Source organism: Colletotrichum navitas (genome assembly GCF_030913465.1).
Source record: "Colletotrichum navitas strain CBS 125086 chromosome Unknown LY79scaffold_85, whole genome shotgun sequence".
Classification (NCBI taxonomy): Eukaryota; Fungi; Ascomycota; class Sordariomycetes; order Glomerellales; family Glomerellaceae; genus Colletotrichum; species Colletotrichum navitas.
In genome coordinates this window covers 39,791-168,784 of record NW_026850631.1, presented here as the reverse complement: position 1 = coordinate 168,784, position 128,994 = coordinate 39,791, and the positions used below count along the sequence as shown (strand labels likewise).

Sequence of the window (128,994 nt, the reverse complement as noted above, 5' to 3'; positions counted from 1 at the left end):
AGTATATAAATCTATTACACAAGAAAATATATTCTTACTAGGTTATAGAGAGTATATAAACCTTTTATACTTACTTATTACTTAGCTTATATAAAGGAAAATACACCTTAGATCTAATCTTAATTAAGGATTAGGGGCTTAGTACTAGAGCTAAGGAAGAAGCCCTTTTTTTTAATACTTTTTCTTAAACACTTCTTTAGTGTACAGAGGTTTTAGCCCTTAGAGACTAATAGTTTCTTATAGTTACCTTAGCTATTACTACTATTACTAAAATTACTACTATTATTACCTAAAGAAACCTTTCCTTAGCTATAATAGCTATATTAAGCTTTATAGCTTATTTAGATACACTTACTATATACTTCTCTTTAATAGTTATTTAGGTAATAGTAGTTAGTAAAGTAGTAAAGTATATTATTTATATACTTTTAAGGGTAAGCCTATATAAGTTAGCTATAGGACTAAATAAGCATTATATAAAAGTAGCCTTTATATTAAATTACTTTAGTAATAAACTCTTAGATAAAAGTATTAGTATTAAGATAAATAGTAATATTATATAAAGGTATATTAATAACCCTTTATTCTTTATCCTAAAGGTTTAATAAAAGTTAGTATATATAAACTATAATAGGGAAGAAGGAACCTTGTACATTAATAGTAAAAGCTAGAAGAAAAGTGTAGTTTTAGGCGTTGCCTATTAGGACATAAAGCTAGGTTACACTATTCTAGTCCTATTAAACCCTAAGGGAACTAATAACTAAAGGCTAAGGTCTAAGCTAGGCTATTGTAATATACAGGAAGGATCTATTATAAATTAGTAAAGTTAATAATAATAAGAAGAAGAAGATATATATAAAGTAATAAATAATAAACAAGTTAAAAGAGAAAAGGAGAAGTTATTAATTAATTAATATATAAAAGAGATAAAGAAAAGGAAGTAGTAAGGTTACTATACTAGTAAGCTTTTGTATATTATTTATTATTATTAAAAAGTATAAGGAAGAAAAAAAAAAAGAAGAAAAGAAGGTAGAAGGTAGAAGGTATTTATATAGGAGAAGTTAAGGCCACTAATTATACAAAAGGAAGAAAGGTATATAAACGTAAGGTAAAAGAAGAAGTAAAAGTAAAGTAAACACTTGTTATATAAGTAAGTAACTGTTTAAAAATAACTAAATAGTAAAGTATACATAAAAGAATAGATTTAATTAGCTTAGTAAGTATTACCTTATATTTACTCTTAGAAAGGGTATATTTAGAGTTTGTTTTTATTTAGATAACTTTATATACAATAGTAGGCTATTAAAAGTAAAGTTATTATAGGAACTAATTAGGACTATCTAATTAGTTAATATAAGGGCGTATATAATTATAAAAGAAGAAAGGTAAGTATTAGAATATTAATACTAATAATTATATAACACCTAGTTAGTTAACTATAAATAGTTTATAATTTAAGGTTAAAGGGCATAGACTAGTTATTTAGCCCTTAGTTATATTAAGAGGGGATTATACTTTTAGTTAGCTAGAATAACTTAAGTTATACTTAAGCAGTATATAACTGCTTTATATAATAATAGTAGAGTAGACCTATTTAGTTACCTAATAAGAAGTTAATTTACCTCTACGTTTTACTAAGTACATATATATATAAAGCCTATTTAATAATTATAGATAATAAACCTTAATAAGGCTAACCTATGTCTTACTAACGCTACTAACTACTTTTTCTAATTTTAGCTTTAAATCTTCTATATCCTAGGTAAGCTTAATATAGTACTAGACGTACTATCTTGACTTCTAGTTACCTAACTTAACCTTATAAAGTATTTCTTATATAAGGATAAGCTTATAGATATTAATAATAAAGACAAGGTTAAAGATATAGTAATAGTATAGTATATAAGTAATAAACCTCTAAGCCTAGGGAAGACTACTATAATAATAGTGTAAATTAATAATAAGTTTATAAAGAGTATTATTATAGGCTACTAGAATAATAAGAAATTTAAGGACTTAAGGGTATAGATTATATAAATATAAAAGGATAATTATAAATATATTACCTTAGATAAAGTAAAGAAAGATTAATAACTTCCTTATAAATAATAGCACTAGCCTTATATAGCTATACTACTATAGAGATTAACTCTAGAGATTAATCTTTTATATAGCCTTAGATAGTATATATAGACTTTATATCCTAAAACCCTTTATAAAAAGGTATTTACCTTTACTTATAACAAGAAGTTTTACTTTAGGTATAATAGAATACTTACTAAGCTTTAAAGCTTCTATATCCTTAGAAAAGTAAAGTTAGTAAAAGCTTATATTACTTACTACCTAGTATACTAAGGCAACTAGATAAATTACTAGAAGGCTATAAGATCCTTTAACTTATTATAAACCTAGTGTACTTTACTATACTATCTCTATAGACTTTATTATAAATATACTAAAGTCTTAACCTAAGGTAGCTTTTAGGCTATACTTAACTTCTATATATTTAATAGCCTTTATACTATAACCTATAAGTTTAGTAAAAAAATCTTACTTATCCTAGGATATATAAGGTATAAGGCTTACTACTAGGCCTAGGTATTACTTTAAACGCTTATAATATATAACTAAGGACTACTAATAGTAATTATTAGTAACTATAACCTTAAGTTTATCTTTATAATATAGGCAAAGATATTTAATGCCCTTAAAGTATAACTACTTATATCTATAGTATACTATCCTTAGACTAATAGTTAAAGTAAAAGAACTAACTAAATAGTTAAGATTACTATATACTTTTATATATATACTAACCTTAATATCCTATAGACTAATATTCTTATAGCTTTATAGTACTTACTTAATAACTTATTAGTAGTTATAGTAGGTTACTTACTAAATAAGGTTATCTTAGATTTTACCTTAGGATAATACTAAAGTATATTAGTAAAGATAGACTTTATTAAAGTCTTTTAATATTTACACTAGATATACTAGGTAAAGGCACTAGCTCTTTTAATATAGTAAAGTAATAAAAAAGAATAATATAATTATTACTATTACCTTATAAAGCTTAACATTAAAGATAAGGTTTTCCTTTAACTTAGTAAAGGCTATTTATTACTAGGTAAGCCTAAGTAAAAATAGTCTCCTTAGTGTACTAGACTTTCTATATTACCTATATAGTTAGGCTAAAGCCTATAAACTTAACTACTACTATACTAAAGGTCTACTAGTAGTATTAACTATATAGCTATAGAAAGCACTAACTAGTAATAACCTTTTAAAAAAAGTAATTACCTCTAGAGCTAGTAAAAGTAGATAGTATAAAGGAATTTAAAGTTAAGAGAATTATAGACTATAAAGTTAACTAGTAAAAGAACTACCTATTAGTTAAGTATTTATTAAGTAAAAGAGGTACTTACTAGTATCTAATATATAAGAACCTATAAGAACCTTATACTTAACGCTAGTAATATTATAACTAACTTTAAGAAGGCTAACCTTATTAATTAGGTAGTAAAGTATATAAAGAAATAAGGCTAAAAGCCTATGTTAGTAGACTTCCTATAGATACTACTATAGTTAGTACTAAAATAGTTATAATACTTTATAATAACGTAGGAAGAAACTTAGCCTTATACCTCTGTTCTTAATAATAACCTTGTTTTTTAATTTTTTTTAATAAGAATAATAATAACTTAAAGATAACTAATACTTTTTTTTATTAAAATATATAGTTATATAGTAGATAATAAGAATATTTATATAGCTTAATATCCTAAAAAACAATAGAAGAAGCTTTTGCCTAAAATAACTAACTATACTTTCTTTACTATAGTTACTAATAATAATAATAAAATAAATTAACCTACTTACCTATAACTATAGTTTTCTTATTTTTAACTTACTAAACCTACTACTTTCTTATTATTATTACTAACTTTACTATATTACTACTATTATTAACTATAACCTATTAATATTCTTATAGTAATAATATATCTTTTTTTTATATTCTTTTTCTCCTTTTCCCTATAAACTTTTACTTCTTAAACAGGAAAAAAAATAAGCTACTATAAGTGCCCTAATTTAATTTAGCCTTATCCTAGGTAATAATAATCCCTTAAACCTAGACACTATTAACCTTAACTAGTACTTTAATAAAGATAACCTTCTCTATATTACTAGCCTTAAGGTAGATTAGCCTAATAAGTAAACTTACTAGCCTAATAAAGTTACTACTGCCTTAGCTAATAAGCCTAGATCTATTCTTAAGCTATCTTTTATAGCTATTAACTAACTAGCCTCTTAGTCCTAGGATAAGAAAGAGGCTACTAAGAATAATAATAACGTTAATAAGAATAATAATAATAATAATAAAGGTATAAACTTTAATATCTTTAGCATTAAAAGTAATAATATTTCTTTACTTAAGGATATAATATAAGACACTAATAAAGCTATAAAATATATTAAATAGTAAAAGCCTTTACTTAAGAACTATAAGTAATAAAGATAGCTTATTTTTAATAAGATCTAGTAGTAACTTTAAGATAAAGCTACTACTATAGGAAAACCTTTTAACACTATAAAAGTAGCTATAAAGCTTACTAAGGAAATAAGAAAGTATAATAATATAAGAGAATTAAAGAAGCTTATTACTATATATAAGAAGTTAGTAGTAATTACTACTCTAGAGGAGATTAATAACTATATAAAGGAAATAACTAAGCTATTTAGTTATAAACCTACTAATAAGTAAGTCCTTAAATAAATCTAAGCCTATAAGGCTAATACTAAAGCTACTACTACTAAAGAAGCTAATAACACTAATAACTAGGTATATAAACCTTATACCTCTATAAAGTAAAAAGGCTATAGCTTAAAGCTAGCTATTTTTACTTATAAGAAGGCCCTCTGTTACTTAAAGGACGCCTTTTATAAGAGTAGTAATAAATAGCTTTATAAGAAGACTATAGCTTAAGTTAAAGCCTTTTACACTTAGTAATAAGGTAACTTTATAGCGTTATAGTAATTATTACTTATATTAGATATATACTTTTATTATAAAATTACTACCTTAATAAATATTATCTTAACTAAGTATAAAAAAGGTAAGCCTTATATAAGTAATATTCTTAGCTATATTATACTTATTAGCTTTACTTTTCTTTATTAACCTAGCTAATCTAATTTAAAGGTTATAGGTATACTTTTTTTAATCTAATGTCTTAATAAGATCTTTATCCTAGAGATTTATTACTTTAATTAGCTAAGAAAGTAGCTATATACTATTACTAAGCTTAAGAAGGATATTACTAAGCTAGCTAATATAGTTAATAGCTATAAAAGTAATATTAATAAATATAATACTAAGGCTAATATAGCTACTAAACTTACTAAGAATATTATAAAAAAGACTAATACTTTTAATATAGATATTAATAATATTATAGAGAACCTTTATAAAAAGGCTAATAAAGTATATAAGTAAAAGAAGTGCCTTAAGGAACTTAAGAAGTAAGTAGACTAAATAAACACTAAAGTTATACTCTTTAATAAGAAGTCTAATAACCTTAATACACTAACTACTTTTAAAGGTAGCCTATTTAAGGAGTTAATAAATAAGGTTAACTAAATAGCTACTAAGCTTAATAGACAAAAGGCTATAGTTAACCTTTAGGTCTTAGCTACTTAGCCTAAGGTTATTACCTTAATAACCTAGGGTAGCTAAGCTAATAAATACTACTATAATACTAATAATAATAACTTAGCCTAGGTGCTACTAAAGGCTAAATAATCTTAATAGAACTTTAAAGATAATAAGTAATAAGGTTATTATATAGGAAAAAGGGTAATTTTTATACTTTATATTTATATATACTACTATTTAGTATATTTTCTTAGTAAAAGAGGATAAAGTCCTTTAGAGGAGAAGCACTTGTTATAAGATAAGTGCTTTATATAGTAGATAGACAGGTAGAACATAAGATTACTCTATTAGTATATATCTAGGTATATACCTAGGGGTATATATCCTATTACCTATTTCCTCTTATAAGGAAGAGGTAACTTTAATAAATAACTTATACTAATACCTAGCTCTTGTCTTATACTATTTATTTAGCTCTTTATTATTACTTGCCTTGTTTTACTACTTTACTATTATACTTTACTTTTACACTATATTACTTTATATTGCCTATTATAGCCTTGCTCCTTTTATTAAATCTATAATAACTAGTAGAAAGGCTATATTACTATAACTATTTATAGTATTTATAAGTTACTAAAGCTAAGGCTTATTACTATACCTATAACCTCTAATTTTAGTATTATATAGTCTAATATACTAATAGGGTAAGTAAAGGGCTTATATAGGCCTTTAAGGCTAGCTTTACGTTATTATAGTAATATAGCCTTTTTACTATAATAGATACTACCTACTAGACTAACTAGCTTAGCTAGCTACTTTATATAGTTATAATTAAAAATACTATAGGTAGCTAGATACTAGTTAGCTACTTTCTTACTAAAAAAGGTAATACTAATATTATTACTACTTACTTATATATATTAAAAGGCTAAGCTAACTAGTAGTTATATTACTTTTTTACTAATAATTTAGCTATTAAATAACACACTATATATAATACTTTTTATAGCCTTATAAATAGTAAGATAAAGGTATTATACTTCTTTTACTATATTTACTATAAAAGAACCCTCTACTGTTGTTTTATAAAACATTTAATTAGCCTACGCTATATAATCTTTATATTAAAATATTACTATATAAGGCTAAGTTATTATAAATCTATTACTACTATAATAAAAAGTTTAATATATAAAGAAGCTACCTATATTAAAAATAACTAGCTACTAATACTTAACCTTTAGGCTAACTATACTTATAACTATTTACTACTACTACTTTAGGCTAAAATAACTAACTTACTTAAAGGCCTTTATAGTATTATTAAGTATAGCTACTATTATATGCTTTAGTAATTTAGCCTCTAAGGGGTTATTAAGTATATTAACTATATTAATAGTAGATACTTTACTACTATTAAGCTATACCTTGTAAACTTTTATAGTAAAGTCTTTTATAAATAATAGGTCTTACTTTATTTTTTTTATCTACTTATACTTATATAAAAGTTAATTACTAGTAAACTTTATAAGGTAAAAGTAGCTACTACTAATAGTTTAGATTTATATTATAATATATAGGTAAGTAATAATAGGCTAGTATATAACTATAGCTTTTATAAGTAGTAGGTTTTACTTTACTAATATATCCTTTAATAGGCTATAACTAAAGATAATATTATAGGTGCCTACTAGTAGTAATAGATATAGGGCTAAGGTAAGGCTAAGTATAAGATATATAAGGCTTATAAGGTATACTATATACTATATATAGCTAACTATAAGGGTATTCTTATCCCCTCTAGGCTTACTATTTAAAGCTATATAGAGGTTTTATTAAATTAATACTATTAACAAGAGGAGGCCTATTATAATAAGTAACCTAATTACCTTACTTAGTATATAATATAAGTAAAAGAGGCTATTACTTAGCTAGTAGGTCTTACACTTAATAATTAGTAGTAAGGCACTTTAGTTAGCTATAATAGTTAATTTATACTTTTTAATATTATAGTAAGTAACTTAGTAAAAAATAGAAATATAAACCTTACTATTAATAAAAGGATAAATAGTAGTAATATAAAGGAGGAAAAAAACAATAGTTAATGTAGTAGGTAGGTAAGGTGTTTATATATAGGTATAGATGTAGGTATATCTGTGCTGGCCCCCCTGGTATGCCCCTTATACTGCCTTATTAGGTTTAATGCTGACTTTAGGAGAAATAGGTGGCCGCTAGGGCGAAAGTCCCTGAGGTACGCATGCGCACAGATGCCAGCCCCGCAATGTGTCTGCCTGTTAACCGCTACCATTGGAGGAAGCTTGCACAGCAGCGCCGTTGACCAGCGGAGCGCCAGCAAAACGGGAGATCCGAGCTCGTGTCGGGTGGGTCTACGTAGTATTGAGAGGGGCCAGATAGAGAGATCGACACATCGTCACAGAGGAAGTGAGAGAAGTTTCCTACCGGTAGTTGTTCTTGGTTGCATTTTACCGTGACATGTTGGTATTAATATCCTTCATGCTGTGTTGTCTCCACGTCAAGCTGCGGAAGAGGGTGGGTGTTGCTACCAGACGACGCTTCACCTTCTCTTTTCTCATTAGCCCACTGTGTGTAAAACCTTACAACGACATGCTTGAGGCGCAAAAGCAACGAAGGAGAAACAAACCCCTGTTGGGGAGATTATCTTTGATAAAAAAGGTGAGAGAAAACTGCCTGCTCAGATAAGAAAAGTCCGGAAGGTTCAGTATTCGTGTTTTAGCCTTTCTTCCTACACTTGTGGGTAAAATTAGAGAGGGGGAGAGAGGGGACTGGTACAGTTCCCATCCCAGGTCCATCTGGGCTTGTTTGGTGTTGTTTGTGGAAATACTGTGTACATGACAGAAAATGACGGGGCAACTGCGAAATATAGTGTTCTGCTACGTAGTACGGATAGTGTACACTGTATGTTCCTTGCGTGCAAGGGGGATACTGCTTTTCGACGAAACTCTGTTGGAACTGGTCGAATCAGATGCTCGAGAGAAACCCGGTGGTTCGCAGGCGGTGGATATTTTCTTCCTTTCTTTCGGGTTCCCGCGCGCCCTGGCCCCCGGTTCCACCCACCCCTATACTACATCACAATGTCATGTCATGCCAACCTGAGTAGTGGCATCGATGCATCGGCCGATGGCTCGCACTGTCCTGATTAGATTCCGTATCACCGTTACGGCGAACCGTCGGTCGGCCGGTTGGTTGAAACGACTAATGGGCTCAACTCCTGTCAGCGGCAGTGGCCTTGTCATGATGACTTCGGGGGAGAGAGAGAGAGAGAGAGAGAGAGAGAGAGAGAGAGAGAGAGAGAGAGAGAGAGAGAGAGAGAGAGAGAGAGAGAGAGAGAGAGAGAGAGAGAGAGAGAGAGAGAGAGAGAGAGAGAGAGAGAGAGAGAGAGAGAGAGAGAGAGAGAGAGAGAGAGAGAGAGATTCACCAGGATGGACGACACAGCCAAGGAAGAGCGTCGAATGTGTGTACGTAAACTGAGGTGCATCTACGATGTACGAAAGTCTTTTTGGGTCGATCGTTCCCGAGGTCTAGGCCCATTAACGCAGCACAGCCGACGGCGCCAACGCTCGTCCAGTCAACCGTCGACAAGCTCAAGCCACCTGCCATCCAATGGAAACGCACGGGTGCCCGTATTCCCTTTTGGGCGCATTCCCGCCGTCTCTTGTGCTTTCTCTCGGCTGTCTCTGCTGTCTCTGCCACATTGCAGGGCTGGAGCTAATGCGGGCAAGCTGCAAAGAGGCCCACGGACGGGAGGCGAGAGGCTGTGGGCTGGAAGCTGAAGACAGCTGAGGAAGGGAGCTACTTACCTGCCTACCTACCGTATGCAGTGGATACTGCTAGAAAAGCTGGAAGGCGAACGGACGTATCAAAACCTCCTGTTATGAACCCGGCTCTCCCCGTCGACGTGATCGAATAAGGGATAAACATTCGCTGGATTTCTCCTGGAGGACCAATTCCGGTCAATTGGATCAGACGCTCTGCCCGTGTACTCACCCGCCTTGATCGAGCACGCAGCAGCAGTGGCAGCATAATGCTAAGGCCCCCCCCCTCCCCCCCCCCTGTCGGCCGGGGGAAGAAAAAACCAGGCGTCATGCAGGTGCCAGGTACGGATACGGACGCTTGATGCCTGGAAAAACCGGCAGGCCACCTGGCAGATGGGTCCGCCCAGGTCCGGGGGAGATTTAGCCCCTTGACAAGTTGACCCTAACCTCCCTCACTTCCCCAAGTTGAACCCAGGGCCTCCAGGGCTAGGCCAGGCCGGTCCCGCGCCAACAGAGGAGGGAAACGAGGCGAGGCTAACGCTGCTAGCGTTACCATCCAAGTGGCAACGCTGTGCGGTGCGGATATGTGGGATAAGCTTTTGCAGGAAATGGCAAAGGGGAAAGAAAAGCTTCGGGACAGGGGGTCTCATCTCCCTGACTCTCTCTCTCTCTCCTCTTCTCATGGTGGCTTGCGCAGTGCTTCGGGACGAATATTTATCACCCCCCTTCCCGTCTGCCCGGGCAACCGTAGCCCATCTTTTTCTCGATCTTTCTCCCTCCATCCGTCACATATCTTAATCCCAACGTCGGCTGTCCTTCGCTCTGTATATCACCGCCAATCCAACTTAATACTACCCTAATACTACTCTCCCAACAACCACCACCACCACCCACACACCCACATTTACAATGAAGTTCACCCTCGCCCTCGTTGCCGCCGGCCTCGTCGCCGCTCAGGACTTCTCTGGCCAGCCTTCGTGTGCCGTACGTACCCTCTATTTCTTCCCTCCGCGAACGACTGTCGTCTCCGAGGCATTGAACTAACACCGCGCTCCCCCCTCCTTAGATCCCCTGCTTGACCGAGGCCATCCCCAAGGTCGGCTGCTCCTTGACCGACACGGCCTGCCAGTGCACCGAGGAGAAGCAGCAGGCCCTCGTCCCCGTCGCCGCCTCCTGCCTGCTTGCCGCCTGCAACTCGGCCGACCTCACCAAGGCTCAGTCTGCCGCCGCCGCCGCCTGCGAGGCCTTCAAGGCCGGTGGCGGTAACTCTGCTCCCGCCTCTTCTGCTGCTGCTGCCACTTCCGCCGCCGCCTCTTCCGCCGCCGCCTCCGTCACTGAGACCGTCACCTCCGCCGTTGCCTCCGTCACTGAGGCCGTCACCTCCGCTGCTGCCTCCGCCGGCAGCAACGCCACCTCCGTCGCGTCCTCCGCCACCGCCGCCGTTACCTCCGCCTCCAACGTCACCGGTTCCCTCACCGCCAGCCGCACTCCTTCCCGCACCGCCTCCACCGCCGCCCCCTCCGGCACCTCTGCCAGCGCCTCTCCCTCCGCGTCCGGCAACGCCGCCGCCCACGGCAGCGCTGCTGTCGGTGGTCTGGCCCTCGCTGCCATTGCTGGTATCGTTGCTGCCCTCTAAACGGCTTTTTTATCTTGTCGGTGCAGAGAACACGGGGCGTGTGCTATGTGTTCATACGAACAGGAACGGGATAATGAGGACTGGACGAAGTAGGATGATTCGATCAAACGTCCAGACCTTGATGACTAGAACGGGACGGCGGGATTTTGTTCCATGAAAAAAAAAAGAAGAAAGGATGATGATCATGGCCTGTTGGTTTGCCTTTCGACGCAACGTCTTGGCTGTAAGACACAGGGTAGCAATTTTTTTCAATTAATCGAGTATACTAATAACGTTATCGATGCCTGAGTTCTCGCCGCTTTAATGTGCAATGCCTTCTGCCTCGGCCTCCCCTACCTTCACTCCCCCGATGAATTTTGACTTCTCGGCTGTGCGCCGTTCTGCGCAGGCTTGCGATAACGGGCCAAGCAACAGAGATTGACTTTGACTGTACATCGGGGATGGCTGCCGCGCGCAACGTGCCGACACGACATTGACAAATCAAGACCTAGGAGGGGGGGAAAAGCCCTTTGGCTTTTGACGCCGTTGCTGACTCTCTTGCGCTTAGCCCGACGCCCCTTTTTTTTGGTGGGTGGTTTCTGGCAGGGTCTGCCCCGATCGACTCCCTTTCCGGGATCCCCTCAGCATCACGTCGAACTTTGTGACGTGGCGCGGCGTGGCGCAGACGCTTCGGCCACAGGCACTTGTTTTTGCTGAACTTGTAGTTTGCTTGCTGGAATCGGATCCGAGGGGTTGGGGGGCCGGCCGTTTCCATATCGCAAAAGCCCGTCCCGGTCAAGCGGGTCCGGCGCCTGATGGCGGCCTGGCATCAACGTTCGGGCTAAATTCCGACTTTCTCGATATGCTGTTCAAGAAGCAACCAGGATCGCGTTTTCCACGCTCGAGTGAATGGTTAAAGCCTTCCTCACCTTGAGTTGTGATGATGAAGTGTGTGGCTCAGCCTGCCGCTTGCTCCTTCTTTTCCTGGTGTCTTTTGGAGTGAAGATATGCCCTCCGCGCCGGAGCTCTTTCCAACTAGGTAGTCCTCTCCAACCGGTTCTTTCCATGAATGGAAGGAGCAAAGCGGCAGATGAGAATCCTCTCTCTCTTGCAATAGCACAACACTGTAACCACACTCTTCTTTTTGTCAGTCTAAGAGAAACGAAACGGCGATAGTTACACAAACAAGCCATTGCCTTCAGGTCCCAGGTGCATGGCTCGGATGCCGATACAGGTGATTTCGAACACGTTTGAACATAATACAAAGCGAAAGCGAGGCCGTTCTCACGGTACTCTGTGGGAATGGAAGAGGAAAAGAAGGGAAACCTTCATCCCTACCAAGCAGGCCGAAAGGCCCAGGAATAATCACCGGTCGGCTATTGGCGCCACGTTCTGCATGCCGCAGCACCACGCGGGTCGTCTTCCCAGCTCGACGAAGTCTAGTTCTTGCCCATACTGTCCGGGTCCAAGCCACTACTGCCGGCAAGCTTCAGCTCCCCGCGATAGGGGGTCAGTCGGGGAGTTGAAGGTTGCGACAGAAGAGCACCCCATTCGAGGAACACACAACGCGCAGTTGGCGCCCCCCTTCCACCATACCATGAATGGCCGTGGGGGGGAAAGCACGCCAACACGGACCAGGTGAGCAGGAGCCTGGGCCAATTAAGTAGTCCACGAGGGTTTGGGGGGGTCACGTCCCCTAAAACGGCCATGTCGGCCGGCGCGTCGTCCACTAGGACGGGGAAACATTGGAAATCGGCCGGTCCCGCCAGCCTGGACCGGTTGCGATGCTGCAATGGGAAGCGGTGGGCTGGCACTCCGAGACCAGTCAGAAGGGCGGACAGTCTGTCCCTCGTGGCGATTACAATAGCTCCCCACTACCCACCCAACTAACCCTTGGCGATAGCGACTAACTGCTGTCTTTTTCTGATAAATTTTTTCCCTCTCTTTTTCTCTTGCCGAGTGACCAGGATGTCGCCCCGATAGAAGAAAACCAGAGAGAAAGACCGAGATAGAGCTCAATTCTAACCCCTCCCTCACCTCCTCCTCCTCCTCCTCCTCCTCCTGCTCCTCCCATCTTTGCGACCGAGAGAAAAGAAGGGTGTCGACCAAAACTGCGCCGGACTCAAATAGCTACGATTTCGATTTACCCATCGTCAAGCGCGGCAATACCCAAAAGGCATATATAGCCAGCCTACTGCTGCATAGCCTCCGACGGCAGTCCCATGTTGCGCGCCGTCACGGCCATCAACTTCGCATACCACTTCCCGGCGCATCGGTACATGTGCCATCCTATCGCGAGATAGACCAAACAGCAGGCGACTTTGGAGTCTTTGCGCTTGCTGCCAGGGGACGAGAAAGACCGGAAAGCATTCTACGCTTCTAATCAACACATACACAGCATTGAATAATCAATCCATCGCGACGGCATCACGTTTGACTGAGCTAGCGCGCAAGGTATGTCGAACTCCCCCCCCCCCCCCCCCCCCCCCCCACCGGGACGAACATCCACCCTCCCGTGTCCTGTGCAACCTCGACAACGGCTAACCACACGGCCAGGTCGCTGCAAGCACGGCATCGCATTCCGCCTCGAGACCATCCTGTCCAGGGTCGCCGAAACCAACACCGCCAGACGCACGCCACCGAGCCGCTGCCCGCCATGTCCGCCGACGACCCCGCCAAGAACCACTTCGCCGCACCGGTGACGACGACGCAGATCACCGCCGGTCCCAACGAGGATGAACTCGTGAACCAGGGCCTCCACGAAATCGAGGCGCGCAAGGTGCACTGGTGGAGCTACTTCACCACGCTCGATTTCTGGATCGTCCTCTTCGTCGGTCAGATCCTCGCCCTGTGCATCACCTCGACCAACACCTTCACGTCCTTCCTCGCCAACAACCACGTCTCCATCCCGGCCTTCCAGACCGTCTTCAACTACATCTTGCTCTTCCTCATCTACTTCCCCGTCACCATCTGGAAGTACGGCTTCGCCAAGTGGGGCAGGCTCCTCCTCAAGGACGGCTGGAAATACTTCATCCTCTCCTTCCTCGACGTCGAGGGCAACTACTTCACCGTCCTCGCCTACCGCTACACCAACATCCTCTCGGCCCAGCTGCTCAACTTCTGGGCCATCGTCGTCGTCATCGTCTTGTCCTTCTTCCTGCTCCGCGTGCGCTACAAGGTCTTCCAGATCATCGGCATCCTCGTCGCCATCGGCGGCTGCGGCGTCCTGCTCGCCAGCGACCACATCACCGGCTCCAACGGCGGTCCCGGCCTCGACCTGCTCAAGGGCGACCTCTTTGCCCTGCTCGGCGCCACGCTCTACGGCGTCACCAACGTCGCCGAGGAGTGGTTCGTCAGCCGCCGCCCCGTCTACGAGGTGCTCTCCTTCATGGGCATGTGGGGCATGATGATCAACGGCGTCCAGGCCGCCATCTTCGACCGCGAGTCCTTCCGCGAGGCCTCGTGGAACGGCCCGACCGTCGGCTACCTCATCGGCTACACCCTGGCCCTCTGCCTCTTCTACAGCCTGGTGCCGCTGCTGCTGCGCATGGCCAGCGCCGCCTTCTACAACATCTCGCTGCTGACGGGCAACTTCTGGGGCGTCATCATCGGCGTCAACGTCTTCGGCTACGCCGTCCACTGGATGTACCCCATCGCCTTTGTGCTCATCATCCTCGGCCAGGTTGCCTACTTCCTCGCCGGCAGCATGCTCGGCGACGCCAAGAAGCCGTGGCTGGGAGACAACCAGGAGAACGGCGTCGCCGGTCTCGGCACGGCGAAGCTCAAGGCCATCAACGCCGCGCGGAAGCGGCAGATGGGGGGCGACGTCGACAACGTCCGGGCGAGGCGGGGATCCGTCGGTTCGGCGGTCTAAAGGCCGCCGCCCCTGTGCATCTGGATGCAATGATTGCTTATTCTTATTCTTCTTTCCCTCGTTTTCGTTTTTCGTCATGAAAACATGAGGCCTTCTTGTTTTTATTCTTTTCTATTTTCTAGTCCAGAATTCTGTGATGGGGAGGCGGGCTCATGATTTGAGACAAATGCCGGCTGATAATGCCGGCAGGAACAAGAGTAGAGATCAATAGGTACACTATTGGATACCAAAGACTTGTCAATCAGCTGTCCTTCACTCAGCTATCCTTCACACATCTGTCCTGGGTGCGCCATGACTCACTCAACCCATTGCCCGTCTAGCTCGTGCCCGGGGCCTTTTTTTTATGCCTCTCTGCTCCTCTTGATTCTCAAATCTGGTGCTGCTTTTCCTGACTCGCTCGGGTAGCCCTCAAAACCATCACCGACATCATGAGCCTCGTCTCGCCTGGCCTGGTAGTGCCCTCCCTCCCCGCTTTGACGTGTCGAGCCGGCGCCGTGACGAGAAGAGGGCGGTGGTGTGGATCCGGCCGGCACTGGTCGGCGTGTGGCCCCGGTCTGGGTAACCTCAAAGGATCGGAGGAGTCGGGCGGGGGCTTTGTTTCTCGTGTGGGGGGGGGGAGGAAGTGTTTCGTCTTGGCGAGACCCCAAAGCAAAGCTCGGTAGTAGGCTGGTGGCAGGTCATGAGGCCACAAATGCCTTCGGACAGCATATCGGGCGATGCCAAATTGATTTGACTTTTCTTTTTTCTCCTTTCCCCTTGATATCCAGCTTTTGCACTCGAACTCGCTCCTTGCATCCCAAGCGCCCGCGTCGCGCAATCAGACCTCTCTCTCTCTCTCTCTCTCTCTCTCTCTCTCTTTCGCCCGCGCTCACTTACATCTTGCATCCCGGACGCACAACGCGACGCGACGGCACCGAAAAAGAAAAGAAGAAAACGCAGGTTCCACAGTCTGGGCCATTCATGTCTTCGTCGTGTGTTGCATGCCAAGACGTGCAGCGTCCGTACGGACCGCCCCCTCCCCTCCCCCTTCCCTTCATCATACGACGGCGCCTGCGCCAGCAGCTTTTGCAATGTGTGCGAATTTCCTGACCGAAAAAAGCCGTGGGTGCTTGTGCAAGGTTCGGCCGCGGGAAACCGGCCGGCCAGCTTGCCTGCGAGGCAGCAGGCGCACCATGTTGTAAATGTTTACGACTTGAGCGGTGCCGCAGGCTGAACCCTTGGTTGGTCTCCGCCTACGCCCCTTCCCGTATCTCTCGTTAACATGCGCTCGCCAAACTCCGCCCGGCTGCCGTTAGCCGTCAGGGTGACATCCCGTCGGACCCACCTGCGGGCCGCAGTAGCCTGGGCCCCGTGTCCGTCGCCCTCATCCCCACCTGAAGATGCATCATCGACTGGTAAACGCCCGTCGTCTTTGTTTCCTACCCTCTTCAGTGTATGGAAATCGCCCCTTTGGAAGAATGGCCCGGTCTCCACGACTCGCTTTTCAACTTCAGAGCCCCCCCCCGTTTTGGTGCCCCCCTAGGGACATGTCAGGCGTACGAAGAAGCAAATTAGTCTCACCAAGGTTCACTTATATAACTCCATGCCCCCAAAGGGAAGCAGAGAAAAGAAATCATGCTACTATCTAACGCAAACAAGCGTGCGTCTTTGGCGAGGAGCTTTCTGGAACCTGTGTATTGTTTTGCCCCCCTATTGGTCTACTGTCGTGCTTTTGTCAGCACGTTCGGAGCCCCCGTCGTTGTTAGATCTCGGAAGAGCGCCAGGCTTCGCAATTTTCACATCTCTAGTCTTCTCTCCCGGTGCTAAAAACCCCCTCGCATACACGCGCGCAGACACACACACATACACACCGTGTCGCCCTGCGTTTGATCTTCGATCGTGGGAAAGCGCAGTGCATCAGAGCCTCTCCCTGTCTGGACCGCTCTGCCTCGTCTCGAGCTATACATGTCTTGTACCAACACTAACATCCGTAGCCGAGGCGATCCCCAGCAGCGTTGCATGGGTCATACGGCGATGCAAAAACACAGGTCTTATATCGTGGTTGCAAGAAATTACTTCACTCGAAATGCGCTTGCCCCTTGCGTTGGTCGGGTTTAATTGCTATCGCTGACCTTATCTCTTCTCAAACACTCCGGCAACCTGCTTCCCCGTCTGGGTTCGTCATATAATTTGCCGATTTAGCACTCCAAACTCTGCCATCCTACCTTGAGTCGTTGGGAAAATATAAGAGAAACTTCAGGAGGCCAAGGTCCAGTACCTATTATCGTATCATTCCGAACGCAATCACCGGACAGTCTGGTCCAAAGGATTGGATGATCGATACTCGTCCCTCTGTCACGGCCTTGATGAGAGGTATACTACCTTAGCGGTCGAGCTTACGAATCGATGCAACAGGACGCAAAGTATAATCTCAGATTCACGCGAACCTTCCCCGCGGACTCGCCCAAACTCGCCATACACAGACGACATAATCGGCTGATCGTCTGCGCTGCTAAAGAGGAGGGGGGTCTGAGCTCGACCGCCGTTGGAGTGTTTGAGCGTCATCTGACATAGCGCGGGGCGGTTGCTCACTTTCCCTGGTGAGAAGGTGTGAACGGCTCTTGGTTTTCTGTACTCATAACAGAATCCGTCATCGACAGGTTTTCTGAAATCTCGATTTCGCTCACCCTACCAACGCAACGCTTCTCTTCACCCTATTGACCGGAAGACCAAGGAGCAAGAGAAGAGAAGAAAGAGACAGAGATAGATAGAGGGGGAAAGAGAGAGAGAGAGAGAGAGAGAGAGCAAGCCACCATCGGAGGACCATGGGTCCGACTCATCGCCCCAGCATAGTCACGAATCAACCTTGGTGGGTGCGAATAGATGGCAACGCCTGCCGCAGGCCCAAGGTCATTGTTGGCGCCTTGATGCTCTTTCTCGCATCATGGGCTATTATCTTGAATCCTGACTGGCATTTCACCGGTTCTGGGCTGCGCATGCCCGACTTACACCACCGACCGGCATCAGGGCCAACGGAGAACCCTCTAACAAGTCCCCAGCCCGAAACCGAGCCTTCAATCGAGGAAGACGTCGGTGGCAATGGATTCAAACCCCGAACCGCCGTTTTATCACCCGATGCGGAGGGTCTTTTACTATCTGCAGCCATGCCCTTCTTCACTTCTCCAAGCGGGCGGCACTCCCTCGTCTTGCAAGACGACGGAGATCTCGTTCTCAACCGCATGGACGCGGACGGGGCCGCCCATCCCGTGTGGTGGACTGGGACGGGCGATAAGCACAGCGGCGGGCGTATGCTCATCGTCGAGAAGCAGAAGGACCACTTCCGTCTTGTCGTCAACGCCTTCCTGAAGAACACATGGACGATAGTGTGGCACAGTGACCTGGTGCCAGGGTGCCAGGTGGACACCATATTAGGGCGCAACTCCAGCGATGACCAGGTGCATTCAACAGGGCTGTTGGAGATCACACCCGGGCAACTCGAGCTCTCGGACCAAGGAAAGCTCTCTATCGCCGGATTGTGCGACCTCTATGTCTCGGCGAGGGAGCGTGAAAAGGAACGCACCTTGGCCGTTATTGTCGCAGGGCTCTACAGGACGAACCATGTAAGCTGCAAGACGCATATGGACAAACTCATCGCTAAGCACCCGTCCTTCTTGAGAATAGACGTCTTCGCCTACGTGCTCTTCGAACCTGCTGACGTCGATATACACAAGCGAACTGAGGAGTCCATCCGTGAGGCGCTGCGGAAGTGCTACGGCTCACACCTGCGGACTGTGGACGTCTTCCCTGTGGCTCAGGAAGAAGAGGACTATCCTGGCGGAGACAAGGTGATAAAGGCGACGAGGTGTGGCAAAAAGCTGCGGAGACTTAACAACCAGTTGAAGACGGTAGCGCTTGCAGCAGAGCGGTGGTGGGCTTGGAGCATCGCCAGCGGGTTTATTCATGATACAGTCCTACGTCTCCGGCCTGATACGTTGCTGAGGGCGGAGCCAGAATTCAAGACTGTGGAAGAGCTGGGGCACAACACGCTTGTGCTGCCGCACCCGCACGGGGAGCACTACTTTTACTGCGCTCGGATGCGCGGGCGGGTCGGTGTTGGTAAGTGATCCGACGCCACCCTGAACAGGTTTCTGCTTCACTTCACACATACACACACATACACATAGAGGAACGAAGGCTCACCGGCGTACCCGAAACAGGACCGACCGATCAAATCGCCTACGGCAGCGCGACTGCCATGGCCCACTGGCTGTACATGTACGACAGGTTCCATCAAATGGTCGACCTCGCCGGAAGTCCTTCCGGGCCGGCGCAGCGGGACTTCTCCGGATGCGAGGAGATGCCGCGGAGCCCGCTGGCGAGCGACTGCCCGAGACCCGCGCCGTGCTCGATCGAGTGCCTGGTGGCATGGTACCTCGACGCTCGCGGCGTGAACTTCCGCATCGAGTGGGGTTGGGAGCATAACCTGCTCCGATGGAGAGATATAGGGCCGGTCGGGGCGGAAGCAGAGAGGATGGCTGATCATGATGGCGAGGACGATGAAGATGACGGCATGGTATGGCCTTGATGTAAAGAAACGTGCTTTCTTTTTCTTTTTTTCGGAGTGATGCGGTGTGTGTGTGTGTGTGTGTGTGTGTGTTACTTGTTCTGCCTATTGATTCCGGGAAAGCGTGGTGTTTGGGCGAGGTTGGATACACGAAGATTGTAAAAATAATGGCCCGAGGATAAGGAATCAAGGAAAAGGAGTCCGAACATGATTCCGTGTAATGCAAGGACGGGAAGGGCAGCGATCGAACATTGAGGTATTGGCTCCAAGATTGGAACAAGGCTCTAGGGCAGATTTCGTCCAACTCGAAGAAATAGTGTAATATATAAGATACACTCACGAAAGCGGCCTCGGGTCCTGCGAGAAGGATAGCGGAGATGGAGGTATACGACTTTGCAGCCTCTCGCTGGGGATGGGAGAGGAAGTTGGTGAGAACCGGGGATGGAAGATGCAGAGCTGATTTTCATTTTCGCTTCTACTTACTTATTCATGAATATGGTCGTTCTAACCCCCCCAAAAGATTTAGTTCAGCCCACCGGGCTCAACGTGCTTGGTGAAGAACTGGGCTGAGGGCACAAGTTTGGTGGCTCACAATAGTTGAAAAGAGCATCTTGGACTCTGTGATGGCGGCTCACTCAATGGCTCATGTGACTGGGATTCTGTCCTGACCTCTCTGCAGCCACCAATTTCCTGGTCTTTTGCCGTTTGGTCGACGAGGCGCCGTGAAGCCCGAACGGGGGGTGAAAGGCGCTTGGACGAATCAGCGGCTAGTTTAGCTGACCCGGTTCCCGGGCTCGTGTCCACGCGTGACAAAGGCTTGTTTGGCTCACAGACATGCTGCCAGATAATTTCGGAGTTCGAGGCTGGGAAGCGGGTGTTCTAGCGAGATAGAAGGCTGTTAATAGTTCGGGACCGAAGAGTCCTGATGTTTCCTGTCAGGTACGTAGACTGCCTAACCTACTGGCGTAAGTCATCACATCACGTGCTGGTGGCGCATACGACGCTGGGCCTTGATACACAGGCAGGACACGCGTGAACTTTGACAACCCTAACCCAGGGCAAACCCGTTAGTTAGCTCCTTTCTCTGAGGTGGAACTCGAACTGAGCTCGCCTCGCTTCCCCAGGCGGAATCATGGCCAGGAATTCGGAGAGAGAGAGAGTCTGCAGCTGTCAAGATTGTTATGCCAGCACCGGGCGAAGAAAGATTCCAAGAACGGCTTCGAAGCCGGAACAACGGGTGGTTTCCGTCGTCCCAGAGACAGGGATTAGAAAGCGCCCAGCACTGTGGTGCATTGGCGCCGCTGACAGGCAGCTGGCTAGCTACCTAATTCAGGAGACCGGACCAGTCAGAGGAGCTAAGTGACCCCTCTATTGTGCCATCGCTTACATCGGCCGGAAGGCGCTATTCCTGTTCCTGTCTACCTAGTAGCCTAGGCCGTTACCCACTGAAGAGGCGCTTGCCTGTTTGGGAAGGGGGCCGGGGTGCTTCCGTGTGCCCACAACCGCCCACCTTTCGTCTCATCCTCCGTCAGCTCGCTTCGACTCCACTCATCACGACGCCATCGTCGCCCACGGCATTAACACACACACATACACACACACACACACACACACACACACACACACAAACACACAGACACACAGACACATGCACCCATTTCCCGCTTAGACTGCGCCGCAGGGCGGCATCGTTGCCTTGCTCACTCACTCACCCACCTACCCTGTCGACCACGTCAAACCTCTGAAGCACGAAGTAGCCTACATCAGGGGAGATTAGTCTCCTGCGCCGCTACCATGGTTTACACCCACAATGCGCTGCCGCCTTGAGGGAATGTTCTTCTGCTCGTCGCCCCAATGGAGTTAGTCACTCCATCGCTGTGCACCTCCTTCGCCAAGAGGCAGCGGTTCCGTCATGTATGGAGAGCTTTCTCCCGCCGCTGCCCGTCTCTCTTTCTACTTCTTGCTTCTTCTTCACCCCCGTCTCCGTTCCTGTCAAGAAGCCAGAGACGACGGCGAGCGTTCTCAGTCGTGCAAACATCTTGTTTGCGTCCTTTCGTTGATCTTAGATCACCATCACACTCTTTCCAAAGGCCTCGGCCACCTCACAATCGTTGCAAAATTACTCATCACGCATACTCTCTTAATTCCCTAATTCCCGGTACCCGTAGATATGCTCTTCAACAAGTCTTTCCTTGCCATCGCCGCGGCCATCGGTCAGGCCGTCGCTCACTTCTCATCCCAGCCCCAGACCAAGGCTCCTTCGCCCTTCGGCGGTCTCAATCTCTACTGGGGACAGTATGGCGATCCTTCTGACCGGTTATCCAGCTACTGTGACGCCCCTGGGGTTACCTTCGTATCTGTGTCCTTCGTCACCTACTCTCCCAAGAACAGCGGTGGATATCCCGGTACCAACTTCGCTGGCCACTGCGGCGGCGAGGTCTTTTACAAGAACCCAAAGACCGGCGAGGATACCAAGTTGATCACGAACTGCGACTACATCAAGCAGGACATCAAGCACTGCCAGGCCAAGGGCATCAAGGTTCTCCTGGCCATCGGTGGCTGGTGCCCAGCTGAAGGTCCATGCAGCTATGACATCGACAACGACGAACAGGGCCAACAGTTCGCCGAGCTTCTGCACAAGACTTTCGGTCCTCATGACCCGAACTGGACCGGCCCCCGTCCCTTCGATATCAGCACCACCGAGCACGTCTCCGTTGATGGCTTCGACTTTGACCTCGAGTTCAAGTACCGTAGGTTCCGCCCCTTGCCCTTCCTTTTGGGACGCCGACAGACTAACACAACAAAAAGCCGACCAGAAGCCCTGGATCAAGATGGTTGAGACACTCCGCAGCGTTGGCATCTACCACATCTCTGCTGCCCCTCAGTGCCCGACTTCCGACACCTGGTTCCAGCTCAAGGAGCTCATCTACAACGCCCAGTTCGACTCCCTCTTTATCCAGTTCTACAACAATCCCGGATGCCAGGTCTCCGATACCCCCAACTACGATGATTGGGAGACCGTCATCTCGCAGACGTCCAAGAGCAAGGATGCCAAGCTCTTCCTCGGTGTCCTCGCCCACCCTGATGCGGGCTGGAACGGCTATGCCCCTCCCTCCAGGATCAAGGAGCTGATCTGCAACTACAAGAGCAAGCCGCATTTTGGAGGTGTCTCCATCTGGGACGCCACCCGCGGCGTCATGAACCAGGTCAACGACCAGGCCTTCCACGAGGCCATCGCCGATGCTCTCCAGTACGGCTGCGACCCGATCCCCCCCAAGACGTCCACCACCATTGTCTCGACTTCGACATCGACCTCGTCTCTCGCCTCCTCGACCGCCACCTCGTCTGTCGTCGTTTCCACCACATCTTTGAGCGCCACCTCGACTGCCGTAGTTTCCACCACCTCGTCTGTCGTCGTCTCCACATCTTCAGCAAGCTCCAGCTCGGGCTCCGATTCCCTGAGCTCCAGCCACTCCGCGTTTGCGTCGGCCTCGACCACCGCTTCCGCTTCCGCTTCTACCTCTGCTTCCACATCGGCTTCTGCCTCCCATTCCGCGTCCGACTCCGCTTCCGCCAGTGCCTCCGCTACCACCGCGTCGGCATCGGGCCCAGTCTCGGCGTCTGGATCTGCGTCTATCTCTGTGTCTGCCAGTGGCTCAGCCACTGGCTCCGCTGCCGTGTCTGCGCCCGCCTCCGCCTCTGGCTCCGGCTCGGCTACTCACTCCGATACCGTCACTTCGCTGAGCAGCAGTGCCAGCGCGAGCGCCTCCGCAACCAAGTCGGCCACCGCTTCTGACACGTGCGAGGAGGAGGATGAGGACTTCCCCACCACGACTCTGAGCAACTCACACTCTACCACTGCCACTACCACTGCCACTACTACTGCCACTACTACTGCCACTACTACTGCCACCGCCTCTGACACGTGCGAGGAGGAGGATGAGGACTTCCACACCACGACTCTGAGCAACTCGCACTCTGCCAGTGCCACTTCCGCTGCCAGTGCTACTGCCCCTAGTAGCGCTACCAGCTCTCCCAATGTCACCAAGACGGCTTCCGACTCTGCCACCGCCACTGGTAGCGGCTCTGCTACTGGTTCTGCTACCGGCCCTGCTACTGGCTCCCCTACTGGCTCCCCTACTGGCTCCCCTACTGGCTCCGCCACTAGTTCCGTTACCGACTCTGCCACTGGCTCCGCCTCCGTCACAGAGTCTGCCAAGAACACTCTCACTTCCTCCGAGGAGCTGGTAACCAGCACTGTCTACACCACCAAGGTCACCACTGTCACCTCCTGCAAGCCGGAAGTGCCGTGCACGACAGGCCATGTCGTCACCGAGACCATCCCTTGGTACACCACGGTCTGCCCCGCCACAGCAACGACTGCCGCTGCTGTACCCACGACCACTGCTCCCCCTCCCCCTCCCCAGTGGACCACGAGCACTGTCTACACGACCAAGACGTACACAGTCACCTCGTGTGCTCCTGACGTCCCCTACTGCCCCGTTGGCCAGATCACCACCCATGTTGTGCCGGCCTACACCACGGTCTGCCCGTACACCAGCACGATCCCCGGCGCCGGCAGCAAGCCTTCGGGCGATGCTCACACGGCCCCTAAGCCCTCTGGCGATGTGCCTCACCCGCCAAAGCCTACCGACGATGTTCCCAAGCCCCCAGTTAGCCAGGCAGGTGAGAAGCCCTCTGGCGATGTGCCTCACCCACCCAAGCCTACCGGCGAGGTTGCCAAGCCCCCAGCCAGCCATGGCGGCAACAAGCCCTCGGGTGACGCTCCGTCTCCTCCAAAGCCTACCACGGCCCCTGCCGGCCATGGCGAAGAGGAAGATACCACGCCGTTTGTCTACACCACCCTGACTGTCCCTGTCCCGGTCGGCAAGTACAACACGACAATTCCGGGTACAGGTACCAGCTACAAGCCCACCCCCACAGGCGGATTCCCTAGCTATACAACGGCGGCTCCCGTCCCCAGCAAGCCAGTCGAGGCCGGAGCCGGCAAGACGGGTGGCTTCGGTGTCGCAGGACTCGCTGCCGTTGCCGCCGCTCTTCTTTTGCAATGGGGTTGAGAGATGTTGTCCGAGTTATTGGGAGGCCCGACATTTATTTGGTTCGCTACATGGGATGTATAAACGTGACTTGTGTTTTCTGTGTATCTATGCTCTCCAGTCATGGTAAAAATAAGGAGAAGAAGTGGGGGACTCAATCCTCGAAATCTTCATGGCATTGCAAGCGTTGGCCTAACAGTTGCCTAGACTCACGATAGGAATTCGTTCAAGAACATGTAAGGTGTGTAGTCTTCTGGTGTGATTGGAGACTTTTTGATGCATCGAGACACTCGCATGAGAGGAGGTCACGGTTCCGGACTCAGGTTCGGGACGGGCGCATCAAGCATTGAAGTGCCGGTGCGAGCTGATTATGCGGCTGGATAAGCACGCCGGATAGATGTTGGAGGTAACAAACAGCAAGATTAGCTTCGCCGGACGAACAAAGGCGTACTGCTCCCTGCTGCTACGGTGACTCGACGAGGTCGTCGATCGCGACCCGGCCAGTCCCAATGCGGACGGATGACGGCGACGGTTCCGGTTAAACAGCGAACGCCACAGGGACAGGGAGGGCTGGTGTTGCTCTTTCTTCCCATCATGGAGAAATACATAGTACCTCCAAAACACTGTATTTGCATAGCATATCCGAGGTACCCCCTCTTCCTGACCACCCTCTCATCAGCTAGGAAAGGTACGTACCGAAGAAGGAAAAGGGTCGCTATGGTGTATGCCGTGTCCGTGGAACAAAGGAGAATGGAGGAATTTGATTGGTCGAATTTGCTGGGGTCGCGTGGTTTCGTCACTCAAATTCACGACAGGGGGGGGGGTGGGGGACGTCACTTTGCTGGATTTGCTGCAAGGGCCTCGCGAAACTGAAGGGAGGAAGTGAACAGCACTCGTGCGTGTTTAGTTGCCTACCTAGGTACCTACATAGAGAGAACACAACAACATTGCATGACCCCGAGTGTGTGTGTGTTTTGATGAACTGTACAAAAAAAAAGGCAGGGAAGGGCACTCTCTTGGGATCGCCGTCGATGGAACAGGGCTAGGAACGCTTCTCAGGTCAATTTGACGGGCCTATCGAGTAGCATCGATACCTTGGTGTTATGTTTCGAGTCTTCTTTTACTCCAACCTGAGCGGCAGCATAATTATGAGGTGGAGGCAAAGAAGGGCAACAATAACAAATAAGGAGAAGGCGGGAAACAAACGGAACAGGCAGCTGAAAAGGCAACATGGCCAAACCCGTCGCGTGCGTCACTGCCACCACCTTTGTTCGTCCCCTCGCTTTCGTTTCTCGTGCAACTTTGCAGAAACTTGGCAGCAGCAGCAGCAGCGGCAGCAATAACAACGACGATAGCGGCGGCAGCAGTGACAGCACACCCCCACCATCCACCTGTGTATGTACCTAGGTACATTACCTACCTACCTACCTACTTAGGTACCTAGATCGTCTTTCTACCTACGCGGCATCAGTGTCGATGGTCCAGCTCGTCACCCGCACTCATCTCTCTCTTACCCATCGATTGCTCACCAAATCTCCGCCCTTCTTCCTTCTCCCCCCCCGCCTTTGCCTGTTTTCTGGTCGTCGCTGAATGAAGCACGTCTCACAATTCCCCAATCCCGCATCAACGTTCCTCATCAGCTCATCCTTCTCCTTGTCCCCTCTCTCGCTTCCCCCCCCCTCTTCCTCCACCCCATACCTCCCTTGGCCTATCAGCGGGCGCGACAGTCGCCAATATTTCCTGCGAGAGCATAAACCACCCACCTACATACACTACCTTTATCCATCAGTTCCATCCATCCCTTCGACTACCTGCCCACCTGTCCGTTCCTTGTTTACCGATTGCTCCATCCATTTTGCGTTGCCTACACTACCTACCGAGTGGGGATCCAGAAAACGCAATATTAACTCGCACCATCTTTACGAGAAAGTGGGTATCCCACTGCGCTGGCCTGCGTCGAAAGCTTGTTGCCCCATCTGAAGCTTGGCTTCTCTGCTGCTCTGCAACATGTCGGACGCTGGCGAAAGGTACGTCGTGAATTCCCCATCTGCTGGTGCACTTCGCTTGCCGCCCGCCCATTCACCTCTGACCCTCCATCGCCGTCCTCTCGGCCCATTTTCTTGCGAGAGGCCACCTCTGCGGGCATTCCACCCCTCCTGCAGCGACAGTGACAGCAGCTTCTGGAACCTGACCTTGGCAGCAGACAAGCTAACCCTCTCCTGATTCCAGCACCCATAAGCGGTCAAAGTCGGCTGCCGCCCTCTCCCTCCTGCGACGAAATCACTCCCGCGGCGACGAAGATCCTTCCAACTCGGATGACGGGGCGCCGCTGACGTCGCCACCATCTGCAGCCGCATCCCAGACCAACATATCAATGGCTCAGCATCCTACTCGAGGCAACGGAGCCAACAGGCTCTCCATCTCCCCTTCCATGGGCCGAATCCCCTCCCACAACGGCCCACCGTCCGCGACCCCACCCAATATGAGCACCACCAGCGCCGCACTCAGCGAAAAGGGCGCCTCCCTCGAGCAGTCTGTACGCAAGTTTCGCATCGTCGAGGCCCTGCGCAACGGTGACACCGCCTCCATTTCCAAAGCGATACGCGACACCGCCGAGGGCGGCCCGCGCACGAGCATCTCCTCCATCAATACCCTCAGCGGCGGTGGTCTCGACGACACCACCGTCCTCCACCTTGCCATACAATGCGCCGAGTACCAGGTCGTCGAGTACGTCCTATCTGACGGCGCCGGAACCATCGACATCAACGCGAGGGACAAGGACGGCAATACCCCGCTGCACATCGCCGCCATCCAGGGCCGGACCCAGGTCGTCAAACTCCTGCTCGACCAGAAAGACATCAACGACGCCGTTGCCAACTACCAGGCCAAGCTGCCCATCGACGTCGCCCGAAACCCCGAAATCTTCCAGCTGCTACAGCTCTCGCGCTCGCTCTTCGCCGAGAACAAGGTCAGGCAAATCCAGGGCCTGATTGCGCAGAATGACTACAAGGCTCTCGAGAACGTGCTGGAGGAACCCCGCCTCAAGCAGATCCTCGACATCAACAGCACCGAGTTCGCGACCGAGCCCAACACCATCCAGGCTGGCGGCACTCTCCTCCACGAGGCCGCCCGCAAGAAGAACACCCAGCTGATCCAGGTCCTCCTTCTGCACGGAGCCGATCCCTTCCGCCGCGACCGCAAGGGCAAGCTTCCCCAGGACGTCACCAAGGACGACGTCACACGCGCCATGCTGAAGCGATCCCCCGCCGCCGTCGCGGCTCAGAGAGGCATCCAGGAGAAGGCCGTCCTCGGCCAGGCGGCTTCCCAGGGCGCTGGAGCCTCCGCCTCGGGAGACCCCGTTGCTGGACGGGAGGCGCGAGAGATGAAGGGCTACCTGAAGAAGTGGACGAACTACCGTAAGGGGTATCAGCTCCGGTGGTTCGTTCTCGAGGACGGTGTCCTGAGCTACTACAAGCACCAGGACGACGCCGGCTCCGCCTGCCGCGGAGCCATCAACACCCGCATCGCTAAGCTGCACATGAGCGCCGACGAAAAGACAAAGTTCGAGATCATCGGGAAATCCTCGGTCAAGTACACCCTCAAGGCCAACCACGAAGTCGAGGCAAAGCGCTGGTTCTGGGCCCTGAACAACTCGATCCAATGGACAAAGGACCAGGCCAAGGAAGAAGAGCGCCAGAAGGCTCGTGGCGCCGAGCTTCTCAGACAGGCCAAGGCTGAGCAGGCTGGCAAGTCGCCCGAGCTGTCCATCAGCGACGCCTACAGCGAGAGCGCTAGCGTAGCCGACACGAGAAGGAGCAGCGTGCAGGTTCCCAGGTCCATATCGCAAGGCAAGATGTCTGTTCCCAAGAGCGACTTCGCCGGTGCAAGCACTGTCGCTAGCAACGACGACGAGTTCGCGGACGCAGCGACGGACGCCGGTCAATCCAGAGCTACCAGAAACGGCCAACATGCCCCCGACGATGACGACGACGACGACGACTTTGAGGATGTCAGCAGCCGCGAGGAGCCTTCCGTTTCCAAGGACGCATTTAACATTACCGCCCAGTCAGCCAAGTTGCAACTCGACACCATTTCTGCTGTCAATGCTGCGATGCTGGCCGAGGCGTCCAAGAACCCCAACACCATGGTGTCCGACGCCAAGGTTACCCAGGCCCTCACGACTTACGACGCGGCTGTCAGAAGCTTGACGGGACTCGTCGGGGATCTCATGCGCATCTCCAAGGACCGCGACGCCTACTGGCAGTATCGCCTGGACCGCGAGATTGACATGCGTCGCATGTGGGAGGAGAGCATGGCCAAGGTCGCCAAGGAACAGGAGATTCTGGAGGAGCGCGTTGACCAGGCCGAGGCTAAGCGCAAGGCTGCCAAGCGTGCACTTCGCGAGGTCATGAACGAGTCGTCGGCGGCCGCTAGCCAGAGGGCCGACGGGCACGACAAGGTCGACGGTACAAAGACCGTCGAGGCTGCCGTAGGAGCTGACGACGGCCTCGCGACCCGGCCCAAATCGCCCAGCAGGCCCCTGTCGAGGAAGCAGACGGTTCTACATCAGCTCGAGTTGTCGGACTCTGAGTCTGAAGATTCAGATGAGTTCTTCGACGCAGTGGATGCCGGAGAGGTCGAAGTCAGCCAGCTGCCGCAATCCGATGTAGCAGGCACACCGCAAAACGAGAAGAATGAGCAGCAGCTGGTCGTCTCTGGCGATATCGACATCAGCAGTTCCTTCAAGGGTTACGAAAACGGTATTCGAACGCGCCTCAAGATGGATGCCGACGATCGGCCCAAGATATCTCTCTGGGTAAGTCTCTACCATAGCAGTCTTCGCCATCGGTTCACTAACTTGTGCGCAGGGTATTCTCAAGTCCATGATCGGCAAGGACATGACGAAGATGACGCTGCCCGTGTCTTTCAATGAGCCCACGTCGCTTCTGTACCGCGCCGGTGAGGACATGGAATACGTCGAGCTTCTGGACCAAGCTGCTGAGCGGTCCGATTCGATTGAACGTCTTATCTACGTGGCGGCCTTTGCCGCCAGTGAGTACGCGTCAACAATCGGCCGTGTTGCGAAGCCTTTCAACCCCCTGCTCGGAGAGACCTTTGAGTACGTCCGGCCCGACAAGAACTACCGCTTCTTCATCGAGCAGGTCAGCCACCACCCGCCCGTAGGTGCTGCGTGGGCCGAGTCTCCCAAGTGGACGTACTGGGGTGAGTCGGCTGTCAAGTCCAAGTTCTACGGCAAGTCCTTCGACATAAACCCCCTCGGTACCTGGTTCCTGCGGCTTCGACCCACGGCCGGAGGCAAGGAAGACTTTTATACCTGGAAGAAGGTCACGTCCTCCGTCATCGGCATCATCACCGGTAACCCGACGGTGGACAACTACGGCCCTATGGAGGTCAAGAACTGGACGACAGGCGAGGTTTGCCAGGTTGAGTTCCAGCCGCGTGGTTGGAAGGCTTCCAGCGCATACAAGATTTCAGGCAAGGTGCTCGACGCCGACGGCAGGGTGCGGTACAGCATCGGAGGCCGCTGGAACTCGAAGCTGTACGCTCGACTGACACCCGGATACGAGGCGACGGTCGAGGACCCCGGCGATTCGGCGTCGGTCCCCAAGGGCAGCATCACTGACCCCAACAAGGCCTTCCTCATTTGGCAGGCCAACCCCCGCCCGCCCAACATCCCCTTCAACCTCACGCCCTTCGTGCTCACCTTCAACCACATCGACGACAAGCTCAGGCCCTGGCTGCCGCCAACGGACTCACGTCTCCGTCCGGACCAGCGCGCCATGGAAGACGGCGAGTACGACTTTGCGGCCGAGGAGAAGAACCGCTTGGAGGAGGCGCAGCGCGCGCGGAGACGGATGCGCGAGGAGAAGGGTCTCGAGTTCCGGCCGGCGTGGTTCGAGAAGGCGACGTGCGAGATCACGGGCGAATCGTACTGGAAGTTCAACGGCAAGTACTGGCAGCAGAGAGAAAGGGCCGGTCCCGATGGCGACCCACAGCAGGCTTGGGATGGCTTGGAGCCAATCTACGAGGACGTGAAATAGGAGCCTTCCGTCGTCGCTGTGGGCGTCGCGGGAAAGAGTCGAGAGAGCAGTAGTCCCAAGAGCGTTTCGAAGAAGATGGCGCCGGAAGGGAAGCAGTTGCGGCTGTCGGAGGGGCCGAAGGGTATCCGGTGGACTGTTGCTGGGACGAGGTAGTTCCTCCCAGTCCCCGGGAACGGGGTTCAACAGTGCAATATAGATGAGGGTACTGAAATAGGCGTTCGCTCGCTTGCTATGTACAGATACTAATCTTGACGATTTGTGACACTATACCATGGCATTGCTCATGCCCTGCGTCGTCTACCTGCGTCTGTGAGAACGATTGGACGAACTGGCCCATGTGAATTTTTGCCATGCGAGGTTGAACCTTGGGACAACAGGGCTGCAGTAAAGGTAGCATCGCCAATAGTGTCACAAGATTACACATGGCATTGACTTTAAGGATGCATTGAGTGTGCATCAGTGACATGCGAACTTTTGAATGGACGACGGTTGGCGGCAGCGACAACAGCAGGATTCGCCGACCGTAGCGGGAAGGCCCGGGGAAGCTGGGGCGAATACTAGGGGGTTAAGACCGTGGCCGGGTCGTCGTCGTCGTCGTCGTCGTCGTCCCAAAGACTGCAGACTGTGAGCGAGAAAGAAAGCAAGAAAGTATCAGCAAAAAACTATTTAAAAAATGACAAAAATAAAAAACACCCTTTCGATAAGCCGTGTTGTGTCACCTGGTTAACTGACTGCCTGGTGTGTGGAAATGCATTATGTAGGCGGGCAGCTCTGCCTAGGTAAGCCAAAGAAGCTTGTGATATCATCCGCACTCGGGGGGTGTGGTGGAGCCCGCCTCGTGCACCGATCACCGTCGCGTCGGTTGGGCGGCGCACACCGTTCCCGGATGCACCTCGGTGAAGAAGGTTTTTTTTTTTTTTTTTCTCAACGCTCGGTGACATAAAAGCATCCCCACACCTGGACCTCGGCACTTTCCCTGCTCGGACACTGACCAATGAATGGGCGATGTATTTAGGGGGGATCATCCGGCCGCGTCTCAACCAGATTCCCGGGGTCCCAAACCAACGTCGATACATTTTGAAGCTCTCATCCAACTCACTCACCCCTGCCATCTGTCTCGTTTGTCCTCTTCGTCATTCAAGACGTTTAAAAGTACGGATTCTTTCTTCCCCCAGAGCGTCCGAAGTTGAGCATCGCAAAACACGAAGACGCGATTTGTGAAGAATAGATTTTACTGAGCACGGGTATTTGGCCTAATCGTCCCATGACAAGAGACGGCGATTTCACAGGCTACCCTCCATCTGAAGATTAGAAGAAGAAAAGGAACTGAGACCATAGGCAGAAATGGCCAGTGGAAGATCAACAATCATCAGGCCGCCGCCTGATGACCCCAATAAGGCCCCAATTGAAAACGTGTTGGAGGTGACGGAGCTCGGTGTGCTTGGACCGGTGAGTAGTATCCAGCAATTGCGCCTGTAGCAGGTCTTCTCCAAAGACCTGGTCTGTTTCTTCGTGGCCACGCTCACCAACTGGACAATCGTTCCCGCGAAAGAACGCAAACTGACACCTCACCCCCCCCGCAAGGACATCTTCACCAACACGCGCCAGCCCTGGCACCCGCCGGGCGCCCGCGGCATCTTCGGCGGCGCCGTCATCGCCCAGTGCCTGGCCTCGGCGCAGAAGACGGTCCCCAACGACTTCTTCGTCCACTCGTGCCACTGCTACTTCCTCCTCGCGGGGTCCTCCGAGATCCCCATCCTGTTCCACGTCGAGCGGGTGCGCGACGGGCGCTCCTTCGCGACGCGCACGGTGCAGGCCCGCCAGCGGGGGCGGTGCATCTTCACCACCACCGTCTCCTTCGTCAAGGAGGGCAGCGGCGGCGAGAAGCAGGTCCGCCACGCGGCGCCGCTTCCCGAGGGCGTGACGCCGCCCCCGGCCGACTGGAACGACGAGCCCGAGTGGAACCTGCACTCGCCCTTCCAGACGCACCGCATCACCCTGGTCGGCGCCAACGACGAGGGCAAGAGGCTCGACGAGATCAAGAGCCGCAACTGGGTGCGCGCGCGCGGCCGCATCTCGGTCACCGGCGGCCACCAGGCCCACCTGAACGCGCTGGCCTACATGTCGGACAGCTACTTCATCGGCACCGTCGGCCGCATCCACAAGCTGTGGCGCTTCCCCTTCCGGCCCGAGGAGTTCCCCGACCTGCCGCCCGAGCTGCGGGAGCAGGTCGAGCGGCTCAACGAGTTCGAGGGCAACGGCGAGTCGGGCGGCATCGAGTACTGGAAGACGCGGCCGCACCTCGGCATGATGGTCAGCCTCGACCACTCCATCTACTTCCACGAGCCGCGCCGCCTGCGCGCCGACGAGTGGATGTTCACAGAGATGGAGAGCCCCTGGAGCGGCGACGGCCGCGGCGTCGTGCTGCAGAAGATCTTTTCGGCGGACGGGACGCTCTTGGCGACCTGCGTCCAGGAGGTAGGCCCCCCCCCCTCTGGCATGCCTTTCGGGCGATGCCTCGTGGTTTTTGTTGTTGTTGTTGCTGTTCTTGTTCTTGTTTCTTGCTTACTGACTGGGTACAAACAGGGCCTTATCCGACTGAAGCAGGAGGATGACGAGGAAAAGGAGACAAAGTCCAAGTTGTAGTAGGCGGGGGGGTTCACGCGTGGGCGTGTGTAGAGATATGCTTTTGGATTTGACTACACGGACAAATGAGGACGCAGCTAGTGAGTGAGTCCTGGACCTGGGTTTTGTAAATTGTAGAAAAAAACCAAGTCATGAGACTGGTTATAGAAAAGGCTTTGACACGAAGGTCCCAAGGGACTCGCGGCAACCCCTCGCCCTTTTTGGAAAGAAAGATTTGAAGGCCCGCCGGTGTTTGCCTCATACACGAGCATATCAAACCCTTGGAAAGTATGAAAAAGGAAAGAATAGAAGATGCCTCCTTCTCTTCCAACGGCCGCCGAAGCGTCCTCATGTCCTTGCCCATCAGAGCCGCGAAGACTGTCAGAGGTCCTATGTCACTGTCGTTGTTGGCTCCATTGTTCGGCTGCGGTTTTGGGTCTGCTATATTCACAATACCGAGTAGTATTGTATTATAGGAATATAGCCATCCGTTTTGATTAGGGCCAAACAACCAAATGAGTGACTGACTTACAGTGTGGCCATAGATGCTGGATGGTAGGCCTTGCTCATTTGACTTCGTTTCCGAATCTCAGCTTACGTCCCTGGCTTCACCCAAAACTGATTCATGATTCCGTCCCAGAAATCTTCCTTGGCTTGGGTATCTCAGCTCTGATGGACGGAGACCAAAGAAGAAAAAAAGTACATAAAATCACAGCTCATACTGGCTCCAAGCCACGCGGCCTTCATGTCTTCTCGTTATTTGATCAAGTTCAGTCATCAGTTCCAGCATTGCGACTTGTATCCGATTCAAAGAGCTCCAGCAGCTTTGTTCTGGCCTATAAAACATGATGCACAATCTCGCCTCATCCGAAACCCCACCTGGCAGTGAGTGGCTGTTCACAATATGGCAGAGACGCGCCGCGGCTGGCGTTGAATGCCACGAAGCACGCTGCCAGTTGGTAAAGTCATCTATTCGGGCGGGCTTGGGGCCAGTGAAAAGAGGCTTCTGGTAGACCGAGGAAGCCCAAAGATGAATACATAAGTAATGATCGTGGTCAGTGTCTTGGCTGGCAACAGCGTGAAGTTTCTCCCCGGGCCATCTGCTTGGTCGCCAAGGATTATTGCTGTGAGAATGGTCAATGAAGCGGGAGAAGCCCACGGCGGCCATTGGTGACTCTCTCCTTTTCTTTATTTGTATTTGTGAAGCGACTGCTGGGTCTGGGCTTCACCTTGACCCTGGCCGGCGATGAGCGTCTCCCACAACCTCTCATTTGTTGTCACCATTCACTTCGGTCCCTCCTTCGGATTTCTTTTCCAAGATCCCTTTCGTCACAAGTCTTCAGTGTCTCTCCTCACTTGATAAGCCAAACGAGATTTGTTGGTTACGAGATGCGCAATATGAAGACGAGCCTTCCGGAGATGGACTGCCAACGACACGCATAAAAGAGCGAGAACGTCTCAACATGGACACCGAGTTGCCGTCCATCTTCTTATACTGGTCCAAAGAGACGCTCCCAGCCATCGCCAAGACACCGAACACGGACATCACAATTGATCACCTTCAAACTCCCTCGCCTACTAGAGGGCCCTCGTCGCTGCCCCCAACCGGCGCGGTCCGCCGTATCCCGGAGGGAGGGTACTGGGGGGGGGGGGGGGGGGGGGGGTAGCGCCGGGATGCCAACTCGGAAAGAAAACAGAGACATGATCTTCGAGAGATCTTGGACTCCACTCAAGAGATCGTCGCAGCAGTACGTTTTAGAGGCAAACGTTAAACCGCAAGACATCAGAATCTCATGTCCTGCACCAACGATATCAGACTAGTGGCCATTGACCCCTGAGAAACCCGACAAAGTAGCAAGCCGTAGTTGATGACGTGCCTCGTTCATCAGAGGGAGACGACTCAAGTGGCCCATATGCTGGGACTTAAATTGCCTTGTAGTACAATCAGACCCCCCGCAGACCGTTGGAGGGGGAATAAGGCGCTATCACAGCGCACAAACATCGAAGACTCAACGTACCTCGGTTTAACTTACTTACAATCTTGCACGACCTCAGCCTGGGCTCGGAAGCAGGCACCCGTAGCTCAACGGCAGCCGACCAAGAAACGCTAAGGACCTCACATCACCTCATGGGACACAGCCCTGCAGCCTCCTGTCGAGCACACCAGCCACGTGCTTGGGCGTCCCTCCCTATCCATCGCGACAGTGACCATGAACCGGAGAGATATGGGTATCCGAAACAACGTCTTGCCGGCTACCTGCATTCGGCCAAGGAGAAGTACCGTTAGCGGCCGAATCGGAGACTCGAGCCCCTTCCAAGCTCACAGCGGCCCCGTGTAGATACAACACAACCGGGCGAAAAGACCAGACAGCTTGGACTCCCCGGAGCAGTGTTCGACCGTGATGGTCTGGCTGCTGCTTCCAGCCGTTGGACGTGCGGCGACAAAGGAGGGCCAAATGACGCGACCGATGCGTGGATTGTAAATGGCCTCAGTCCTGCAGGCAGATCACGTACGGCGATTCGGTCCTGGCAATGTTAGTGGATGTGGGAGATGTCCGTCGACGAGCCAAGCGGCTCTTGCCCCCCTTGAGACCTGGTCTGGATTGGATCGGAGCCGCAGCCCCAGGAGATTGGAGGTCACCCGCAGCTTATCCGTACCATCAGCCGGCAAGGCACAGGCTATACCGGCGAAGCGAGGTCAAGCAATACTGCCCCAACAATCAACGAGGGCCAATGGAGTCGAGATCGCAACGATCCGGATCAACACCCACTCGGGGGAAGCTGCGGCATGGCCATCGTTGCGGGGGGAGGGGGGGGGGCCGCTTCCATGGTACCTTTACGCTCATTCGAGCACGCCCCAGCAGTTGAATGAGAGTGGGTTCAACAATAGGACGGGATTGACAGTCGTCGGTTAGGCATCGTTTGAGTTTGGCCCCAGACTTGGTTCCTCGCGTACGCCGGCACGGCGCTCGCCAACCCGAGGCAAGGTACCACCAACCCGGAGAGTTTGCGCCGTTCCTGAATTTGGGGAGGGTCTAGACCACCGCCTTGGGAACCTCAAATCGACGACATCAACTCAGTTCGTCCCAAGCTCGACGCTCTCGTGCAACGTCTTCGGTCCTACCCCAGCAGGACCTGCACGGCATTGGACAAGTTGGCCCCTCCCCCAACGTCTTTGAGGGCTGGAAAGCAGGTCACCATAGGTTCCATGAGCCGATACCGTCATCAACTCTCGAGGATCCAGCGAACCCGGCATGCGGGCCACAGAGCATAGCCACCGGCTGTTACTAAACAAGCCGTAAAGTACGAAGTACGCCCGCCTCTAGCCAGGGAAGCGGGAGCGGGGATGTCATGGGCCATAACGTGGCTAGTAGGGCGGTTCCACACACGGAACGGACGACGGTTTTTTTCTTGTGCAATTTGCTGATCCTCAATGAAGATCCCCCCCCTTCTTTGCGTCCAGCGGAACAGGAGTATTGTGCGCCACCCCTAGGTCGGGTAAGCCTTGTCTGCTGCAAGCCGTTTCTATTATCGGTCCGTAAGGGTTGTCGGCAGTTGGTTGATTCGCCGCCAGGCACAGTTGAATATCAAATGGAGTCGCGCGGATGATGATCTCAGCAAAGTCGCGACAGGCGCCCTCGGGGTATATTGAAACCGCGGCGAATGCTTTGCGGGTATGGCCAAGGGGGAAATGTCACAGTCAAGGAACGCGGGCGTGTTATCCCCTTTCCCTGGCCAGCTGCGGAGGGACATCGAACTGAGACATTGGCCACTCTTTACCGCATCCTACTCGAATGTCAAATTACATGGTCGGGCTAGTGGGAGACAGCGCCGGCCCGCGATGCAGGGCTCGTGAGGTGTACCTAGGCAGTGTGTTCCGGTCGAGGTGAGCGGTGACAGATCAGTCGCGCCCAACTATTGACAAGGGGTTGGTGATCGAGGCGATAGGTGGCTAACAGCCGTGGCTCAGCGTTCTCATCTCTAAGCTTAATAACCGAGAGACATGTTCGACCAGCTACACAGCCGATCCAGAACCGTCGTGCAGACAGTCCCGCTGAGAGGACCGGGGGTGCGGTGCACACACCAAGACACCAAGATACCCGCACACTCGTATTCATGAACATAACATGTACGTACAGGATACCTGCCAACGGCTCACTGCGGACGATGCCGATCATCAGACCACCCCAGGCAGTGCCTCGCCGTTGCAGTTTTCCTGCGAACTGGAAAGCGGCCCTTGCACTAAAGCAGCCCAACACCCGGTGTTGGCGGCTTTATGATAACGGCTTTCCGGTTGCGCAGGACGCGTAAGTAAGAGGACCTGTCCTGGGCAGCCAGTTCGTGGCGTCGTCTCCGAAGAAGCCGGCCGGGGGGTCTTATTTTTATTTTTTGCCTTGAAAAAAGAAAATAAAAGAAGAGAAAGAAGAAAAAAAAACTTTAAGAGAAGACCAGGGCATGCTGCCCTCCAGAGGATAGGTACTTTAAGCAGGACGTTCATTGTCCGCAGACAGGTTACATTTACTGCGTCACTCAGCGCGCCCTGGTCAGCTTTCTGGTATGGTTGAATCAGGGGGGTCCCCGGCTCTCACGAAAACGAGGATCGCGTCCCGTTGGGAGCGGGTTTTCCTTCGGGACAGGTGGGGGGGGGGGGGGGGGGGAGGACAACGTTGCTCGTTTCTGAAGTCTTGCAGCGGGTAACTCTGTTGTAGCCGGAAGCTGAGAAAATGGGAATTTGAGACAAGCTGCATGCAGAGAGACAATTAATTCCACGAGGGACCAAGTCAGGCTGAAAATAAAAAATAAACAATGGCCTTGATTAGCTAATACCTTGGGAGGGAGCAGCAAGCAGCTGGGGGCTTTGGCCCTGAATCTTCACTTGTCGAGCGGCCGTCCATCACTGCTAGTGTCTTCTCCTACTGAGTCAAGAAGGTGAGAGGTGGCACAGACGATGATTTGATCGATGGCGGTATGACGGTTTTCTGATGGCAAGAACAGCCCACCTCTCCCGGACAGCTGGACCATTGCTGGAAGGACCGCGGACAGCTTGCCTAGCCTGGCCAGGTGCCCGTGGGGGAGTGGCCGCTGCCAGAAGCAGGCCAGGGGCCCGAGGAGACACGTCCAGGGGCATATCAAGTCATGTCTAAGTTTGGTGCTAAGGCGAGTCGGCTGCAGGGATGCGCGGCACACCTTTTCAAGCACCGCACTGCGACTTGGCATCTTGGATGGTCTTTTGCTAATTTCCCTTCCAAGGTTGAGATGCAGCAGCACATAACACCCGAATCCTGTTGTTTCTGCTTTGGGCCGTCGATGCCTGCATGCCAGCGCCTTCTCCTATCCGAGGTGTGACCTTTGCGTGTGCTTGCAATCATTGCCATCTCTTGCCTGACCTTGGCACAATGCATAATGCGCTTTCACACGCTCTAAGCCTCCAAAAAACCGAGATACGTAGCCAAGGAAGCTTTGTTCATCTTTCATCTTCCTTCTCGCAACCCTGCGCGGCCGGACATCCCAGGTACTCCGATGGCTACGCCTTAAGACACACCAAACGGGGCGATCCATGTCGTATTTACAGGGGCTTCGGTCGGCGTTTCGTTCTTTGGGGGACCTTCTTTGATCTTGCCAACAGCTTTTGCATGAGGTGCTACGGTCTTTGGGCAAATATCCGACAGATAGCCATAGATACGCGTGTCGCAGCGGTTTGTGGACAAGCCTCATTCCTGGGAGCGCTCGGTTCCCGCTGCGCCTCCATTTTTGTGAGTCTGCATCGTTGTGTTGTCATTTGTGGTCGAGGCGGCGCATAGATAACAGAACGGCGGAACTGCAACGAAGTCCCTATGTTATAATTACAGCAGCGTGACTTGTCGACCGACCTGTACCGTGTACCAAAGTCCAGTGGCATCGCACGCCTTGGAGGCTTGGACTTAGACATGGCGCCTATGGAAACCTCGGCAGTAGGGGGCCATGGCGCTTACGGATGGCTGACGACAGTGGTGTTTGGTGTTGTCTGGCGTACACGTCACGTTTGAGGATTAAAACCGTCGATACCTAGTTATAGCTAAGTGTGGAAAGAGCCAGGTGATGTCGCTTGGGGTGCCGATATGTGCGTCACTTTTGACTTGCGAGGGGTGGATACTGGTCCTACTATGTAAGCACAGCGGGTATTGGGGATGAAAGATCGAAGATCTAACAAAGCTGATGTGGCCAGCTTCTGGGCTCGAGCAGGATGCAAATCTGCCAAGCGATCTCTCGTCTGAGAAGACAGCGTCGTATGGTTGGTTGAAGTGGGAGAGTTAGACGGGACTCCTCTCCAACGTTGTATCCGGGCGACGACATATTCTCCGAGGACAGCAGCAAAAGAGGATCGCGATGTTCAGAGCGGAGAGGAAAGCAAGCGGAATGCAAATTGCCAATAGTTGATGTCAGATATTGACCAAAGACGATAATTGCGCCGTGGTGTGCTCGCTACAGCGCGGGCATTTGACCCGACGATGGAGCATGTCAACGTCTCATCAGCACCCGTAGCGCCGTGTCTGTGTCCGCCGACGGAGGTGAAAGTTGTCCAGCCATCCGAGTCTAGGGGTGTTCACCTTGTTTGTTCATTCAGTGGGCAGGCTTAGCAGTTGATTTAATCCATGCAAGGAATGGGATGCTGGCATCAGGCACAGCTAAGCAGGATGGGGAATTGGAGTTTGGCCATGTGGATTCTGCTCCACTGGCCTGCTAGGGTAGCAAGCAAGGCGGGTGTCTGTAGCTTTTCTTGGCTGGCGCCGGCCATCGTCCCATGCTAGAAGAAGAAAATCATGGCAGAGCCGATGAGAGTGGAACGAAAGGCATCCATCTTGTGGGAAACAAGTCCGAGGCAAGCGTGTTGGATTGAAGACGGGGGCCCTGGAAGCGTAGAGAACGATCGGGCGGGTTTGTGCCCTCCGCGCGCGGCCCCGAATGGAAGGAGTACCGGTTACATAGCAGCACTACCCATGTAATCACAATTTCGCGTCTACTATGTATATCCATCCATACGATGGGTGGAACGGAAGAATGGCCGGAATATTTCCTCCTGCGTTCCCGCTGGCTGGTAGGTTGGCGATTGACAGTTGTCGCTGGTGGAGAGGGACGTACCTACGCTGACTGGGTGGGTGGGGGTTGTGTAGGTAGACTCGGAGCCCGACCAAGCCGGCCAATGACTGGCATGCGAATGATGAGTGTATGAGCATCGGGAGGGCTTCGGATGGAATTCCATGTAAACTAAGAAAAGCTTGGGAACGCGGTGGTGAACGTTGGATGCCACACCGTTTGGTCGCAGGGAGATGAGGTGATGGGAGAACGGACGACCTGGGACAAACGAGTGTGGGTAAATCCCTCGGTCTGTTTCAATGTCCTTGAGTAGGGTGCCTGCTTGCCATGTGCCTAATCCAGTGCTGAGGCACGCTGCAACACCCAACATCCGCGACAGATAGTCGTGATTGCCCGTGAACACTGAGCAGTAAGTCACCAACGTCGCCAGAGTCACCGGTGGTTCGGACGGAAAGAGCCCTGCTTCCTGTTCGTTGGAAGCTTTCTCCCTTCCCCAAAGCAGCCGAGAGATCTGAATTGAATGCCTTCCCAGTTCGTCCGTTTTCTGAAGCACCTCAGGTTCATTACCGGTAATCCAAAGGTTACCTTTCTGCTGTTTGGGCAGGTACGTACCTACCTCTACCTAGGTACGGTAGATAGGTATGAGGTACGGAGTACCTTGGCCCAAGATAGGCAGGCAGCCACGTTTTCGATGCACCTTCCCTTCTGCGAGGGTATCTCCTTTTTCTACGCCTTGTAGATAGAGGCAGCAAGTGGAGGGGCAGGTGCGCTTTCCCCGCGAGCTGTTTGGCCTCGATTGGCAATCATCTATCTCAACCATGTCTTTTGCTTCTGCCGTCTTCCATCTTGACCATCCTTCTGATCATTTCTCCTCTTCTCGCACTCACTCTCCCCTCCTTGAAACCCTGACATGCATGCTATGCTGACTTACGACTCCTGACGCGCCATCGCTCTGTTGACCCCGCGGCCGCGATGACACAAACCTACACAAATCGCACGACGGTTGACCGTCGTGTATGTAGGCACTGTTCCAATGGCTGGCTGTTCTATGCCGAGTCAGAGCCACTTCGGTCCGCCAGTCTTGTTAACGGTCCCGTCCCTACGAGTTGACCACCCGTCCCTGCCGTTTGTCGATTCGCAGCGACACTGGCACTGGCGGCACTCTGGTATGCGAGGCAAAAGTGTCTGGGTTGCCGGTACGTACCGGCGTCTTCCTTTTCCCGCTGTCTCCGGAACTTGTATAGAGATCATCAGTCTGACAAGTCTGCATGGATACGGGGTGCTCTACATAGTTGGGCGACCCCTCTCTAGTTGGTGTACAAGTACACCCCCTCGACCAGCATCCCTTTCTCACTACTACCTAAGAATCCAACCAGATGGTTACGGGCTCGCGGCTCCACGCTAGACAGGACTCAGCCACAGCAATCGACGACGACATTAAAATTGACGTGTGTGTCCCACAACGGAATACGGCTTCTTTTCAACCCCTGAACGCTCCATATACTGTGACAAGCACACTACTATGCAAGGCTCGGAGGCGGTGTCCTGCGGGCAACCATTGGCCAGTAGGATGGGATGGATCAACAGGTTCCATTGTCGTCTGAGAAGAGTTGTAGGCTGTTTTTTTTTTTTTTTCTTTCTTTTTTTGGTAGACACAAACCAGCCGTTGTACGGGATTCAAAGTTGGCCCCGCCGTTGAGGAAAACGCGAGACATGGGAAATCGCCGTTCGGGAGCGACGTTATCTCGGAGGTTGGTGTTCGTGTTGTTCTTCTTGCTCGGACCTCCGGGACAAAGGCTGAGAGATCATCACCCATTCGGAGGAGGGAGTTATTGACGCTATGCTGCGACGTGGGTGACAACACACAACATGAGGCGGCATAACGACGCTTGCCAGGTGGGCAGGCATGCCCGCCCTATTATGTACTCTCGGAGGTCGAGCTAGGGATACTACGCGGAGACTGCCGACGCTGAGAGCTGTGTACCCGCGTTTCAAGGCATGGGACGCATGCTTCTTTAAGTCCTCCTTGCGTTGGCTGAGTTAGCTGCAGCAGTCCGGGGGGTCGCCGCTGTACCCTATGTCGTCCCTAAATCAGTTTACGGAGCACAGCAGCGTTGGGCTTTGGCTTTACCTTTTTTTTTTTCCTTCTTTTTCTTTCTTCAAAGGGGTGGGGACACCATCTTCCGACTCGTCCGCCTTTTTTGCCCGGCTCTTGCGCTGCACCTGCATTGCATCACGTCCAAAAGACGCCCTGAAGCGAGCGCATTGGCGTTTTCCTGTGCCCGCCAGGCTTGTTCCTCGCAATCATGGATGCGTGGCAGAAATGGCAATGGCCAAACCTGCAATCGCGTCCATTTCAATCCACACCGCTGGCTATCGATGTAGACTACCTATCGGTGTCCTCCTTTTTGACAGCGTCTCTCTCCTCGTCAGCTTTCCTTCCTTTTCCGTTGCCTAATTAGCATGTAAATTCCCACTATGTCGACATTCGGCCCGTAAGGCATCGCTAAAGGAGCGGGGGGTGTGCAATTCCTTATTGCCCGATGCAAAAACTCATCTGCCTTTTTCCCAATTCCATGCAGCCCAGTCCGGATAATAGCTAGACAAGGACGTAGCCGATCCGTCAGCACTTCAAACCCCGGCCCAAAGTGGAGGACGATCCCGCACACGCTACGCCAGTGGTGTTGGTCCCACGCGCTTGCAATGTCTGTCCAAGGCACTAGCAAATCGCTCGAGGGGCCAGGCAGGACGCACTACCTAAGCATGTGCAAGTGCAAACACAGTAGCTCACTTATCTTGGGCGCTTGCTTGTTCAGGAAATGTTGGACAGGGAAGGGGTCCTTATGAATGTAGTACGGTAGGTAGGTAGAATGGCGAGAGAGTTCGAGAGTTATGGGTACATAAAAGGGCTCCCCTGGCGAAGGGTAGGGTTGAGTTGAGTATCTACCTATAGGTCGGATATTCGTACCTGCCAGAAAACAAAAAGGGACCCACAAAACCAGCACCGTTTGTGTACCTCTGTACCGTACGGAAGTGAGAAGAAGTACTATGTACATTGCATCTTCTGGTAGTGCTATGGATGCAATAGGTAATTCGTGTGTATTATCGACACTCCCTAGGCAGGAGAAAAATGAAGACAGTTCGGTCTAAGCAAACAATTTCTTTCTTCCTTTTTCTTCTCCCTCCATTGCCCGTTGAACAACACAGCATGACTACGCCGGCCGACAGATGAATAGGGGTTGCCAACAGGCGGCGGCGGCGGCGGCGGCGGCAGCAACAGCAGCAGCAGAGGGAGTGCCTGTCAGTTGGCAACAGGCAACAATAATAACCGGCATTCGAGGAAGTAAATGTGATTTTAATCCAATCAATCCAAATCACGGGCAAACCCACTTTGGGCCCGATTGCCTTGCCATCCCATCCCACCCCATCGTATCGCCAGTATCCGTACGGGATACAGCATCTCATCCCATCCATCCCCTCCCATCTCCCAACGCTCCTCTCTGTCACTCCCTCTCCCGCGCTGCTGTCCACCCCAGTGTATGTGTCTAATTGCCCGTTCCATCCCATTCAACCCGTCGTGATCCATCCCTCCTCACGGAACACCTAAACAGCTAGAGGCGAGCCTTTTGCTCTCCATGTGTTCCATTCTATTTGGGTGCCGGCTGTCTCAGGGACTTTTTGTGAGGTCCTCCCCCTTTGCTGGCGCCTATCTGTGTACACTAAGTACCTTGGGTTGCTAGTGTACATTCGCGCTCCACGCCCGCCATCCGTCCATCACCCCTGTCTGTCCCTTCCTTTCCTTTCCAAGCTCTCCTGCCTTCTGCAGCCGCCGCCCACCACCCCGTTCCCCAAATTCACCACAGCACACGGCCATTGTTGGATACGGTACATGCTCCGGCTGTTACTGCGTCGTTCTATCTACTCTTCTCCCCCCGTCCGTCCCATCTCATCCCAACTGTCTCCGTCTCGTATCCTTCCTTCCCTTTTTCTTACCCTCATCCTGTTGCCTAATCAATACCTTGCATCTTACCTGCCTGCGGACTTGGACCAGCTGGCAACCGCAGAGGAGTCAAGTCAAACACACCACACCTCTCTCTCTCTCTCTCTCTCTCTCTCTCTCTCTCTCTCTCTCTCTCTCTCTCTCTCTCTCTCTCTCTCTCTCTCTCTCTCTCTCTCTCTCTCTCTCTCTCTCACCACACCACACGCCTCCTCTCCGCACACCATACCACATCGTACTGCCTGAGGTACCGGATCTGCTACCGGTACTTGGTACCTACCTACCTTGACCCTACCTTGCCTACTTTTAGATGCCTCCTCCAGCCATTGCCGCTCCCCACCACTTTGGCTTACTATCTATCCCTCTATCATCCGCCTCCCTTTACCCTCTTCCCCCGATCTCTTTTGTTTTTCCCACGAGCGAAACTGTGTTTGTCCTACAGAACATCAGACAACACATCCCAACCTGTCTCCTTTTTTTTCTTGTAATCCTAAAACTCGTCATCTCGTTTGACGATCACGCCCTCTCTCACACCCCCCCATTGCTGTTCACCGAGGACGACCGGCCTGCGAAACACATCACCTTGGTCAGCCAATCCATTCGTTACATAGACTGAACCTGATTGCGAATTCCTTTCCGACAAGCCTTCGCAAAGTACCTCGCATCACTTGGTCATTCGTTGCATCGGCTTGGAACTGCTGCCTCCTGTTACCGCTGTTACTGCTTGCTCCTGCATCGTCTTGTCGTTTCCCCAGGGCTTACCAATTAGCCCACTTCAGCTCGACCGCTCACCCGCCGCGACTCAACTAGCGATTCCAGGCGTCACATTTGTCAAATCTGCTGCGTCAAGAGAAGCCTCAGGTGCCCGACCTTGCGCCACCAGGCCTAGAGAAAGGGAAGAAAGGAGCCCACCCGTCGCCGAATCGCTTCATTTCCTCGTCGTCCCAAACCCGCCCCCGATACGCTTGTCAGCATCGAATGGGGGTCTGACGCCGAACGCACCCACAGACACGCCCACCTGCCTACCTGCTGCCGCCAAGTAGGTGACTTGGAACAGTGTCGAAGAAAAGCAAAGAAGGCAGAAGCAACGCCAGCGAGGTGCACTCGCGCAATACACATATTCGGGTCGCTACAATTTTAAGCGGCACCATTGCACGAAGCCACTGACGGCGGCTGTTTCCAGTCGCGTTGTTGTGCAAGGCCCTGGGCCATCTGCGTGGTTGTGACAGCCAGAGGTGTACAGAGGGTACAGCAGGCGGATCACTCGGCCAGCCCACCACTAATCCACAATTGGGCCCATCATGGCACCCATGACGCCCCGGCTCAAGATCCTCTCAGGTGCGTCTCTTTTCTTCCAGGCTTCCAGGCTTCCCGCCCGCTCCAATAATTGCTTCTTCTTCTTCTTCCTCTTCTTGCATCAGCGACGGTGTGGATCGGGGTTTTGTGTTCCTTTATCTCTATCCGTTAGCCCGGCTTTTCTCCCCCATCATACCTTTCCCATCATAGACCATACTCGTTTTCCTCCCCTCTCTTTCCCCCCTACCCCATCTCTCTCTATCTCTCTCCCTCCCTCTCACTCCATACACGGACCGGTGCTCTTGCATCGCACCGACTGCATTCCGGTATGGCGGACGACAGCGGACTAATGAAAACTTGTGTAGTTGGAGGAAACCCAGTTTCGGCCTTCCTGTCGTGGAGATTACAAGCGACCAATGCTTGCGACGTTACACTGGTTTGGAAATCGGGATTCGATCACGTCGCGCAATACGGCATATCTTTCAAGTACGCTGCCACTCCCTTCCCAGCAACTCGCCTTCCCGCCTCTAACCAAGAAATCCTCAGGTCTCCTGTGTTCGGTAATGAACGGTTTAAGCCGCGGCATGGTAAGTCTGTTCGCGTTATCTGACAATGATTGGGAGTGCTCTTGCTAACTTGTATGCCTTTCAGTCGTACGCGTTCCCGAGGAAGCCGCGCAAGGCGGCGGTCCCTTCGACTACGTGATTCTTTGCATCAAGGCCCTCCCCGATGTCTACGACCTCGCTGCTGTAATCGATGCCGTAGTTACGCCTCAGCACACGTGTATCCTCATCAACACAACTCACACCCTTGGCGTCGAGGCTGCCATCGAAGAGCGGTTTCCTACCAACGTTGTCCTCTCCTTGGTTTCCAACGCCGAACTCTCTCAGCTTGGCCAGAGCGAATTCGAGCACAAGGGCTCAACCGAGATCTGGGTTGGGCCTTCGAGCAAGAATGATAACATTCCAAGTTCCATCCAGGGCGACATGGCCGAGGCGCTTGCCATGACACTGAATACTGCTCAAGTCGACTGCAAGGTTTCCCAGAATATCCGCCAGCAGCAATACGAGCGGGTCATTGGGTGAGTGAACCACGTGTGCCTCTCTAGCCTGGAAACATGACTGACTTGGACCAGGCCCATCGCATTCCACCCCGCCAGCGTCATATTCGAGACGGCGAGCCATGCACAACTACTCGAAAAGATTGGAGTACGAGACTTGGTGACCGGCGTAATCGACGAGTTGCTAGCCTTGGCGGATGCACATGGGTGCAAGTTATCGCCCGACTTCAAACAGAAGACGATCGACGACATGACGAAGCCTACAAACCCAGAGAGCATCATGTGGCAGGATTACATTGCGAAACGACCGATGGAAGTTGAGACGTATTTAGGCTCCCCGATAAAGTTGGCTAAGGAGGCCCGCGTTCCTGTTCCTCGCATCGAAACTCTTTACGCCATCCTGCATAACCTGAATATTGTCAACCGTCAAAAACCTCCCAAGCCTGCCGATGTCGCAATGGGTCCTCCTAGCTCGCCGACAGGCCTTCCGAGAATGTCATCTGCCAATGGCGTTCGACCAGGCATGAACGGCAACGGCATGCCTCCCAACCGGGGAGCGCGCCCGCGGACCTCGTCCAACCTCGGCCCAGGACCCGGGCCCGGCATGCGCCGGCCGCCAATGAATGGCGGCCCGCCTAACGGTCATCCTCGTGGCCCTCCCCCCCCTGGGTCCCGGGCGGCCTCGAGACGTGGTTCTTTGGAAGGGAATGACCTGGAAGAGTTTTCACATCTTATGCTCTACGACGATATTCCTGAAGGCGATGAGCCTGGCTATGCCCATGGCCCTGAGAGTTCCGATTTGGCGATTCGAGAACGGGAACTGGAATTGCGCCAACGGGAGCTGGCGATGAGGGAGCGAGAGATGCGGATGAGATCGAGGGGTCCGCCGCCGCCCTCGGGAGCTAGGAGAGGTCCGCACCCAATGCGCAACAGTGCGCAGGTATTCGATGAGGAGGATGACGACGATGATTATTTCGACCCGCATTCCGGCCCTCCCCCTCCAATGATTGACCCCGACAACTTCGACATGATGAGCGTCACGTCGAGGAAGAACCGGAAAGCAGCGCCGCCGCCCACGCGTGCCCAGTATCACAAGAACGAAATATACGACGCCGGAGGAGCGCCCGTGACCAAGACCCCTCGGTTCCGCCCCAACTTTGGGCGCAATCGATCGAGCCAGATTGCTAGTATCCCTGTCGCGAACGAAAACATCTTGGACGATCCCCTTTTCTCTTACTCGTCGAACCGATATGGCGCTGTTGACCGTGGCGCGATGCAGGCGGGCTCGAGAGCGAACTCTCTGACTGCTTCGCGGATGGACGAAATGCAGATGGGCGCTGGCCCTATGGCCATGGGCATGAATGGGGCATTCCCGCGGCGAGCTAGCCAGTCCCCCGGAAACCCGTACAGTCCTTCGATTCGAGGTGGCGGCGGCCGACCGTCGCCGCCCAATGGCTACCACGGCCCTCCCATGAACGGCCGTCCATCACCTCCTGACGGCATGCGTCAACCCGTGCCCCGATACCCTCCCGGCCATGGTAACGCAGTTGCGCCACAGCAGGTTGAGCAGCACATCGGGGTGAGCGGTCTTGTTTCTCCACCCAAACAGAAGAATATGAGAAGTCTGACTGGTAGTGCGAGCGCCAGCGCGGCTAGTGGTGAATCCCAGAACGATACGGAGCCCTCGGCCCACAGCAGCCAGAGCAGCCTCGGGCAAAGGCCGCCCATAGGGGTGCGGTAAACTCCGTCATCGGGATTGCTGCAATCGCTACGTTGCAATGACGATGGCACCGCCGGCGATACGGAACGGCATCGACCCGCGATAGCCGATTTCGGATCGAAACGAGGACAAGCACGAGAACCAGTCCTCCCGACACGTTAGGGCAGCCCACGAATGTCACGACGCAATCCTGGGTTCCCAGAAGACGATTCCATATGGATTCCTCACATATCGTTCCGCGGCAACACGATTACGAAATGAAACGTTAGACAGGGGTTGACCTATTTTCGACAACACACAGCTAATTCAACGACTTTTCCTTTCCCCCTTTTTCCCCCCCATCCTTTCTATCCGATTGGACGTTGGTCCAGTAAATACATACGGCATCGTAGCGATGAGAGCAGATTCTTCTCGACTTCTGGTAATAGCAGCATTGACTTGGGCGACCTCTGTTTTCTCTCCCGATAAGAGAACCCACAGCCGGGGTTGGAAAGTAGACGATTTTGCCGAAAGATTGGCATCTCGGTTCGCTCGGGCATGTCTATGGCACAGGGCTCCGTCATATTTGGACGGTAGGCGTGGGTATTCAACGTTCCTTGGCCATATTCGGCGAAGCTGGAAGTTGGATGTGTATAAAAGTGGATCGCCTAGCACGGCCTTTTCCTTCTTTTTTTTTCTTTTCTTTTGTGCCTTTCCTTTACGACCGAACAATATTTTTATTTTGGGCCGAGTCACAAGAACGGCCACGTTGAAGGGATTTCAAGTAACGAGCATAGACAGGAGCCGGAGGAGACTAATCCGGCAATACAAAGATGGGCAAGGTTACTGCATGGTCGTGGACGACAACAAAGGCTCATGCTCAGACCGCAGAAGTGTTTCTTCAGACAGGGAATTTTGGCTTTCGATAATTTTTAGTTTCCTGGCGACGGGTGAAGGGCCGCAAGGAGCGGCCTGGACGGGGTTGAGGAGAAGAGAAACGAGTAAAAGTTGGAAGGGATAGGCAAGTAGGCAGCCCCTTAGGGCGTTCAATTGAACGCAATGGAAGTCAGACGCGCATACAAAACTCGATTTTGAAACTTGTGACTTTTTCGGTTCCAAAGTGGAAGTGGCTGGGAGCCCCTTACCATCCATCAGGCGAGAGTTTGGCTTCAGAATAAGCAGCGCCGGGTGGCTGGGATGTGACACACAGGCTTTGAGCATTCTGAGAGCAGCCTCGCGGCCCGTTGTGCCGGCCTCAGCTCGCGTCAGGCTTGCCTGGTGCTTGATTGGGCGCAACTGATGAGACACTGGCATGATATCAGTCCAGTCAAACCGATTGATCCCGATCCTAAACCCCTTTCTTTGACTCAGCCAAGCCCTCGTGTGTGTGTGTGTGTATATATGTGTGTGTGTGTGTGTGAGCGACGCCGTCCCAGCGGCGCTGGGCAGGGGAGTAATGATGATTGATGGATGGTTGGAAGGCACGTTCAGTCAGTCAACTCTGATAGACCACCATTACGTGGATATTCTGATAACTCAGGGAAACGATGGCCGGCGCAAGGAAACAGGCATACAAGTCAGGCGACTTGGAGATCCTCCTTTGACAGTACCGTGCCGGGAGGCGGAAAGTGTCTTGAACGTGGGGAGGGGGGCAACGCATGTCTCGGCTCATACGATAGCTGATGGCTGCAGGTGTCATCCGACATACCTGCCTGACCTGACGTCTGTTCCCGCAAACTTATTCCGTATGTTAGTAACGGCAGGTGGGGGTGGGTTTCCGGAATCCGGTGGTAGAGGTCTCGCACAGACTCTCGCCTCCTCCCCTCCCAACTCCCAGGTGGCTCTTGGTTGGCAGCTGCCAGCTGCCACGCGCTGACGATGCCCGGGCGAATCAGACGTCCATCATTCTTGTTTACCTTTGGCGGAACCCCACTTCCGCCAACGACAATCCAAGCAACAACAACAATAACAAAAAGAGGAAGAGGGAGGGGAAAAGCCCACCGCGTGAATTCGAACAGACGGGACATGTTGGTAACGGAGCCCGAAAATTAAAGGAAAGAAGGAAATCCTGCCTGGGCTGACGATACCGAGCCCAGCTGGCAACCGCATGAATAACTGTTTTATAAAAGAAAGACAGTGAGAGAGAGGGAGAGGTTGAGAAATATCGGCAGAGTTGAGGCTCTGTTTTTTACCATTACATTCCCCCTCTGCTGCTTTGCTCACGTGGACACCACACAGTTTGGCAAGTGAGTGGTCCTCCGCCTTTCACACACAGCCCTCTTCTGCCTCTCCTCTTCACATGTTCCCTGTCGGCGGAAGCCACAGGGATCCTAGGAACCCCAAACTGACATCTCACGATAGATTATCTACTCTTTTCATCTCTTCCCTCTCTGAAGAAAGGACACGAGAGAGAGAGAGAGCAACAGGATGGCCTCGCGCAACATCAACATGACACACACGGCGAGGCCGTCCATGTCTTCCAGCTCAGGCAACGCGACGAAGGCGCGGCAATTGGTGACTCTCCCCTCCCGGTGCCCTGAAAGGGTGGTTGTATCTTTGCTGACATGCGACTCAAAACCGTTCCTCAGATGCAGCTTCATTCGCAGCTCGCCCAGCTGTCGGCTAACCTTGCCGACACGGAGAACCTGGTTCGTATGACGAGCGTGCAGGCCGAGAGCATGCGGGGCCTCGGCGCGTGGCACGGGGGAATGTGAGTATTCCTGTTCCTACTTTGCCGAGGGGGGAGTTGGGTAATTGGAGATTATTGGTTATTGTTACTATTATTGTCCGCTGACGTCGGTTGACAGGTTCATGGCCGCGAGCAAGGTCCTCGGGGAGGAGGCGATCAACCGCGACGCGGCGGCACAGGCTAGGGGAGGGCAGCGATGAGCGGGTATTTTTCTGATGAACTTCGCGGGGTGGAAGCGGCTTTCTGCTTTTTCACAGCTGTGCGAAGCATGATAGTCACGAGAGGGGAGAAGGGGCATGTCGGTGAGAATTGTACGCCGGCACGAGACGGCAAGGCGGTATTCACCAACACGAGTAACAGGGCTTCGCCCAGGGTGTGCCGCAAATAGGGCTTGCTTGAGGCTGACCATCCCGGTGTCGGATGGAGGCGTCGATGAATGGCAGGGACAGGAGCACTTGCCGGGCGTATTGTGGGGAGATGTACTCTGCAACCCGATGCTTTTGCTGCACCTTTCTGGAAGTTCAAAGTATGAGTCGAGCCCAGCGAAAAATCGAGGTATCCCCGCGCTTAGCTTGTACGACGGAAAGCCGCAACCGATGCGGCAATGACCATGTTGCTGTTCGCTCACGTTGTTCTTGTCCGCGCACTGATTTATGCTGTCTCGTTCCAAGTACAGAAACCACCGTCGAGGACTCTATTTCTTTATTATGGGTCCCCAAGCCGATCCGGAGCGGAGACCGGACCCGACAAAATATCCGCCAGCGACTTCTTCTACCTATACTTCAATCGCGTTGACGCCGAGAGCCGAGGTTGCTTCCAGATCTCTATGCCTGCCTGATTGTGCAAATTCGCATCAGCATGGGGCGCCGGTACTCGTCAAGGCGAAGTACCGTATTTGCACCCAGCCTGGTGGCTAAGTCGGCACTACACGGTGGGTACGGTACGGCCGCCTGCACCAACAGGCGCAGCATGTAGGTAGTTGGAACAGAGCTGGCCATCCATATAGGCCGCTCTTATCACCACGTGCATCTTACCCCTCTTTATCGATATGTCGGTGTTCTCGTCTCTTTCGACGAACTATCCTCAAACGACGCATTCTCTAGCTTTTGCTGCTGCGAACAACCATGTCAGATCCTTTATCTGTGACCGGGAGTGTTGTGGGGATCATATCCTTAGGTCTCCAGGTAACGCAATCACTGTACAACTACTACGCTGCTATCGATACCCAATACTCAGACGTCACCCACACGGCGCGCAAACTGGAGAGCTTGCTGGAGATACTCAACTGCCTACAAACCCACCTCGATGGCCGCAAGGTCGAGGTCGACGGAACGCATGTGCTCGATAACATTGAGTCTACCATCAAGCAGTGCGAAGAGTGCATCCAGGAACTCCAAGAGGAATCTCGAAAATTTGAACGTGAGCCGGTGGATGGTATTCGGACCGCTATTCGAGCCACAGGCCGCCGACTCGCGTACCCTTTCCGGGAAAGTACGCTAAAGAAGTTGGACGAAGACATTGATGAGCTAGTCATCCATCTGTCACTGGCTCTGCAGCTCTTACAGCAAGACGTTACCAACCGCATCCAGGATGAGATCGAGGATACGAGAGCGGTCCTGGACTTGGTCAGGGCTTCTCAGCTCTCCTCCGAGATCCAAATTTGGCTCAAGGCACCCGATGCTTCCATCGACTTCAACGATGCTTGTAAGAAGAAGAACCCGGGCACTGGTTTGTGGTTCATCAAGAGCCCTTTCTTCATCTCCTGGCTCGAGCGTCCCAGATCCTTCCTTTGGCTGAAGGGGTTCGCCGGGTGTGGGAAATCCGTCTTATGCTCCACAGCGATCCAGCATGTCTTTCGACATCGAAGGTCCAACCCAAAAGTAGGCATTGCCTTCTTTTCCTTCACCTTCGCGGACGAGGGCAAACAAGATACCTCTGCGATGATACGGGCGCTCCTGCTGCAGCTGTCAAGCCAGCTCGGCGTCACAAACACCGCTCTCGCACAATTGTACGAAAGATATCGCACCGTCACGCCATCAGATCAGGCCTTTCTAGAGTGCCTCCGCCAGCTTGTTCGTGGTTTCCTGGATATATACATCGTGATTGATGCGCTGGATGAGAGCCCGCGGGAAAAACATCGAGATGCGATGCTTCAAGCACTGAACGACATCCGCGCTTGGCCAGAGCCAGGGCTGCACATTCTCGTAACGAGTCGGGACGAAGTCGACATCCGTGACGCGCTTGGAGCTATGCCAGAAGAGGTCGTGGTCATGAAGAACGACGGCATAGACAAGGACATAGCGAGTTTCGTTTCGCAACGCCTCCGAGATAATCGACGTCTCCAAAAGTGGCAAAAACACTATGACAGAATAGAGCAGGTGCTGATCGAGAAGGCGAATGGAGTGCAAGGTCCCCGTCATCAACCAACTTCACATTCGCTAACATCACCACAGGTTTCGGTGGGCGGAATGTCAATTGAAAGCGCTGGCCAGTTGCCTAAGAAGCGAGTATCACCTCGAGCAACTACTCCAATCACTGCCACGGACGTTGGATGAGACCTACGAACGCATGCTCCGAAACATCCCAATGGAATCCAAGGAATATGCTCGACAGATGCTGGCGATTCTCTGTTGTGCCGTAAGGCCGTTGACTGTTCCGGAGCTCATCGATGCCATGGCCGTCGAGGTTGGCGCCGCCACGGCCAGCTTCGATGCGAAGCGTAAACTTGAGGGCGTCGACGACTTTCAACAATTATGTCCGGGCTTTACGGAAATCGATGGGCATCGTGACTTGGAGACAGTCAGCGTGCGTATTGCCCACTTTTCTGTTCAGGAATATCTCGAGTCGGAGCGGATTCGCACCCAAAAGGAGGCCTCGTTCTTCAGCGTCCAGAGACGGGAAAGCAATGAATTGATGGCCATTACATGTCTAACGCTGCTATTGGAACCGAAAGTTTCCACTATGGAGCCTTCGCTCGTCCGAGGTCAATATCCGTTTGCGAAATACGCTGCCCAACACTGGCATCACCACTACCAGGGGTGCGCCCAAGAAGGGTTGGCTGAATCACAAGCCAAGCGACTATTTCTCGAAGGACCCGCGTTTCAGGCTTGGATTACTATCCAGTATGGTGGTGATGTATATGGCAGGAAAAGGAATGGGGAAACGCCAAACCCCTTATATTACGCGTCACTACTCGGATTATACTCTACACTGCGCGCTCTTCTGAAAGAGAACAAGAGACATGGTTCTCCAACTGTGGAAGACAAATCGCTCTCCTGCAACCTTGATACTGTAGGCGGAAACTGGGGAACAGCAATCGCAGGAGCGGCATCTCGTGGCCACCAACATATCGTGCAGCTGCTTCTTGACAACGACGCTGACGTCAACGCCGACGGGAACGGCTGGACAGCACTTCGAATTGGATCTTTTATGGGCCATAAGGAGGTTGTGCAGCTTCTCCTCGAAAACGGGGCTGACGCTACTATTGCAGATCAATTTAGATGGACGCCAATGCATAAGGCATTAGCTAAAGGCCACATCAAGGTGGTTAAGCTGCTCCTCGAAAACGGGGCTGATGTTAATGCCGCAAATCGAGATGGACAGACATCATTGCATTTTGCATCAGTTCGAGGCTACACTGAGGTAGTTAAGCTACTCCTCAAGTACAGGGCTGACGCTACTATTGCAGATCAATTTAGATAGACGCCAATGCATGAGGCATTAGCTTGGGGCCACATCGAGGTGGTTAAGCTGCTCCTGCAAACCCCGGACATCAACGTCAATAGCCTAGAACATTATTACCGCACACCTCTGTTTGTAGCATCTGAATCCGGGAACCATGCTGTAGTGCAGCTATTGTTGGATGATGGCCGAACCTCCTTGTCAACAAGAAATCAGTACGGCTCAAACCCGTTATCCGTTGCTGTCAAGAGCGGCCACTTAAAAGTAGCGGAGATATTGCTCGCCCATGAGGCTTCGGGTGTCGAAACTCAAGCGCAAGACGGCTCCGGGCGGGCCTTGCAACAGTGGGCGCGTCGAATAGGCAATTCAGAGATGGTGAAGCTCCTAGAAAAGCATACCGGATTGACTTGACCATCTCATTCATGAAAGCGCCGCCATTGAAGTACTCTATGTCGAATCTGTTCACTGTGGGCAGGATCGTGATGCTTTCGATACTCTGTATGGGCCGAGGAGGCGTTGTCAGCGGGGGCGTGTTGCCTATCTATGTGACGAGTGTTTCGAATTGGCTTTAAAGTGTCCGGACAAGGCACATATGACGTTGTAGTGAATCGAAAAAGTGAGTCTATATTAATCAAGAAGGTCCTTCCATACCATAATCATTTCACCAATATATCATTAACCTAGCAAAACAATGGCTGCAGGGTAGGCCAGAAATAAAAGTAGATAAGGGCCAGCACAAGCCCGACAGAAAGAACGGCGACCTCCTCTGACCCGAAATGGTAGCCGTAACGCACGTTGTCCAGCTTCTTGTTACCTGGCGACTGGCTCTGCGGCTTCAGGATGCCGTCGAACCCCCTGGCCCACGGCACCTGCAGGCCGCGGTCATCGAGGATCTGCTCGGCGGTGATCTTGGCGCCGGCCATGACGATGGGCACGCCGGTGCCGGGGTGGGTGCTGGCGCCGACGAAGTAGGCGTCCTCGAGGCCTTCGGCGCGGGTCCGCGGGCGGAAGGCGAGGACGTTGAAGATCCCGTGCGTCAGGCCCAGGATGGCGCCCTTGTCGAGGTTGAACTTGTCCTCCCACGTCAGGGGCGTGTTGACGGTCTCGTGGGTGATGAAGTCGCTCAGCGGCGCGCAGCCCGTCCTTGCGCTGACGGTCTCGATGACGGCGGCGCGGGCGCGAGCGACGATGTCGTCCCAGTGCTTCGGGTCGGTCGTCAGCCCGGACTCGCCCTTGGACTCAGCGAGGTGGCCGACGGGGACGAGGACGATGACGGTGTCCTTGCCCTCGGGGGCGGCCGAGGGGTCGACCCGGCTGGGGACGTTGACGTAGAAGCTGGGCTGGTCAGGGAGGGAGTGGCGCTTGAAGATGGCGTCGAAGGACTCGCGGTACTCCTCGGCGAGGAAGATGTTGTGGACGGAGAGCTCGGGGATCTTCCGGTCCATGCACCAGTAGAAGGAGATGGAGCTGCAGCTGGCCTCGCGCTTGCGGAGGGACTTTGTGTAGTCTGTGATGGTCGGCGTCTTGGGGAGGAGGTTGCCGTAGGCGTAGACCAGGTCGGCGTTCACCACGACGACGTCGGCCGAGAGGGACTCGCCCGACTCCAGCTCGACGCCCGTCGCCCTTTGGCCGTCCGTCAGGACGCGGGATACTGGCGTGCTGAGGCGGTACTTGACGCCCATCTTCTCGCCGATGCGCACCAGGGCCGCCACGACCTGGTGGAAGCCGCCCTTGGGATACCAGATTCCCTCGGCGAACTCGGTGTACTGAAGGAGGGAGTAGGTGGCCGGTGCGTCAAAGGGCGACATGCCCATGTACATGACGGCGAACGTGAAGACCCTCCTCAACCTCTCTGTCCAGAAATACCTGCTCGCGCGGCTCCAGATGCTCTCGAGCGGGTGCAGGTTCACGACGTGCCTCACGAAGCCGGGGCGGGCCAGATCCATGAACTTGCTGAAGTTCCGGTGCAGCACGTCCTTCACCGAGATCTCGTAGTGGGTGTGGGCCTCCCTCAGCCACTTGAGGTAGCGCTCGAAGCCGTCCTTGCCCTCCCAGCGCTCGATCTGGGTCTTCATGGCGGCGAGGTCGGACGAGTGCCTGAAGAGCTCGCCGTCGTGGAACCAGATGTTGTAGTTGGTTTCGCAGCGCAGCAGGTCGACGCCGGCGTCGGCGAGGGTGGTGCCGAGGTCCTTGAAGGTCTCATGGAAGAGCTGAGGCAGGAGGAAGAGCGAGGGCCCCTGGTCGAAGCGGTGGCCGTCCTGAAACATGAGGGAGCACCGGCCGCCCGTGAAGGAGTTCTTCTCGAGGACGGTGACGGCGAAGCCGGCCTTTGCGAGACGGGCGGCGAGGGCCACGCCGCCGGCGCCGGCGCCGACGACGATGGCCGTCTTGGGCTTCTCGCCGAGTTGGGACATCGTATGTCGTGAGGCGAGGTATGAATTCACTAAGACGGCAGAGCTGGGTATTGGGGAGGGGAGGACAAGATGCGATCGTCGTGGAGATTATACCGATAAGATGGATTGCCCAACGAGATTCTCACCAAACTCGACATATGAGCAAGACCTGAGAACGAAGGGAAGGGGGAACGCAGAGGTAGGAGAGTCTCAATTCACATTCATACTCGACAATGACCCCGTCATTCTAACAAGCATGTGAAGAGTGACAGCCAGCCGAGCTCCGCTCGCATGCCAAACGGTATATAAAAGTAACGGAGCAGCGGGTGCCAGGGGGGGGGAGGGGGCGAGGCGGGGGCGTGAGAATCGCAGGAAGAGGAGCTCCGCACCGGCTGGCACGGGTGAATGATGACACCTCGACTCGGAGGAGGCTCCCGGCAAGTGAGCGTTGGAAGATTGGCAGATGGGTGCACACCAATCGTTACCCATGCATTCAAGAAGGGGGCAAAAGTCACTTGAAATCTGTTGGGGTAAGAGATGGGTATCAAAATGGCGGCGTAATGTATTACACTACGGAAGCAAGGGACCGGCGCGTGGAGCTGGAGTTTTTCCACGTACGCAGAAAAGCTTGACATACAGGTGCATGGTACACGGACGGAATGCGTCGCAGCCGGATGGTTCATTAGCTCCATCGGGTAAGCTCACAATAGAAGCGTAAGGTTGCGGACTCGGACATTCGTATATCTCGTGGCCGGATTTTTGCTTTTCACTGTTCTCTGTAGATGGTGGTGAAAAAAAGGAAAGGAAAGGGGGGGGGGAAGACATGAATTGTTGTGATGAATCACCATGTATCAGTCTAATCAGATAATACGACCAACTCGCCTGGGAAACATTCCACCCGAGGAGCAGGAATCAGCATGACATACAACCTTGGTACATTCCTCTTCCGTGGTCCCGAAGAAAAGCAATCAACAAGTAGGTGAGCTGGACGGGCGTGGTGCAGGTCCATTTCCATCCCAACCACAGGTGTACAGACATATTAGTGGCAGCCCCGCCGCCTCCTCTCGGAATCCCTGGTCGGATCAAAGTCCGGCTCTGGGCTGGCGTACCGTATTCGAATACAAAATCCCATGTTTGGACGGACGCTCATGTGGTCGTCATAGACTTTTATCCCCCCTCGGGCATCGGCCAACCAGCTACGCCGGCGGGTGGCACATAGTAGGGCGTGCAGCCACCGTCTTGTAGTTCGTGCAAGCTGCATGTTACATGTTATGTTGCATGCTTTCATGGAAGCTGCTGCACCTTAATCCTCGACAATTCCATCCCAACTCATCCCTCCCTGGGTACCTTTGTTTTCCCCCTTTCCCCCCCTACTTTCCATGTACCACGCGCCCCCGCTCCATGGCCGAAACGGGAAAGAAGCTCTAGGTACTGTACAGATAAGCGCCACCATGGCCTCCCCCTCCTCTAATGCATGCACCTCTCGTGCCTGGGCTTGACGTATGCTTCTCGCCTTACCTGTGTGGTGTACCGGTAGAACCTCTGGGATTTCCCGACTGTCCAAAAGTCCGAGCTCCGAGAAGTGAGCAGTGAGCAGTGAGGAACAAAAATGCAAGCGCCAGGCGGAGGAAAACTCCGCAAGACAACAAAAACACTAGTCCGAATACCACATTCCCTTGATTCGGGACAATTTACAGCTCTTCCTACGGAGAACTAGCCGAACGCCAACTGTGTATCCCCTTTTTTTTTTCTTTTTTTTTCCCCATCCCATCCAACGTTTTTGCGTGATTCGCATGTGATGTGCCTTGCTGAACCACCCTCCGTCGTACCTACGGCAAGGCAAGGCAAATAAAAAGGCCCAGGACAACAGGCAGCAAACCAGTCGGTTTGTCTTACAGCGCCATTGCGTTGGTTCTTTTTTTTTACACTGGGTCGCTTCACTTTGCACACTCACACGCTGATAAGAAGGTGACTCGTCATATTTGCGTCGACTCCCAACGGGTATCGCAGTACATACATCCCTTCCGGTACATAGGCCTTGGATTCTCACCTTACACGCCCTGAGGTGCCACCTTTGAATGAGACGTTAGCGCCCCTGGCAGGCAGGCAGGCAGGAAGAAACCAGCTTTGCCGTCTGGAACGTACCTTCCCACCCGGCTTAGACAGATACCGGTAGTAGGTCACGGAAAGAACGGACGAATGCACGGCCGCTGCCGCTAGAAGACAACTCATTCTTTTCTCTCAAAACACCACACAGCAGCTTCACCATCTTGTTTTTCGCCCTCAATGGGATTCTGCTCATCGTTGTGAACTCTCTTGGCTTTTTGGTTTGTCCGTAGGAGGCAAAACTCTCGCAATGGGCTACGACTACGCGCTGGTGTAAGTGCTTCTCTCTTTCTCTCACAACTTTCCATACTCACTAATCTCTGCCAGGCATGTCAAGTACACCATCCCTTTGGCTGCACTGCTCACCGTCTTCTCATATCCCGTCTTCACGCGCCTGGATGTCGTGAGAACCCTTTTCATTGTCACAATCGCCTTCGTCGCCACAATCCCCTGGGACTCATACCTTATTCGAACCAGCGTTTGGACTTACCCTCCTGACGCAGTCCTGGGCCCGACCCTTTATGACATCCCTGTCGAGGAGCTCTTCTTCTTCATCATTCAGACCTACATCACCGCTCAGCTCTACATCATCCTTAACAAACCCGTGCTCCATGCGCAGTACCTTAATTCGCCTGCGACCCTGCCGCAATGGATCAGGAGTGGAAAGCTCGTCGGCCAGCTTGCTCTCTTCGGCAGCGTCCTTCTGGGCACCTGGCTCATCGCCAAGGAGGGCGAGGGTACTTACCTAGGCCTGATCCTGGTCTGGGCATGCACCTTTGCCCTCTTCACCTGGACAATCACCGCCCATTTCCTCCTGGCTTTGCCGTTGGCATGCACTGTCCTTCCCATCCTCCTGCCCACAGTGTACCTCTGGATCGTCGACGAGATGGCCCTAGGCCGCGGCACCTGGGCCATTGAGAGCGGTACAAAGCTGGAGCTCCAGCTCTTTGGTAGTCTCGAAATCGAGGAGGCCACCTTCTTCCTGGTCACCAACATGCTCATTGTCTTTGGCATTGCCGCCTTTGACAAGGCCGTTGCCGTCTGTGATGCTTTCCCCGAAAAGTTTGACAAGCCGGCCGATGCCTTGGCCATGTCTTTGCTGCGCGCCCGCGTCTTTCCCTCCTCAAAGTACGACATGCAGCGCATCTTGGGCATCCGACAAGCTGCCGCCAGACTGGCCAAAAAGAGCCGCAGCTTCCATCTCGCCAGTTCCGTTTTCCCTGGCCGTCTACGTATTGATTTGACCCTTCTGTAAGCCCCCGCCACCGCGATTGTCCGCGAGCCTTGCTGACAAGAGATGCTAGTTATTCTTATTGTCGCCTGGCGGACGACCTTGTAGACGATGCAGCAACCCCGGAAGAGGCAGCCGCCTGGATCTCCAAGCTTGACCGTCACCTCAGCCTACTCTACAAAGATCCCGACGCGACCTCGGCGCCCCTTGCCTCCAAGTACGCCGCCGAAAACTTCCCCCCATCTGCTCTCTCAGCACTAGATATGCTTCCGACCTCCCTCCTCCCGCGCGAGCCCCTCGCGGAGCTCCTCAAGGGCTTCGGAATGGACCTTAGCTTCAGTAACTCTGCCTTCCCTATCGCCGACCCCGAGGACCTCGAGCTCTACGCCGCCCGCGTCGCCAGCACCGTGGGCCAGGCCTGCCTCGAGCTCGTCTTCTCCCACTGCCAACACGGCCTGCCTGATTACATGAAGGCGTACCTCCGCAACACGGCGCGCCAGATGGGTCTCGCGCTGCAGTTCGTCAACATCTCTCGTGATATCGCCGTAGATGCAAAGATCGGTCGCGTCTACCTCCCCACCACCTGGCTCAAGGAGGAGGGTCTGACGCCGGAGGATGTCCTCAAGAGCCCCAATAGCGAGGGCGTCGGGAAGGTGCGCCGCAGAATCCTTGCCAAGGCCTTCGAGCACTACGGCGAGGCCAGAGACTCTATGAAGTGGATTCCATCAGAGGCGCGCGGCGCCATGATCGTTGCCGTTGAGAGCTACATGGAGATCGGCCGGGTTCTGATGCGTGACGGCGGCGCCGCGGCGGCGGACGGTAGTGGACGGGCTACGGTTCCCAAGTCAAGACGTATTTGGGTCGCTTGGAGCACGTTGATGGCCGCCTAGCCGGGTTAGCTTGAATTGACCCGTGGCGTTTGTAGGCTACCCTAGCTGGATTGCTCTCGCCATCCCATTTTCCTCCGTTCAGTCTCCTCACTTGCTCGCCCGAGTGGCATTTTTCTATAGGCATTGCCATAGACAGCATGGCGTCCACATGATGAAAGTTCTATGAAATAAAGCGTTGCGACCACAATTTATTTAGATCACCTTCTATTTCCCGATGCAAGATTGGTGAATCGATTCGTTGGTGTGTGAAATCGTGGCAGTGACATCATAACCTCCAAAGCTACTGAGCTACGTAAGCGCGTGGCTCGTGCGCGCTTGTCAAGGGGGATGTGGCCAAAGCTCCGGGCGAACTTTCACCGATCCCACCGGCGGAAACTCTTCACCGAGAGCCGATCCGAACTCCACCCAAATTTGAACGACTTCCACCACGTCGACATCTCGCCGTCGCGCCGAACCCAATTGAGCCTCGTCGCGCGTAGCCTTCGAACCTCGCACAATCCGGTAGAACGCCGACGGGCGAAACCGCCGAGATGATACCCAGATCAACGGCGCGCCGCGTCCTACGGGACCTCTCATCCCACCGCCCGTCGCGACCGCTGGCCCCCTTCTTCTCCCCCGCGACCATGCGCCCCTTCGCGTCAACGCCCACGTCCCGCCTGAAGGCCCGGACGCCGCCGCCGCCGCCGTCGTCAATGCCCCCGATCCCCCCGAACCCGTCCTCTGCCCAGCAGGCCGCCGCCGCGAACACGGCGCTCTCGAACCTCTCCCACCTCACCCCCGCGCAGATCACGGCCCTCCTCTCGACGTCGCCGCCGCCGCCGTCCCGCCGCTCGGTCCGCCTCCGCCGCGCCCTCTGGGCACTCTTCTTCTTCGCCCTTGGCTACAAGATCACCGACAGCCAGCTATCGAACGTGCGCTTCGTTTACCCCTTCACGTACCCGCCCGTTGAGGTCGACGACCCGGACATGATCCGTATGTATCGCGCCGACGCCACTTCCCATGCCATCGAAGATTACCCCATTCTCCAATCCATGATCCCGACCCTCAACCCCGCCACCGGCTTGCCCGCGCCCACGGACTGGGAGCACTGGGAGCCCTACTCCGACTTCCCGCCAGAGACGCTGGCGCGGCACCTCTGCGGCGGCACGCTCAACAACCCCAACGGCCTGGGCCTCGTCCACCTCGTCTTCCGCAACCGGTTCACGGGCGAGCTGATCCTAGCCGTCGTTTTCGGCGAAGGCACCTCGGGCTGGCCCTCGGTCGTCCACGGCGGCATGCTCTCCACCATCATGGACGAGTCCATGGGCCGCCTCGCCGCCCTCAACTTCCCCGCCAACACGGCCGTCACGGCCAAGCTGGCGGTCGACTTCAAGATACCCGTCACCCCCGGCATCCTCTACATTGTCCGCGTCTCCAAGGCCCTGCCCGAGTTCCAGAAGGAGCGCCCGGACGAGGAGGACAAGTCGGACCGCAAGATGTGGGTCGTCGGCCGCATGGAGGACCCGGAGGGCGCTACCGTTCTCGAAGCCAAAGGGCTGTTCGTCGTGCCTAAGGGAGACGTTGGGAGGCCGTTGGGGAAGAGGTTCTAGTCTGATTGGGGGAGGGGGGGGGGGGGGGGGCATGTACCGCGGACCATTGTGTCCAGGTAAGGGGGCTGGATAGTGTAAGGGGGAAAGAGAAGGAGGTGGGGTGGGGTCTTGTCGCATCACATGGCGTTACGGAGGCGATTGCCGGTGGTTATTGAATCCCCTTGGGATGCTACCAGGATGAGTAAATACAGAAGGGGAGTTCCGCCAGTCGGCGGGCACGCGCTGTGTCCGTACGTGGAATTGTAAAATTAAGAGAGGCCAGCGAGTGCCATTGACAAAGAATCCTGAACCCCGCTCCGCTTTGGCTCGACGCGATCGACATTCTCCCCGAGATGTGGATGCCGTCTCGCTTCGAAATGTCGGGGAACATTGCTTGAGTATCCTTGACGTAAAAGGATTTGACGTCTCGATCCTTGTCCAGTCATCACACACAAACACACACAAACACACCAGGCCTATATACCATTAAGGAACCGGGGGACAGCCTTGAGTTTCCCCCTTGGCAACAAGCAAGACTTCGTCTCGCCAACCTACTGGAAGTGTCGTAAAAGTCCATGCCATGATCGGATCGTGGACCTGATGTCACGTAAAGTTTTGGACATAGCCAACTCAACCGCCAGGACCCAGGCGGCGATCGCCCTCGAGGCCAAATGGTTGGGCCCTCTTTGACGACAAAGACCTGGAGACAGGCCGACCAAAGTTTCAGGAAGAGTGCATGTTGTTTGCGTCAGGCGTCCTTGATGGCCCAGACGACTGCAGCCTACGATTTGCGCACTGTTACTGCGCAATATGGTTACACCTTACTAGAGAAACAACAGTCACCACACTTTGCCCCTCCAGTCACTTGAACTACAGGACTCTCAAAAGGGCTTTTTACGTAGGCAGTCGTGCTCCAGGTAAAGGGTGAAACTAATGCCCCGTTCAGCAAGTACCCCCAGAAGGCTGTCGCAGATGCCATGGGACGCCTTGTAAGGATACTCCACGACGAGGGTGATCAAGAACCAGCCGACTTGGCTACAGTCACAGGGGCCAGGATATTGCAGGACTTTGGCGACACGACGACGCAGGTCATCCAAGCCACGACGGTGGCGACGCAGCAGTACAGGTATTAAAGTCGTCATCGAGAAACGGGAATGGATAGGTAGCATAACTTGTTCTGTCGACCTCAGTTCAGCACGGTCCGCCATAGGACTTGGACACACTTTGAACATCTGGTTTGATAGCGAGATATTTGCAGGAGATAACGCTACTAATATGTATTATGAATAACCTTGGCTACCAATTTACGGGTTGACTACATCGTCGGGCCGGATGCCGTGGTTGTCCACTGTGGCCGAATCTGGCCATTGGGGTAACCATTGGGCTGTGTGTTCGGGACATGGTACGAATTGGCGAACCCTCCTCCTCCTCCTCTGCCACCAAAGCTCCCACGTCCTCCGCGGTAACCGCCGCCACCGCGCCCGCCTCGCCCACCACGATATCCACCACGCATATCGCCACGATAGCCACCGTTGGTACGATATCCTTGGGGTCCGTTTGGTGGTGACCTGGAGGATGAGTGGCCTGACGATGCTTGTTCAGGGGCACCGCCGTTTTGCGGTCCCGCAGGGCCTCCCGCGGAACTTCCTGTCGCAGATGGTGGCGCCCGAGGGCCTCCCCCCGTAGACCCGTTCTGGCTGCCGTTGCCTCTTCCTCTCCTGCGATTGTTGTACTGCCGACGACTAGTCTTGGGCTTCCCTTCCACTGAAAAGTCGATCTTTTTGATGGGGTCGGTGACTAGAATGTTTTTGCTCAGACCCAGACGCTCCAGCTCTTCTTGGGGCGTAGTCCAAAGTTGGAAGACGTTTTCGAGGTTTTCAACCTCACGCGTTTCGACCACCCAAGCCTTGACGTACTCACCGGACTTGTCGTAGTCGAAGGCCTGCTTCACCGGGTTGAAGATCCTATTGTCTCCACGAGGGTCGTTACCAACCCCAGCGACATATTGCCAGTTGGACCAGTTGGAATTGACGTCGTAGTCGACAAGGAGATATTCGTACCATTCCGCACCGTATCGCCAGTCGATACCAAGATGTTTGGTCAAGAAAGACGCAACATTCTGCCTTGCCCGATTGGAAGTGTAGCCAGTGTGGTATAGCTCTCGCTGGGAGGCATCAATCAAGCCCATGCCAGTGGTGCCGTTGAGGAATCGCTGGAGGATCTTCTTGACGTCTTCGACTGGGGTTCCCAAGTTGTCTTCGGAGACGACATTTTCGGGATCGGCCGACTTCCACTTGGGCGTTGTATCATTCTTAAAGCCAGCAACGCGGAAGAGCTTTGCTCCGAACTTCATCGTGCACAACCTCATGTAATCGCGCCAGAGAAGTTCGAACCGAACTGCCTTGGTTCCGTCATTCTCCCCCTTCCCATACCCCGGTGTTTCTTTGAATCTAGCATCCTGCCCATCCTCGTACTTGACCAGGGCCTCGTGTATCTGTCGGGATGTCAGACATCCCAATGCCAAATAAGCCGACAACTTGGTGCTAAAGTCGACGCCAAGCATTCCGTTGCGGGTATCCTTGTAACTTGACATAGATCCCGTCTTGATAAGATGTTCGAGCCGCTCAATAGCTAAGCCTTCACCGCCCTTGAATGGATGCACCGACTGAGCATTCTCGGGGAACTTGGGTTCTTCGGTAAAGGGACTTTTCAGGGGCTTGAGAAGGGCTGCCTCCAACGCATCGTAAGTTGATGGAATTTGAAATGGCGTTCGCTGGGGAGGGATGATGGATTGGTCTGGGTAAGGTGGAAGAGATCCCTTTTTAGGACGAGGCAGCGTAGGCCTAGGTTTCTCGCGTAATGGTTCTTGGGTCTTTCTGAAGGCCGTGAACACATCAGCCAGCTCGCTAGGTGATTTGAGCTGGAGATCACGACTGGCAAAGGGGTAGCCGACATTAGCTATGCTACCACAGGGGAAACTTCTTTACGATAATGGACTTACTCGTCAATGAAGTATTTCTCGTCCGTCCAGGTTTTGAAGGCGACGCCGTGCTTCTCACATGCTGCGGACACGGCCTTTTCATCCCTCTTCTCTTCGACGGATTCCTCAGCAGTCATCCAAACGGCACCGACCTTTTGTTTTTTATCGGCAAAGCTTTGGAGGAGGTCGTCGACGATGTCGCCGAACTTGCCTGCTCGGAGGGACAGGCCGCTTTGTACGCTTTCAAGAGACTCCTTCAGGTTCCAGACAGACTGCGCGACAAACTTGGTGCGGTGAGGCCCACATCGCCAAAACTTTCCAATTTGGCTGCGAGCTTCAGGGTATGGGGATTTGGAACCTTCCCGGAGGAAGCCGGATATCTCGATCTGGTGTGCTGGAAAGACGTAAATCGGGAGCACGTGGGTGAAGCCGTGATCTGAAGCGGTAGACAGGTGATGGAGGATGGGGTTGTCGGCGATGCGTAGGTCGTGGCGGAGTAGATATACAAGAATATTTGTAGCCGTCATTGTGAGAACAATGTGCGCTATACGTGATTGAAAGCTCGTTGCCAAGTGTCGATATAGGTATGCTTGGTGCTGCTTGGGAATGTAGGTAGTGGTCTACGCGTTTAGGATACTGCCGGCAATGTAAAGGTTGGTGAATCGGCGCGGATGGCAGGTCCAAGACGGAGCAGAGAAGGGCGGGTGGGAACAGGCAGACAGACGAGACTGGATGGCGAAGGGTACAGGTTAAGTCCAGATTGTGTTGGTAAGAGTCTCGGGCCAAGTCATGGCGTCAGAGAAGCCGTTAGATCTGACTTGGTTCCCGGTCAGCTGGGAAAGCAGACTAGACTAGTCTCAGAGTCGCCACAGAGCATGTACTGAGTAGGGTGGGTAAAGTGGTCTGGGCGATGAGGCTGCAAAGACGGAAAGCATCGACTTTTAGGTTAGAGGATCGGGGTAGTATGGGAAAATATAGGGTCGGCTGGGAATAGGAAGAGGCGTCTCTTTGTAGTCAAAGGACGGGGCAAGTATGGCGATTAGCCAAGGTCTGCTCCAAAGGAAGAAAGGGAGTGTGCCGAATGGAGCGCGGCAGAGCCGACCAAGCAAGCAAGCCAGTCTATAGGCAAGACCAGGAGATGATGCAGGGTCAGGCCGCTCCAACGTGGAGCAGGTTCACGGCGAGCAGGTTTGGCCGGGATGTAATGTTTGAGTTGCAGCAAGTTCGGACGGACCACCAGTAGTGTACGGATCGACCTCGACCAAGTTGCAACGTAAGGCAGCACGGCGAGGGTTTGGGGTTCCAAACGTCGAGGGGCGGATATTTTGCCGATGGCTCAGGAGAAATCATGACGCCTCCTTCCGGGTGGGCGACTTACAAGTACTTGGTACCCGCTCGACCCATGGCGCATTGGACCCTGAGATTTTCCCGAGCACCTTTTTGGGTCTACACGACACTACGTAAACTAAGGTAGAATACCCCTCCCCTTCTTCGAAGCGTCCCCTGCCAAGGTACGTACTATATACATGTATGTTGTGCGCTACCTACTACTACCTACCTACCTACTGAGTAATGGCTTAGTATGATATCCCGGTACTCACCCAATCTGGAATGGCATGGCTGAAGGATATCCGCGCAGCAAGCACATTTGCCTGCTTGTCGAGGGCTCCGGGACGTACTCCGCGACGGGGTGGCTGACAGAAGCAAGTGAGTACCCAGGTAGGCAGGCAGTACGACATAGTAGCAGTGTTTCACAGTGCCTGCGAATCTTCAGGGAGGGAGAACGGCCAATGACGGAAACCGAACAGATGCGGCAGCTGTACGGTACAAGCAGTGCGCAGTAGGTAGCGTGCCTAGGCAAGGTGGGTTCAGGAAACAGCATGACGACGGGGTTCAGCTGAAGGGAAGGAAATCAGCACGGCACGGCACTCGTGTGATTGATTGCACGGCGATGGTGACGGCGCGGGAAGGATGGAGAGGTGCGTACGGAGATCGAAAGTTCGTTTTCAGATCCAGAGATACGGTTCGGGGTTGTCGAGATCGAGCTCATACAGACGGGATAAAACAAGCGGGGCACTCTCTCCAGTCGGATCACACCGAGCAGTGCCGAGTGACGGATACGTACTCCCCGCTGTCCCTTAGTCTTTCCTTTCCTTCACCGCCCACCTTGGGTACCTTGCCTACCCAAACAGGCATGTAAGGTACATCGCGCTTGTCAGTTGTCGCTTTCCTTCCATGTCAAGAGTCGCCCGAGTGGATGGATGTACATCGTACGTACCTGCCTAGGAAGCTGACCACGCACGTAGGAGGCAGGCACGGCCCCACCTACTTACTGCATTTCCCCTTGAGCATGGGAAAGTGCGACCGAGCCCCCCCGCTCCCTCCAGGATATCCTCTCGATTCTCAATTGCCATGCATCACGCTTCCCATCACGTCTCTCTCTTCCACCTCCGCGCACCCTTCGATGGTTAGGCATTCGGGTCAATCACGTCCAGCATCTGCGAATCGCGGCGGGGCAGGGTCCCAAGGCTATTTACTTGTGGTGTACTATAAACCAATAGTACATGTTTAGAAACTTTCCTGCCTGTCAATGCAGGTCGCAACGAAGCTGAAAGCTTGGGGCGCAGTGCGGCTTCTTCCACACACACACACATGATGAATCATCGAACCAACCGCCCACCTTCCCGCTTTGTTCTCGGGTCAGTTTTTTTTTTAGTTTTTTTTTAGTTTTTTCTCTATTGTTTTGTTAACGTATAATTGAAATTCTTTAGGCACAGCCACCGCCCCGGGACTTCTCACATCGGATTTCACGCCCTCCCACTCGGCCGATGCATTCAGGACATGACGGCCACTCCACTATCCAGTCAGCCAGCCTTTGAATCGACGCGTCAAAATTCTATGAAGCACAACACCGAAGCGCCAACAGAGCCTTGGGTCTTGGCCGACTACCCAGTGTGCATGCTTCAACTCGCCATGCAAGCTCCAATTCCTTCAGCAAAGCCATCCATACGGCATCGCCCACCATCCATGGCCCGAAACAAGCAAGCACGACTCTGATCCCGACAGCCTTATGTGGAGCAGACGTACCTATGCTCTGGAGCTGCATCTCGAACCCCTGGCCAAGGCAGACTCGATCGGCACGGAGAGCTCCATAATCCTCTATCAGAGCTTCAGAAGCCGTCTGCTTACATAAGGGCGTCATCCCGGGCGCGGCACATGCTGGACATTACGTTTTTTCTCAGCTGGATTTTGCTGGTAACCGTGGCGAACCAAGCTGCCGATGGCGCCAGGCCCAAACTTCGATCTGCGTGTATGTGATGCTCGATGCTCAGACCGCGCCCATCGATGGGCATCCCCGACGCCTGCGTGGGGTGCATCTCCGGAACCCATTTCCAGCCCTTGCTCTGTCGAATCGCCACGTTTTGTGCCCGCCGTGCACGCCTGACCCATGGATGGGCCCTTGGTCCCACCATGCCCAATGTGTCTGTCGGCTTAAGTTTTGTCTCCTAGTTGGATAGCGTACCGTCGTCAGACCTGCGGATGCCCGGTGTTGCACTACAGTCGCGAGTTTCACTGTCGGCAACGTAGGTGTCGTTGGCGTAATGAAGGTTTCATGCGCGACCGGCACCGTCCAGCACCCAGCCGCGTTGTCAGGCTGTCGTGAGCAATACTCGTATCGGCGACCACAGTCGAGCTTTCGCCTTGATTTTGACGCATGGTTATTACGGGAGGAACATACCAGTCGTTAGACATCCATTGCACACTCGCAGACACACCAGTCAACAATTTGGCAACGATCCAGGCTTATTTAGCATCTCTGACCATCGACCTGCCCTGTCCCCGCCGAGCGACACCCCATCCAATCCCATTCACGTCCGCCCCGAGGATTCTAGGCCCGCCCAGTATCGGCAACGTCCGTCCATTGACCGGACCCGGCCCGTCCCACCTATGCCACCATCTTAGTTCGGGGTTCCAGCTCCGGATAGACAATTAATATTGTCTCACAGCCGAACGATGATCCTTTTTCCACAGGAACATATCCTCGCCCTTCATCCCATAGGGGGTACACTGGAACATCTGGTGCGCATCCCTTTGACAACAAACCAATACGTACAGGCGACTAACTCTCTCAAGACTGAGAGCCGTAAGTCTGACGTTCGCTTTGCCCCGCCTCAGTCTATGGCGTGCATGCCAGCTCTGCGCGTAACTGTAGCCGTCGATGTTGGTCTAGAACATTGAACGACATGACGATCATCACCCCCACAATACAATGTCATCATCGACATCGGCCAAGAGGCAAAACTAGCCCCCCCACCAGTTCTGGCATCTGAAACATGCATCGCAGTTCATCGACTTTTGAAAACACCGCTATACCCGTGAATGACTTACTTATCGTGAAACCTGAGTGATATCGACAACGGTCAAACATGAACTCCCGCCAAATTACCCTGGGTTGCGGTTGGGGGGCGTTTGTGCTTTGTGCAAGCACTCCGACGACGGACGAGAGTGAATCTCGCGTGAGCTAGGTCGTCGTTCCTCGCCGGCGTGGTCACTAGAGGATCTATCTATACAGCTGCGGCTCTAAGTCAATTGACGGCATGAGCGAGCCTCGTGCAGATTCTGCCTTGTGGGCCGCCTAGGCGCGCTCCCGGCCAATTTCCCTCGACGGGCTTCAAAGGGTCTTTTGGATCGGGGTCGGATGATGGTTGCGGGGTCTAGTGAACAAGGAGAGGTGGCGTCAAGAATGGCAGCTGGACATCTACCTTGTTGGTGAAATCAAGTGCAGTGTACATCACCCAGCTACGAATCTCTGCTGACACATTTAAAGTGGTCCGTAGTTGTATATTCAAATGCTTCAGTGTGCAGTGCGTTGACCCCAATCATGCCATAATGTTCGACTGCTCACCATGCTTGACGAGACTGCACAATCAATAACGGAATAGCGGAAGCTGGTAAGCATAGAGCAAGAGGCCGCCCCGATTCAGATCATGACCAAGTTCCGAGGCGACTGGTTGCCTGATCGTCTATCAATCATGTTTCGTAAGTCGTTATCCGTCATAATAAACTACACAAAAGCCAGGTATGCCGTCAAAGCTGCGTGATTACGATGCCCGGCTGGGCCGGGAGAAATCGGGTTGTATGCCCTCTCCTTTTTCTTTTTCTTTTTCTTTTCTTTTCGTGCTGCGAGCGCCCCCTTCACGACTGCTGGCTTGAGGGTACCTCGGGCCGCAGCCAGTCGTACGTGTCGAGCAGGTCAAAGTTGAAGTCGGGCTGCGTGGAGAAGTCCCAGTCCATGGCGTCCAGCGCCGCCGGGAAGCCGCCGTCGACGGCGGACGAGGCCGACGCCACGGGGCCGTTGAGGGCCTGGTCGAGGACGCGCTGGATGACGCACTTGCAGTCGGCGCAGAGGTCGCCGTTGGGCGCCGTGGGGCTGACCCAGTCGAGGAAGCCGACGAGCAGGCTCAGCTTCTGGATGATGCTGGACCGCGTCACCTTGGGGTTCTGCGGGTGGTTGCCGCCGTGGAGGGTGGGCTTGAGGAGCTCGAGGCAGAGTATCCCACCGCCGGGGGCGGCGTAGGCCATTACCTAGATCGTGTCAGTGTCGGTCTCGTAGTTTGAGATGGTCTGATGAGAGGAGGGGGAAGGGGGGGAAGGGGGGGAAGGGGGGGCACCTACGAGCCATTCGAAATCGCTGTGCGCGCAGGAGAGGCGGTCCATGTTCGTCCAGAACAGGAGCGTCTTTGACACCATTTCGAAGCTGACGGAGAGCAACGCGCCGTCGTCGTGGCCCCGCTTGGCAAGCAGGCGCTCTATGAAGAACATGTTTTGGAGGCGTTCGAGGTGCACGATGAGCCTGACGCAGAACAGCGGCTCCTCGAGCTTCCTGTCCTGGGCGTCCTCTTCCTGAAAGACGAGGATCTGGGGAAGGTTGGCGACCATCCTGAGCTGTCTCTCCTTGATCTCCCTAAGAGCAAACCCCCCAATCAATGTCAGCATCGTCTCCTCGGAGCGGCGACGTGGAGCAAGTGCCATCTCTCTCTCTTTCTCTCGTCTCACGGGAAGGGGGGGGGGGGGGGGGGCGCCTACAAAAGTGTTTCGACAGGCGTCACCGGCCCGTGGCCGAGGGCGATCTCGAAGAGCTCGTCCCGAATGTGCGCCAGCATGACGCGGGCCCGGACGAAGGTGGCGGAGCACAGGCCGCCCTCCGTGTTCCACCCGTTCTCGTCGAGGTTGGCCACATGGCGGGCCAGAGTGGCCTCGTCCGCGAGCAGGTACTCGTCCCTGAGGTCCAGCGGCGGCGGCGTGCGCGCGTACCGGCGGCTGATGAGGGGCGGCCTGCCGGTGAACGAGGCCAGCACCTTGTCCAGGTAGAATATGTAGCAGAAGAGCTTGCGTTTGATCTCGGAGCAGACGGTTGGCTTGTACGGCTCCGCGGCAACCTCGTCGTGAAACCCGAGGAACGTCGACAGGGCCACAGTCTCGGCGTGCAGCTGCCAGCAGGCGAAACCTAGAAAAGGGGCGGGGCGGCGTTAGCTTTCTCTCTCTCTCTCTCCCTCTCTCTCTCTCTCTCTCTCTCTCTCTCTCTCTCTCTCTCTCTCTCTCTCTCTCTCTCTCTCTCTCTCTCTCTCTCTCTCTCTCTCTCTCTCTCTCTCTCTCGTCATACCATACACCCGCTGTGCGGCGGTGCGGCGCTCCGAGGCGGAAGTCACTCACTTGCGTCACCCGAGAAGACGGACTCGATAGTGGTTCGCTTCGCAGACATGAAGAGCAGCAGGGTGTTGCCCCCGCTGCCGGCGGCTTTGGTCAGCTCGATGCTCGCGCCGACGCAATACCGGTACTGCATCACGACCCTCGTCCCCTCGTCCAGGGGCTGCTGGAGATGCGAACGGACGTCGCGCCGGTAGGGGCCGAGATACCTGGCCGCCAGCTCCCAGTATACGAACATGATGCCCAGCGACTCCCATCGCAGGTTCGTGCCGGTGAACTGCGCGATCCACTTTTCCGGGTCCGACTCCTCCTCGGACACGCACTTTGCGGTGTTGCTGCATATGGTCCGGGCGAGCACGGCCAGCTGCGCGTCGTCCGGCCTTTCGTGGGCGCAAAAGCACTGCGGGAACGTCTCGTACAGCGACGTGATCATGCGCTTCGCGGCCAGGCGGATCCAGCCGTCGCTAGGCCCGACGTGGGTCTCAAACAGCTTCAGCCCCGTCTCCCGGTCCGGGACGTGGCGGAGGATGGTCAGGCACGTCTCCAGGGCCTGGTTCGTCAGAGGTGGAGAGCACTCGAGCCCGCAGGAGGCCGTTGCGCCGATCTCGCCGATGGGGGTCGCGCCGGAGGGCTGCAATCGGTTCAGGCTGGACCGGGTTTCCTCGTAGATGCCGCAGAAGGAGGTGAAGCCGAGGTAGCCAATGCCGAGGACGGCCGGGGTGGCCCCCGTGCCGACCGACTCCGGGCTGGTGGGGAGGCTGGCGGGAACGGACGCGTGGGGGCGGCTCCCGGCAGACGTCACCGGCGATGTCGTAGCCGTCGATGCCGTCCGTGAGACCGCCGCTGGTCTCGGCGGGAGCTTTGTGATCGTCACGGCGGGTTGAAACGTCGGCGCCGTTTGTGGTACAGAAGGCGTCCTCGACCCGCGCCGGCTTTCCCTAGCCCGGGCCTGCTTCGGGGTTTGTCTCAGGACCAGGCTGCCGTCCAGGGTGTACTCGCACACTTCACCGGGGCGCTTCGACTTTCTACATCTGTTGCAGATGGGCTGGGCGTGGTCGCAGGCGACCTTGCGCTTCCGGCACGGCTCACACGCCTGCGGCCGCCCGTTCTTCCTGAGCAGAAGCCGAGGCGGTATTTGTGCCGACTCCATATTCTGCGGCATCATTCGGCAATCGAGATGGGTCAATGTCAGCGTCTCCCGGATAAGCAAGACAGTAGTGTCGTCTCGTAACAGAAGGTTCGGGAAGCGGGCCGCGAATAATGACCAAGACCATTGTTGGCTTGAATATCGATGGAGTGAGATTCGAGACCGAAAGCTCGGCCTCGGCTTCGGAAACGCGGTGTCGGCTTCGGATATGGATACACATCGGTGTCGGTTACCCCACTATCTTGTTGCTGTGTTACTAATGAGATTTTTCTATGTATTCCTAATCCAACCCGCCGAACTAAGCTTGTGTCACCCGCTGTCGGAGTCTAACCCGAAATGACTGGCCGAACAAGCCTCTTTTACAAGGGCAAGGATGCAGCTTTCAGCCCGCGTCTCTATTAACAATGCGTGACAGGCTCATGTATGGTCCCCCAATCTTACCCTCCAACTAACATGGTTGAACCGTCCCATGGGGCTTCCGAAGCGCGATCCACTAGGCGCCCTTCGTCATGATGCCATGCTTCTGGACCTGCCTGTGAGTCAAGATGGGACTTGCATACCGAAGCCGCAGTCGGATCGGAAATCAGATTCGGTGTTCTAGATGTATAAAGAAAGCCCTTCTGCGGCCTCTCCTCTCCTCGTGAACCCCAGATTTAGACATTATCGACGCCAAACCATACAATCATCACAAACAAGCTTATTTGACCTTCCCCACAAAGTTTCCAAGCTCTCTTCCTTCACGTCTCCTCATGAGCTCCATCGAATCCACGCAACACCTCAAGGCCATCCTCCGGGACCAGATAGACAACAAGATGTCCGGCGCATACTACGAGACAGCTTTCATCGTTCCCCACTTGCAGACTTCAGTTATGCCTCGCCGGCCCCGCCAGCCTGCTCCGACATCGCGTCCGACTGTTGGTGCGATGGCCTCGGAAGCAACCCTCGTTGACAAGGACGGCATCCCCGTCATGTCCAATGAGAAGAACGATGCCTCGGGTTCTCTTAATGGTAAGCAGTCCATTGCCGATCCTGTCTATGGATGACCAAGCTTGCTGACATACTCCGCTTCAGGCACGTCACCCAAAAAGAGTCTTCTCAGGCGCCTCTTGAAGAAGGCCTAGATCAGGTTCGCCGACGAGCATAAACTTACAACGCTCTACTCGGTACCTGATTACCAACGAATTGGCATTCTGTTGATTCTCCGCGACCACGTTACGACTCCTATTGCGACACGTCTTTAGCTCTTATACCCACACACGCGAATGCAATTCTTTTCTGGCGCTTCCACATTAGCTTGTTAGTTTGCGAACCTGAGTTCGCGTTCAGCACGGCCGACATCGGTAGTTGAATACTTCAGCCTGCCGGGCTATTGTTCTGTTTCCTTCATCGGCCAAAGCGTTCGTGAGCATCTCATCGCTCACGCCACTTGTCATCTTATATACCAAATAACGACATTCTGGAGGACTTGTTGAGTACCCATGGATTTGAAGCAAACGCAGCTCCCCCCTTGATGATGCGTATACCTCAGTCGCGACGGCTGCGGTGTGCGCCAAACTGTCCGCAAGGGTTGGGCCCGGAAATTTTCTTGTGTATTTTTGGAGTCATGGTTTGAAGGGATTGGCAAAGAGCCTCAAGGACCTCTATGTTGTTTCCCACAGTTTAAACTATTTCTTAACCAAGTATTTCAACGAGAACTCTTTCGCTCCCAAGACTTTTTGCCTAACCTTTACCCACGTGAATATTCTATATAATATATTGGAATCGCCCAACCTGCATTTGAACAGACCCACGTCTTTATTCCTTCTGAATAGGTCAATTTCAGACCGCTATTCCGTCAACTGTAGTCAGAAACTCCAAGTCGTCCGAAATGTGTCATCGGACTTGGGCACGTCTTCTGGGCGGGGTGTTGATGGCGAGCGTTGCCCTGGCCCTCCCTTCCAGAGGCCACATCCTCGACGAGACGCCTCACAGGCAACCCCAACAGAGCCAGAGCTGGTGCGCCTTCGGCGAGTACGCTGCTCATTTGAACGTCTCAGACGACCTTGAGGCACTCGAGAGAGCGACTTCCGAATCTTCGGTCGACCAAGAAGCCACGATCAACATCCCCGTCAATGTCTTCATCCTTGGGAACCCAGAGACCCAATCAAAACTGAATATGGTATTAACATCAAATCCACAACCTACCCGAACGTCTATATAGGCTTTAACTGACTCGAGAAAATCGTCCAGACTTCTCCTGTTGTCAGACTTCAAGAGAATCTTGCCTTTGGATACTCGAGCCTAGGATATTCCTTCGGGCCCTTCAATACCTACCGCATCTACGACCTTGAGTTCGCGGAGTTCGAATTCAGTGCGCGTGTCTCGAACAAGTTGCTCAAGATGGCATGGCGCCTTCGCACCGGCGGGGCCGAGACGCTGAACATCTACCTCGTGCCCAAGATGGCTCCCGGCCTCCTGGCATTCGCACTCTTCCCCGACATCCTGACCAAGGACACCCGCAATTCCTTGGCCCTGGACGGCGTCCTTTTCAGCCACCACACAATGACGCACTACTTGTCGGAGAAGACGACGATCCACGAGGTGGGCCACTGGCTCGGGCTAACGCACCCATTCCAGGGTGGTTGTCTCGACCCGGACGGAGACGGGGTCCCGGATACACCGCAGGCGGACTTCAAAGGTGACCAACAGTGCGTGGCGGGAAAAGACACATGCCCCGGCCTTCCCGGGGTCGATCTAGTCCGTAACTACATGATGTACTCCGCTTGGTATTTGACTTCCAGAAGCAGGATGGGGGGGCAGAAATGACGCTAACAAGACCACAGTACTCAGAACTTGACTTTTACTCCAGGCCAAATGTAATCTATGCTTCAACACTCTCGTGATAGAATATTTGCTAACATTCCTTCTCAGCTCGAAGATGCGCCGGTCTTGGCACCAATATCGAAACCCCAGCACCCGGCAGCTTCCTCCCTCTACGAACCAGCCTCTCCGAACGGTCCCTGACTTGCTGGGCAATGCCACCACTGACCCGTTTTCTCCCTCAGGCTAAGGCGAGAGACAATTTCGAGTATTGAGATGAGCGATAAGCTGGTTTTAGAGCAACAGCTACGTCTCTGACAAGACCCACCAAGTTGGAAGGCATCTTGTGATTAATACTTGACCTCTAAAAGGATGAATAGAAGATTGATGCAAACTGAAGAACCATGCTCATGCTGATTTGGGAGAAAAACGCACACGATAGTACCATGGAAGGCTTTTAAGCCTGGGAAATGCAGGCCACCACGCTGCCTTAAGGCGTCCTCTCAGCATCAGGCCAAAATGGTTACCAACCATGCCGTCCGCTATAGTACTCGTTACCACTTGCCACTTTGGTTGACCTGCGATACAACGTGCAGCATTGCCCTTTTCTAGCATAACCTTATTTGATATCGGATGAAAGTGTCTATAGAGGCCTCCCCTACTAAGCTGTTGCCACCTTGCATAAGCCGTTCGACTGACATGAAGAAGCGCTGGGGGATATCGCTGAGGACTGGGTACTCGTTCCTTTCAGGTATCATCCTGGACCCAAGACCGACGTCCCCACTAAATACCTCCATTAGTGGTAGCCTTTGAAATGGTAATGGTGGTCATTTAAAGTCATTCCCGACCCTGCTCTGCGTCTTTGCAGGGTTCTGATAGTTGTATAGAGCGCCACGAGTCAACGGCAACCTGTCGCACTCCAACATCTACGACACGCATCGCCATATCCAGTGCTACCGAAGATGTGTTTATGCCGCATGATGAACACTGGCACTGTCCGCCGGGCATCAAATACCCTTTCGACTCCTCCGGGTGGCGGCCGGGTAGCGTCGGTCGGTTCCGTGCACGGTTCCTCACAAGGACCCACTCAGACTCCGACGCGGACTGTCGGCGCGGTCCGGCTCGACGGCCCCACTGCAAGACAGCACCCTAGCACCCTCAACCAGGTGCCTGGGGAAGACCTGTCCTGCGGCCATTACTGCAAAGGGGCCATTGAAAGCGAGGTTTTGGTTTCTTACACGATGGAATTCTCGTTTTTCCTCCTTTTCCATGACTCTCTGGGATAAGAGGTCCGGCCACGTAGCTTTCCGGTAGCCAGCTTCAGCGCGAGGTTAAATAGACGATGCAGAATGTTTGATAATAATGGAACAAGCTTCACTTCTTGTGAGTCACGTACAGGGTCCATTTAAAGTTGCGGTGGTAAAGTTCAAATAATTATCTGCTTGTGGCTTGTCACGCCTTTAGCGTCTCTACCCTGATGAACAGTGGAGGTGTCTATATAAGAACTTGAATTGACGGACGGGCCATGACGTTTTCCCATCCTCTCTGCTACCATTGCGCCACCGTCCAAAAAATCGTACACCATGAAGCACTCTGTGCTCGTTCTCGCTTTGCTCTTCGTTCTCGGCATCACGGCCGCACAAGTCCCGCTCAAACCGCCAGCATACTACGGCGCTCCGAGCACGCCCAAGAAGAAGAGGATGGTGTCCAGACGCAGCGGCACTGGGCCTCACATCGCGAGAGCCCACACCGTCAAAGCCGCCAGCATCAAGAAACCAGAGATCGCGGCCGCCAAGAAGTCAGACAAGCAATCAGAGGGGACGTCGGTTCTGCCCTGAATGTACTTGACTCTCGGTAAGTTTTCCAAGGATAAATCCCATCTTGGCTGGCGCGTGGAAGACAGCCGCTCATACAGATATCGCAGAAAACTGTGTCGAAGCAAACCACACTGGCAATGGGAATCAGCTCAGGTGGCGTGCTCGAGAAAGAAGGGTGTAGCAACAGGTCATTTCTAAACGGGTTTTTCATATCTGCAAGAGCTGGTGGACGGTCTCGCAGAGCCTGATATCCACACAGGCAACGTTGAAATCATATATATGCCAACAACGACGCATCGTCAGACGACATAAGTACTGGGATCCTCCCAAAACATACTTGATACAGGATCATGGAATCCTTTAACAACGAGCAAAGCAATAGAAGCGGCGTATACCTAACATGATGTATTGAAAGGGGGGGTGACGATGCTAGACGATTGAGTTCCGTGCCTTATCCACAGTTCAACATGTCCATAAAGCAAGGCTTCTGTGAAGACCAGACAAGCGCACGAATGCAGCGAGTGGGTGAGGAGTGAGGAGGTTTTTTTTTTTTTTTTTCTTCCGCTTATCCTACCTAAGTACTCCGTACACTAGTATGGCTTCGCCCGTCGCGCGGGACCGTTGTGACAGGGGCGGATTCTGCGCAGTTGCTGAGGTGGTGGGACCCCCCATCTGAGAGCCAGGGCGTGTCCCTAAACGGGCCTGGCTGGGGTTGGCTCCCCTCTAGGAGCGCTATCAAAGTGGGGGGTTTTTTTTTTGGGGGGGGGGGGGAGGGGTCAGCATCCCCGCTACGAGAGGTGCCCCCCGGCCTCCCTCTCAGCTCTAAGCTACCGAAACAGCCCGCGAATCTGCCACATGAGATGCCTATCGACTTCAGCTCGGCTTGGCCTGCACCCACTTGCCTAGTTTGGTAGCAATTGCCTCATACTGCGAAAAAGAAAAAAAGGAAACAAAAAATCTTCAAAAGCCAAGCTCCCGGACGACATCTTGCAGTCTGAGTGTTGAGCGTCCGTCCTAGCTGAAACGCAGATATACCGAGCCGCTTCTGCAAACTTACATCGCCAACCTAGAACCGACTCCGGATCTCCAATTGTTCCTCACTCTCTTCTTATCACTCCGGCTCACTTAACCGTCCATCGCTGCCGAGCCTCGCTCCCTCAACATGTCCGATCTCATCACGACGCAGCACGCATCGGAAGAGAACGTCAAGCTCTTCCCGGCGAACCCCGGCCAGCGCGAGGCCTCATGGCTTCTCAACGGCGCCTCATGGGCCCCTCCAATGTCCATCGAGGCCTACCTCTCCCGTGAACTCGCCCTCTCCAAGACGGCACTCGGGTCGAGGTGTACCTATTGGGTCCTTGTTGACCCCGCGGAGCCGGAACACATCATCTCCTCCTGCGAAGCGTTCGCCAAGACCCTCCTCGTCCGCGACGCCTCCTCGCCGGCCGTCCGCGAGGAGAAGACGTACGGCATCGCCTCCGTCTACACGAACCCCACCCACCGCAACCACGGCATGGCCACGCGCCTCCTTAGCGGCGTCAAGGACGCCATGGACGCCGACTCCAAGGCGAGCGCCCTCTACAGCGACATCGGCACCATCTACTACTCCCGCATGGGCTGGGCCGTCTACCCGTCCCTTCAAGTCTCGCTCATCCCGGACGACGCCTCCGTGCTGCGCCCGCCTCAGGACCTGAGGTACCTCACGGCCGACGACGTCCCCGCCTTCTGCGACAGGGACGTCGAGCTCCTGCGGAAGAAGCTCGCCGGCCTGCCCGACGACGGCAAGACGCACGTCGCCTTCGCGCCGTCGGGCGACCAGATGATGTGGCACTTCACGCGCGACGCCTTCATGGCCAAGGAGCTCGTCGGCCGCGACGTCGTGCGCCGCGGGGCCGCCACCGCCGACGGCAAGGCGTGGGTGTACTGGGACCACGACTTCCGCGAGAACAAGCTCAAGGTCCTCCGGATCGGCGGCGACGCCGACGCCGACGTCACCGCGCTGCTCCACGCCGCGGTGCTGGAGGCCGCCGACTGGGGGCTCGCCAAGGTCCTGGTGTGGAACCCGGATGACGGCGTCTCGGCTTCGGCCAAGAGGGTCAGCGATCGGACCGAGGGCGCCGTCAGGGTCGTCTTTGACGAGAGATCCGACGGGAGCATCCCGAGTCTGCGGTGGAAGGGCGAGGGCGAGCTCGTGTGGGAGGACAACGAGTACTACGCATGGTGCTAGGGTGAACGATGATGATGATGACGATGATGATAATAACAATGATAATCTCATAAATATCTTACGCTTCCCTACATCCTCATTACACCGTCGACTAGTGCGCAAAGAAACCCAAGACGTTCACGCCGAATCGTCCCGGGGCGCCAGCGCCTGAATCAAATCCTTGAACCCAATCTCAATCGCGTTCATGATCCCGTCCGCCACCAGGTCCTGGTCCTCGGAGAACGAGTCCTTCCACCGCCCGTTTTGCCCGAAATACGCATTGACGATGGGGTACGGCATGCCCTCGGGGCCCCCCTCCGTCCCCGAGCTCGCGTTGCGGTAGTCTTCCAGCAAGGCCCGCAGCAGCTCTTCTATCTTGTTGCAAAACATCTTGCCCGTGCCAGGCCGGATGGCTTCTTGCAGGTTCTCCCAGATGCGCGCCCTCTGCGACGTGGACAGCTTCGAGCCGAGCTCTCCTTCCTCTTCGAACACCAGAAGTTCCAACTTGCCCTCTAGGTACTTCTTCCTGTCCGGGGGCAGGTGGATGTCGACAATGTCAATGTGCCGCTGGATCTGCTCCCGCAGGATGTTGATCCACGACTCGTTTGAGGTCCACTTAGCCACGGCAGCTTCCCAGTGCTCGCAGTAGGCCGCCTCAGTCAGGGACGCGCCGGCCGCGGACGCCTCCCGGGCGGCCTTTTTGGCCGCGACGTCTATGTGCTCAAACACCTGCGTGAGCGCGATGCCGATCACGGCGTACCGCACCTCGCGCCACGCCGTCTCCCACAAGAGGTTCTGGATCGTGTCCGAGACCCTCCTGGCCGTGTTGACCTCCAGCAGGAGCACGTGGTGCATGGCGTCAGTCGTCGTGAGCGACGGGTGGACGTCGTACTTGTCGTCGAGGTTGACGACGTCGTCCGTCCGCGCGAAGCTCTCGTGGAACGGGTGGATCATCGTCACGTTGATGGGCGGGCCCTTCCACGTCTCGGCCATGCTGATAAACTTGCGCACGATTCCGGACTCGTGGTCGCCCACGGATCCGATGGTGATGTACACCATGCACCCGCCCAGGACCGTCGTCAGGTAGAGGAAGAAGTTCCACAGCGACTTGACACTGTTGTTGGCCTCCCTGAACTGGTCCATCTCGATGCCCGCGTCGGCCATGACTTCCGTCTTCTGGACCAGGATCTGGTCCACGAGGGAGGCGATAGCGGACTGTGCCGTCATGCCGCGAGTCCAGATCAGGTAGGCCGACGGGACGTGGGAGGCGAACTTGCGCTGTTGCTTCTTCCACACCAGCGCGTGCTGGGGGTCCGGGGCGTCGCACAACGCCTGCACGACCCTCGTCTTGTGGGAATACCCTGACGGCACGTATCTCTGCTCCATCTTGAACCACTCGAACCACTCTTTGGATGTCGTGACTTCGTACGTGGCTTGCAGCTCTTGGTGGAACCCCGCTTGAACCTCGAACTTTCTGAAGAGGTTCTTCCGTATTGCTTGGAACACGTCCGCGGTCGGGTTGTCGGCAACGGCTGCAGTAAAACGTTAGCAGTCTTTCGGCCGTCTCGAGTCTGTTCACATACACTTGAAGGCTTGATGCATCTGATGTCTTTGCAGAGGCAGCACCGTCCGGTATCTGTCTATCGCGTGGCTTGCCATAGCCTGGCGTACATGGAGACACAGCTCCGCGTCTTCGCGGATGTGCATGAGGGTGTTCCTCATCTTGGACAGTAGGTCGCCGTATCGGACCTCAAAGGGTTGGAGAAAAGTCGACATCGCCCGCTCTAATCTTTGGTTAGCGCAAGCCCGCCAGGGTGCGAGCGCCGTGCCCCTTACTGAGGATGTTCTTTTCTGCATTCTTCGCATCTTTGATGACCTTTTCCAAAAACTCCACAATCGCAGCGTAGAGTTCGGCCGTGAATTCTAACATCCGCGGGGTTGGATATAAGGCCGCGTATCCCCGTATCCTCTCGAGATTCCGGCCAATGTCGATCATCACATCAATCACCTTGGGTAGAACATCGCTGTTGTTTTTCGTCACCTGCAAATGGTCGTCAGCGTGTCGCCCTCCCACCGAGGTCCGAGGAGCCTTACCAGGAGGATGAACTTCAGACCACCCCAGATCAGCGGCAGGCCCGAGAATTCAGCTTGCGACAGAATATCGAAAACGCCTTGGTAATGGTCTAGACACTTGATGAACTTCTTCGTCTTCGCCTCGTCTAGCTCCGACTCTTTAGTCCTTTGGATGGCCCGAATGACCTGGTGCAGTTCCCCCTTGGCATCAACCTCTTTGCCATCCCTGCCCTTGGCTATGACGACGGCTGCATCTTCCTTGTTGAGATATAACTCGAGGGACCTCACGGCCTTCTTGTAAGCTGTCTCGGCCTTTCTGGGCACTTTTTTAGCACGCGCTTCCCTTGAGACCGCCAAGCCACCAGCGGATCCCGGCGGAAGGGCCAAGATCGCCGGAGCGATGACGGCTGCCGGCTTGGTGTTTGACCTACTTGAATGTCGACTCGGTCACTTGGATGTCGTCCTCCGTCGCGTCTTCGGAGAAACGTCGGAAGGCCTCGTTATTGGTGTTCCAGCGAATGATGGGGATAGAAGAACTCGTCGGGCTCCCATCGCCGTGACTCCAAGAAGGCGTCCGAAGCACGATGTTGCTTTTCGAGGAGTGGATTCCGTTCATGGCGCCAAGGCATGCCGGCGTGGATTGGCATCAGAATAGACCTTGGAGTGGCTACAGTATTGCGTTCGAAGCATGAAGATTCCGTAAATCACCAAGTAATGTCGAACACAACAAACCCTGCTGGCTTATCTACTCAGAGGCATTTTGGAAAACTCCTTTGACGGCTCAATAGCTGCGGCGGGAGCCTCGGACTCGAGACACGGAAGAGGACGCCTCAAGAAATGGCTGCCGCCTGGCAGCAAACACCCCAGAGACCCTGACGCGACCAACCCAGCCGCACCATGTCTAGGTCCCACGGGATCACAGGACAGGGCGTGCAGAACGAATAGAACAGGGTGGGCGTAAAGAATATTGCTTCTTCGCCCACGGCTGCCAATCAGCAGAAGTAGCACCCCCGCGGATGCTATCGCGTTGTGGGCTTGTGGCACGAAAAGGAAAAAAGCATCTTCTCAGCTGGCGCTAACCCTTGTCGCCGGACGATAGGTACCCTATTCCAGTCTTTGGGCGGCCTGGACGTCGATGGCCACATGGGAAACCTCAATCGAGAAAGCGGCGCGTTTCAAATCGTCTTGAGAGCGGGCGTCATTCAGCTATCGACCATGTTCCTGGGGCTCTCTTCCCAGAGATCCTCACCTCATCACCTCACCCGTGGAGGGGCGCTCTTCGTAATACCGTTAGTGCTTCCATTATGCTCCTTAAAGACATCGCTCTGAGGAATGCGATGCAGGACGCCACTATCATCCACGGCATGCAAGGGTGCCGTCCGTCCGTGTAGAGCAGGGGTCTGGTTCAGCTGTCATGCCACACTGCTTCAACATCATTGGAGAGGGCAGGTCATCTATTGATGCGCGTACTAGGCTGTCAACACTAGCGTCTTACCCCCTGGACACAAACCACGCAAACCTGTCTAGATAGTACTGCAGACTGCGATGATGAATTTGTCCGAAAGGCCGTAACCGGCGGCGTAGAGCGCAGTCGCAATTGTATGTATTGATCGATCATGGGTGTCAGTGCCAACCAGGCCCAACAGCGTTGGATCTGGTAGATAGGTAGTGTAGATAGGCCGCTTGCTTCGCTAGCGACACATATACACAACAACGCAGACGAGGTTTCCCGGGGAAATGGAGATCGCAGTCTACCTACTCGACAGTTGGTTATGGGGTTACCCGAATAATGGGTGATACGTCTCAAGAAGATCGTATTATGTAGAGTTGTCGCAACAAGTTGTCATGTATTAATTACTTCAGTACGGAGGAGCCTGTCAATAGTCCCTGCGGAGAATGCCAAGCCCACCCCATGAATCTAGACCCACTTTAACTATAATCCAGCCAATTAGAGCAACTAGATTAATCCCCTTTCTTTTTCTTAACCAGGGCCCTAGCAAGAGTAATTATTGTAACAACAACAACAACAACAACAACAACAACACCACTTTTTTCACCTTGCAACTATTACCGTTATAGCGCACGTTGACCCTGTTATATAGGCAATTATTCTTGCCCTTTAAAGCCGTATTAGGGGTAAATCAGCTGACAAGGTAGCAAAAGCCCTAGGGATTTCCTGACGTATAGTTAAAGATATTCTTGCACAAGCAAAAAAGCATAGCTTTGACCCAACTACTCCTACCTTCTCTTTACTACCTGAGCACTATAATGATGCCCCCTAAACTAGCTAGCTAAAGAAGGTAACATAATTAATTAAAGAGCTTGTCTTATAAAAGGTTTACTGTAATTAATACAGTAGAGAAAAGACGTATACTAACATCGCTGGCAAGCTTTAAAGGGAGCTTAATATAGATATATTAGCCTTAATAGTCTACTAAATCCTTTGGCAATGTGGATTTAGAAAGACTAAGCTAACAAGGAAACCTGGTCTGTCTTAACAGATGAAACAAGATAGGCTTTCTTAGTGCCTAGCTTATTACTACTAGACTCTTAAAGATTAGAAGAAGGTTGTGTAGTCTAATAAAACATTAGTTATTTTATCTTATTGTTGTAGCAGCTACTGTCTATAGCAATAGGTCTATAAGGCCTATATAAAGTTGTGTATTTGTGCTTAATAGAAAGGGTATACTAAGTTTATGTTCTAGGGTTGCTTTATGTATAACAAGAAAGGCCCTTACCACTGTTAGTCACCTGAGTCAGCTGCAATACAACAAGAAGTAGCCGCTAAGGTTGAGGAGTTGAATAAGGAGTTAGAGCCAGTGAAGCGCCTTAAATGGGAACTGGAGAATAGGATGGCCTGGCTACAGCTCCAAAGGATCCTTGGCCATAAACCGACTTTTTGCTAGAACGCCTATACTAGCAAGTTGGTCTATAAGGGCAGAGGAGGAATCAACTAGTACTGTTACTAAAAGGAGATTCTTTTACCTAAGCTCTTCCTATTTATCACTAACAACTGCCTGCCTAGCACTATTATTTAAGAGGATAAAGCACCTTCCTATGATTATTACTATATCTACTACACGTACGCTGCCTATAATATTCAGAAGATGCTCTAGTGTAGTAATAGCCCTGACCTTAACCTAATTGAACCCTGCTGGCCGTAGATAAAGCAATTCACAACAAAGAAGGGCGCACCAGCTAACCAGGCTACTGCTGTAAAGGCATAGGAAGAGTGCTAGCAAGCACTACCTCAGGATAAAATCCAGGCTTGGATAGAACAGATCCCAGCCCATATTGAGGCAATCATTGCCCTTGACAGCGGCAACGAGTATAAGGAGGGCCAGCAAGCTGGCAAATACCAATCGGAGGTCAAATATAGTGAATAAAAGCCATCAAAAGCCTCAAATCTAGCTAACTTTGGCGCTCTTGAGGGTGCTCTTGGGGGTGCGAAATGCTGGCAAATGCTGGCTGCAATTACTTTTGGTGGGTATCCCTGCAATTACCCTTGCCACTTGACATGGGGTGGGCTTGGCATTCTCCGCAGGGACTATTGACAGGCTCCTCCGTACTCAAAGAGGAGCCAGCCGAGTCGAGCTCATTTAAGCCTGTGCGCCGAGTGGGCCATGCAGAACGTACCCACTCCATGCTCGGTTCCGCTTTCAATTGACGGGCCAGTGACAGGCCAAGTTCTGGACCTCGAGTACGGGGGGTTCAGTCGAAGCGGGGCGCCACGTGACCTTACCGCCCCCTGGTAAGGTGCTATCAGGGGGATCCATACAGGGGGGTCCAACTGCAGCGTTGCCTCCGGAGTCTGTAAATTCAGGGAAAGAAACTCCTATTCGGTCGTTACCTTCGTCAAAGAGACGTACGTTACACGCGCATCACGATACATGACCTGAGTAAACCGCTTCTCAGTTGCATACGGCAATCCGTCCACCATGCCGATGCGTCGCCTCATTACGAGGTCCCGAACGGACCGCGACAACACAAGCCTCCTCGCCCCCGACACCTACGATGACGATGCCTCATCCTTGCACAGCCGGAGCGACCAGGACAGCGACAGCGATGACGACCAGCTGCAATTGCGCGCCCGCAACAGCCGCGAGCTGCGCGCTGCTGACAGTCTGTTGTTCATGGAGGAGGAGGAGGTCGAAACGCTCGTCGCGGAGACGCGCAAGAGGCAGGAGTTGCAGCGCCAAGGGTCCGGTCTGGTCGTGCCGAACCCCCTGAAGCTGTTCGGGCGCGGCGCCGACGGCCAACGTCCCGGATCCAGCAACGGTTCGTCCGAGGACCTCTTCAACGAGAAGGACAAGCGCCAACAGCGCCGCTCCAGGAGGAAACAGAAGAAAGAGCGTCTGCTGGAGAAGGCGATCCACGGCGAGGATGGCGAGTTGATGTACGAGATGGAAGAAGGGGGCATGAAGGATGGCAGCTCGACCGGCGACAGCAGCGAACGAGACGATAGCGACGAGATCGACCGGCACCGACTGAAAATGGTGGCAGACGCCGAGACGGATAAGCGACGTTCTTGGCGCCGGTGGCTGTTTGTACACAGCATGATTGCCGTCGGCTTCGCGATACTCGTCTTGGTGGCGTGGAAGTTGTCTCTGGGGAGGAAGTCGGCGCCCAAGGTGGAGCTGGTCAGCAATGGCACGGCCCTCTTTGCGCCGACAACCATCATTATCAGCCTCGATGGCTTCCGCGCCGATTTCCTGCAGCGCGGCATCACACCGAGACTGAATGCATTCGTTAAGGAGGGCGTGTCGCCAAAGTACATGCTCCCGGCTTTCCCGTCCGTCACGTTCCCGAACCACTACACGCTGGCGACGGGCCTACATCCCGAGAGTCACGGAATCGTGGGGAACACCTTCTGGGACCCCGACATGCAGGCCGAATTCTATTACACCGACCCAGGGCGCAGTCTCGACCCCAAATGGTGGAAGGGCGAACCCTTCTGGGTGACAGCCGAGAGGCAGGGCATCCGATCCGCCGTCCACATGTGGCCCGGCAGCGAGGCGCACATCCTTGACGTCCAGCCGACCTTCTTGGACAGGTTCAACGGCAAGGAGGCGCTGGACAACAAGGTCAGCAGGATTCTCGAGTTCCTCGACAAACCCGGCATGGAGGATAAGACTGCCAAAGTCGAGGACATGCGGCCCCAGCTCATTGCTTCATACGTGCCCAACGTCGACGCCGACGGTCACAAATACGGGCCCAATAGCACCGAGATCCGCGTCACCATCGAGGCCACTGACGCCATGATGGATAAGATCTTCTTCGGACTCGAGCAGCGCAACCTGACCGGCATCGTCAACGTCATCGTCGTTTCCGACCACGGCATGGCCACTACGGACACAACGCGGCTGTTGCAGCTCGAGGACCTCGTCGACACCTCCAAGATCGAGCACACGGACGGCTGGCCTCTTTACGGGCTTCGCCCGAAGAACCCCGACGACCTTCAGGGGCTCTATGACGGTCTGGCCGACAAGGCCAAAACGAACCCCAACTTCGATGTTTATCTCCGAGATGTCAACATGCCCGAGCGCTACCACTTCTCCAACAACAAGCGCATCGCGCCCCTGTGGATCGTCCCCAAGGCTGGATGGGCCATCGTCACCAAGGACGAGCTAGAAGTGGCGAAGGCGGTGAAGGACGGTTCGGTTTACAGCCCCCGCGGCCTGCACGGTTATGATCACGAGCACCCCCTCATGCGAGCCATCTTTATCGCCCGCGGTCCAGCTTTCCCGCATCCTCCGAATAGCCAAATTGATATCTTCCGTGAGTAGAGTCCCCATTGCTTCTCTGCGCAGAGAGGTCAGACTAACGCGAGCAGAAAATATCAACGTGTACAACATCCTGTGCGACTCCGTTGGACTTATTCCCGAACCAAATAACGGAACTCTGCGTCTGCCCCTCTCACCCATTGGCGCTCACAAGCCCGAGGACACGCCGGCAGAGCCCGAGGACCCGGTTCCTCTGTACACGACTGCCACTTCTCAGGCTTCCCCTTCTCAGGCTACCCCTTCTCAGGCTACCCCTTCTCAGGCCGCCGCTCCGATGACGTCACCGGCAGTTCAATCAGCAACCCCGGTGAAGCCTGTCCAGGTGGATCCTGTTCCCTCGCCCTCGTCGACGGAGGCGGTGGCGACAGACGGCAACCAGAGCGAAGGGGGCGAAGACAGCCAGGGCGCCGATGAGGACGCCGTCCAGAAGGGCAAAGAAGCCATGAAGGAGATCTGGGACTGGCTCGCGGACAAGTTTGGCAAGGTCTGGGACAAGCTTAGCGGGTCAAAGGGGGGCAAGGAATCAGGAGAGACGGAGGAGGGGTCGGAATGATTTGCCCGGTTCGGGAATCGGCGTTTTGATGACTTTTGGCGTTCAGGATTGGGCGGCAAGTTTTTTCTTTGTCCCCATTGATACTCCCGGTAATCTGTGTACTCGATGTAAGCGGACCGCCATCATTCAATTTCTTTCCCTTACTTTTGTCCTCGACAAGTTCAGCCCTTCCTTCTCCGTGAACTTTGGTGTCCAGTCGATTATGACCTGTTTGCATGGACGGAATGAAACTCGACTGTTGATTGTTCCCGTAGGCTCAAACTTCAAGGAAATGCTGGCGATGTTGTGAGCAGAGCAGCCTTAGTTTCTGTTGAGAATGTGGCCGGACGGTGTGGGCACAGGATTGATGATTGTCAATGGCGGCGCAACGCAGAAGGCAATAGAGGGGCCAAGAAATCATGTAATCGCATACGGTCTGGTACTTCTTAAAACACTATGAGAAGCACTTATCCGAAACCACGCATCAGTAGATGGGTTCATTCTCGCCTCACGCTTTTGCTGAATTACGACTATCCATAGCAATATCTCGCTGTCGGGTGCTTCCTCTTGCGCACCACAAAGTCGCTGTGCTCAAGGCTGACATCCCGGTATTTCCTGGTGCGAATTGTTAGCTTAGCTATCAATGAGACTGTTTACACGACTTGCCAATGCCGAAATGAGAGATCTGCCGGTCAGTTGTGAGACTGGTGATTATGAACCCCGGTCAGCCGCTAATTCGATGACCGAACCAGACGGAGCCCTCAACATCAACGCCGCAATGAACAAAATTCTGGCTCGCGAAACAATTACTTATGGAAGCGCATGACGAACGCTAGATCTCTGTTGGATGCGACGTTCCTATTGGAGAGGACCTTGGGAGCGTTCGGGGTAGGATTGTCGCTTACGAGCCCGTGTTCGTTGACCATGTCCTGCTCAGCTCGAGGGCGTTGTTCGGTTGGCGGCTTGGTACCTGGTTCTTGGTAAGTCTGTACGTCTATTTGAGCTAAAAGCGTGTCTAACTCAGATGCAGGTCTATAACGGTACTGATACCTCCGTTCAGTGGGCGGGCCATTACCGGAACCAAACCCACCCCGTGCACGCAAAGCATTCATGATTTTGAGCTCGTTCTTACTTCAGGTTCGGGCGGAATACCAAACTGGACGAATGAATGATGAATAGGGAAGACCCCCTCCCATGGTTCAAATCCCTGGAGCGTCTGTCTTGCACAGCGGAGTCTGATAACAACTGGTGGACGCATTGTGAAATCGTCCCATTTGGCAACATCCCCTTTTCGGAAGATGCTCGTCCTGGGAGGTGTGTCGGCTCCAACAGCGGTAATACGATCGTACTCAGGGACACCGGGAACGAAGTCTCTGATGATGCGGACCTTTATACGAATGTGGATCGCAGGAATTACGATTCTGGGATGGCTGCCCTCGAACATAGGGACACGCCGCTCATGCCGCTCGCCTCTTGCGTCGTAATACTCCTGGATGGTGAGGGGAGTGATTGTTACCCATTCCCTGGCGTCACCGGGCTTCCGGAAAGGAGCTTGACTTCGATGGAGCAACACCGGGGCGCCTTTCCGGAGCATGCAGTCGACGCCACTCGAGTGTATGAATACGTAAGGCCCTTTTATTTCTGCTTCAGCCGTGTTCCAGTAGTCCATTGTTATGGAGGGTCGTGGGGACTGAGTTGATGTCTGTTGAAATCGATACACGGAAAACCGCTAGTGATATAATTCTACCAAAGGAGGGTTTCTAACACGCCAGATATGGCAAGTCAAATTAAAGGCTCTTGTTGCAACGATTGAATACCATCGTCCTGGCGGGGTGTTTGTTGAGGAAGACATCCCATCCCGCCTCTGCGGCCGAAGAGACAAGAACTGCTCCTTGGCCCATACGGGAAACAACTCAGGTCATGCTATAGAAACGAACCAGGAAAGATTAATGGGTGATATATAAGTCTCTAGCAAGTTGGAAGCGGCCTTTTGGTCTATTTCAGAGGAACGCAGGGAAGGCACTGAGCATGGATATCTTCACGGCACCACAATAGCCGCCATCGCAATTGCCACACTTTACAAGGTCATATATTTTTGAACAGAAAAAACACTCAATTGGTGACCTTATAAGAGAAGGTCCGAGTTAGTTTTGTCTTACTGGTCCCTAGATTGACGACCCAAACTCCAGCCAGCTATTTTAGTCACAACACTATGGTATCCAGTAGCCCTGTAATTCTCTGATGCAGGTCAACGGGTCACAGCTAGGCTCACCGGCGCCTATTTCCTCACTCGAAATCCCGGGCGTTGCTAGATGTGAGCTTCTTCTGCTGGTCATATCTCATTAGCCCGATTTGAGACCGAAGAAGTAGTCTGAAGGCGAACTATCAACAGAGAAGACATTCCACGATCGGCTATGCCACGAGATAGGAGGTTGTTCTTTTCCTGCCGGATGTATTCACCGTCAAACTTGGACATTATATGTTTCCATGTCATGTTGCTTCTCGTTCATCTTTACCCCCTAAGCCAGTCTGTTCCATCACTTCACCGAGAAGCGATGTATCCGCCATTGTTTGCTTTATTTGTGTCCACAAGGACATGTCTAACTAAACGAAGGTCAGTTTGAGCTACGCTGAACTCATGACAGGTCTTGAGCGCGCTAAGAAATGCAACTCTACTACGCAAGCCGAAGCAATTGACTGCTACCCAGGCCGCAGACCCTCCTTGCAGAAAGTGGACCCATAGGAGACGTTGGTTCTTCCACCTCTTCCAAGTCCGGCCTTGAATATTCGCTCTAGGTAGGGAGGCTTCCGAGATGCTGACTGGTTGTCAATACAAGAGAAAAGCACGGACGGTGGGGCAGGATCCCGGTCTAGCAATTGATTGCATTCGAAGAAGAGTTGTCGCCGGTTGGCTTTGCACAGTCCTCTCGAAGTCGTCCTGGTATTAGGAAGCAACGACTTGATGTGGTTGTCTTATTGTGGAAAGACACTACTCCCAGAGAATATAGCTAGCATTGGCTCGTGTACACGCAATCTGCGGTCATGAATCTACTATACGCAGACCCTGACAGAGGAGCCACTGGGCGGCATGTGGCGCTCCAGTCGAATTGCAGAAGATGCTCGCGAACATTTCGTGGTAGCCCGCCGGCTGGTTCGCCGGACGGGAAACGGTACGTACCGGATTTAAGGTTGGCGGCGGAGGTGGTGGCCCGCCAACAGGGAGGTTGATCCTCCTCGAGCAGGTAAAAATAAATACAGATCACGTGAAATGTCTCTGTCTGATTGAAGCTGGTGGGGTGGATGCATGTCGTAGCCATCCGACGTCATCGCCAGGCCTTTGGGAGACTACACGTACAAATACATGTTACTACAGGTGAGTCCAGTCGAACAAAGACAACAAGACGGAAAAGAAGATGTGATCGGGATGGCTGGAAGGACAGCAGCAAGAAGGCCGAGTGATATCACGTGAGGGTCGTTCGTGTCTCAGACTGTCGCACGTAGCCTTATCTCATCCCTCTGGATTGGAGGGGCAAAGCACCCCTCGTTTTACCTTTGTGCGCCGCCATAAGCTCGGCGCATGTAAACAGGCAAGACCCCTCGTCCTATCAACTCATTTCGGGACCGCTGTTGCTCGGATTAAAAATGTGATTTATTTTCTTATTTTTTCTCGAGACGCCCGATGTCATGGCAAATCTGCACGTTGCCGCGATGCGACCTCTCCAGGAAGAGAATTGCCCTTGTTGGGCAGCGCAGGCGCTTAGACTGCACGTCACCATGGATCTCTGTTTGCCACCCTTGTCTTTGCAAGATCAGATTTTTCTTTCCTTCTCTCTCTCTCACACACGCACAACCCCGCACTGCCTGGGTTCCCCTCCAGCCACAATTGTCGGAATTAATGCGTGCAGGTTCTGCTGAGCATTGGCTTTTTTTTTTTTTTTTTTTCAACTCTTCGCCAGCCAAACCTGTCAGAGGCGCCTGGCTTCATATTTTCCTTTTCTTCTTCCTCAAGCGGATAGGCGCTTCCCGTCCACTAGGTGATGGCTACCTGGACATGCTAGAGACTTGGAGAGAAACAAGGATAGGCCCAACGGGGGAACCTTGGACCACTGTGGGCTGAACCACGGCATCGTCGTACACTACTACATCACACCCCTATGCAATACCTCAGGCTGTATACAGCCGTGCGAAAGAAGCAGATTCCTACGTGACTCATGCCGAACGAGGGTTGGGCTCAAACCAGCGAGCAATGGGTTCCAGGTTGGGCTGTGCGGCGACCTTGGTGACTGACAAGGATGCGTCTAAAGGAGGGGTGGAGGGGCAGAAAGAGTAGCTGTGGGAGCCTTATCGCCAGGCAAGTAGTCCCGAAGTACCTCTGAGGGGGGGAGGGAGGAAGAGAAGGGGGAAAAAAAGATTTTTTGCAAAGCTATGGGATGGGACCAAACAGCTAGGCAGGGTAGAATGGGCGGCGGCATTGAGATGAGACGCGTCTGAGGTGGCCAACAAAGCAGGAGGTCCCATCGGCCGTTCCTTCCCCCCAGAAGAAGGCGGCTAGCTAGGGTCCATGGAAAATTGATCGTGATGAGGGTGTTCAATTTCCTCGAGTCGAGGGTTGACATCACGGATCTGCAGCAGAAGGCCCAGAGCTCTCTTTCTGGCGGGGAGGGGTGAGTTGAGGTGAGGCCACGGAGGCGGGATGTCTGCCCGTTTGCGACCATGCAGGCCACGGTGTTGCCCCGCGAACACAAGCCGTCGGATGAGTATTACCCCTCCATTCCATTTCTGCCCCTCCAAAGGCCACCACACCAGTCTGGGACATCAGACATGACGCCCGCATGCTCATTGTTTTTGTAGCTGGTGGTACCTAGGCAGCCATGGTCTGTTAAATTTCAAAACGGAGAGAGGCGGCGTGAGAAAACCGAGCGTAGAAGAGGGAAAGACAGAAGCCTAGGAGTCTCCGAAGGCATCATCTCTGAGGAGGCCATACCGCTCTTTCTGGGCAATTCGGTGCAATGAGGGGCTGTCTGTGGAGGGCGGGTGCATGGTGGTTGCCACACCCAAGCGGAGACTGAACGCAACCCACGAGATACTTCGTGAGACCACCATTTTGCTAACGAGTCAACCAATCAGATAGAACCAAGGCAATAATAATAAAAATCTGGCGCACAAAACCTAGGGCATTCACCTGGAAAGAGCGGCCGGCCCCACGCTAGCCCCTGCCAAAAACTTTTCAAGCCCCTCTTCTTACCTCGACCCCTCCATCCACCCACCCATCCCACCATCTCACTCTTCCGCACACCAGCCCACGCAAATAAAACCCTCTCCATCACCCATCCCTCTGCTCGTTCTCCTCTTCCGATCTTTGTCTGCTACATACCGATTCTTTCTGCGAATCATCTGTGCAGTGAGTTCTAACCATCTCTCCCTCATCGGCTTATCAGCCAAGACCACAGTATCTAACAAATCTCATCAGCTTTCACCTCTCAAAACCACACATCTCGATCCAGAACCGCCAAAATGGGTAAGGAAGAGAAGGCTCACATCAACGTCGTCGTTATCGGCCACGTCGATTCCGGCAAGTCGACCACCACTGTAAGCAACTTCCCCCTATGAAACAATGTCATCATCGACATCCTTGACTGACTGTCTTTCGCAATAGGGTCACTTGATCTACCAGTGCGGTGGTATCGACAAGCGTACCATCGAGAAGTTCGAGAAGGAGGCTGCCGAGCTCGGTTAGAAACCCCACCTCACCCCTGACATTGAGGCAATCGACTGACATATTCCTATAGGCAAGGGTTCCTTCAAGTACGCGTGGGTTCTTGACAAGCTCAAGGCCGAGCGTGAGCGTGGTATCACCATCGACATTGCCCTCTGGAAGTTCGAGACTCCCAAGTACTATGTCACCGTCATTGGTAAGCTCATCTCATCCACCTCCCCACTCATCGAGATCGCCACCTGTCCTTCACCCAAGGAGTCGACTCTCATCCATGATCATGTGCTAACCCATCACAGACGCTCCCGGTCACCGTGACTTCATCAAGAACATGATCACTGGTACTTCCCAGGCCGACTGCGCCATTCTCATCATTGCTGCCGGCACTGGTGAGTTCGAGGCTGGTATCTCCAAGGATGGCCAGACTCGTGAGCACGCTCTGCTCGCCTACACCCTTGGTGTCAAGCAGCTCATCGTTGCCATCAACAAGATGGACACCACCAAGTGGTCCGAGGCCCGTTACGAGGAAATCATCAAGGAGACCTCCAACTTCATCAAGAAGGTCGGCTACAACCCCAAGACCGTTGCCTTCGTCCCCATCTCCGGTTTCCACGGCGACAACATGCTTGCCCCCACCACCAACGCTCCTTGGTACAAGGGTTGGGAGAAGGAGACCAAGGCCGGCAAGACCACCGGCAAGACCCTCCTTGAGGCCATCGACTCCATCGAGCAGCCCAAGCGCCCGACAGACAAGCCCCTCCGTCTTCCCCTCCAGGATGTCTACAAGATCGGTGGTATTGGCACAGTGCCCGTCGGCCGTATCGAGACTGGTGTCCTCAAGCCCGGTATGGTCGTTACCTTCGCTCCCTCCAACGTCACCACTGAAGTCAAGTCCGTCGAGATGCACCACGAGCAGCTCACTGAGGGTCTTCCCGGTGACAACGTTGGCTTCAACGTGAAGAACGTCTCCGTCAAGGACATTCGCCGTGGCAACGTCGCCGGTGACTCCAAGAACGACCCCCCTGCCGGCGCTGCTTCCTTCAACGCCCAGGTTATCGTCCTTAACCACCCCGGTCAGGTCGGTGCTGGCTACGCCCCCGTCCTCGACTGCCACACTGCCCACATTGCCTGCAAGTTCTCCGAGATCCTCGAGAAGATTGACCGCCGTACCGGAAAGTCCGTTGAGAACAACCCCAAGTTCATCAAGTCTGGTGACGCCGCCATCGTCAAGATGGTTCCCTCCAAGCCCATGTGCGTTGAGGCTTTCACCGACTACCCCCCTCTGGGACGTTTTGCCGTCCGTGACATGCGTCAGACCGTCGCTGTCGGTGTCATCAAGTCCGTTGACAAGTCCGCTGCCACCGGTGGCAAGGTACGTTTTCATTCCTCACTCATACCTCTGAAGCCATCTTCTAACATGTTCATCAATAGGTCACCAAGTCTGCTGCCAAGGCTTCCAAGAAATAAGCGGCTTAACTCACCAGGGTTGGGTTCTGAGTACGCCCATGGCTTCGCCGCCATGGATACTCACTTCTACGGCTTTACGAATTCCCTTTGCGTGGCATGAGGACATATGAATACGGCTGGGTAGCACGAATATCGAGAGGAAGGATGGACCGGATGATTCTACGTCAAAAAAACTTCTCATGATACGTGCTCAGTAGCACAAAAATAGAGTCCTAGAAGTGATTCCCAAGTTACATGATTGTGCCTTCTGCTTTGTGATGTGATATTTGTGATTCTGCTGTGACCTTTTTCTAAACTGTTGCCTATTAAGTACGTGTCTAATTTCCAAATGGCCTTACCCTTGGAGCTAATTAGCCGGTCGTTGCATTCAGTATGAGCTCCCCGGCGTGAAAACTGCGGCGGGGTTGTGGACGAGTCCCAGATACCTGGGTTCTCAATTAGTACGTGCTGTGTGGAAGGCTGTCTCACCCCGTCGGCCCCTGTGAACGGCCAAGGTCATGTCCCGCCTTACGTGGCAACTCCTCACCTCTTTCGATAAAGCTCGATATCGTTCTCTGTCTGGGTCCGTTACAGATTCGTCTCCCCGGAAGTGAAGGTATCGGCGGCTGCCCTGCGCCGAGGTTACGCCTGTCCACATTGAGAGTATCGCCTGATATCCTCCCCCATCAACATTGCAAAGCTCGAATTCGCCTCTTGTACAGGAGGTATATATTACACTTGATACAATGTTTTGCTACACAGATGTTTACATGTCCTTCTTTCGCGTCCCGGCCTACTCCTTCTCGGCAGCGGCGGGATCGACATCGCCAGTGTCGACATTTTCAAACTCTCGCGCGATATCCCTCTCCCCGACCCACTTCACGACCTTCCCCGTCACCAGGTCGTGTGCCAACGCGAGGTACCTGTTGGTGTAGGCTTTTACCACCTCGTCAGGCGCATCATCATCCGTTGGCAGCGCCTCAAAAACAAGCTCCGACCGTCGACCGCCGTGCAGACCCGCCTCGACGCTCGTGTAATGGACCTTGTGGTCCTGGTACCTGACACCCAAACTCCGACGGATCTCGAGACCGGAGAAGACGTACGTGGCTGCCCCACCAAAGATACCGTCGCCCTCCGTAGATGGAAGACCGGAGAGCTCGATCTCTGGTGGCGGGCGCAGACGGCCCGCTGCAAGGTCCAGCTTCGCATTTTTTGTATACTCGCAGAAGGGAGACCCGTCGAGGGCAGCAGGTGACATTACCGAGAGCCACGACTGGGACAACCGCATGTCGACGGGCTCAGAGGGGTAAGCGACGTCGTTGAAGGTCTGGTCGAGGACGGCGACGAGGTCTTTTTCGCAGGCGTCCCAGCTCAAAGGGCCCTCGGGAAGTTCCCACGGGACGACGAGGCGTAGCTTGAGAAGATGGGGCAGACCTTTTACGGCATACAAAGAAGGATGCCGACGGAAACCAAGAACAAGAGTCGTCTGCATTGGCTGCGTTGGGATTGTCGTGAGTGCCTCGTCCAGGGCATTAAGGCTTGTGGGATGGGGGGATGTCGGCGAGAAGACGTGGTTCTTGGCCTTGGCCGCCACAGCCAAGTTGAAACCATCCTGCTTCCTGTGAAGGAGTTTCCCGAAGGAGGCGACGGTTGAGGTGTATCTCTTGCTCCAGGTAGCGTCGGAGTCTTGAACGAGGCGTTGTATAGGATGAGAGAAAACGTCGCTGGCCTCGAGAGGGAATCCAGACTCTGCTGGAGAGACACGACCAACCGGCGCCACATAGCGGGACCATTGCGTAAGTCTGTCCTTCCATGAAAGCTTTTCTAGTCCGCTGCTTTCGGGGATCAGTTTACCGTTGTCATCCCTCAGCTCGTACTGGAGAGAGACGGATGCATCTTCAGGTTGTAAGGCGGTGTACAGGAGACGCTGGACAACATTGTCCAACTGTTCGCCAGCATCGTTTTCCTCTGCGGCTCCGTCGTTAAACCATGAAATGCGAAGCTTTTTCGCCGTTAGACATGACCGTCACTGCTACGGGAAGAGGTTCCACTTACGTTATGGCTCTTGGTGCTAAACGTGATAAACGTGTTGGTAAGATTGCCAAGATAATGCAGCAAGGTGGAGCGAACGTCGTAGTTGGAAAGCCAAGGGGCATGGACGTGTTTGGTGACGACAAGCTGAACGGACTCGTCCAGCTTCTTCAGGATCGTCTCCGTCTTGGCTTTGGTGGCTGTGATCCTCACTCGTTGATTGGTGAACTGAATGTCTTCACCCTCGTCGAGGTAAGCATCCCTGATGGCGTCGAGTCTCTGACGGTCCCCTATTGCACGTTAGACAACATCAGAATAGTCGACTGGATCACTTACGCGCTAACAGAACAAGAATCCTTTCCTTGATCTTGGCGCTGTAGAAGCCGATGCCGTCAACCATCTCCCTGATGCTCAAACGCCAGGCCTCGATCATGAGGGTCAAGACAAGTCTCTCCTTGGGAGAGCCGACAATCTCCGGCAACAGGAGGGGGGCCCAGGGTTTCTCGTCCTGAATCCAGTCGTACTGCAACACCTTCTCCCCCTCGGGCGTTGTTCGAGCCTTCGCATTCTCGCGCGCGAGATATGCCCTGAGCTGAGCAACTGTGAAACCGTTTAGGAGCACCTCCAGCAGCCTGTCGAACTCGCTCTGCGAAACGATGGGCTCGGTGGGACGGACACCGTCAACGTTGGCCAAAGCCTCCTCCATCGTGAGGTCCTTCGCTTCCGCTTCAAGTGATGCTTTGAGATCAAATTCCGGAGCCAGGGGCTCTTCGACCGGCAACTCCCTTGAAACCTTGGGGTTCCCGCGCGTCTCGCGCATGACGATTGCCCGCGCCTTCTCTCCTAGCATGCTGACGTCCAGCTCCTGAGACTGCAAGTATACATTGCGCTTTCCTAAGCGCCGGTGCTCGCGGCGATCCCTGTGGTCTCTGCCGAAAAATAGCTTTCTGATGAGGGGCCGGTCTTGCGTCGCGGGCTCCGTCTCACTCGGAGGTCCATTTAGCCCTGATGACACAGACGGCGAGGAAGCAACTGGGTGCGCTTGAGGCGGCTCATCTTTTGGGGACACGCCATCGCTTCGAGTGTCTTTGGTACTACTCGATGGGTCTTTCTCGCCGTCACTTGCTTTCTCAATTCGGTCCCAAGCCGAGTCGGCGCTGTATAACCGTCTTTGGAGGAAATCGGGTTGGAAAGGGGGGATTCGAAGTGAGCTATTGGCTCTCGGTCGGTCGAGAAGTCGCAGTTGACATCGCAGACACACACTTCGAGCGTAGGAAGCTCGAGAAAGCATTGGGAAGAAAATAACAAAAAGAATACGCTGAACAACTTTCAATGTTCATTCCAAGCATGTTGCGATCCAAAGCTCCCTAAATTTTGCGACAGGTCGGCGTTGATTAGATAACAGATAAGATAAGAAATCAGCAGGTGGCGCGAAGTAAAGTGCCCCGCCCAAAACCGCGTCGCGTCAGTTCGAATCGCACGTCACTCACTTTTGTGTACGGAGAACAGCAGAGCTTTCTATTCATCACTAACTAAGCGTCTACCTGAGCTCCCGTATTTCAGGCGCAGCAGCTTTACTGACATCATCGAGATTTTCTTTTCGTAGAAATAAAAAAAATAAACCAAATGCCTCCTTTACAAAGAAGACGACGACAGGTACGACCCACACCTTGGTTGTAGACACATTCTTCTATAATTGCTAACAGTGATCAGGTGGAGGATGAGGACTCAGAAGAGGAAACCAGGCACCCCAGACAGCGCCGAAGTCGCGACGCATCCAACGAAGATGGCGAATCCGAAAACGATGCCGTAGATACCACCGTTAGCGCAGAAGAGCAGCTTGCGAAGAAACTGGTGCGCTACGCTCTGGCTTGCGAGTTCTCTCGGACGCCAATCCGTCGAGATGGAATTAAGGAACGAGGTTAGAAGTTACAGGGGTGAACTTCGCGACCCTGAGATGTAGCTGACATGTCACCAGTTCTTGGTGATCAGGGTAGAGCCTTCAGGAAAGTTTTCGAACTGGCACAGCAGCAGCTCCGCGCCGTCTGGGGCATGGAATTGCAGGAGCTCGCCGTCAGAGAAAAGTTCACAATGGCAGAGAAACGTCAAGGCAAGTCTAGAGAAGAGTCGGAAGTACGTGGTAATTGTGACTAACACCACACAGCATTGAAATCCGGCTCCCAAGCAAAGACCAGCTCCGGCGTCTTCGTCCTCTCCACGACACTCCCTTCCCGATACCGCGCCCCGGCCATCATCGCCCCTTCCAAAGCGCCAAGCATCGAAGCCGAAGCATCGTACACAGGCTTCTACACCATGATTATAACCATCATTCTCGCGAGCGGCGGCGAACTGTCCGAACAGAAGCTGCGGCGGCACCTCAATCGCCTAAACGCCGAGGCCAACGTCGCATCGGAGAGGACCGAAGACGTGCTGAAGCGCATGCAGACGCAGGGCTACGTCGTGCGTAAGGTGCAGAAGAACGCAGCAACGCAGGCGCAGGACGGCAGCGAGGATGTCACTTGGCTTGTCGGCCCGCGCGGGCTCGAGGAGGTTGGCGTTGATGGGGCAGCAGGCATGGTACGTGCTGTGTATGGTGAGCAGGCGGATGCGGATCTGGAGAAGAAGATCGGGGTAACTTTCGGGATTCAGCCAGCCGAAGATGCCGATGGCGACGTAGACATGTCGCAGGCTCCGGGGGCCGGTCCGTCGCATTGAGGGAACGTACAGATGCGCAGAAAGGATGCGCATGGCGAAGAGACGCCGGCCAGGATTTGGTGGAAAGGGATACCCAAGAAGTAGCAAGCGTTTTGAGCGCATGAGTGCATGAGTGCATGAACAGCCAGTAGACACCGGCAATGGATTTTCGGGGGTATCTATCTATACCCTTCTTTATCAATTCCAAAACAAAGATGTCGCCCAACGCCGGTGTTCCCGCCCAATAATATTACCATACTTGACTTCCCTCCCTCTCAACGCGTGGGTTCATCGTTAATCCTCGCGTGCTGGTGGTGGGCCGGCCGGCTGCATCATTTTCTACCAGCAGTCAGCCATTGTTCATAGCACGATCTGGCCGTGAAGGACAGCTGGTACATACCCTGATGAGCCTCGCGCGGAGTAGTTGTGTGGGCTCGTTCTCGGCTAGAGCCATGTATGAGAGCATCGGGGGATGACCGGCGATGGAAGAGTACGTGTCGCGGTAGATGTTCGTTTTCCATTCCCAACTGGTAGTATCGGGGTGCCCCGTGCCGACATACTTGGCCTGAAGGCGCTCAAGCTCTTGCTGGTTACGGAGTTTGTCGGCCTGTCATGATACCCATCAGTAGCTGTTTCCCTTGCAAGCATGCGCACGCCTAACTCACCATGTTGTCTTTGGATTTGGCTGCGCGAATGTTGATGGATGCTGCTGAAATCCAAAGCTTCACGGCACCAAAGCCTGTGTCATGGATGCGCCGGCTGAAGTTCGGCAGACCTTCGCGAAGCGCTGGCGAGGGCCGTGCACCAGCTCAAGTACATATCACGGCACCCCTGACCTCCACGATCCACATTTCTTCACTTCGTCTCCGGATTCACTCTCAAGTAATATCCCCAGCAGCAGGATCACCTTCGACAAATCACACTATGTCATAATTCGGGTTTTATTCACTTTAAATCAAATAGCAGCTTGCAAACGTTCCCCATCGAGCATTATCATCCGCGCCACACACTACTGTCTGCCACTTCGAAGATATCACCAGCATGAGCAAAAGCAAGCAAGGGGCTCTGCAAACCAAGCGGAGAAAGCAGCGTCAGGCAGCCGAGTCGGTCGAAAAGCTTAAGACTAAGTGCTCTCAGGAACATGGGAAGGCTCATGTGGCGCACTGCAAGGATTGCTACGGGGATGTTGTGGAGACGATGAGAAACAGATACATCGGCTCTAAGGACGAGTGGTTCTCCGGTAACAAGGCCCTCCTGAACGATCTTGATAGCTTGTTCGCGAAGGTCAAGGACTTCAAGGAAGACCTCAAGGCCATTGAGGCCCGGATTGACAAGGAAAAGCAAAGGCACTACCGCGAGTCCCTCCCCAAGTCAGCGGCGGGGCGCGTCGCCGAAGCCGCGATAAGCAGGGCCGTATTTCAGGCTGCTCTGGAGGACGAAGAGAAGCCGACGTCTTCACTTATCGAGGATGTCGAGAGAGCCGTTAGCAAAGGAGTCGACGACGCACCGAGTCTCGAGGAGCTGGCACCCATGTTCGATGGCCTAGTCCTCGACAAGGAGGCCGACGTCCTCATCGACGTCTTTTTCCGAGATCCCGGGACAGGCGAGGTTCCTGCATCATGCAAGAAGTATGTGGAAAAGTTGCGCTCAGGTGTCTCTATCGAAGATGTTATGTCTGCCATAGCGGCCGACAGCTCAGCTAGGTCTCAGGCCTCAGCTAGCATGGACAGGCACAAACGGACGCTCAACGAGCTTAAGAGGGCGCAGGCGGCACATGAGCAGGATAAGCTCCTGAAAGCTCAGAAGCGGCAGCAGCCCCCTCCGCAGGGTCCTCGGGTCAATAAGGAACTATACGATCTTCCGCCGTGTCTCGCATGCTCAGGCAAGGTATCGCCGGACGAGGTCGTCGCGTGTCCCTTGTGCTTGGTCTTCGCCGAACTAAGCCTGACTAAGAGGACGGTCTTTGACTCAGAGAAGTGTTACGAAGAGGCATATGTGAGACTTACATGATTGGCCACTGTAGCGAGCTGTATGCTGACAACTACTCAGGATGAACACGTTCAGACGGCACACAGCTGCGCCGCCGGCGAAGGATGCGTTCAGCTCAAGGACGAGGATGAGGAAATGGGCGGCAGCGGCGAAGGGCCCGTCATTTGTGAAGAGTGCGCAGAGCAGCTAGGGCAAAGTATAGTCTACTGCTCATCGCGCTGCGCAAGTGCCGACTTTCAGGAGCACCGAGAGGGCGTTCACATTCCGAATTGGAAGGGACTTGGCATCGATATCGGCACCCAGGGAGAGCATTTAGTCTACGACAACGACGATAAGTCCAAGTATCATGTAAACGACATTTCAAAGTTTGTGTGGCGGCTTGACGAGGCTTTCGCGCGCGTCTTCAAGAGCAACAACCCTGATATCAGAGACATCCAGCATTAGAAACGTGCAACGGCTGGCTGCTGCTTTGAGCAATAATAGAATCGCTGCCTGTCATTCTCAGTGTCGAGGAAGACAGGACTCTAAGGGAGTTGTTTCCGTTCGGTACAATAGCACGTCGTCTTCGATTCAGAATAATTGAAGTAAAAATAAAACAACTTGATGGCCGACTTGGTTAGCGTAAGATAAGTCTTTTTTGCCCAACGATTATACCGTATTTTGCAACATGCTGAGAGCCCACTTCAAGTCTCATACACTCCGATGCGGTTCGGAACTTGAGGTTAGCGCTGTGGCCCAAGCCAAGACAATACAGGACCTATCGCCTAAGCCCGCCTAAAGCGTGCGAGGCCCCTATTGGCAATCCGCCCTAAGAGCGGAGGTCTTTCATGTCTTGGAGCAGGCATTCTCCAATCACCAACATCCGGGGGCACTCGGAGGATTCATCAACCCATTAGCCGGGCTGAGCTCAGTTCCATTTTCAATTCCCTTTCCCCCCTACTCGGCTCGTAGCTTCGTGACTGCTAATAATCAGTTGAGAACTGGATCGGTCAAGGTTGTCCTCCGGATTCCACCAATTCCCGACATAGTCTTTTGGCAAACATCGTGTCGAAACCCTACCTCCCTGCCAATCCGGGTGCGGAAAACACCTACTTTTCCTTCATCTATTTCGGAGCGGATACATGGCCCTTCCCTCACCCTTACTGTCACGTTGAACCCTAGTTCCTCGTTAAGTCGTCTTCGGTCTCCACTACATCATCATGGAGAGTGTCATTGATGCCGATGCATCGGGCGCCCGCGCGACCTCGAGGCAGAGAGTGACTAACGCCTGCGAGGCGTGCAGGGTGGCCAAGGTCAAGTGCCAGACCGGCATGCAACCTGGAATCTGTCAAAGGTGTGTGATGTGTACCCACCCTCGGCTCAGGCCATATACCCGACTTGGTTCGGCGTGTTAGTCGTGCTGTGTGCTGATCAGTCTGCCGAGGGAACCAGGTGTCTCGAGTTCAAGAGAGAATGCATCTTCCGCACCGGCCCCAGAACCCGCCGCCCGCGACAATCCAGACTGTAAGCTCCTCGCTATTGACTTCCCGGGCGGCAACTTCTGCCACACACTTCCCGTACCCCGTAGTCTTACTTACACTGCAATAGGAACCAGGACGCCCCAAGACCCCCTCCACCACCGGGGCCATCCAAGACCTTCAGCATTGACTTTGGCATGCCTCAATTGGAAGAGCCCGACGACTTTGAGACTATTGCCGCACAACATGAGAGGTACTTCGAAGAGCTCTTACCTGCGTCTGACCCGGAGTTCATCAACATCATGCTCGGCCTCGAGGACCCCGGTAGCAGACCCTACTCTACCATATCAACCCCGCCGTCCTCAGGCTCAGGCCCGTCCATCTCCGTATCGAACTTCGGTCTCAAACCCCAGTTCAACCTCGACTCCGCCGAGAAGCTTCTGCAGACATTCCGCGTCATGCTGAAGCATTTTCCCTGCGTGGCACTTCCACCGGACGCCACGGTCGTGTCTCTGTCCAAGACTAAGCCGTTCCTGCTTCTCGCCATTCTTTCAACGGCGTCCGCCTCCAGTGCGTTGCAGGGACACACACTTTACGATGAAGAGTTCCGCAAGATCCTCGGCCTCAAATTCGTGGCCGGGAGCGAGCGAACCCTGGAGCTCCTCCAAGGCCTGCTCATCTATACGGCGTGGTACGCAAGCTCCTGTTCCCTTGTTCCCCCTTAACCGCCTAATCAATCTCAGGTATCCTTTTCACCTCCGGCCAAAGAGCAAACAGGGCTTTCACTACGTCCGCATGGCAGCTGAGATCCTCCACGACCTCGACCTCGACCACCCACCCTACCAAAACGCGGGCGTGTCTACCGCACCTACAGCGGACCAGATGGAAGGCATCCGCACCTACCTGTCCTGCTACTATCTGGTTACAGCGCACGTGCTGCCCTCCTTGCAGTACTTCCGCAGGACGACTCTGACCTTTTCCAGGTTCGCGATGGCATGGGCCAAGATGTCTACAGCACGACTCCCGTACACCTCGTGGACCGCTACCTGCAGCGACCTCCTTGAGCGCAGCTCCTCTCTCAAGGGGGACCATACCCTCGCGTGGCTCGCAAGATTACTGCACATCACCGAGGAGGCGTCTGAGATGACGAAGAATGCTCCGGTCACAGAGCAGGCGAAACAACAGGCTCACTTCATGTTTCTCGGGCTCGATAGCCAGCTCAGGGAATGGCAAAACCAATTACCCAGCAGTCTGGGTGACGTTCGTGCGTATTGACCTAACACTCACATAGCTGAGTGTCTTGTGCTGAACCCATCTTAGAGTCTATCAAAATTGCCACCCTGTTCACCGAAATTTTCCTCCTCGCCGGTCCCATCTTCCGCCTCGCCTCCACATCGAAGATGGGCGATCCCTCTCTCGGCCCGCCCATCCCCGCCCCGCGCCTCGAGCGTTGCCTGGTGCTCATACGCAGCTTCTTCGATTTCACCGTCAACCTCGACAAAAACGCCTTCCTCGAGATGAGCTGTATCGATTGGTGCCGCTTCATTCAGGTCGTCATCGTTGCCGTCCGCGTGTCTTTTCCACTGCCGCTCTGTCCTGAGTGGGATCACGCGCGGGCTCGCGAACAGCTGCAGTTCGAGTCCTACCTCGCCAAACTGTCGGCGCACCACGAGGAGCTGACGCCGTCGACGAAGAGCATGGACGTCTATTCGGCGAGCAAGGTCGTGTTCGCGGTTATGAAGCGCAAGTACGAGGGCCGCATGGCGAACGTTTGTGCACCGGTGAACCAGCTTCCAAGGAGTATTCGCGGATGCCCCATGTTCGATGGGAGTCTGGATCCTTATTTTCCCATATGGGACCAGGACATCAACCGGAACGGCGCGCACGGGTTGATCCCGCCTGTGCTTAATGGAACGCCGGCGGCGGTGAACGGCCAGGATATCTACACTGACCTGTGGGCTACGATGACCATGGGATGTCCAGAGGAGATGAATGGGGATCCAGATCAGGGTCTCGATCTGATCCAGGGGCAACATCCGCCGATATACCCGGATCCATCGCTCCCAGGGGACATGGCCACGGGCCCAACACCTACCGGTAGCGGATGAGCTTTCTAGCTTGAATGGTATCGCACGCTCCATCCTGGCCATAGCTTCTTGCAGATGGAGGTAACCCTACGACATGAATTGGACCTTCTCTGGGGGGGGGGGGGGCATCAGCCTGGAGCCTCTTTCTTTCTCTCCCCATCTACTCCAAGTGCCGGAACGCCCACCCAGCCCAGTTTGAATGGCAGGCTCGCAGCAGCTTGAGATGGCACCACGTAACTTCAACCAGGGTCAGCAGTAGGCGGCAGTCAGTATCAGAGCTCGCACGGCTTATTACGAGGGATGACGTTAGAGGACTTCACTATCTAGGGTGTTGTCGAAGATGGGCCAGCAACTACTCTCAGAAGCATCGCGGCACCGACAAGAAGAGGTGCAGAACCTTGTCGTCGTTCACTCTGGTTCTCGGGAGGTAGATGAGCGTATACGTGATGCGTGCTGCGCAACCTCTTGTAGGAGGGTTCATCAAGCAATAATGACCAAAATTCACTCATTATGTCCATTTGGCATACTTTGCTCGCCGTACGCTATATGACTGATCATGGCGTGACCGGACGTAACCTTCACATCGTCCGCTGTCATGTACCAACGTAAACACTTTGCTGCAAGTCTTGCTGGGATACTTGCATTGCCACCCGTAATCAAGCTTGTACGAAAACGGCAGCAGATGAAATAGCAGACCGCTTGTCTCTGACAGGCGACCGCTCATGGAGTCGTTCATGGAGTCGTTCATGGAGTCGTTCATGGAGTCGTTCATGGAGTCTCTACAATTTACTCCCTTTGGTCTGCCTGGATTAGGACCGATACCAAGGTTAGGAGATGTCTTTTGGCACCGTTCCAGCCAAAGGACCAACGAAATCGAACGGTCCGGGCAGTGACACCAGGCCACCATGATGAGGGAGCCCTGCATGTCGACAAACGGCATGTACGACCCAAACTGCTGGGAATTCCGGGCCGTAGTGTCCAGGGGCCCCACGGGATATGGATTCTGAAAATGCCCTAGCAGCTTTCGTAGACCATTTCACGTCCCCACAGATGAATAAAAAAGCGATAGATCCCGCTGTAACGCATGTGTAAGAGCTCGTCAGGTCCCGGGAATGCCGCGTCGCAGCCAGTCGCCGGGCACCGGCACACACGCACAGGGTCGCCCATCCCGCATTCGTTCGTTACCCTCGATCCGGATGCCGTTCTTGCCGCAGTATGGAACAAACCTGCGCCGAGGAGACCCTAGAAGACTGACCAACAGTTCCTCGTCCCTTCGGCCGCGCGGCAGCAGGCGTCGTCTGACGACGACGTCCGCGGCTAACGGCTTCGATGGCGGCTTGCTCCCGGGGGCTTCCACATCGTCTAGGACCTCGTCCCTCTTCGCCCTCCGCCGTCGATTCTGTACTCCAAGCTCTTTGGCTAGCCAACAAGATGAAGAAAAATACAACGGGCCCGCGGGATTTCACGCCAGCAGGAAAGAAAGTCACCAACAGGAACAACAATCGGTTGAGAGCCATTGGGTGTAAGTTCGTTTTGTCTCCCACTTTTATCCCGACCAGAGTCTCCGTCAGCCTTCCCAGATAGGGTCGTCGTCTATGGCAGTAAGTGACTGGATACCCGCCCAGGTCTAGCATGATATTAACTCCGTCGATGCCCTCGCCCCCCGCCCTGACATCTTCAGCAACTCCGTCCGCCTCGCCACACATTTCACCTCCACCACCTGAGAGGCCTTGTCAGGGTCGAAAACACATCACCGACCAGCCCAGCCCAGCCCTTGACATGTTCGACCGTGTTCATCATTCGGATCCACCGCCAGACAAACGCCTCGCAGTCCGTGTAGTCCTCCGCATACACGTCCCACACGGCAACCTTTTCTGCCCCCTCGCCGTCCGCAACCGGCGGGCCCACGAGCAGCGCCCGGCCGACAATCGCCTCGTCCGCCACCAGCCTCGTCGTGGCATCAACGACGTCGTCGAGGCGCGCGGCGCCCGCCCCGCCGCTCAGAAAGGCCGCCTCCGTGGGCGCCGGGAACATGTTGCTACCGCTGACGAAGTAGGGGCAGACCATGTTGAGGCGGATCCCGTGGCGCAGGTGCGCGGTGGCGCGCATCGATCGGAACAGGCCCGTCACGGCGTGCTTGGACATGGTGTACGGCGACTGGCCCGGGCAGTGGCCCACGCCCGCGATGGAGCCGACGAAGATGAGGCACCTGTCCCTGGAGGCGCCGTTGCGCGGCAGCCAGAAGAGGGCGAGGTGCGTCGTGTACGACAGGCCGGTGACGTTGACGTCGATGATGGTGTTGGACGGCTTGCCAGGCGCGTCCGGGTCCGTCTGGAGGGCCGACGGGCTCTCGAAGCGGTAGTTGGCGCCTGGGTCGTTGACGCCCGCGTTGGCCACGACAACATCGATGGCGCCGTTGGGCGAGAGACGGGCACCCTCCTTGAAGAAGGCGACCTGCGAGTCCCAGGAGGTCACATCGCACGTCACGAAGTGGTGGGAGCCCTTGGGGTTCTCGGTGCGCAGAGCGGCGACGAGGGTTTCGCCGACGGACCCGTTGACGTCCCCGATGATCACGTTTGCCCCGTGGGAAGCCCACTCTCGGGCAAAAGCCGCGCCCAAGCCCAGGGCGCCGCCGGTGATGAGAACCGTCTTGCCCGAAAGGGTGGAACGGTCGTAGGGCTCTGTGGTATCCACAGGCGGCGAGAGTTTCGTTACAGGGACGAGATTATGATAGCCCTGTGCAGCTGTCATGATGGGCAATCAGTGAGAGAATGACGGAACGGTGGAATGCTGGGTCTGCTGAGAAGCGGGTGTAGGCAACTCCCGAAGTACCATTCAATCGACAGTGGTGAACGAGGAAGCCTGTTCGGAGTAAGCCAGAAGCAAGAGTGCGAGGAAGAGTTCTGGCCCAGGTTCCCCCAAGCTACAACATTTGAAGATGTTCAGCAGGAAGCAGAGTCCGAGGACAGACAATCGTGAACGAGGAGACGGTTATCTCGGGTCCTGGTCCCTCATAAGCGTTGCAATTGGAGGGAGGAGCGAGATTTCGACCGAAGCGGCCACGAAGCTTTTTCCGCGACGCCACATAGTAAGCACCATGTGTCGTAGCGCGTTGCGGCTGACACCCATAGCATGTCGCCTCTATTAACAATGTCCAAAATTAACGTCCGCAGGCAAACGCGGGCCCGGTCCTTAACGCGTGTTTCTACGAGAACGCGTACAAGGCTGAGTCGCCCAAGATCCGGCACGAGACCTATTCGGGATGGAGACACGGAGCGGAGGACCGGACCCTCACTCGAGACCACCCGGGAACCTGAGGAAGAATTTCATGCTCACTGAGTGAGTCAAAGGGGGGGGTAGCAACGAGGCTTGCTTGCCTCGCTGGGCCAAGGCTTGGCCCCGGGCCGCACCACCCTGCCGCCACTACCTACTGGCAGGTTCCAGACCTCCCACTACCACGTACGATGCAGGAGAGTTTAATCCCCGGGGGAAAAGCGCAGACTCAGCTCAGGGCATGTGTTTTTTTGAAAAAGAAAAAGAAAAAGAAAAAGAAAAAAAGAGTGGGCTCTGTGCCAAGCCTGTTGCAAAGCCTCCTCTCTCTCTCTCTCTCTCTCAGAAAGCAGAACTGAAGGGATCGAGCCCCCGGCTTCTGTTTCGGTTGTATTGGTGTCGCAAGGCTGGACGCAGTCGCTCGATATGTGTTCCCAGTTTAAGTTCCGGGCGTTACGGAGGTTTTCGGATGAGGGTTGTTTTGTGTGCTGCAGGTCGTACGCTTGTTGATGACATGGAATGAGAAAGACGGGTGGACGGGTGTGTTTGCTGCACACGCACACAAGTTGAACGGCTTGAAAAGGATCCTTGCTTTGACTGCCTATCCGATCCTCCTGAAGGCTAAAGTGCTTTCCATGCGCGGTTATGCTCGGAATGCTTAGGACAGGAATATGGTACGTGGGGATTACAGTCATGGGGAAACCTTGTCTGCTGGGCCACCCCTCCCCCCTTCCCCCCCCCCTCGGGCTGAGGACCCCGAGTGGTTTGGGGGGGTATACATACTAGGTACTTGTTTGCACGGACGCCATGGCCAAATCCCGCTGCTGGACCATGGATCACCAGCCTTGAAAGCCAGATGCTCCGCGATCACAAACAACCTATAAACCTCCGTCCAAATGATAAAATATCGGATCGGTCAGAATCTGACTGACCCGCTTTGCGCAATGCGCCAGGGTTCATGGGTGGTTGCACACGCTGTCGTGTGGCTCGTAGACATGCTTCGTCTTTTTCTGCCGTGAGTGCGTGTATGGGATGGAAGCCTCCGTTTTGTGCGATCTGGACCGGTCAGTCCATCAGGTAGATTGCGTCCTTATCGACTTTTTTTCATAAGGAAGGGGGGCTGGACATTGCTTCAAACCCTTCTTCATCCTTGACAACAGCCACCCGTCCTCGGCGAGACATTGATTGGTAGGGCGTCGTAGCATATCCCTCCTTAGGTTCTCCAGCCTCGATGAACGTACGGGTCTCAAGAAGTCGATTGACGAAACAGACCGGAGCAATGAAGAAAATTAACCATCATTCCTTGCTACGAGCTCAATGGCTCGTGCATACGTTGGCTTTGCGACAGTTTCCTCGTCAGAAACAGACAGCAACGCCCCCTCCCCTTTCCTTTCCCCGTGGTGTCTCTCCAACGCCAAGCTTTCCCAAGAACCACGCAGCTGAGTTGCAAGAGCCCCGTAAAACACTCTAGTGGACGGTGGGACAACCGTCAACCGTCGTATCGGAAGTCTTCCTGGCAGGTAACCCCTTCCGTTGGGGTGGCCCCGTCGCCAGGGTTTGGGGCCGCTTTCGGTCCAAACGATTCGGCCGTCTTTCTGACTTGGCGCACCCTCTTCTGCAACTCCCAACCAATTTGACCATGATTCGTCACCGTGCACTGAAGTCTCCGTCTCCGGTCCCAGTGAATTTGAGTTAGGCCGTAGATGATATCACTTGTCTTAAAGACAGAACCAACACATGCCATAGGAAGCCTGTTCCGCACGGTGCTTTTGTCACTTGTGCGCGGATGGAGCCCTTCGAGCCCCTTCACTCTGTAACAAGATGCGAGTGTATGTTGACTGACCACTAGGAGACTCGGGTTCATGGCCACGGGTGATCAACCGCCATGCCCCGCAAGAATTTGATGCTGCTATTCCTGCACTTGTCGAGGCGGTCACTGAGACATTGCTAATAAGCCTACTTGATGAGCCCATGCCATTGATGGACGCAAGACGCCATTGCGGGTCATCCATGAGCTGACAGGTGTCATAATCAGCCTCAGATCCAAGCCTGACGACAGTCCTCATGGGACCTCAATGCCGACATATGCCGCTGCTTTGGTAGGAACAACATATAAGGTGGCAGTCACCGTCATGGTATCGACATGTCTTGCTGATAGCCGTGTCTACCTCCATTCTGGCCCGTTAATCCAGCAAGGAAGTGCCTTGAAAGGGTTGTGGGAAAGGAAAAAAAGCCCGAGCCAACATGAGAGTGACTTGCATCCTTTCCCTCAGTCGGATGGGCCAGTAAACGTACCGCTGGGGCTGAGAGGTAGTCTAGGCCGCCCAAGACAATGTGGCGCTGGTGTCTGTTCAAACGCTAAGCGCTTGAATCTATCCGTCTAGTTTCAGGACTCCGCATCAGAGAGTAATTAGCAACGAAATACGTACAGTAGCTCCATGCTGACAAGCGGTACCTCCCAGAACGGCTGGCCAATTGGGGGGACAACATCGCTTGTGTAGGAGCCGTTTGTAGTGTCGTCGGATCGTATCAGCGGCCCATCTCTGCAACGGCTAATCGGACCTATCTTGGGCTTCGAACCGCAGTAAGCTATCGGTTCTTGTTGTTTTCCCCGACTGGTCTGCTCATGTCTATTGATAAAGCAGTACCTATGAAGATCGGTGCTGGATACTCGCTATCCATGTGATTAACGTTATCCTGAGAGAAACCAAGCTCGAAACTCCCAGCCCGTCCCTGAACTCAAAATTGAGAGGAGACAGCAGGGGTAAACTCGTTCAAAGCTAGAGTTCTTCTGATCCCGCTTGAGCAAGCTGTGGATCTTGATGTAGCTAAATGTTCGGACTTGAGTTAATACTTGACATCCGTCTCTTCCCTTCCCTTCCCTTCCCTTCCCTTCCCTTCCCTTGTGCAGTCATATGGTTGCAGATCGTCGCCGCGAGAAACAGATGGTGGAGATTTAGCCTGAACAAAAACCGCAATGTTCGCATCATCCCGCCCAGTCTGCATTTGCATAATCGCACAGGCACAGGCCAAGTGTGGTGACCAGTGGGCTGTGCTCTCAGGTCGTCCCGCCCTTGCCACTGGCCTACGGCACGGATACCTCTCCTGCACAGACATTGCATATGTTCTCTAGGGGCTGCATGGCAGAATAGGTATCTTCTGAGTTGCTGTTGTGGTTACCACATTCCCGTTCGTGACTGACTCTTACGATGATGCTTGCGGTGAGAAGTTCAACTTCGATGCGTGTCTACCTGGTGCGGCCTTGCTTGCTGCTTCTTCTGGTCTTCATAAGGTGTAAAAATGAGAACGGCGAGTACTGGGACAACGGCAAGGGGGGTCGACGATGACCAGAAGACGGCAGTCCAAACTAAAAGAGCCAAGCAGGACGATTGTACAGCAGCAGGAAGGCGGAACCATCTTACGGCAAGGCATTGGCGCGAAAATCATTTCTAAAGTGAGGCATAGGCCGTTGTGAGGGATAAATAGTCCCCAACATGTCGACCAACGCCCGGCAACAGCATTCGGTGATTCCAGGCGTGACGCATGTGAGATGATGTAGAGGGTGCAGGCTCGGGATATCTACCAGAAGAGTGCGTGGCATTTTGATACCTGCTATCGCGGTTGACTTTCAATACTCCAACTCTGAAGATGATGTTTGTTTCACACCGTCTTGACATAAGTCTGCCCATAGGCACGAAGTCAATATCGGGTGAGGTTACAAGTGGTAGATGGTTACGGCTTGTAGTTACAATGAGAGGCCGGGACAAGTTCTCGCCCTTCACTTCGTGGTCTGTCCTCTCACCATTATCCTCTCTTGACATCTTGGCTTGAAAGAGCTGGCAGGCATGGGCGAAGGATCAGGAAAGAAGCAAAAGGCACATGTGATAAAAGAGATGGGGATGCTTCGAGAGACTAGGTTTCCCATCGATGAACTGTATAGAGGGCGGATTGGACGATGATTAATCGCCTTTGGATGCTTGAGTCTCGGATGCCGACTTCCAAAGCATGGCATTAGTGTAACATAGAGTCTCTTGCGACCAAGGGTGGCTGAGACGAGAGCGATGGTGTGTATAAATGAGCCCAGAACCTGTATATCAGCGGACGGAAGCGAGACGGCGGACCAATGGTGTCCAGTTGCTCGACTGGAGAGGGAGGAAGTGCTATAAAGACTGTAGTGGTGTTTGCAGATCTCTTAAGCTGTCTGGGGAGCCTCCCGTTGATTCAATAGCCGGCCGTTGTCAGGGTAGGATGGGCGTGGGTAGTTACAGGGTAGCGATGCGAGGAAACCTTTTGTCACCTCGCAGACTTCAAGAGGGGACGTCTCGTGTGCAGCAGCCCACAACCGTGAACATGGAGCAAGGCTCATCATGGAAGGGCTTCCCAAAGCGGACAGGCGTAATTCGGCCAGCGGCTTCAACGTTTAGGGTGGTAGGGAGGAGGGGGTGAAGAGACGCTAGGGCTGCATTGGGCAAAGGGAGGTCTTGTCGCAGTGCAACTCTGCCGCCCTGTCTTGGGTGGCACCGGTCGAGGTCGAGGTCGAGGTCGACGAAAAGGCTGAGGACTCGCAGTACGACAGCGATCATCAGAAGTCATTCCAGAAAATCAAATCAAGCCGCACGGCACTTGGCGGGTTTATCGTACTCCCAGCCACCCCACTTTCTTAACGTCCCATCGACGCCTAGATAGCATCGTCCTGCTGGTCGTGGTGCGATGGTACGCGACTTGTGCTCGCAGGACACACGAGTAAACGAGGTTTGGTAGTACCTCGGAGTACATGGCGTAGAGACAAGTTGGTGGGGTATCGTGATTGACAAAATCGAATGCGAATTCTCAAGTCGATTTGCGAGAGTAACGCGTTGTTGACGACAGATGTACTGCATTGACGTGAGTTCGGCTGATGCACTGGCATGATGGATGCCTCTGTGTTCTTCGGGATATTGCATGTGGGCAGTTCAGCCATGCCGTGAAAGGAACCGGGAAACCGGAGAGCGCCCGGCAATTGCCCTTGATGATCGCCTGATTACTACTTTAACAGCGAATGGGAAACGGGCGGGGAGGTAGGTCAGCACTGACTGGCTCTGCTGAATCGCCCCACTGTGTGGTTGAAGACTGTCAGTTGCTGCTGATACTGGCACTGACCAGACGTGAGTGAAGGAATAAAATAATAGTGAATGGAAGACATATTGGAGGGGAAGAGAAAAGAAAGGAAACAAGGAGAAGCAAAACAGATGGGATGCATGACTGCAATCGCATAGACACAGGTACCTAGCACCTCCGTCCCGGTGACATCGGTACACAGTACCTACTAATCACTACCTACCTACCTACCTACCCACTTATCGCAGCAGAGTCCCGCTCAGTCCTTGGCCATCTCACATACCTTCCTGCCACGACGATAAGACGTGCCTTGCTGTCGGCGACGTCCTTCCGCACGGACTCAAAGTATCGAGCGAGAGGAGATATGCGCCTTCCTCGACTTGTTGAATATAAGGTAGGAAGGTACTTTCACCTCGATAGGTATGGAAGGCCCAACCGCATGTGTCGCCAGCCAGATGGCGCGACACACCACGACGAGACACGACTGCTAAGGTTCGTTCCACATGTTCCATCACAAACACAGTCAAACATCCGCAGGCCCGCCAACCACCCTCCTAAGGTGCAGAGCCCTACTTGCTGATAAAACCCGTATCATTGTCAGATATGCGTGCGGGATGCTTGCCTGCATACTGTGCATGTCGCAGCCTGCTCAAGGGTTGCGCGTCTCGCCGCGTAGGTTTGATTACCTACATTCCTTGCGGCCAACAGGCGCCGCGCTCACCCTTATCACACCTCGTTGACATGTCTAGGGTGAGACGGGAACGAGCGAAGGACATTCGACTACCGGCAGGGAGGCTGAAGGACGGAATACTTGGGCTGAAGCTCGGATGATGTCTAGACCCATCTCCAGACTCGACACCGACAACTCCATAACCCTAATGGCAGTCGGATCCCAAGAACCAGAATTTGACAATATCTGAACTCTTCATGCGTGCCCTGCCTGACGGATCATTACCAGCCACCACCGACCATCCCCACTCGAAAGCTGCGCAGGCAACGTCTTTCACTTTACCACCGACGAACTGCACGATGACGGTTCATGATGCAGCATCGCCGTCGAATGGAAGAGCAGAACATGTCATGACAGGACTACCTAGGCTGGGCAGTAAGAGTTGGAAGAGTTGGCCTACCGTTTCTGTCGCCACCACCACCACCACCACGAGAATGGTCGAGAAACGGCAGGGACGGAGCCTGCCTTACGGAAACAAAGTTCCCCATGTCCAGGTTCGCGCCGTCGAATAAAGTGCTCCGCACGGGTGAGAGGGTCTGGTCCCTTGCTTCGCGTGCGGATACCATGTTCCTTGCCCGGCGTCTAGGTGCCCAGATGTTTGGCAGTGGATCCCCGACAATGTCACCAGATACGTATCCCGGTCGGTCCTGCGTATACGTACTGGGCTGGCATGACGGGTACATGGCCTCATCTTGTCGGTGCTCTTGCGTGGTAGATTAAAGCCGAGAGATCTGTTCGAGCCGGGTCTCTGCCCAACGGGCGCTCCATGCTACGATGAGGGCATAAGAGGACATCAAGTAAGTATGTAGGTACATGCATTATACATGGCCATGTCACCCAGCGCTCGAGGCCCCCACCCCCCCCCCCCCCCCCCGGGCCACCGAGCGTTGCTGAGCTGCGAACTGTACTTGTCTAGCCCAATGCAGTGACCCCGTTCCGATCCTCGTTGGTTTCAGCGGCAGCTTACGATGCAGCTGGCCAGGTAGGCGGGCTAAAGAGTTTTGATTTCCTCAGCAATGCAACTCCTGTATGCGCCGACATTCACATCGCATCGAGGGCGTATGGGGGAGGCTCACGACGTCCACCCCGGGATCCCGAAGGGGGTCACGATGCAGGGCGGGTGAGGCAGGTATGGAGTGTACGTACCCCGCGGATACCAGTAGGGTCCTCTCCACCTGCCCGTCTTACACTAGGTAGGTAATGCATTCATTCACTACAACGCCGGTGGTGTGGTGTGGTGTGCTGTGCTGGAGGGGTCTGTCTGGCCATGCTTCTCTGTCGACTCATCTGTCGTCCACGTGCGTTTGATTGCACGCAAGGTTTCGACCTTTTTTTCTTTCTTTTTATTCCCCTCCCTTTCTTCCCTCACCTTGGCCTTTCCCCCTTCCGCCGGACGCTTTGCGGTACCGTGGAAAAGCAATCAACGGCCGCAGAGAAACAGGAGCAGAGAGACGTGCAGTTGGTCAACACGGCGTATTCGTAGAGAACTTGGGTCCCCAAAGTAGGTACCAGCTACCTACCTAGGTACCTTTACAGAATGGTGTTGCTTCTTTTCCTGTTTCGAAAAAGCTCGACTCCACCCAGCAGTCGTCTCCCTGAACTTAGATTGGCGAGGAGGGAAAGAATGTGGTGCTGGGACAGCAGGAACGAGGTCGGCAGGAAGGGCAAGTGCGACGCTGCGACATTGGTCTGGGGCAGGAGCATCCTGGATACTTGCGTCGCCCGCACTTGGCGGCACCATCTCTTCACCTTCTTCCCCTCGTTGACAACCTTCCTGGTGAGATAGGTAGGTAGGTAGGTAGTTTTCTAGTTGACGATCCGAGTTGGTAAGGTACATACCCCGCTGCAGATAGGATGGACTCGGCAATGTCTCCCGGATCAACTTCCGCCCAGTCACTGCAGAAATACTCCAAAGTAAATAGACAATTAATCATATATGGATGTTTCCTCGCCATTCCGGTACACCCGTCCCTCGTTGCATGCGAGCGCACGAGAAGTGGAAAAGGGAGGAAGGAGGAGGAGGAAGCACCTTGGTAAGAGAGGAGAACCCCTTCAAGACAAATAAGAAAAGAGAAATAAATCTACGGTACTGCACAGATTTCTACACACGTACCTCACAGTACGCTCACGCTTACCGCATGCGCAGCATTGTCTTCGCCGCCATACGGACGACAGTCAGAGAGAGAAACACAAGACAAACAGACAGCCAGGCCGGCCAGTCCAGAAACACCAACACTATCACAGGCGCCAGCCCTCAAACGGTGTCAACGATTGCCGAAAGTCTACAAGACCCCTGAGCCCAGTCGCATTGCTACCATCGCCCCAGCCAATCCGCACACTCTCTCCCGCCGCCGTTGTGCGCTCTAGAGGCTGTATCACCCACCAAAGGATCAGGTCGTCCAGCAAGAAGACGCACCAGCAGGCAGGGGCAGCAGGGGCCCCTTTCTCTCGTCTCTCTTGCTCTCGCAAGTCCGCTCGGCCGCCCGCTCTCCGGTTAATTCTGTCTCTCACTTTAGTTCCATCGTACCCATCCCTTCTCGACCACCATTGACACTACTGCCATGATGATGACGACGACGGCGGCGGCGGCGGCAGCGAGTCCTTCGCGAGCGCGGCACACTCCTTCACTAACAACCAGCTTCTGATACCCTCCCCTCTTCTTCCAAGAAGCGGCAGAACTTCTTCACGCCGGAACGTTGCCCACCTTCCCCCAGTCAACCAACCAACCAACCAACCAAAACCACGCTGGACGTTACAGCACAGGCACGGGTAGACACCATCGATACAACCCGCCGTCTCTCCTGCATATTGGGCGGGACTGGTGAAGAAGAAACAACGACGGACTAGTGACGACGGTCTGCAGAAATTCCGGGCAGAGGGAGAGATAACGCAATCGCGGGCTGTGCCGCACCCTCGAGGCCTGCGACAAGCTACCTTTAGTTATAATGAACCTTCGTGGAGATGGACGCATCTCTCTACATACCTAGGTACCTAGGTATGTAGGTAGACAAGGTACGTGTACGATGTACACAGCAAGGCCTGCGAGTACTCTGTACATTAGCATTCATTACCTTAGCCCGCCTACCTAGGTACGCTTTCCAAGTCTACGCGATCAGCCTCTGATTGGTACGATACGTGCCTTCTCCAAGTGCTCCAGCGGCGGCGCAATTGGAACCCCACAGCACGAACATCCCTTGTCCCTCCCTCGCTCCCATTTGTACGTATCTTTACACTGTACGTCCTGTACAAGCACATGTACTCTTTCTCCTTCTCACCAATACTAAGTACAAGCGCTACTGGACTAGGTAGACTGGACTAGAATCTAAAAGGCTCGAACAAGGGCCGCTTTACACCACCCCCTTCCCCAAAGGAAGGCACCGTCAACGCCCCTCCCCCCAAGTCCAGCAGCCACCACCACCTACTGCCGATTCTGCTTCCCATCCCACTCGAGGTCTACCGGTCCGGTACATGGCGTCTCCCTCGATATCTCGCGATTCCCATCGTCGGCCCAAGTCCTGTGGGTCCCCCAAAGTACCACCCCACCCCACCCCCCCAAAAACATACAATTGGCACATACGCTATCCGTACCTTTCCATGATAATTGACGCTGCCGGAAATCCACGATACGATAAGTCGACGACGTTGCGACAAGGCTCTATTGCAACATTTGTTCCAGGCAGGCTTCAGCACCGTTTTCCCTCCTTCTGCCTCCGTCTCTCGACAGCTCACTTCTCGCTATCAGACTGTGCCCCCCCCCCCCCCCCCCCTCAACTTCCTTCTCTGCTCTATCTGTCCCACCCGGACTCAACCCAGCCCAGAGCAGGCAGGCAGAGCTCCCCCACACCCCCCTTCCCGTCGCGGTAGTGGGTGCTGTCGACCTCCGCCTTAGTCGTCAGTCTTCCGGCTCTAGTCTTCGAGTCAACCCACCCGTGGATGTAGTCCTATTGGGTACCTGTCACCATCAAGCTTAGAGAGGTCCCATCCCCAGCAGATGTGCTCTACCCTGTCGTACGTAGTATGCTACTGCATGTCCACCGCGCGCCGGGACCCAAGCCCCAGTCTCCCATTTTCCCAGTCCCAGAACCGACCCGACTCTCTCCAGCGCAACCAGCAACCGGTCCAACAGCACCGGCAGCACTACTACCACCACCACCACCACCACATGCGCTGCTGCTACTGCTACGGCTACTGCTGCTTCATCCATCCCCCCTTCATACTCTTGAAGCGAGGCAAGCCAGCCGTCCGTCCTGTCTTGTCTTGACGCACCCGCACCGCACCGCACCGCACCGCACCGCACTGCTGCGCTGCACCACCGCACCCCGACCCAAGCAACCCATCAAGGCGCACACCATTCCTCCTCGTCTTCCCTCACTTCACACACTTTCCACCAACACACCTTCCTTGCCTTTCCTTTACACCACCACCACCACCACCACCACCACCACCACCTCGCGCGGTACCTTGGCACTCTGCTCTTTTCTCATCCCCTCCTCCCCGAACCTTAAGGCGCGATACATAACCTTGCGACAGCTCATCTCGCACTTCCCTCCCACGCTCCGTCTCCTTCCCCTTCCCCAAAACCAGGCTCTAGCCCCCCTCCTGCTCCCCAAGCCTTTTCCGCATCGCCCACACGTAGCAGGCTGCATTCCTCTCTCGCCCTGTTGCTCGTCGCGCATCAAGAACCGACATCAACACTCGATAAATTTTTTTTTTTCCATTATCGCCTTTTGGTTCATCAATCCCACATCCTCGTACCCGCGTACCCGTACATCTCGTCTCTGATCTGCGCCATCGTCGCATCGCTTTCCCTTTTCTCCGTCGCAATCCCAACGCAATCCACGAGGCACCACGCGCCAACACATGCACCGCACCACCGGCGGATGACCCGCGACTAAAAGTGAACCAGGCGCATCTGCAGGCTCATCGATCCAATTCCGATTCTCTGACATGACGTCGACTCGCGCCAGCCCTTTCCCACCAACAACAACCGCAACCAAGACCGCCATGGCTGCGCCGGCTTTCCTACAACAATCGCAACCTTTTAGGCCGTCCAATACCCAACCCCCGTTCCTTTCCTCCGTCAACCCCTTCGAGCGCGATGCGAACAAGCCCGTCGGCACCCCGTTCGCAGCTTCGGGCCCTGTCGCGTCGTCCGTCCTCATCCGTCGCCTCCCGCTGAACACCTCGGAGGAATCACTTCGCCTCATGGTGGTGTGGTCCAAGGAGCTGGTCGACGTCGAAGTGCTACCTGTGGATCAGTCGGAGGACAAGGGGTTCCGGTCCGCCATCCTGAAGTTCAGGACTGCCAACGGTGCAATCGAAGCCAAGAACATGCTGGACGGGAAATCCAACATTTCCAACGATGCCAACATGATCGTGGAGGTCCTAGGAGGCAGCCCGGCCGCTTCCAGGAGGTACGCCGAACCCGCAGGGACGGGTTCTTCGAGTACCGTCTCCTCCGCCGCGTCCTCTGCTCCATCCTCGCGACAGCCTTCCCGGTTTAACGGCACGTTCCAGTCCCTCGAGAAGTTATCGCCACCCATGAATGGCATCTATGGCTCCAGCGAGCTGCCAAACCCGGAGTCAAGCGCGCACTACCAGAACCTGTTCTCGCCCCAGTCCCCCATCGGAAACCACCTCACCGAGCGAACGCGCATCTCTGGCAAGTCTTTGATCAATGACGACGCTGCCGACGACGACGAGACAGGCGAACTGCTGAAGGATCCGGTCGCCTACGCGGAGAATGGCGCCACGGCCCAGAGAAGGGCCACTGCCCCACAGCTACCCATCTCGCGTCTCGCCAGCCTGTCTCTCAACACCAGCGCGACACCGAGTCCGTCGTCACTTCCCCAGTATGGCCAGCAAGGGATGAACCCGATGTCGGCCCACCCCGTCATGTCACCGACGGCCATGGGCGGGGGCCCACACACCGTGCCGTTCCCCATGGGAGGCAACCACCCGTACGGCCGCCACAACTTCCCGCCAGTGAACCCTGCCGACCAGAACCCGCCTTGCAACACGCTCTACGTGGGTAACCTGCCCATCGACACATCCGAAGAGGAGTTGAAGGCCATGTTCTCTAAGCAGCGCGGATATAAGCGACTTTGCTTTCGAACCAAGCAGAACGGACCAATGTGCTTTGTCGAGTTTGAGGATGTATCCTTCGCCACCAAGGCTCTCCACGAACTCTACGGCCATCCTCTGCACAACAGCGTCAAAGGCGGTATCCGTTTAAGCTTCTCCAAGAACCCCCTGGGTGTCAGGTCGGGTCAAACCGCGGGCCCGGCAACGTCTCCAATGAGCGGCATGATGGCAGGGTCCACAAACGGGTTCAAAACTACCAACGGCCCTCCCCCTGGTCTTGCCGCTCCTCCCGGCCTCGGCGCGGGACGGTACAACGGCAACTCTGGCACCCAGTCTTACACCGTTGCCGGCTTCCCGGCAAGCGGCAACAACAACAACGTCTGGAACGGATACAATAATGCCATGACGGCCGGCGGACCTGGCGGCTCCTTGATGAACGGCAACAACTCGAATTACCTGCCGCCTCACATGCTGGGTAGATAGCATCAGGAACGAGCTAGGACTGCCTGCTTCTCCGCTGCTCAAACACAACTTTGCGAGACTTTCTGGCGTTACGGTGCTTCAAGCATACACGGCAACAAGTCAAGTCGGACGACAGTTGAACAGCTCCAAGGACGATGCTCTTCGGCATGCTCGGCGCATAAGCATTTACATTGGCATCAACCTTTTTTTTTTTCTTCTTTTTTTTTTCCTCGGGAGGTTTGTTTTTTGCCTACCTCCTATCCCGGCTCACACACGATTCCCCGAATTTCAGCCTTGCACCACAGGCACCTCGTTTCAACTCACTTCTGGCGCTTTGCACCGGAGTCATGCGGTTTCCTTTGTCCACGCTCGCAGGAGAGTTGAAAGGAGGTTTATCAGTAGGCATTCACCTCGTGACGACTTCGGTTCCAAGATGTGGACAAGGGAGGTTATCTTTTAGCAACAGCAGCAAATTCCCCCCTCTCTTTTACTCTCTCTTTACGTTAGGCGCCGGCTCTGGGTTTCCTTTCATTCAGCATGGCGTGTGGATCGGATATTACTATGGTAGATGGGCTTGGAGAATCTGGTCTCCTGCCCTTTGGGCAGCAAATACCCCGCACCAGCGACCCAAGGATGGAGTTTCTTGGTTCGACGTGTTCTTCAATGTCTTTGCGAGGCATTCCGAGGATATGAGGCAACGGGGTTCGAAATTGTCACGAGAGACTGGAACATTTACGAGCAAAGCGATTGGTGAGTGGAGCGTGGAGAGAAAGCGTTGTATTGTCCCTGGGAGCATGGCATGGATTTACCCAAAAGAGAGAACACGTTACCCAAAAGCAAAAGAGAAGCGAGTGGATTCAAGTCGATCCGACAACATTCTTCCCAAAGCGAAACCAAACGAGAATGAAAAGAAAACCAGAAAGGAAAAAAAAAAAAAAAGACAGTGGACGTCGAGGATCGTTGTTTTTGTTCGCGCGCGCGCAACACATTTTATGGGTCATAAAAAGGGCGGATTAAAAGGAGGATGAGAAGACAGACGAAACGGGACAACGACAAGCCGCCTGGTAACGACGATACGTTGATCCCCAACAGGACAGGATGTGTTGTACGACCAGGCCAGGCAAGACTGTCGTCACGGGAGGGATGCGGGGATGACTTGGGAGGCAAGGCTGCATGGAAACTGTCTGGCACACGCACACAAACTTTACGAATTCGCATTCATCGGGGTTACTGTTTGGCATCAAAGACGGAAAGGACCTCATCATCACATCCATGGGTTGGAATAGGGGAAACGACGTCCAAACGAGGTTTTTCTCGTCCTCCCCGGCATTCTCACGTTTCGGTTTTTTTGGTTTTTTTGTTATTTCTTTTTCGTTTTTCACCTACCCATTTCTGCTGGCTCTCATTTCATCTTCATTTCCGCTGTCGTTTCCCCTCCCCTCCTCTGCCGGTTTCTTGTTTTCTGTCTTCACATAATGAGAGAGGGAGAGAGAGAAAGAGCGAACATACCCCTTATGGGATTCTCATAGGCCAAGAAAGGAGTTCGTGATTTTGCTGATGTAGTTTTGGTTCCCTCAAGTCCCCCCTTACACTGCCGCTGTCGTTCGTCGATGGTCATGTGCTACTGCTAATATTGCGTCCTCGAGATGATTCCGAAATGACGATCCAGGACCCACGTTCCTCCGGCTGGCGGGTAGGTAAGGGTCGGTGGGCGCGCATGTGAACGGCCAGAACCCCACTGATAGACAGGCACAAACTAGACGGCCCAGTTCGGAAGGGACCCCCATGGTTGGTTTGGGGGTCGTATCTTACGGGCCCCCCTCTTTTCTTTTCTGTACCATATTATTCGCTGCTTTTGGGGGGTGGGGGGGATTGCCCGCCTACCTAAACTAGCTCTCGGCTCAATGTAAGGTACTTCGTAGTGTAGTTTATCTAAGCGAGGGAGAGAGAGAGAGAAAGAGCGGAGGGGAGTTACCACCGCTACAACCACTCTCCCATTGCCTTTTTTGGTTTTAATTTTACGCCGGGAGAGCCACGTGAGATGGACGGGGAGGGCAGGGGGGGGGTAAGAAACGAAATAAGGACCAGGGAAAACAGTCAGAACGATGGTGACAATTTGGTGCGGGAGGGAAGAAGGGGGGGATGCAAGTGCTACAGCCGGGCTCGCTGACGCGTTTCTCTTCGCTTTTACACTTTCTTCCCTATCATCTTTCTTGGTTTAGTTTTCTCAAACCATAAAATTCAGTATGATTTTTGCACATGCCTTTCACTCCTTATCTCTGGTTCTTGGCGCGCGCGTCTGGACTACATCCGATGGGAGCGTTCTTCCCCCGGACCCCCCCCCCCCCCAAGACGACCTGGCATTTGTTCTTTCTTCCTTTTTCCCCTCGTTTTGTTTCAATTTTTATTTCCGGCGGGAAGGGGGGGCCGGGGGAGGCGGGGGCACCTGGCTTCCATCCCACCATACCCTGAGTCACATTCCAACACGCTTGCCGTCGTGAGCCTTGGCGGGGTGCTCCATCTAGCGGCCCGTTTCTCGTCTGATCTCTCCAGAGTCTAGCTTTATCCTCGTCGGCTTTCTGTCAATTTTATTTATAACTCGAGTACACTCAAACTGACGACGGGCCAACATGAACGGCCGATGCACCATTAAGCAACTGATATGCGGATGCTCTGTTCGATGTGCTGGATGCAGTCGTTGAAAGGGGTCCAAGCTCCATTCGCAAGAGGCTTGCTTGGTCGGTACCAAACACGGAGCTGCCTCCGAGACCGCAAAGCCGCGAGGGGCACCCGGTAGATAGCACCTGGGGTAACAAATAGATGTCATGAGTTGCTCACAAAGCGATACTTGCCGATACGAAAAGAAAAGGCGTTTTCCCCTCAGAACGTCACCTTTGCCAGGTTTGGCGCCAATCTTCTACAGCAACCATCAAGTTCGCCCGCAGCACAGCAACGGCTCGCTGCGCTGGCAAAAGAAGACAAAGCCGGAAACGACATGGGTCGTTGTGTACTTGGAGATAGCCAGCTACCACCTACCAGCTTTGCGAGGGTTGCAAGGTGACGCACCAAAACAACCACGTCGAGCAAAGATGGTGGTGGTTGTGCAGCATCTGGGGGTGTGATGGGTATCTGGGTAAGTAAGGCGTGAGGAGTAGAGTCGGATTGAACTACTACTGGCCGGGGTCACTCCTAGGTGTTGTCATTGGTCGCCATAGAAATGGCTAGTGGTGTGAAGGCTCCCACCGACCTGACGCGTGGGACTCTCAGGCTGGATCTGCTAGGGTGAGATAGATGGCGCTGCTGCTGCTAGTCGGATTTGCAAGGAAAGCCGCAGCCGCGCATCGAGGTGTGCCTCGCCCGTTGACTTGTCTCGGGGTGCGCCTTTCTAATAAATTCGGCAGCCTCGGGTGATGTGACAGTTGGAGAAGGCACTTGTACGGTGGTGGGACTTCAGTGTTTGCACCGGTGATGATAGGGTACCCATTGGAGACGTCGACATGTGCATCCCGCAAGTGATCATGTGAAATGGAATGTCGAGCCTTGCTCCAGATGACGAGACAGCCACTACGATAAGATGCTGGATCAAGGCCCAAAGCACCATGATCGATGACAAATTGCGCCATGGGACAAAGGCAGCGCCAACCAACCAAGTAGGCTGCGGATCTCTTCACCAGGCGAGATCCCACGGGGCCTGTTGTCCATGAGCGCGTTGTTGCGCCCATGTCTCCTTTCTGACGTGTTCGAGGTCAACTTGTCCTCGGCGTGACAGGCAACGGCGGCGGGCGAATGAAAGCGTGCCAGCGACATCGTCGAAATGTGTCGTGTGGCATACACCAGCAGTCACTTAAACTCGATAACGCGTCGGAAGGGGGGGGTCGAGGACCAACGCCAGCAGCGGCGCGGCGGCGCGGCGGCATGGGACGGCTCTTCTCGTTCCCTAACTCTTCCGATAAGGACCTTCTGATTTGATCGAAATCCTGGATGGGCAAGGGTGCAGACCAAGACTGGTTAGTTGGTTTGGCGATCGCCGGGGAGTGCTCATGAAAGGGGTGGAGGTTCTGGCGAGTACGGACGGTGGCTGGTGGGGTTGACCTCACCGGTGAGGGGCGGCGCGCAGGGACGGGACGGGACCGGTGAGAACAGGTGGGCAGGGTTCGCGGACGCGGGTGGTCCAAATATGAAGCGGGCCAACGTAGTGGTGTGCAGAAGTCGAGGATCGGAAGTACCTGGAGAAAAGGGGATCAGTTGGAACCGCGAAAAGCCGCCCGCGTTGTGTGATGTGGTGGGGGGGGGAAGTTGGGGAGAAAACTGTCACGTTGTGATTGTCCCAAAGAGCAATGTCTGCCTGCCAGTTGATCGCCTTGATTGTTGAATGCGTCATGCACGCAGCTTGAAATGGACAGTCCGAAACGGCCGTTGAGGATGAAGATGATGGTGCTGGGTAGCCACAGACAGCTGACGGCGCCCGAATATCTGTCTCGCTTAGCCGCCCAGAGGGTGTCGAGGTGGGCAGGAACGTGGCGGTGGTCGCCGGTCTGGACTTCCCTTAACCCCCTCTTTTCTCCTCATCTCATCTTGCCTTTTCTGACGAATGACTGCATGTCGACGATCCGGGGCCGGGAACCGGTGGGTGGGGCCAGTGTGCGCGTAACCTCCACCGATGCGGCCCCGACCACGGTCGTACGACCTCTCTCTCTCTTCTTGGCTCAATCCAGGGGTGCGCGTGATACGAAAACGTCGCCGTTCATGATGTTCGCCGTCATGTAACTTCTGGGCGCATTCGTGCCGCAGAACAGGCTTTCATATCTCAAATATTCTGGGACATGGTTGACACGATGGGGTCAACTTGGGCGTGCTGGGTTCTATTAGGGCCGAGGCCTGAAATAGCCTGATCTGGTCAGCTGGAAAATTGTAGTAGGACGGTAGACCTTCCCTTGTACCCGTGTTGCCCTTAAGCCGTTGGGTGTCCTTACATTTAGTCACACACTTGTTTTCAAACGGCGCCGTGTTGTCACGTGGTCGTCACCACTAGCCATATATTGAAAGCGCTTGTTTTATATGCATTGAGGAATATTGAGATCTGTCACAGGTCAGAGGTGCCCCTTATCGGGATTGACGTACCGTGATATTACATATGTACCGGGTGAACTTCCCCAGACCACTTGTGGGGGTTTAGAGCAAATATATCCATCAATGTGCATTGAAGAGGATCCTACTTTGGACCTTCTTCGAGTATTTTCGAGATGCGGAGCACTGTAGATACTCATCGACTTTGACCTAGCTTGCCCTGCTCTGAGGGGCTTAGACAGTTGACTCACGAGTATGGCTACATATCAAGTCCACGGACAATACATTGCGATAGAGTCGATTGTCTCTGCACAGAAATCATCTGGACTGGAGTATTTGAGTTTCTCGTTCAAGAAGAGCGTGCAATCCTATCGAGAAACCTTCCTGGTTCCAATATGCTGTTTGAAGGCCGAGGCAAACTAACCGACTCCAAAGTTTACTGGTTATACATATGTATATTAAGATTATTATTATGCATATACAATACAAGTCCCAGAAATCATGTAGTTGAACTATTTACATCCCTAGTCTACGGCCGGCCTGCGACTTATATCTAGGCTGGGGTGCCGTGAAGACCACGTCTAGCCGTGGCACCGAACCCTCCAAGGACGGTCTTCTTCCGCGTCTTTTCTTATACTGGGCGTTTGGTTGGGAGTCTGTCCGGGACCGAGTCCGCGTAGGGTAGATATCTATTAGCCAGTTCAAACTCGGTTATCGCAGAGAGTTAGGTGTAGGTTCTAGACTCTTGTGTTGGACTGTCAAGGCCGCCCGGTTCTTCGAATATCTAGCTCTGATCTCCTCATTACCCGAGGACGTTAACATGGACAAATCTAACCTGACGATAGAACAGACGGCGCGGTATCCGTACTAAATGCTCTTATAGTACATCGCGGGTCTTGACATGCGCGTACCATCATATTTCCTAGTTAGTGACCGATTCTTTCCTCCAAAAGCCCGCTTCTTCTATACTCATCACAACCATACACCATCTCTTGACCCTCATCATTTTCATTTCGACCTTTCTACCCCTTATAAACATGATCTTCCCTCTTCCCTCTTCCCATAGCGTTAGACCAATAGAAGACGTAGCATCGGCGTGAGCTAGAAGAGCATACTAGTTAATATATGAAGACAGGCAAGTTCGAGGCTCGACCAAGTAGCAGCGAGTCAACATACCGAGAGCTGTCTGACCGGGCAAGCGTATATGCAATGCGAGCGGTAAAACTCATTGGTGCGGACCAGGAAACAGGATATCTGTGCCGTGACTGACCTCTATGGCCACCTAGACGACAATGCCATGATTGTCGGCTCGTACGTGGCTGCGGTCCAAGCCACTACAGGCCACAAAGTTCAGGAGGTACCAAGCCAGAACAAAGAAACAGAAGAGGCCGTATACAATTGAAACCCAGATGGCGGAGACAGAGGAAGACAATGAGGCGAGGGGAAGACAATGAGACGAGGGCCCTCGACGACGACGGTTCTTCTTGGGCGTGGGCTTGGCTAGTTTGGAGCAGGACGTGAAAGATGTTGCACTCAACAACGGGCCATCGCACTCCCGATGTCTCAATTCGGGTGGAAGGGAATGAGGAGCATTCGATGGCTACGCTGATGTCCTTATCGACCGAAGGGGGTTTTCCTGGCCTCTGCGAAGAGAGACCTAGCTTCCAACGACACCGGGCTGATGGGATCGGAACCGTTTGGTTTATCACAGCACCGCCATTGGAGAAAACAATTCTTGCGAGTCACTTTCCATGTGGTCATTGACAGTGTATTATCGACAATACAAACATAGCCGTCACACCTGCGCCTTCCACGAACATCACTTGCATTCTTCAGCATCCCAGCACTACGAGACAGGCTTCATTCAAAACGGATCAACCAAGAAGGTCAGAGACGAATTCATGGC

The 128,994-nt window shown here is 53.6% G+C and overlaps 36 protein-coding genes across 36 annotated transcripts; 23 read left to right on the top strand and 13 right to left on the bottom strand.

Moving 5' to 3' along the window:
• Positions 1 to 13,727: 13,727 nt before the first annotated feature.
• Positions 13,728 to 14,945, top strand: LY79DRAFT_525075 (uncharacterized protein; the record flags this gene model as incomplete). Its single annotated transcript, XM_060555693.1, has 1 exon — positions 13,728 to 14,945. The coding sequence occupies one exon, from the start codon at positions 13,728 to 13,730 to the stop codon at positions 14,943 to 14,945; it is 1,218 nt and encodes a 405-aa protein (XP_060409415.1).
• Positions 14,946 to 17,749: 2,804 nt separating this feature from the next.
• Positions 17,750 to 19,509, top strand: LY79DRAFT_593716 (uncharacterized protein; the record flags this gene model as incomplete). Its single annotated transcript, XM_060561597.1, has 3 exons — positions 17,750 to 17,753; positions 17,778 to 19,040; positions 19,142 to 19,509. The coding sequence occupies 3 exons, from the start codon at positions 17,750 to 17,752 to the stop codon at positions 19,507 to 19,509; spliced, it is 1,635 nt and encodes a 544-aa protein (XP_060409414.1).
• A 2,149-nt stretch (positions 19,510 to 21,658) lies between these two features.
• On the top strand, positions 21,659 to 24,566 carry LY79DRAFT_525108 (glycoside hydrolase superfamily; the record flags this gene model as incomplete). Its single annotated transcript, XM_060555695.1, has 4 exons — positions 21,659 to 22,238; positions 22,297 to 22,901; positions 23,730 to 24,277; positions 24,446 to 24,566. The coding sequence occupies 4 exons, from the start codon at positions 21,659 to 21,661 to the stop codon at positions 24,564 to 24,566; spliced, it is 1,854 nt and encodes a 617-aa protein (XP_060409413.1).
• A 1,986-nt stretch (positions 24,567 to 26,552) lies between these two features.
• Positions 26,553 to 30,607, top strand: LY79DRAFT_673383 (oxysterol-binding protein; the record flags this gene model as incomplete). The annotated part of the gene is made up of 3 exons (XM_060564167.1): positions 26,553 to 26,572; positions 26,775 to 29,361; positions 29,414 to 30,607. 3 exons carry the CDS (start codon positions 26,553 to 26,555, stop codon positions 30,605 to 30,607), a joined length of 3,801 nt encoding a protein of 1,266 aa, XP_060409412.1.
• Positions 30,608 to 31,537: 930 nt separating this feature from the next.
• LY79DRAFT_567762 (acyl-CoA thioesterase II) lies at positions 31,538 to 33,690 on the top strand. The gene is made up of 3 exons (XM_060558918.1): positions 31,538 to 32,056; positions 32,192 to 33,085; positions 33,194 to 33,690. Exons 1-3 carry the CDS (start codon positions 31,952 to 31,954, stop codon positions 33,251 to 33,253), a joined length of 1,059 nt encoding a protein of 352 aa, XP_060409411.1. The 5' UTR covers positions 31,538 to 31,951; the 3' UTR covers positions 33,254 to 33,690.
• Positions 33,691 to 45,645: 11,955 nt separating this feature from the next.
• LY79DRAFT_397763 (ketopantoate reductase PanE/ApbA-domain-containing protein) lies at positions 45,646 to 48,587 on the top strand. The gene is made up of 4 exons (XM_060552995.1): positions 45,646 to 46,085; positions 46,146 to 46,186; positions 46,251 to 46,680; positions 46,735 to 48,587. The coding sequence occupies exons 1-4, from the start codon at positions 45,928 to 45,930 to the stop codon at positions 48,398 to 48,400; spliced, it is 2,295 nt and encodes a 764-aa protein (XP_060409410.1). The 5' UTR covers positions 45,646 to 45,927; the 3' UTR covers positions 48,401 to 48,587.
• LY79DRAFT_397729 (uncharacterized protein) lies at positions 48,545 to 49,492 on the top strand. The gene has a single exon (XM_060552993.1). It carries the CDS (start codon positions 48,774 to 48,776, stop codon positions 49,377 to 49,379), a length of 606 nt encoding a protein of 201 aa, XP_060409409.1. The 5' UTR covers positions 48,545 to 48,773; the 3' UTR covers positions 49,380 to 49,492.
• Positions 49,493 to 49,804: 312 nt separating this feature from the next.
• Positions 49,805 to 50,575, bottom strand: LY79DRAFT_397754 (uncharacterized protein). Its single transcript, XM_060552994.1, has one exon. The coding sequence runs from the start codon at positions 50,383 to 50,385 to the stop codon at positions 49,936 to 49,938; it is 450 nt and encodes a 149-aa protein (XP_060409408.1). The 5' UTR covers positions 50,386 to 50,575; the 3' UTR covers positions 49,805 to 49,935.
• Positions 50,576 to 50,785: 210 nt separating this feature from the next.
• On the top strand, positions 50,786 to 51,247 carry LY79DRAFT_673379 (DASH complex subunit Hsk3 like-domain-containing protein; the record flags this gene model as incomplete). The annotated part of the gene is made up of 3 exons (XM_060564166.1): positions 50,786 to 50,872; positions 50,947 to 51,068; positions 51,166 to 51,247. 3 exons carry the CDS (start codon positions 50,786 to 50,788, stop codon positions 51,245 to 51,247), a joined length of 291 nt encoding a protein of 96 aa, XP_060409407.1.
• Positions 51,248 to 52,171: 924 nt separating this feature from the next.
• Positions 52,172 to 54,749, top strand: LY79DRAFT_593711 (uncharacterized protein; the record flags this gene model as incomplete). The annotated part of the gene is made up of 2 exons (XM_060561596.1): positions 52,172 to 53,456; positions 53,530 to 54,749. The coding sequence occupies 2 exons, from the start codon at positions 52,172 to 52,174 to the stop codon at positions 54,747 to 54,749; spliced, it is 2,505 nt and encodes an 834-aa protein (XP_060409406.1).
• Positions 54,750 to 55,327: 578 nt separating this feature from the next.
• LY79DRAFT_567722 (phytoene desaturase) lies at positions 55,328 to 57,457 on the bottom strand. Its single transcript, XM_060558917.1, has one exon. It carries the CDS (start codon positions 57,140 to 57,142, stop codon positions 55,409 to 55,411), a length of 1,734 nt encoding a protein of 577 aa, XP_060409405.1. The 5' UTR covers positions 57,143 to 57,457; the 3' UTR covers positions 55,328 to 55,408.
• Positions 57,458 to 57,930: 473 nt separating this feature from the next.
• On the bottom strand, positions 57,931 to 58,383 carry LY79DRAFT_567721 (uncharacterized protein; the record flags this gene model as incomplete). The annotated part of the gene is made up of 1 exon (XM_060558916.1): positions 57,931 to 58,383. A coding segment is annotated over one exon (223 nt), but the record flags the coding sequence as incomplete, so codon positions are not given.
• An 816-nt stretch (positions 58,384 to 59,199) lies between these two features.
• On the top strand, positions 59,200 to 61,578 carry LY79DRAFT_397717 (Phytoene synthase). The gene is made up of 3 exons (XM_060552992.1): positions 59,200 to 59,500; positions 59,555 to 60,478; positions 60,532 to 61,578. Exons 1-3 carry the CDS (start codon positions 59,478 to 59,480, stop codon positions 61,346 to 61,348), a joined length of 1,764 nt encoding a protein of 587 aa, XP_060409403.1. The 5' UTR covers positions 59,200 to 59,477; the 3' UTR covers positions 61,349 to 61,578.
• An 81-nt stretch (positions 61,579 to 61,659) lies between these two features.
• On the top strand, positions 61,660 to 62,949 carry LY79DRAFT_567719 (thioesterase). The gene has a single exon (XM_060558915.1). The coding sequence runs from the start codon at positions 61,879 to 61,881 to the stop codon at positions 62,935 to 62,937; it is 1,059 nt and encodes a 352-aa protein (XP_060409402.1). The 5' UTR covers positions 61,660 to 61,878; the 3' UTR covers positions 62,938 to 62,949.
• Positions 62,950 to 63,004: 55 nt separating this feature from the next.
• On the bottom strand, positions 63,005 to 63,387 carry LY79DRAFT_567718 (uncharacterized protein). Its single transcript, XM_060558914.1, has one exon. It carries the CDS (start codon positions 63,305 to 63,307, stop codon positions 63,107 to 63,109), a length of 201 nt encoding a protein of 66 aa, XP_060409401.1. The 5' UTR covers positions 63,308 to 63,387; the 3' UTR covers positions 63,005 to 63,106.
• Positions 63,388 to 64,231: 844 nt separating this feature from the next.
• LY79DRAFT_525138 (DASH family cryptochrome) lies at positions 64,232 to 66,423 on the bottom strand (the record flags this gene model as incomplete). The annotated part of the gene is made up of 2 exons (XM_060555697.1): positions 64,232 to 65,849; positions 65,918 to 66,423. 2 exons carry the CDS (start codon positions 66,421 to 66,423, stop codon positions 64,232 to 64,234), a joined length of 2,124 nt encoding a protein of 707 aa, XP_060409400.1.
• Positions 66,424 to 70,744: 4,321 nt separating this feature from the next.
• Positions 70,745 to 74,060, bottom strand: LY79DRAFT_397635 (fungal-specific transcription factor domain-containing protein). Its single transcript, XM_060552991.1, has 4 exons — positions 72,611 to 74,060; positions 71,984 to 72,404; positions 71,573 to 71,861; positions 70,745 to 71,482 (listed from the first exon to the last, which is right to left on the bottom strand). Exons 1-4 carry the CDS (start codon positions 73,767 to 73,769, stop codon positions 71,093 to 71,095), a joined length of 2,259 nt encoding a protein of 752 aa, XP_060409399.1. The 5' UTR covers positions 73,770 to 74,060; the 3' UTR covers positions 70,745 to 71,092.
• Positions 74,061 to 74,500: 440 nt separating this feature from the next.
• Positions 74,501 to 74,872, top strand: LY79DRAFT_593705 (uncharacterized protein; the record flags this gene model as incomplete). The annotated part of the gene is made up of 2 exons (XM_060561595.1): positions 74,501 to 74,759; positions 74,823 to 74,872. 2 exons carry the CDS (start codon positions 74,501 to 74,503, stop codon positions 74,870 to 74,872), a joined length of 309 nt encoding a protein of 102 aa, XP_060409398.1.
• Positions 74,873 to 75,618: 746 nt separating this feature from the next.
• On the top strand, positions 75,619 to 76,995 carry LY79DRAFT_615939 (metalloprotease MEP1; the record flags this gene model as incomplete). The annotated part of the gene is made up of 4 exons (XM_060561995.1): positions 75,619 to 75,909; positions 75,981 to 76,487; positions 76,574 to 76,606; positions 76,662 to 76,995. 4 exons carry the CDS (start codon positions 75,619 to 75,621, stop codon positions 76,752 to 76,754), a joined length of 924 nt encoding a protein of 307 aa, XP_060409397.1. The 3' UTR covers positions 76,755 to 76,995.
• Positions 76,996 to 78,133: 1,138 nt separating this feature from the next.
• On the top strand, positions 78,134 to 78,565 carry LY79DRAFT_673370 (uncharacterized protein; the record flags this gene model as incomplete). The annotated part of the gene is made up of 2 exons (XM_060564165.1): positions 78,134 to 78,372; positions 78,475 to 78,565. 2 exons carry the CDS (start codon positions 78,134 to 78,136, stop codon positions 78,563 to 78,565), a joined length of 330 nt encoding a protein of 109 aa, XP_060409396.1.
• A 964-nt stretch (positions 78,566 to 79,529) lies between these two features.
• LY79DRAFT_525068 (uncharacterized protein) lies at positions 79,530 to 80,594 on the top strand (the record flags this gene model as incomplete). Its single annotated transcript, XM_060555692.1, has 1 exon — positions 79,530 to 80,594. One exon carries the CDS (start codon positions 79,530 to 79,532, stop codon positions 80,592 to 80,594), a length of 1,065 nt encoding a protein of 354 aa, XP_060409395.1.
• A 58-nt stretch (positions 80,595 to 80,652) lies between these two features.
• Positions 80,653 to 83,369, bottom strand: LY79DRAFT_397553 (uncharacterized protein). Its single transcript, XM_060552990.1, has 5 exons — positions 83,078 to 83,369; positions 82,668 to 82,962; positions 82,410 to 82,614; positions 82,157 to 82,357; positions 80,653 to 82,105 (listed from the first exon to the last, which is right to left on the bottom strand). The coding sequence occupies exons 1-5, from the start codon at positions 83,260 to 83,262 to the stop codon at positions 80,712 to 80,714; spliced, it is 2,280 nt and encodes a 759-aa protein (XP_060409394.1). The 5' UTR covers positions 83,263 to 83,369; the 3' UTR covers positions 80,653 to 80,711.
• Positions 83,370 to 86,584: 3,215 nt separating this feature from the next.
• Positions 86,585 to 88,982, top strand: LY79DRAFT_525063 (type I phosphodiesterase/nucleotide pyrophosphatase; the record flags this gene model as incomplete). Its single annotated transcript, XM_060555691.1, has 2 exons — positions 86,585 to 88,424; positions 88,480 to 88,982. The coding sequence occupies 2 exons, from the start codon at positions 86,585 to 86,587 to the stop codon at positions 88,980 to 88,982; spliced, it is 2,343 nt and encodes a 780-aa protein (XP_060409393.1).
• Positions 88,983 to 89,767: 785 nt separating this feature from the next.
• On the bottom strand, positions 89,768 to 90,630 carry LY79DRAFT_593700 (uncharacterized protein; the record flags this gene model as incomplete). The annotated part of the gene is made up of 2 exons (XM_060561594.1): positions 89,768 to 89,931; positions 90,189 to 90,630. The coding sequence occupies 2 exons, from the start codon at positions 90,628 to 90,630 to the stop codon at positions 89,768 to 89,770; spliced, it is 606 nt and encodes a 201-aa protein (XP_060409392.1).
• Positions 90,631 to 94,155: 3,525 nt separating this feature from the next.
• On the top strand, positions 94,156 to 96,374 carry LY79DRAFT_567687 (translation elongation factor EF-1 alpha). The gene is made up of 6 exons (XM_060558913.1): positions 94,156 to 94,362; positions 94,432 to 94,550; positions 94,618 to 94,693; positions 94,751 to 94,873; positions 94,974 to 96,046; positions 96,106 to 96,374. The coding sequence occupies exons 2-6, from the start codon at positions 94,476 to 94,478 to the stop codon at positions 96,139 to 96,141; spliced, it is 1,383 nt and encodes a 460-aa protein (XP_060409391.1). The 5' UTR covers positions 94,156 to 94,362; positions 94,432 to 94,475; the 3' UTR covers positions 96,142 to 96,374.
• Positions 96,375 to 96,913: 539 nt separating this feature from the next.
• LY79DRAFT_525053 (mitochondrial inner-membrane-bound regulator-domain-containing protein) lies at positions 96,914 to 99,442 on the bottom strand (the record flags this gene model as incomplete). The annotated part of the gene is made up of 3 exons (XM_060555690.1): positions 96,914 to 98,122; positions 98,176 to 98,441; positions 98,488 to 99,442. The coding sequence occupies 3 exons, from the start codon at positions 99,440 to 99,442 to the stop codon at positions 96,914 to 96,916; spliced, it is 2,430 nt and encodes an 809-aa protein (XP_060409390.1).
• Positions 99,443 to 99,636: 194 nt separating this feature from the next.
• On the top strand, positions 99,637 to 101,031 carry LY79DRAFT_567681 (MAGE family protein). Its single transcript, XM_060558912.1, has 4 exons — positions 99,637 to 99,807; positions 99,865 to 100,072; positions 100,130 to 100,261; positions 100,316 to 101,031. The coding sequence occupies exons 1-4, from the start codon at positions 99,778 to 99,780 to the stop codon at positions 100,864 to 100,866; spliced, it is 921 nt and encodes a 306-aa protein (XP_060409389.1). The 5' UTR covers positions 99,637 to 99,777; the 3' UTR covers positions 100,867 to 101,031.
• LY79DRAFT_567679 (splicing factor 3B subunit 10) lies at positions 101,032 to 101,692 on the bottom strand. The gene is made up of 3 exons (XM_060558911.1): positions 101,511 to 101,692; positions 101,246 to 101,452; positions 101,032 to 101,184 (listed from the first exon to the last, which is right to left on the bottom strand). The coding sequence occupies exons 1-3, from the start codon at positions 101,511 to 101,513 to the stop codon at positions 101,140 to 101,142; spliced, it is 255 nt and encodes an 84-aa protein (XP_060409388.1). The 5' UTR covers positions 101,514 to 101,692; the 3' UTR covers positions 101,032 to 101,139.
• Positions 101,693 to 101,886: 194 nt separating this feature from the next.
• Positions 101,887 to 103,278, top strand: LY79DRAFT_593696 (uncharacterized protein; the record flags this gene model as incomplete). The annotated part of the gene is made up of 2 exons (XM_060561593.1): positions 101,887 to 102,840; positions 102,895 to 103,278. 2 exons carry the CDS (start codon positions 101,887 to 101,889, stop codon positions 103,276 to 103,278), a joined length of 1,338 nt encoding a protein of 445 aa, XP_060409387.1.
• A 364-nt stretch (positions 103,279 to 103,642) lies between these two features.
• On the top strand, positions 103,643 to 106,503 carry LY79DRAFT_567676 (uncharacterized protein). The gene is made up of 6 exons (XM_060558910.1): positions 103,643 to 104,167; positions 104,266 to 104,337; positions 104,422 to 104,982; positions 105,035 to 105,220; positions 105,275 to 105,555; positions 105,612 to 106,503. The coding sequence occupies exons 1-6, from the start codon at positions 104,034 to 104,036 to the stop codon at positions 106,397 to 106,399; spliced, it is 2,022 nt and encodes a 673-aa protein (XP_060409386.1). The 5' UTR covers positions 103,643 to 104,033; the 3' UTR covers positions 106,400 to 106,503.
• Positions 106,504 to 108,085: 1,582 nt separating this feature from the next.
• On the bottom strand, positions 108,086 to 109,129 carry LY79DRAFT_525135 (short chain dehydrogenase; the record flags this gene model as incomplete). The annotated part of the gene is made up of 1 exon (XM_060555696.1): positions 108,086 to 109,129. The coding sequence occupies one exon, from the start codon at positions 109,127 to 109,129 to the stop codon at positions 108,086 to 108,088; it is 1,044 nt and encodes a 347-aa protein (XP_060409385.1).
• A 561-nt stretch (positions 109,130 to 109,690) lies between these two features.
• LY79DRAFT_397355 (uncharacterized protein) lies at positions 109,691 to 110,640 on the bottom strand. Its single transcript, XM_060552989.1, has one exon. It carries the CDS (start codon positions 110,341 to 110,343, stop codon positions 109,855 to 109,857), a length of 489 nt encoding a protein of 162 aa, XP_060409384.1. The 5' UTR covers positions 110,344 to 110,640; the 3' UTR covers positions 109,691 to 109,854.
• A 3,531-nt stretch (positions 110,641 to 114,171) lies between these two features.
• Positions 114,172 to 114,998, bottom strand: LY79DRAFT_397305 (uncharacterized protein). Its single transcript, XM_060552988.1, has 2 exons — positions 114,722 to 114,998; positions 114,172 to 114,664 (listed from the first exon to the last, which is right to left on the bottom strand). Exons 1-2 carry the CDS (start codon positions 114,885 to 114,887, stop codon positions 114,327 to 114,329), a joined length of 504 nt encoding a protein of 167 aa, XP_060409383.1. The 5' UTR covers positions 114,888 to 114,998; the 3' UTR covers positions 114,172 to 114,326.
• A 2,299-nt stretch (positions 114,999 to 117,297) lies between these two features.
• LY79DRAFT_397298 (uncharacterized protein) lies at positions 117,298 to 118,035 on the top strand. The gene is made up of 2 exons (XM_060552987.1): positions 117,298 to 117,508; positions 117,573 to 118,035. The coding sequence occupies exons 1-2, from the start codon at positions 117,416 to 117,418 to the stop codon at positions 117,840 to 117,842; spliced, it is 363 nt and encodes a 120-aa protein (XP_060409382.1). The 5' UTR covers positions 117,298 to 117,415; the 3' UTR covers positions 117,843 to 118,035.
• Positions 118,036 to 120,479: 2,444 nt separating this feature from the next.
• On the top strand, positions 120,480 to 122,042 carry LY79DRAFT_673357 (RNA recognition domain-containing protein; the record flags this gene model as incomplete). The annotated part of the gene is made up of 1 exon (XM_060564164.1): positions 120,480 to 122,042. The coding sequence occupies one exon, from the start codon at positions 120,480 to 120,482 to the stop codon at positions 122,040 to 122,042; it is 1,563 nt and encodes a 520-aa protein (XP_060409381.1).
• Positions 122,043 to 122,205: 163 nt separating this feature from the next.
• Positions 122,206 to 123,328, top strand: LY79DRAFT_397226 (uncharacterized protein). Its single transcript, XM_060552986.1, has one exon. It carries the CDS (start codon positions 122,369 to 122,371, stop codon positions 123,047 to 123,049), a length of 681 nt encoding a protein of 226 aa, XP_060409380.1. The 5' UTR covers positions 122,206 to 122,368; the 3' UTR covers positions 123,050 to 123,328.
• Positions 123,329 to 128,994: the final 5,666 nt, after the last annotated feature.

Bases quoted from the DNA above. Each gene is read 5' to 3' on its own strand.
- LY79DRAFT_397729 (XM_060552993.1), top strand. From the start codon at position 48,774: ATGAGAGCAGATTCTTCTCGACTTCTGGTAATAGCAGCATTGACTTGG.
- LY79DRAFT_567676 (XM_060558910.1), top strand. From the start codon at position 104,034: ATGGAGAGTGTCATTGATGCCGATGCATCGGGCGCCCGCGCGACCTCG. The intron at 104,168-104,265 runs GTGTGTGATGTG...CGAGGGAACCAG, and splicing joins CAACCTGGAATCTGTCAAAG to GTGTCTCGAGTTCAAGAGAG. The intron at 104,983-105,034 runs GTACGCAAGCTC...AATCAATCTCAG, and splicing joins CTGCTCATCTATACGGCGTG to GTATCCTTTTCACCTCCGGC.
- LY79DRAFT_397754 (XM_060552994.1), bottom strand. From the start codon at position 50,385: ATGTCCCGTCTGTTCGAATTCACGCGGTGGGCTTTTCCCCTCCCTCTT.
- LY79DRAFT_397355 (XM_060552989.1), bottom strand. From the start codon at position 110,343: ATGACTGTAATCCCCACGTACCATATTCCTGTCCTAAGCATTCCGAGC.
- LY79DRAFT_567681 (XM_060558912.1), top strand. From the start codon at position 99,778: ATGCCTCCTTTACAAAGAAGACGACGACAG. The intron at 100,073-100,129 runs GTTAGAAGTTAC...ACATGTCACCAG, and splicing joins AGATGGAATTAAGGAACGAG to TTCTTGGTGATCAGGGTAGA. The intron at 100,262-100,315 runs GCAAGTCTAGAG...AACACCACACAG, and splicing joins AATGGCAGAGAAACGTCAAG to CATTGAAATCCGGCTCCCAA.
- LY79DRAFT_397763 (XM_060552995.1), top strand. From the start codon at position 45,928: ATGGCGGACGACAGCGGACTAATGAAAACTTGTGTAGTTGGAGGAAAC. The intron at 46,086-46,145 runs GTACGCTGCCAC...AGAAATCCTCAG, and splicing joins CAATACGGCATATCTTTCAA to GTCTCCTGTGTTCGGTAATG. The intron at 46,187-46,250 runs GTAAGTCTGTTC...TATGCCTTTCAG, and splicing joins ACGGTTTAAGCCGCGGCATG to TCGTACGCGTTCCCGAGGAA.
- LY79DRAFT_567722 (XM_060558917.1), bottom strand. From the start codon at position 57,142: ATGTCCCAACTCGGCGAGAAGCCCAAGACGGCCATCGTCGTCGGCGCC.
- LY79DRAFT_567718 (XM_060558914.1), bottom strand. From the start codon at position 63,307: ATGTTCCCCGACATTTCGAAGCGAGACGGCATCCACATCTCGGGGAGA.
- LY79DRAFT_567687 (XM_060558913.1), top strand. From the start codon at position 94,476: ATGGGTAAGGAAGAGAAGGCTCACATCAACGTCGTCGTTATCGGCCAC. The intron at 94,694-94,750 runs GTTAGAAACCCC...ATATTCCTATAG, and splicing joins GAAGGAGGCTGCCGAGCTCG to GCAAGGGTTCCTTCAAGTAC. The intron at 96,047-96,105 runs GTACGTTTTCAT...GTTCATCAATAG, and splicing joins CCGCTGCCACCGGTGGCAAG to GTCACCAAGTCTGCTGCCAA.
- LY79DRAFT_397305 (XM_060552988.1), bottom strand. From the start codon at position 114,887: ATGCATCCCATCTGTTTTGCTTCTCCTTGTTTCCTTTCTTTTCTCTTC. The intron at 114,665-114,721 runs GTCAGTGCTGAC...AGTAGTAATCAG, and splicing joins GGGGCGATTCAGCAGAGCCA to GCGATCATCAAGGGCAATTG.
- LY79DRAFT_397226 (XM_060552986.1), top strand. From the start codon at position 122,369: ATGCGGTTTCCTTTGTCCACGCTCGCAGGAGAGTTGAAAGGAGGTTTA.
- LY79DRAFT_397635 (XM_060552991.1), bottom strand. From the start codon at position 73,769: ATGATGCCGCAGAATATGGAGTCGGCACAAATACCGCCTCGGCTTCTG. The intron at 72,405-72,610 runs GTGAGTGACTTC...CCCCTTTTCTAG, and splicing joins CGTCTTCTCGGGTGACGCAA to GTTTCGCCTGCTGGCAGCTG. The intron at 71,483-71,572 runs GTAGGTGCCCCC...GACACGATCTAG, and splicing joins ACAGCGATTTCGAATGGCTC to GTAATGGCCTACGCCGCCCC.
- LY79DRAFT_397298 (XM_060552987.1), top strand. From the start codon at position 117,416: ATGTTTCCTCGCCATTCCGGTACACCCGTCCCTCGTTGCATGCGAGCG. The intron at 117,509-117,572 runs GTAAGAGAGGAG...GGTACTGCACAG, and splicing joins GAGGAGGAGGAAGCACCTTG to ATTTCTACACACGTACCTCA.
- LY79DRAFT_567679 (XM_060558911.1), bottom strand. The intron at 101,185-101,245 runs GTATGTACCAGC...GACTGCTGGTAG, and splicing joins TCCGCGCGAGGCTCATCAGG to AAAATGATGCAGCCGGCCGG.
- LY79DRAFT_567762 (XM_060558918.1), top strand. From the start codon at position 31,952: ATGGCCAGTGGAAGATCAACAATCATCAGGCCGCCGCCTGATGACCCC. The intron at 32,057-32,191 runs GTGAGTAGTATC...CCCCCCCGCAAG, and splicing joins AGCTCGGTGTGCTTGGACCG to GACATCTTCACCAACACGCG. The intron at 33,086-33,193 runs GTAGGCCCCCCC...GGGTACAAACAG, and splicing joins TGGCGACCTGCGTCCAGGAG to GGCCTTATCCGACTGAAGCA.
- LY79DRAFT_567719 (XM_060558915.1), top strand. From the start codon at position 61,879: ATGATACCCAGATCAACGGCGCGCCGCGTCCTACGGGACCTCTCATCC.
- LY79DRAFT_397717 (XM_060552992.1), top strand. From the start codon at position 59,478: ATGGGCTACGACTACGCGCTGGT. The intron at 59,501-59,554 runs GTAAGTGCTTCT...AATCTCTGCCAG, and splicing joins GGCTACGACTACGCGCTGGT to GCATGTCAAGTACACCATCC. The intron at 60,479-60,531 runs GTAAGCCCCCGC...AAGAGATGCTAG, and splicing joins CGTATTGATTTGACCCTTCT to TTATTCTTATTGTCGCCTGG.
- LY79DRAFT_397553 (XM_060552990.1), bottom strand. From the start codon at position 83,262: ATGAACGGAATCCACTCCTCGAAAAGCAACATCGTGCTTCGGACGCCT. The intron at 82,963-83,077 runs GTAGGTCAAACA...AAAAGTGCCCAG, and splicing joins GTGACCGAGTCGACATTCAA to AAAGGCCGAGACAGCTTACA. The intron at 82,358-82,409 runs GTAAGGGGCACG...ACCAAAGATTAG, and splicing joins TGCAGAAAAGAACATCCTCA to AGCGGGCGATGTCGACTTTT.